The following is a 108,843-nucleotide window of genomic DNA, read 5'->3' as shown; positions in this document are numbered from 1 at the left end:
GTCGCATAAATGCCCTTCGTTTGACGAAATGAATGACAAAAATTGAGTTCTAGACAAAAAGAGACATACGAATTGGGTGGTTATTAACGAAAAAGAGATGTGCAAAAACGAGAATGAATGACGTATACTTTCTCTGAATTACTAAAATTTCTCAGTGGCGACGTAGAATCTTTGTCGTGAACAGGCGTATGTATATTTTTGCACGACCCGTCTGTAGTAGGCTTCTCGACTTACGATTTGCGAATCTCTTACTAACAATCAAGTTTGTTTGCCATTAATAAACGTTTGAGAATACATTCGCACGTAGGACGATTTGTGGCGATGGGCCGCCGGTTGTCCATTGAGCGTGGTGAATGAAATATTTCGAGGACTCTTGTTTGGTATCGTCTTTTCTGCCCTCTGCTCACCCCCCACGATGCGGCCGGAAAATCGTCTAGAATAAATTATGAATAAAGTTAGAGAGTCCCTCACAAAATTTCCGCGGTGAGTAAGCGGGAACCGTTAGGTCGTGATAATCAAAAATATCTATGGACGATATTCCCATCACACCCACCCCCGGGCGTGAAAGCGTTGACACATTCTGTGCAGTTCCTAATGTTTAAAATTTGCGTGGATTGTGGCATCCGAGAAGTCTTCTGCTCCTACCATGGTTTTTTTGCCCTTTCAATTTCTCTTATTTCCCTCCTCGTCTGTATATCATCCTAGCCTCGCTCGCTGATCCCTCTCGTCGAAGATGTGGATTAATATTGTGCGAAACCCTCAGAGAATCACCTCTTCATTCTAGTCCGCGCCTATCTATAGTTTACGCACATTTTAGAACTGCGACAGAACGATGTCGCCACTCCTCGCTGTTGGCATTTATCTTTACGTGCGAAATTGATGTCGATGCAGACACGATCTTCTGTCGCAGTTCAAAAGTGCGTAAACTTTTGGCGTAGACTTACAGCTTTTATTGTGAGTTGGTGCTTCCCTGTGCCCAGTCGTTGAATATCGTAGGTAATGTGGAGCGGAACTAGCATTAAATCTGTGTTAAACGCCCAACATTGACGCAGCTTGCATATCAAAATGACCTATACTCATATTGCCATTGAGACCAGGCGATGCGGCCGCACTTTAAGGATGTACGTGTTGTGATCCGAGTGTCTCTCGACGTATAGGGCAGCCTAAACGACCTGTCCGTGAGGTGATGGGACCTGTTACCGCAGTAGAAAAATAACAGGGAGATTTTATCAATGAGCCAGTTTGGTTTAATTTTTTATGGGAGGAGAACAGAACCTCCAGTCGTTTTTTACTTCGTACACGTTTTTAAAACTTAAACATGACTTAGACGTTGTGGTAGGAATGAAATCTTAAGCTATTTCAAACATTCTTTGCCCACTCTTTTAGGCATAATATATTAGGTGTAATTTACGTGTTTTCAATTCCATGGAACGGCGCAATGATTTTTTGTATGCCAACCCGGAAATTGAGGACACCGCACCAAGAACAGCCTATAACTGGAAACCGCGTTTTAGAGAAAACGCATTGAAAGTTTTCTTTTTGTTGTATCTTGCGCAGACCTATCTATGCAGGTACCCTGTTTTGGTGTTTTTGGGTGACCATAACCCTTCTATTGAAGGATGGCCGGGTAGATTTTGCGATACATTTTGGGTTTACACTCTCATATATTTAATTTAAAAAAGCGGTTTTTAGGCCATATATTACGCCCAACAGTCATTCTGGTGCAATATGATGTATAAATCATTTTAATCACGCATGATTAACGAAAAATGAAAGAATATCGATAGTGAGTAAAGGAAGGGGTTATACTAGCACCTTAGAGGCCCTTAAGTTTATAGGCCCGTTTAGAGGTCGTTCTTGCACCCATCGATCCAGCGGCAGTGACTTAACTCGGAGAAAAAAAGGTTTTTCGACCTCGAGCCGTTACGTATCTATATTCTATCGCTACCACAGCATACTCCAGGGTACGCAGAATCCGAAATGCAGATGGGCGTAATAACGACCTATTCGCCTATAGGCTGTTCTTGGTGCGGTGACCTCAATTGTAATCTTCCGTCACATTCTATCGGCGCATGATACAAATACTTATTTGAAACTCTCCGGATGCGTGAGGTATCACGCCGCATTTTGAAGGCGTTTTCATCAAAACCAATAGCCAATTCCGATATCCGGATTATCGTTTTGCAATGTTCTTATTTTTATGTTTCTATTTCCTACCATTTGTTTGTTTTCAATCATCCTATAAAAACTCACTGTTTTGTCATGAATAAACTTCTGGTGGAGCGCACAGTTAGCTATGCATTCACGACTGCTAAATGTCAAAGGAGATCGACAAGACTAGCGTGTATGAAGGCTATTTCAATTGTATTCTGCCGTCGCATTTCTAAGGCGCAATGATACGACTATTTGAACTCTCCGGAATGCGTCAGGTATCACGCCGCATTGAGGCGTTTTCAAATACAGCCCAAGTTCTGATACCCGGATTATCGTTTTGCATAGTTCATATTCTTTTGTTTTGTTCCGAACCACTTGTTTATTTTTAATGCTCGTATAAAAACATCCATTTGCTAATACAATCTAGCTGGAAGCGCACATTAGCTAGTGCATTCTTCATTAGCGGTTTATTAGGCCACTATTACGGCCCAATCAGTCATGTTTTGGTGGCTATTATGAAGTATTAATTCATTTTAATTCACGCTTTGATTAACTCAAAACATCTTGATTCACACTGAACGGGGTAGCTCTGGGGTTCAAGAGCATCTCAAAGGCAAACAAGCACCGGATATATGATGCCATCGTTAAAAGTATCGTGCTCTATGGTAGTGAAGTGTGGCCTTTGACGAAAAGAACGCAAGAAATGTTGAGGGCAACTGAAATGGATTTTTGGCGGCGATCTGCCGGCATTTCGAGACGGGACCGTGTCCGTAATGAGAGAATTCGCCAGGTGATGAAGGTTGAGAAAGATATCGTGCACGACGTCATGTCCAGGCAGTTATGCTGGTATGGACATGTGCAAAGAATGTCGGAGGAGAGGTTGCCCAAACAAGTTTTGGATTGGGTACCACCTGGGAAGAGGCGACGGGGACGTCCCGTAAAGGGTTGGCGGCAGGGCGTTGACGAAGAGATGTTGCGGTGTCAGTTGCCCGATAACCTCTGGGAAGACAGGCATATGTGGCGTTTGGGTGTCGTAGAACGCCAGAGTGCGTTATAAAGCGACTCTATATATATATATATATATGATTAACACAAAATGAAAATGAAAGATTATCGAATGTGGGTGAAGGAAGGGGTAACTAGCACCTTATAAGCCCGTTTATAGGTCGTTCTTGCACCCATCGATCCAGAGGCCTGACTTTACTAACTCGGAAAAAAAGGTTTTTCGAGACCTCGAGCCGTTACGTATCTATTATTCTATCGCTACCACTAGCATAGTCCAGGGTACGTAGAATCCGATAGCAGATGGGCGTAATACGACCTATACGCCTATTAGGCTGTTCATTGGTGCCTGTCCTCAATTACTCTGTAAATATAAAATCATAAGATATGAGCAAATAATCGATGATTCTTAGTGCTAAGCATAGAACTTAACTTATTGACCATTAATTGTATTTTTGAATAAAGTATTTACATTTTTTCCTGCTTTGCAATTGAATCCATCCACTACTTGAAAGGATTTATACCTGAAGTTTCAGAAATGACTGAACACTTTTTGCAAATTATGGCAAATTCAAAGGTAGCCATTAGGATAGTTGCGAATTTCAGTTATTAGTTATCAATTGAGTATTTTTCCTTCTCTCTAACTGAGAGCGATAGAGAGAGAGAAGGAAATAACATTCAAAGCTCAAATTTTTTAAGAATTATGAATGTATTGCAGCAACTACTTGAGATTATGTAGTATTTTTGAGACAGGTAGAATGAACGTGAGTGAAAATTTCTTGCTTCCATCGCCGTTCATATTCAACAATTTTTCCGTGTGGGATTTGACTGACGTGCAATGATATGTTATACTACATGTATGAACTGCTCATTTTTACGTACGGATGTGACCCATCGTACTCACCTCGAGGCCGCCCCGTTTTATGAGAAGAGGAGGGAGTGAGAGGAAAGGAGAAATAAGACCAAAGTTCATGAACTGAGACACCGAGAGTCATTCATACCAAGAGTTAAGTTGTTGTTTTTCCCCACTCATCCTGCCATGTACGCTAGCCCGTGCCAGTTCGGGCAATTTGACATTTTTCAAAGGAGAAGGAAAAATAAAGAATGAGGCGTGAAGAACTATGTTGTTGCATACTGCAAGATGGGCGGCCTGCCCGCCCGAAATGGCCATTGTGCATAGAGAATAAGAAAGTAAGTGATAGTAATCGGTTTTTTCCAAAAAAGTTTTAAGTTTATGTAGTAATAGGCGTGAAGAACGCCTTTTACAAGGTAAAAAGGAAATATAATTTACTTGATATGGCCTCATCTTATGCAATTTTATTGCAATTGTAAAAACACGTTCCTCCAAAAACAGAATAAACTTGGGAGCGAGAAAGTAAAAAGTACCAAACTCAGGCAGATAAAATAATTCCATCCGGCTCATAAATCTGGGGTTGAACAGTCGATTTCTGTAAATTTTAGGTATGAAAACTTTGCGTATGGACAAAATTTTGTGATTTTTTGGCAAATTTATTCACCACGAATGCCATTAAATGACGATCTGTGACACGTATAATGACTCAGTAGAATACATCGTGATCTGGATACCTACCGAGTTAACATTGTTCTGGCCATGCATGAGGACGGTCTCACATGAGCACTCAAATGATGCCAAAATTCCTTCGATAAAAACAGTTATTTTTAAGGGTAGTTATGCATATTTTTCTTTGTAATTATATAGGCACTTCAGATTTAATTACAAACTATATTATCTGAAAAATTGGAAAAAATAATTTCACATGATTTCCCAGGAGCTTTATTAAAGGAAATAACGCAGACCTCTGAAGGCTTATATCGACGGTGAAACTGCAAAAATACGTACCTTGTCGCGGTGTGTTTGAATTCTCCCCCTCCTTCTTTTCTTCTTTAATAGAGACCGAACTTCGTGGCTTGAAGTTACTAGTATTAATTATTATATATATTAAGACTTTTCTTTATAGAGAAAAGGAGAATCACTAAATGTTTTCAGAAATTGACGTTTCAGTAGTTTAGCCGCCGCAAACCGAAATACGCATTTCTGCAGTTATCACCACCAATATGGCGGTTTTTCTTAGGATGGTAGTATTATTGTCCAAAATAGAAGTACCAGTAGCACCGGTTCATCTGATTAAAAATGTTTTTACCTATAAATCTAGGTTGCTTATGCGTAAAATGCGCTCTAACACCGCGGTTTCAAGAGATCTGCATACTGAGTCTGGATCAAATGCGGTTTATGGAGGCGGGTGCAGAGAATGCAGCAAAGCTGGAATGAGCTCAGTTATTATGCAGGGTTAAATCTCAATTCTGACATCGAGATAGACTCTCGGGTCATAATTTATACCTCCCTCTACCGAGCACTGGTCATGGTTCGTTATGCCTAGCCTAGCTTTTCGCGAAATTTCACTTTGCATTGTGCGCCGCTATGACCTCATCTGCTTCGAATATAGTCTGGGCAAAAATTAACTTCAAGTCATCCAGCCTGATTGCTAATCCTGCTTTTCAGTGCACCAGCTATCCGAATATCGATGGCTTAATTGCGAAACTCGTATCTCCATTGCGTTGTTTCAAAACCAATGCTTGCCGTGCTAAGAAGAACCCCGAATGAACCTTCAGGCGTTGCCAAATTTCCCTCGTAAATCACCAATTTTTTGGAAAATTTGTACAGATTTTTCCTCCAATTTGTCCGATAATTTTGTTCTTAATTCCACCTAATGTTCCTGAAAATTTCAAGGAGGAATATTCATAACTTTACTTCAAAAATAACTATTTTCCGAGAGGAAATTTGGCAACTCTCGAATGTACATACGGCGTTTTTCCCTAGTACGGCAGAATAATCCTATTAGATTTTTCCGAGGAGAAACAAGTCAACTATGTACCTTGACATTTCTACGGAATATTCTACCATAGGAGGAAAATCGAAGAATTTTTAAACAAATTAAGTTGACTAGTCTTCCAATGAAAAAATTAAGTATAACAGGAAGTATGAAACGTCGCAAACGGATGTAAGTAGCTCTGCACTTTGGCATTGCTTTGGCTGTTGCACCTATGCATTGAACGATGTGTGCGTACTGTGCGTGTGTGCTGCTAGATAGTGAGCCTGCACATTGATGGCTTAGGTGAAAACAAATGTGCATCTCCATTGCAGGGTCACAAAATCTCAGATTGTGTTTTATTGTTTCAAAGGAAGTCAACCACACATGTCACTGCAATTATTTGAAAATGTAAATTATCTAAACAAGTGATGAAAAACTCTGATAAAGCTCTAAAAAAGGAATCGGACGTCATGTTGAAACGAAAAATCGAAAGTCAACACAGCCGAAGAAATGAGAGACGTAATCGAGCCTCCCTACTTTTCTTCCGAATTTGAGCGACACCTCATTGGAAGCATGAAGCGAAGCATTGCGCGTTCACGCCTCGCGCCATCGCGCCCTCAATTTCGCAGACGCAACACGGACATTCATCAAGCACGAATAGTTGTATCTCTGCGCCGTCATCAACTCACGCTCATTCCTCGCTCTATCTCCATGTTGTGTTCATTCCGTTTGTCGTCTTTTTAGTGATGCTTCAAGGGCTACATGCGCAACACAGCCGAGGATAGGAGAGACGAAATCCGGCCTCGTTTTTAAAATATTTTTCTCGAATCGGATTTTGGTATCTTGGGGAGAGTTATGTCGTGTCAGGGATTTTTTTTTTTTTTTTGACGACTAACCCTAGAAATCCTAGCCGGGTCAAATTGACCCGGCCTTGCTCTTCTGCAGCTGTGGGCCGATTTTTGAAAGTTTAAAGAGACCAATAAGACACCGGAATGCGATATTATGGTTAAGATGGGGCTGTGTATTGTGTATTGTCAAGCTGACATATGTTCAATAATCGGCCACTGGGAAAGTTACAAATGGCGGATGAAAAGGGGAGTAAGAAAACGCAAATTTGTTACGAATATGGAGAAAATTTCAAAAACAGAGTTTTTTTCCTACTATAAACATAAATAGAACAGAGGTAATACTTCAACGAGTATCAAAATCAATGTTTTTAAATACGAGCAAATTTGGCCCGATTTGGGACTTGGCGTACAAAAAAGTGTCAATCATCTAAGAGTTAAGTATACTTGATGATGTTTTATGACTTATTTCTTTAAGTAATCCTAATTTAATTTTTTCAAATACCCAAAGTCCTGCAAATTCTCACTAAATGCCTTTGAACGAATAAAATACCTCACAATTTTTTTTAAATAACGTGTGAAACCACATATCTCCGTTTGTGACGTTGCAGATTTCCAATCATACTACATTTTTCTTTGGAAAATCAGTCAACGTAATTTCTTGAAAACTTCCTTAATTTTTTTCTCTCTGGTCAGAATATTCTGTAAGAATTTTAAGCATTATAGTTGACATGTTCCTCTTTAAAAAAATAAAATGGGAGGGGAGATTTTGGAACACTGCAATACTGCCGTGCTAAGCAAGAACGCCGTAAATCGATCAAGATTTTCCCTCGTTTTTTGGAACTTTACACTTTATAAAATAAAAACTGTTTTTCCCATGCACCTCAAATTCAGGTTAAGCTCTTAATAGTATTTGCGAAAGAATTCTGTAAAAACATTGTCGCAAGGCACACAAGTTTTTCTGCTTTCATACATAGTTTCCAAAAAATATGGCGTTTACGGCGTTTTTGTGTTGCACGGTAGAATAGAGATACATAATTTTGCACCCAAGCCATTGTTATGTTTCCTTGGATAGATTATGTTCAATGTTCAGAAGCAGTAAGAACAACAAGCGGGAAAGCTCTAATACGTGGGTATTAGAGAAGCGCTCAGCGGTGAGCGCAATTTTAATGAGTCCCAGATTTAATTTACTACCTATTAACTGAGTATTTTAAAATTTGCAATAATTAAAACATCTAAAATTGTGCTTCCCTCCCCCACTCCCCGAAAAAAAATCCAAGATCCATAAGAAAAATAATGATCCATTACTTAAGTACCGAAATATTAATACATAAAAAATCCTCGATTTCTCATAAAAACAGAGAAAACTATTACGGCTCCAAAAAAATAACTTTTCTAGATCATTTGAAGAAAATGTATCAAAGATGAACGTATCACTTAACGAGGCCAAATTAATTGTTTTAATGATGCCCTAATTGGACACGGAAAAAATATTATAGGTAAATAAATGAACGAAATATAAATATTAATAGGTAAATGATGAGACAATAAACGAAATCGATCAACTGCAACTGATTGTGAGTACTGAAGGTAACTTTTCGCGAATCGAAGGCACCATGTGTCCGCTAGGTTGCAGCACACTACGCTAAAACCTTCTAATGACTCATGAACAGACACAACCTTTCCTATGTTTATTGTTTATGCTCTATGATACTCTGTCTTCGTGATAACAGGATTTCACACAATACAATAATCTAATACGTAATTGCGTAAATAGAGAAAGAGAATTCTTGCAATACCAGAATTATAACCAGGGTAAACGGAAATTACATTCATTTTTTCCTCCTCATATTATGTTGAGCCTTAGTGAAAAATCTTTCCCACTTTCCTTCCGCAGTTTTCCTTCTGACAGCAAATTGTTAATCATGTTCTCCTGAAATCCTTGCTTTCATTTAGTAGATTCGGAATTTCTCATAAATTTCAGGAATTTAAATGCGTTTACAGAAATTTCTGGCCAACCAAAGGCAGAAGTTGCCTCTACGCCTTAATTTATAAAGGTAACTTACGTTCTGTGTAATTAATAAACCATGCTGGCCCAATTATCTGAAACCCTCTATACTGTGATAACATTCGAATCAGTCACTGTTACAGGGACAGTAATATCTTCAATATAATCTATAGGGATATTGTAGGTATAGGTATATCGTAACAAGTCAACAGTGAAACTAGCAGACCATGTATCTCGTTTGCGGTGCTTAAAAATCTCCGCTCCCATTTTATTCTTTTGACAGAGAACAAATCATTTCTCCTCCTTGGTTTTCACAGAGTTTTCTTTGCACAGAGAAGAAAAATTGCAGAAGTTTTTATAAATTGATGTTGGTTGCTTTCCCGTGTAAAGAAGAAAGTATGAAAGGAAGTCTACAACGTCGCAAACCGAGATACGGGGTCTGGTAATTCCACCGTCCAACTGTATTTTACAGAAATTACATTGTGAGTATGGAGCTGATCACTAGAATTACTATGCATAGATATGTACCTAGGATAAGGGTGGTTGCAACAGTATTTGTCATGAATGGTCCATGACACCTGCAGAAAAGATCGGTGGTTCCTGAGTAATGATAAGAGGACTCGTAGGTTTCGTTGAAACGCATGATTCTCATATGTATCTGTAGAGGTATAGAGTTTTGGCCTGCTGAGGAGTTGAGTAAATTAGGAGCCATTGCTCATAAGCTGATAAAGTTAGGAGGAAACACGATGAAACTGTAGAACTTTTGATACTTTGAGAATGTAAACAAAGACTCAACCTCAAAAATCTTTCACAATAATATTGTGTACTCAATTTCCAAAAACTCTATGATTCATGAATTTTTTAATCAAAGGTAAGTAAAAGTTCTCCAACTGGATGAGAGATGGCCGTAGTGATCATTCGACGAAATTCTCTCTGAGCCATTTTACCTATTCATGGAATCAAATGTAGGTCCCCGTTTATTAGACGATGTGACGCATGAAAAAATGCCAGGCGAAAGCAGTATCTTTTGTTATTGTAAGTCATAAAATCAGGTTGTAGGTAAGAAAACTTCCTCACACATGGAGGTGATGTAACTTTCAACCTCATCTCCTACATAGTCTGGTGGAACACTTATTATCGTCTTACGGTAAGTAATGGAGAAACCTTGTTTTATCGTCTCAAAGCGAGTCCTTAAGGAAGGTTATTTACCCTCTTTACTGAAAAGTAGACAACAGGCCAGTTGAAATTTTGCTCTCATTGAGCGTTCAAATGTTTGTGTTAGGTCTGCGGAGATAACACATAAGGTGTCTTGCAATGAATCTGACGGAACCAAATTCACCAGAGAGTGAATGAGTAAATGAGTCATGAAACCTAGAATTTTTAGTACAAATAAGAGGCTAACACATACCTTTGTTATGGAGCAATGTGAGAGGAAGAATGTAGCGGTTTCAGAGTAGAGTGTTATAAGGAAGATTTATGAAACTGTCAGTGCCGCAAAAATCTTAGACTTTGAAAGTACACAATTTTCTGCTACTTCAGATATCTCAGATTTTTTGACACCTAGTTAAACTCAATAATTAGAAGTTGTGAACTGACAGGGATGTGATGACGACATCGCTTTGAGAATAACAGATATTCTATGATCAAGGATACACTCGAGCGGTCCTTTTCATAATTTGCAGCGATGAGGTGGTGACAATTACGAAGGTACAAATCCCTGCGCTTGAGCTGCGCAAAATGCTCCAGTCGTTTATCTATGCTATTCAGCATAAAAATGCAAACCGTGTTGTAATTGGTGCTTGAGAACAACTGTGGTACACTAGTATAATGAAGCATTTTGCATGTATCGCAAATGGCAGATCTCCTACCTGACATACTTTAATTAACCCAAAAACACTAAAACAGTCTCTGAGGTAGCATGATAATTGGTCAAATAATTTCACAGCATTATACTTCAGAAACTTTCACAAACTTCACGAGGTGGGCAGAACGAGTCTGAAGACAAGACACGACATACGTTGAATAATTCCAAAATATTATGCTTCAAATTTCAGACAATTTCACAATCTTAAATTTCACAACACAATCTTAAACGAGGCGGATGGATTATGGAATTAATTATGGATGGAGGGAGATGGACGAAATATGAAAACACAAAGGAGTAAGCGAGACGCGAGAAGCAAATACGGGAGAGTAGTGTCATCTGAATCTGAATCGCGGCTATGTACCTACAGAAAATGAACATTGATCTTATTAAGCCAGAAGAGGGCCAAAGACGCCAAAACTCATGAACCAATCAGAGAAGGGCAAAAGGATGGCAATACTCTCCAGTACCTAAGTCAAAGACACATAACCTAGATGTAGGCGAATTCTACTAAGGTCTCCGAATAAGGTTATCACCGGTGGAAAAGTTTTCGGAAAACAGAACGCGAATCTTGAACTTTCAGAAGTAATTATAGGATAACTATAAACCGCATAGCAAAGAGAGTTTTAGGACTGTTATTTGGACTGAGTTAAGCAGAAAGGAACCAACCCACATTTTGGAAAAAATTGAGTTATGAGTAGTTTTGAACTCAACCACTGCTCTACTATCTATCGCCAAAAATTCAAAGTTTTCGTTGGAGCAAATTTTGCAGAAACAGAAATTGAAGTTTATCTTTTACATTGAGTCTTATGCAGAGCCAAACTTTAAACCTCTTTTTCTCGGTTCGATCCCGATGTGGCTTGGTTCCTTTCTGTTTAACTCCGTCCATTTATTTCTTACGCTAATTTGCATTTAATCGTATTCACAGAGGCATAATGAGGTAATCAAAAAAAAAAAAAGTAAAAATGGCGTTTCGTGCATCGATGAGTTGGTGCGCCATTTGATCGCTTGAGCGCCCTACTATACTAGAGCTCTAGTGGCAAATCGAAATCAAAAAGCGCCGCCTATCGGCTGAGCGCTTAATACTGATATGAATTCGAGAGGCCTGATTTGGCAAGGAGCGAATTCTACGTACTCACATCGAGATTGAGTAAAACAGGAGACGTAGAGATCATTTAGAAGCAGCGAGGGTTTGCTTGACAGTAATGTATAGTGAGACCTCATTCGCCCCACAACTAATTCATCGGATATCCTTCATACCCGGGCACGGAATAACCCTATTTGTTTTTGACAACTCCGTTACCGCTGTTCGCTCACGTGATAACTCTCCATTCCTTCACCAGTGGTCTTTATTTATTTCACACCGTAAGACTTGCCTTCGGGCCACGGCGCGGCGTCAGAAAACATTTCCCTCTTTGATGATCCACTATCACTCCCATGAATTAATACCAAGTCGTTCACCTCTGCGCCCCTGCGCGGCCCGAGTTCCAAAGCCCGTTCCACGTCATCAGAGGGCGGCTTGGCGGCAGGAAATACCTGGGACGTATTTCGAAAATTTAAGGAGAGGCGGGTTCATGAGAGGTCGTTGACCTGTAGCCAACAAGTCATGGAATTTAGCCCGGAAGATCTATAGTTTTAACTATTACAAACTCGGAAATCGGGTATCAGAGCGTGAAAATGGTGAAGGGTTCTCACCCTCACCCTCTTCAACTCTACTTTTTTATCAACCCCTCTTTTTTTCCCCCATGTCTCTATTTCTTCTGCTTCTCAAACCTTTAAAGTCGGTTCCTAATCACATATAACCTCCATCCGATAGAAACACACTAGACTAAAGTTCGCTGCAGGTGCTTAGTCACAAAGCAATTAAACTACAGAAAAAAAACTCGGAAATTTGAAGGCTCAGAGAGCGTTACACTGAAAAAAAAATCTCGGTGTATTTACTAAGAAAAGGGTAAAATTACCAAGAATTCAGGGTTCTATTTGATCCCAGTTTTTTCTTGGTAAATTACCATTGATGGAATTGGTAATTTTACCGAGAATTTCGGTAAAATTATTGAACTTTCTCGGTAATTTTACTGGACCTTGGTAAAAACGCCAATATTTTTTATCGAATGTGGTAGAATTACCGAAATGAAATGGCAAAGTTACCGGGAATTGATTACCAATAAAAGTGTTATTCTTACCTGAAAAAACAGAGAAAATACCGGTTTTTAGGTAAGTTTACCAGTCTGTTTTGGTAAAATTACCAATAATTGGTAAAAAAAGTGAGATGGTAAAGGTACCAACGGACCTTGGTAAAAACGCCGAGAATTTTTTTTCAGTGTAGACGTATAGTGTGATGATGGACCACTCTGTCGGGACTATAAAATACCTTTGGAACTAGTGTATCGTAACACTTAAATATCGATGCCAAACCATGAAATTTGCAGCATGCATGCGAGAGAAAAAGGCAATTCTCAGGAGAGTGTCTGCCAACCCTTTTCACGGCAAAAGTAGGAAAGTCACTCTTCGAGATTTATCTCCTCTTTTATCTAAATATTCACTCGAAAATTTATCGAGTAAGCCCAAAAATGGAAGGATGGGTTCATCCCCAAAAATTGAGGGAAGAAGGAGGTTGAAGAAGAAGGGGGGGGGGATGGACACCTTATTTTCGAAAATATACTCTTTTTAGTATCGTGGCGCATTCCTTTTTCAACGAACGAATTTATAGTTACTCAGCTGACTCAATGTTTTTATAATTATCATTATCAGACTAGGTAATTATGATTAGCTAGCAATTTGAGAAGCGATTAGGCCTTCATTGAAAAAAAAAATCTCGGTGTATTTACTAAGAAAAGCGTAAAATTACCAAGAATTCAGGGTTCTATTTGATCCCAGTTTTTTCTTGGTGAAATTACCAATTATGGAATTGGTAATTTTACCGAGAATCTCGGTAAAATTATTGAACTTTCTCGGTAATCTTACTGGACCTTGGTAAAAACGCCAATATTTTTTATCGACTGTTGTAGAATTACCGAGATAAAATGGCAAAGTTACCGGGAATTGATGTTTTACATTAAATTGCGTAAAAAATTGTCTGAAAACTCTGGAAAATAATATTAACAATTTTTCTAGTAAATTCGGTTTTTATTTGAGGAGACTTGGCAACGTCTGAAGGATCATATGGCGTTCTTCCTTAGCACGGCAGTATTAGGGTACAAGTGTGCGAATGCGTTTATCCGCCAACCACTGAAAGGATAAAATCTCACCGCAGTCATGCTGTAAATTCGGTTTAATTTTCAAAACAAGTTTCCCCCTTTTTTTCATTGAGAGCCCTAATGATATGAGAGACACTTGTTTCTCGAGATGAGTGATGAGCAGGGATTTTGAGGCACCATTAGACCCGCGTTACGTAATTTTTTTCCAGTTTGAGCACCGCTGGTGCGTGGCTCGATGTAGCACCCGTGGGAGTGATTGAGGGTGCGAGGTGGAGTGAACAAATGTTAAAGCGAAACGGGCTCCGCATTAACCTTTGGTCGGACGTAAATGACGTCACTGCGTGCAGGATGTTATTAGGCGTCTCGTTGTGCGGTTGTGACGAGAGTGAATGAGCATACGCGAGCCGAGTGTGAGATTGACAGGTGAGTTTTGTCGTGCCTCGTGCGTCAAGTGACGGCAGTGGCACGGCCGCACAGTGGATCCAGTCGATAGGAGAGGTCGGACAAAATGTTGACACTTTAAACCCTTATAACTCCGTTTATACAAAACTTTGAGATTCTACAAGTGACTCCGTTGGTTTTCTCGTGAAATCATCTTTCAGAAACACCCCTTGAACTTTAAAATGTGATGAAACAAACATCAAAATTTGCAGTTTTAGTCAAAAATGTCTTGTCCGACCTCTCTGATTGACTCTTTATGTTTACACTTTAAACCCGTATAACTCCGTTTATACAAAGCTTTGAGATTCTAAAAGTGACTTGGTTGGTTTTCTCGCGAGATTTTCTTTCAGAAACACCCATTGAACTTTAAAATGTGATGAATTAAACATCAAAATTTGCAGTTTTAGTCAAACATGTCATGTCAGACCTCTCTGATTGACTCGATCCACTGTGCGCCGGAAGCAGAGTTGTCATCTTCGGACGGCAGTGGCACAGCCACACGGTGGATCGAGTTAATAGGAGAGGTCGGACAAAATTTGGAAACTTTGAAACTTATAACTCTATTTATACAAAATTTTGAGGTTCTAAAAGTGATTCCATTGGTTTCCTTGTGAAATTTTCTTCTTTAAGCACCCCTCATAATGTGAAATGTAACGAAATAAACATCAAAATTCGGAGTTTTTGACAAAAATTTTAGGTCTGATCTCTCTAATTGACTCGATCCACTGTGCGACGCGACGCGACGCGACAGGCGACACGCAACAGCCACCCACGGCAACGTCCACGGATCCGCGGATCATGGACCACCACTCCAACGCGCGCCGTCCCGCCCGCAACCGGCAACCCGCAACGCAGCCAAGTGCGCCTGAGAATCTATTTCTATGCATGACTTGTAAAATAATTCATTGTGCCCACTTTGCCCCTCGTATTTGTAACATCCACACATCCCGACCCTCCATCAATTTCGCTCATCGAAAAACGTGAGCGGCTTGCTTTTCGGAGGGGCGGAAAACAGGGGAATTTCCCACTTCCCTTCCGCAAAGGCCCCGTTGATAGCGGTCCAAACGAAACGGATTCTCTATTGCACTGTAAAAAAAAAAAAAAAAAAAAAAAAAAAAAAAAAAAAAAAAAAATCGGTCCTAAGAATTGGAGTGCGGCGTTTTACATATCTCTTACATATCTCGTCACATAACTCGGTTTGCGACGTCGGCGTCGCAGGCTTCCTGTCATACTTTATTGAAACTTTAAACGGAAAACTACTCAACGGCATTCTTTATTTTTCTTCACCGTGCGAAGAAAATTCTGCAAAAACTACAAGGAATGATGTCAATATGTTCTCCTTTAAAAAATAGCTTAGAGGCGGATATGTTCAGACACCGCGAACGAGATCTGTGATTGCGGACTTACACCGTCGATATGGATTGCGCCAAGCAGAAAGGAACCAAGCTACATCAGCTATTGCCGAATTTAATTGGGCAATTTAACTTATGACATGAACTGTTGTTGCAAATTTCAGTGAATTTTCTGCATAGTGCGAGGCAAATTCCTTGACAAATTTCTAGGTAATCCGCACAAACGTTCTCTTGTAAAAAATCAAATTTCTTAGTAAAAAGTGGCCAAAGCTGATGTTTTTTTGCTCCTTTCCGCTAAACGCGGTCCGTATATCGGCCGCACCATTCGGTTTGAGTAACCGTAATTCTCGGTTCATATAACCAAGCTGTAAAACCAAACAAAACCGTAAGCATGGTTCGGTAGAAAGAACTGAACTGTAGAAAGATCTTTTTTCGGTCACTAGAACTGGTAGGTGCGCTTACAATCATGAACCGAATTGTGCAGCCAATATACAACACATTTCCGGTTCATTAGGCCGAAATTTTCTCTTAGTATGCAATGTGCTAGTTGCGTACGTTGAAGAATCGTGCTTTGGTTGGATGCACGAAAATAATTGGACCTAGAAAAACACCAAGTTTTCGCCTCCAATATCAATAAATTGATCATAATTCGAAAAATGTAGTGGATGACGTCACACATCACATCAATGCGATCCATGATTTAGTCCAACTGGTTTGCCAATTGGTGGAGAGGACAATTTGCACTGAATAATTCCGCTAAAACTTTTGGTTATTACATCACAGGAGACATCTACTCCACTGAAAAAAACTCCGGCCCTGGAAGCCGCACTTACGGGCTATATAGATATACCTTCCGCGTTCCGGGTTCAGAGGCCAGAAGTTCCGGACGTAGCACCCGGAGCAATCGAAGATACGGCTCCAGCAACCGTAATTTCGGGTCTTTGAGCCCGGAACAGACGGTATGTCTATATAGCCCGTACCTTTTTTTTTCAATGTCGTTTATTTTTATTTTCACGGGAAAAATAACTAAGTGCTGAGCCCTAACATTTTAGGTAAAAATAGCGCCAATTAAAGGCAGGAGTGCTGAGCTTTATAGCTTCAGGGTCCAGCCCTACAAGCTGTAAGCTCCGTGCTAATTTTTTTTTTCCGTGTCCATCAAGTTGGCAACATGAACTCATGGCACTACCCTCACTCACTGTATACTTTATCTCCTCCTGGATTCAGATATGTATAAGAGGGTTGTGTATGTCAAATGCCAAGCCTCTGTTCCCAGAGATATAATTTCATGTACTCACGCACAATAGGTATCATCGACGAACCATTCATTCATTTTTGCACGTGAAGATAATTTTCATTTTCACTTAACCGGTGGGAGTTTTTCGCTGCGTGACATGAACTGTCAAGTTTACCTATTGTCACTCACATGAATAAAATGCGTTGGCTGTAGTGGCATACGTAAACTTTTATGTGAAATACTCATTCCCCTGTTTATACGGAAAATATTCTCATCTCATGAGATTGCATGAGGTGGCACATGACCCAAGAAAAAGTTGTCTTGTTGCATATCGAATGAAAAAATAGCTAAAATTACTCACTTATTATATTTTCCGTGTTTTAATAACGTCTATCAATTTTATTTTATTTTTTCAATGGAATAGAATAATAACATATTTGTAAGAAATTTTAGGGAATATCATTGAAAAAACGTGAGCAAATTACGAGAAACTCGGTGCAATATTTATGACTGGTTAGTGGTGATCGTTACTTAAATCAGTAGAATGTGACAGGAAATTTGCAGCATTGAGGAAAACGTGTTTGGTCAGTTGCATCATCAGCATGCGGGGTATTGTAATTCTGGAGACGCCTTTCTTGACACTTTAAATTAACTTATATAATATACGATGCAACCACTTTTCAAGAGGGTAGTCTCATTTTAATCGTGCTCTCACGTAGGATAGAAGGTAACATCCACGGAATAAATCGACGGTGAAACATCTGAGCTACGTATCTCGCTTGCGATGTTTAAAAATCTCCTCTCTTGCTTTATTTTTTAAAGAAAAACAAATCAATTTCATGCCTCGAGTATTTCTTAGAATTGGCCTTACACAGAGAAGAAATATCAAGGCATGTTTTTAAGATGTGGCATTTTAGTTCTCCATTTAAAAAACAAAGTATGACGGAAAGTCTGCAACTTCACAAATCGAGATGCGTGGTTTGGAAATTTCACCAGCAAAATTTAAAAAAAAAAAAAAAAAAAAAAAAAAAAAAAAAAAACACCGGTGCTCCCATTCTATGTTTGTCAATTGTTCCAGGATTCGGAACTTTCCTGTTCCCATTTCTCCCTTACCATGACCGTTAAAAGTTCCGGGATTTTTTTTAGATTTTTTCAAAATTTCCGACAAAATTCCGGAAAATGCAAAAGATCCGAGACATTCCGGGAATTTCAAAAGTTGTGGGAAAAATTCAGAAAAATCTCATATGTTCCGAAATTCGGAACTAGTTCCGGGAAATTGGAGCACTGAAAAAAACTTTATAATTTTGGAAACTTTTTGTGGCGGCAAACGAAAGGTTGAACCTCTCGCTGAAATCATTGATGACTCGACCAACATCGAATCTGGCTAATTAGAAAGCCAAAAAAGCGTGGATGCTTTAATTTCAGCTCAACTTTCAGCCTTCGGGAATGAAACGGTATGAGTAGGTAGGCGATTAAGCTCCGAGAGTGTTGACGCACGTATATGTAACAAAATAAAGAAATCCTTGAAAAGCTTCTCATTGGAAAAACTTGATAGACTCCGAAGAGGAACCGTAGGTAGTGTTATAGAAAACAATGCGGGGCACAGGTTGCGAGGGACGATGAACGGGATTGGTCGGAAATTCCCATTATTAGAGCTCTCAATAGGTGGTTTCCCTGTCAGATCGGGGTATTTCGTTCGGGGGTTTCGGTTCGGGGCCCGGGTTGGCGAGTCACCGCTTGCCAAGGATCGACCCGACACGACGAAAGTTGAGATTTACTGCTTCCTCCATACAATGGAGCCCAGAACTAATTACTTTAATGACTCTTGCGTGAAACTGGGAACCAGGATTTACATCCGAATTGAAAGGATAATTTCTTCCACCGAATGACGTCACATGTGCAAAGTAGGAGCTCCAGCCTCGCTCTACTATAGTCTTGGTGTACATTCTTGTTCACCACCACTGCTCTGCACAATGAGCCGATATCATTAACAATGCATCAAGTTTTCGCGCATGAGGTCACCCGAAGAAATACAAGTTTCAGAGTCATTGTTGCCACGTTTTAGCAGTGTGTCTATCACCTCAGGACGTCTTCCATTCTATCACTGCGGAGCGACCTCGAAAACGACGTGCTCATACGAATTAATCCCAAAAATAGCAACAACCAGGCAGTAATAAACAATGCACAGTTCGAGGCTTAGTTCGACATGTTCTTTCTCTTTGTACTTCCTGTAAAGCGTGAACTGATTCTTTTGCAGAACTTGTCTATCTCCTGAATAAGGACACTAACTCTTTTTTGACACTCGTTAAATTGCTTTTCATTCGCTTGCTTCAGTTTGATTTAGATGGTGAATTTTTGAAGAAAAATATTTAGATCGATACAGAAAATTAGAAAATTTTGACGAATTTAAATTTTTTTTAGGAATTTCTATAGTCTTATTAATCTCAAGTGTACCATTTTTAATTATTATTATTTATACAATTATTATATTAATTACAATTTAGTCGCATTAAATTTGAGCCGAGAAAAAGATATCTGAAAGAGGTTGTTCCAAAAACGCCGATTTTGGCCCCCCCCCCCCTGGATTTGGCCCAAACTTTGCTCAGATGTTGTACTAAGTGACCCCGATGCTTGGGCAAAATTTCAGTCCCCTCGGATAATTAGGGGGGAGGGGGCAGGGGTGCAAAGTTGCAATTTTTTTAAAACTTTAAAAATCGATATCTCGCGAACGGTTTTAGTGTAAGTGTTGCGGTTTGCGCTAAAAAACGTCAAAAAATATTCTCTACAAGAATATTAATGCTGTTTGCAAGGTTGCGTAATTTATCGCGGTCATAAATCGATTTTTTCGATTTTGAAGGTTCGACTTTTTTTCGTTTTTCGTCTCTCCTCTCTTTTGAATCGTTGCTACGTGAATAAAAACCTGTTGAGGTGATTCTTCATGAAATTCTGCATCTACCACACTTTGTTTGATCTTGGGGAAACGATTCGTTCGTGAGTTATAGCGATTTTTCTGCGCGTTATCGGTTACGCGCGGGCGGCTTATCGGCGGCGCTCCATCCCGCGCGGGCAAGGCAGAGGTTGTTTCACCGCTAGGGCCTTATATTCATGCTGTAGGCTGTAATTATCGATATTTTCTCCTCCCCCCACCCTTCCCCTGCAATAAATATTTGTTTAATACTTCGTTATACAGGGTATCCCAGACCACCCGTAACAGGTCTTTTTCTCGGTTGGTTTAGGTAGTACGAAGTGGGGGGCCGCAGGATTGAATAGGGAATTGACCCCAAGGAATCCGAATTTCATGGTCCCGATGCCCCCCTAGCCACCCTCGGGGGTAAAAGGGGGAGGCACAATGTCTCCCGACTTTGGGGATCGTGACCCCCTCTTTACCTCCCAAGGGGGGCATGGGGGGTTTCGGGATCGTGAAATTCGGATTCCTTGGGGTCAATTCCCTATTCAATCCTGCGGCCCCCCACTTCGTACTACCTAAACCAACCGAGAAAAAGACCTGTTACGGGTGGTCTGGGATACCCTGTATAACGAAGTATTAAACAAATATTTATTGCAGGGGAAGGGTGGGGGGAGGAGAAAATATCGATAATTACAGCCTACAGCATGAATATAAGGCCCTAGCGGTGAAACAACCTCTGCCTTGCCCGCGCGGGATGGAGCGCCGCCGATAAGCCGCCCGCGCGTAACCGATAACACGCAGAAAAATCGCTATAACTCACGAACGAATCGTTTCCCCAAGATCAAACAAAGTGTGGTAGATGCAGAATTTCATGAAGAATCACCTCAACAGGTTTTTATTCACGTAGCAACGATTCAAAAGAGAGGAGAGACGAAAAACGAAAAAAAGTCGAACCTTCAAAATCGAAAAAATCGATTTATGACCGCGATAAATTACGCAACCTTGCAAACAGCATTAATATTCTTGTAGAGAATATTTTTTGACGTTTTTTAGCGCAAACCGCAACACTTACACTAAAACCGTTCGCGAGATATCGATTTTTAAAGTTTTAAAAAAATTGCAACTTTGCACCCCTGCCCCCTCCCCCCTAATTATCCGAGGGGACTGAAATTTTGCCCAAGCATCGGGGTCACTTAGTACAACATCTGAGCAAAGTTTGGGCCAAATCCAGGGGGGGGGGGCAAAATCGGCGTTTTTGGAACAACCTCTTTTATTCCTCATGAGACCTAATGATAAGGACATAGTTCTACGCTCTATTCATGTTTCAAACAGTCTTCTCGACTTTCAAGTTTTCACAGGAGGAAGTTTACTACTAGTTGGATTCAAAACCACTCCCAGCTGATTAGCTGCTCGATCCAAGTCATGATTGGTTCAAATTATTTCTGTTAAATTTTCTTTTTCTTATTTCTTTTCTTCCTCCTCCCCGATATTTCTTTTTAAATTTCATATCGGGACTCATTTTGAAGGGAGGTAAATAATTTTTTGAGTGCAAAAAAAGTTCGGCACCAGCACTCGAGGAGGATGAAAGAAAAGTAATAAGGTGAATACCCAGCTGCTCATAAAATGAGCCAAAGTATCGCTTCCTCAGCCAACTACCGGCAGGTGTTGGCGGTGTTGTATGCCTGTGCTGAAATTTTCGGGTGGCCAGAGTTGCTCCGAAATGAGGCAGATTATATTTATCAACCTACGTTCACAGAGTTTTGAAAAAAAAAAAAATCAATACTTGAGGACTAGGAACATTTTGATTGTACTTTAAATTTATTTTTAAGGAGTCTCGTTATCGTCGCTCTAGCAGGTACTCAAACCTATCACCATTCCAAGGCCAAAAAATTGACTCAAAAGGGGGAATTTTAGCAAATGGATTCGGTCGACGTATTCGACCAGATCGGCAGGATTGCAAATCAAAGGAGAAAAACGCTCTACTGAAATTAATTTTTGCTAACGTTTGCATCCATCCACTTTTCGACCCACCTTTCGAGATTCAACCTGGTTCGAGAATTTTGGATGTGATCGTCATTGCTGCCAACAGTAAAACCAAATGTGGTAAGTGCACCGTCGCCCGGAGGGAATTTCGTTTTGCTGTAACGGAGGTTGGCAATAAGTTAAAAACTTCAACCAAACCCACCGCGGTGAATTCGCCCGAACTGTTCATTCTTTTCTCGAAAGTATGACTGCATTATGCGTCCAAAATTTTACCGAAGTTTACCTAGCAGCACGAGAAAAATCAAAGAAATTTTCAATTAGAAATACCTAACAGTTCCTCGATGAAAATGCAACTGCGAGTTTCAACAGCGCTGAAAAGTCACGATCTTTCGTCGAGGGAACTACGATTTTAATCCGCGGCGAAACGGGCGAAACCATCACCTCATCGGTAGTGCAGAGCGGAGAATCGCGGGTTCTCACTCGCGCCTTCGCGCCTTCAATTTTGCAGACGCAACACGGACATCCATCGAGTACGAATAGTTGTATCTCTGCGCCGTCATCGACGCGAGTCGTTTCTCTTGCTGTATTTTCGTTTTGTGATTGTTTTCGTTTGTCTCCTTCGTGATGGTGCCTCAATCGCGTCCAAAATTTTACTGAAGTTTACCTAGTAGAAAGAGAAAATTCAACGAAATTTTCAATTAGAAATACCTAACAGTTCCTCGATGAAAATGCAACTTGTGAGTTTTAACAGCGCTGAAAAGTCACGATCTTCCGTCGAGGGAGCTACGATTTTAATCCGCGGCGAAACGGGCGAAGCCCTGAGTCGTTAACTTCCAAGAATCGCCATCGGTTCCAAGGAATGTCATCCAACTATTCGGTGTTATAACTTTGACCCGACCCTGGGCGGCGGGAGTTTTTAACTGCGATCTAAGCTGCGAGCGGAAGTTTCCGGCGACGAAAGTAGATAAAGGCCCGCCCAAGGATCCACGGCACTTTTGCTCATTTAAATCACCTTTATTGAAATTCGCGGTGGCCCGAGGTGAAGCTAGCTGCCACGCGCCCCGGCCCCGCGCTGCGAAACAATGACCACCGTGTCATTCGCATCTCGTGAAGTTTCACGTTGGTCGGGGAAAGTTTTTAATTAAAACTCCGACTTAATTATTAATGAAAACCGGATGCGCTCATCAGCCCGGCTGACTTTAATAAATTCCCCGCTGAGCCACCTGCTTTCAGGCTATTTCCACTCAAGGAGGGCCCATGAGCCGAGCATTTTCCAGGTGCTCATGCTCATTAAAAAATGCGCTAGTTTTTCAATTATCTATTTTTTATTATTATCGCTGTCTCTGGGATCTCTTGCGAAGAATTCACTTATGTTCCGCTCTACGCTAGAGTCCCTTTATACTGAGAGTCAAGACAACCCCCTCATGGAGTCATAAACGGGAATGAAGATTACACAAATTGATAGTTTTTCGTAATCTTTGATCGGCTCATTCTCGAATTCTTTTCTCCGTTCCTTCTCTCGCTCCGTTTGTTCCTCGCCAAACCCGTTATTCCCCGGTCCATTCTAGTTTTATAATCTTTGCAATCGGTGAAAAAGTAATCTTTATTCCCGTTTGTGACAATGTGGAGGCCCAAAACACGAGAACCAATCAGGATTCGTATTAATTGTCTTTACTCTCAGTATAAAGGGACTCTAGAAGGGACGTAACCTCGCTCCCAAATCTTAGATACACCTCATTGGTGCATAGAGTACATAGAGTCGTAATGTAAATGGGAGAGCTGGCGCCATGTTCTGCTCGACGAATTCCGAGCCCGGTGTGCGCCGAGTTCGGGTCGCTTTTTCGATACATTTTCGATCCAAAATGGCGGTGTGGAATACGTGGTAATTCCTATCTCCTCTGTTGTTGTTGTTGTTGTTGTCATCGGATGGCCGGGTACCCGTGTATCGCAAACAATCGATTATGTATCGAAAAAGTGACCCGGCGTCACACAGGAGTCTCGGAATTCGGGACTTGGAAAATGCTTAAAAGTGGCGCCAGCTCTCCCAATTACATTACGACTCTATGTACTCTATGCATTGGTGGTGCAGAGTGGAGAATTGCGAGTTCTCACCTTGCGCCATCGCGCCTTCAATTTTGCAGACGCAACACGGACATCCATCGAGCACGAATAGTTGTATCTCTGCGCCGTTGTCGACGCGCGTCGTTTCTCTCGCTGTATTTTCATATTGTTTCCGTTCGTCTCCTTCGTGATGGTCCTTCAAGGGTTATGTGAGCGACACAATAGAAGAGACGTGTTCTGGTTAGTGTTTAGTGTTTTGGTGTTCTTGATTGATAATTGTGTTTGTAATTTGATCTAAAGTGTCAGAAAATTTCAATGAAAAATATTCACAGTTTTCCTCAAAAATAAACATTTTATCGTAGGAAACTTGGCAACTCTCGAATGTTCATACGGCGTTCTTCCTTAACATGGCAGAATAGTGCCCCTCACAAGAGTCTATCGATACTTTTTAAATACCTGTCACGGCATGCCCGCGACATTAATCAAACAAGTTTGTAGGCGAAAGTAGGTAGATACATTCTTTGAATACGAAATTTGGCAACGGAGGGATTTCTATTGAGCTTTCGGCCTAAACAAAGAGGACTCAACCGGCGGAGGAAATGGGATGCTAATTCATTCCGAGTTTTTTTAAGCCCCTCACCCTCGTAAAAAATCAAACAATTGCCTCTGAATGATGTCCTCTCCCTTTTCTCACCATCTCCTCCTTCTTTTATCATTACTTAAATCAATTGTTTGTCAATCCTCACCCCTCTTGAAGAGTCACTTCTTTTCGATACAGTTGACGCTAAATCCCCAGTAGTATCTCCATGGATGAAACAAATTCAAAAGAGCGGTAAAGAGGTCAGGAGTCATTCTATAAGACTTCTTTGTAAAGTAAACGTTAGCCAAAATAAAAATTAGCGTTTACTCAGTTACTTTCCAGGTGCATCACGGGAAAAAAGTCTCTTGGATCTTCTTAAAAAATTTTGCAAGAAAAAATACTCTAGATTCAATCGGATTCTTGCTTTAATCAAAAGAAAATCCGCTTGAATTAAGAGGCTTGGCTCTCGATTTAAGCAAAATCCGATTCACCGAAGAGAATTTTTTCTCGTCTTTTCTAAGGATTTGGACTCTGGATCCAAGAGACTTTACGTTATTAGCATTTGAGGTTAATCGTCCTTTAGACTGGCAGCAGCGCCAGTAAAATTTAAAAACGGTTTCCTCGAAAATTTCATTTTTCGTCCTCGAACATTAAATTGCTGCCGGGGAGTCTATTTTTGGGGGTTTTCAAGCCTACTTGATTCAGAATTAACGTCTCTAAGCCGTGTTGTGGTTAACTTCCCCGCTCGTTCCCCCCTCCTCATCGGAGCACGTTTTGCCTGACTCGTCACAAATATCGAAATGCTAAAATAGCGAGTGGTTGATTTGCTGTTTACGCAAGTGTTGGATAAATCCCAGTTATTAGCAAAACGTAATTGCTGTTTTAGATGTACGGCCATGAGGGGGTTTATTTCAGAGACTTTCGCGTGTAACGGTTTCGTTGTTAGCCGCGAAACCCACGTGATTTCTAAGTTAAGCTATAGACTAACTACTTTCATAGCTTAGATTTAGACGTACCTATTGGTCTATTTATGGTGCTTACAGCTTCCCGCGTGGGGGCCATGTTGCCTTCAATAACCACAGTAGGCAAAGAAAACTACCTGAGAGCATTGATACTTGTAGTTGCTTGCATCAGTCTGGTCTTCTTCATTGCAGTTTAAATAGCAGTCGTATGTTATAAATCAGCAACTCTCTTTTCGGCTATTTTTCTTTCATATACTCGTTCTGCCATATATGTGAGCAGATTTGAATTAGCAATAGCTGTTTCCAGCAGTGTACCCACGTTGTTCATTTGGTTCGGTAATGAATTCACATCATATTGCGATTCAATCGGATCTCGTAAACGAAGTTACTGCTCTATATAGTGGTTCCTTAACGAATTTTGTACTAAAAATTATACTTAATCGAGTAGAAAAGCTCATGTTATAGTTTTTCCCGCTTTAATTTCACCAAAAGTACATTTTACCGAATTCAAAATTGTATGAGTTCAGTTTTTGTACCTTCAGTGCTATGCACTGCACTCCCCCCCCCCCCATTTAAAGTTATTAATATTTGAGTTAAGCTATTTTTAAACCTTAATCTCAACCCTACGATTGTAAGAAGATGCTTCTAATCCTAATCAGTAAATATTTAAATTTACAAACTGATTTTGGAAATTGAAAAAGATGACCTTTTCACGGATATTTTAAAGTAGAGAAAGTATATTTTTTATTACAATTACAAAATCAAAATATTTGGATTACGTATTTTTAGATCTTTATGTTACCTAGAATTCTTGTTCATTTACCCAAAAACACGTTTACCCATGGGTTTGCAAATTGTTACAAAGCTGTAGTTTCAACAAAAGTGTACCGAGTCTAAAGAGCAGAGTAAGGGATGGAGGTAAAAAGCTTAGTGAATGAAAAATAAGAGACTCCATCCTTTAATGGACTTGGCATGTTCAATGTCAGCAGGATACGAAGATGAAAATCTTTATGAATGATGTCAAATTCCCAGGCCCAAAAGAGGTTTGAGTGGAATACTCGCTATGGGGCACGACTAAAAAGGAAAATAATGATTCGTGATTAAGGGAACGAGTATTTATTATACCTACACAGTAGTGATACATTTTCCTGCTCCCCCGTAGATTACACGTTAAAATAGAGATCATTCCTCTCGGCTCTGAGAAACGTACCAGCGTTTTACTCAGAGAACTCAAGGGGAGGAGAAATTAATGAACGAAACGAAAGAAAAAACAAACTTCCCAAGTGGAGAAGTGGTAGAGAAATTCAACGATGAACTACACAGGAAAAAATCAATGTAGATTTACACAGGTATGGACAAGTTGAAAATTTCCCATGAGCCTCAGTACGTGTCACATGACTACGTGACTTAGGTTAAGGGGCCCGTTTTTTAATTAAATTACAATCAAATTAACATTCAAACGTTTGTGCGTTTAAACGTTAAAATTAATATCGCATTATCAAAATTGTGTAAAAAATCCCACGAAATTTTGACAAACGATAAACCGAACATAATAAATCAAAATAATCAAAACATACAAAATGGCGGAAGTTAAGGGGCCTCTGGAGAGCCAATCAGAGGCCAGTTGTTTAGTTCTGTCCATACCTGTGTAAATCTACCTTGGGAAAAAATGGATTAATGATTTAACGATTAAATTGTTAATAAAAAAAGTATGTTCGACATGTTTCAAATGTGCATTTTACAAAAGTGGAGAGATAGTTGAACTACGGTGGTGGTTGAATTAGCACTTTTTCATCGTGAGATCTACATTGAAACATGTCGGATACTCCTTTGACTACGAATTTTTTAAATCAGCGATATCATTTTTTCCGTGTGGGAACCGGCCGAGGGTTGCAGAGCTCTGAATTTTAAACATATATTTTCTTTGTTGCATCGTTTGCAATACACATTCCGCGTATCTTATTCTAGAAGTTTTCATTTGAAGACATTTTACTTTTGAAAAAAGCGTTCGGTTTTCGCGTAATATGTTTTCCTTCGGAGGGGAAGCCCTTTGATGTAAATAGAATGATCGTCCTTACACGCTCCTCTCCGCATCAATCTCGAAGATTTCGGAGCTAACTTCATAAGCTCACTTCCCAAACACGAGTTCAGGCCCAGTTGCCACGTAGGATCGAGTATCCCGGACCGGAAACTTTGCATAACATGAAAGTTACATTGATTTTTCTTGTGCTGGTTACTGTTTTTGGATATGCTAGATTTTTGTTGAGACTGCCCTTTGAAAACAATCAACTGATATTCCTCGCATAAATTAGAACACACGATTTTGAATTTATTCTATGTATGCATGACCGTACTAGAGTGGGACGTGGGACGTCACTATCCCGTTTAATCCTTAGGTGTCCAATACTTCTTTAAACGCGGAGTCCAATTCGGGTTATCCCAAGTTGGTAACTTATTGGCGCTTGCTCACCCTTCCCCCCTTTTAATCCGCCTTACGTAACCCGCCGAGGAGAAACTCGGGTCAATTTGACCCGACTTGGGATTTCTAGGGGCAGTCGTAAAAAATAAATAAATAAATAAAATAAACAAAATAAATGAAATAAATCACAATTAAATTAAATTAAATTAAATTAAATTAAATTATTTTAAATTAAATTAAATAAAACAAATAATTGAGACGACACAACTCTCGCCAAATACCAATTTTTAGGCGTACACACTTTAGAGCAGTGTAAAGGTCTCTAAGCATTTCTTTAGGGTCAAAATAATTGATGATTCGGACACATCATATCAAATTTTAAGCACACTTAACCTTCACTTTCCTCAAATTTCAAAAATAAGTGACTCCTTAACGCGCGTTGATGATGACGGCGCAGAGATACAACTATTCGTACCTGATGGATGTCCGTGCTGCATCTGCAAAATTGAAGGCGCGATGGCACGCGGCATAAACATGCAATGTTCCGCTCTTTGCTGCTAATGAGATGTATCTCAGATTCGGGAGAAAAAGTTAAAGAACGAGGTCCGATTACGTCTCTCCTATCTTTTGTTGTGTCAACACTAGATTATTTCCCATTTTTCAATTTGACGTATTTGATTCTTTTTTAGGATATAATTGTAGACCTACATCTAAAGCTCGTATGCACCGGCCCCGTATGACCCTCGGGGCACGTGTTTTTAGCAAACCTCCTGTGGCGTGGCGTGCTTTGCGGTATATCGATTGATCTGCCGTTTAAACCTATAGAAAAGGATCGATAAACAGGTTGTTCGCAACGAACACCTCAATAATCGATTCTTCACCATAGCTTCAAATGGGGAAATATCGATAGCCAATCGTTCACGCTTCGTCACTGCAAGCCTCGAGTCAATTTGACCTACATTGGGCAATGAACATCTAAGGGTTAAATCCTAATGAGTACCTGACTCTTTGAGAATTTTATAAATTTCTTTCTTTCTTTCTTTCTTTAAGCAGAGGTGTAAATGGCCTTAGATGCTAAAGCACCGCTTTAAAATAAAATTATTTTACTACTACTACCGCTTTGTAAATTTATTATTGTTACTGCCCTCTTTAGAGGTGTAAATGGCCTTAGATGCTAAAGCACCGCTTTAAAATAAAATTATTTTACTACTACTACTTTAAAATAAAATTATTTTACTACTACTACTTTCTTTCTTTCTTGCACCGCTTGCCTTAGATGCTAAAGCACCGCTTTAAAATAAAATTATATTACTACTACTAAAATAAAATTATATTACTACTACTACTACTTTCTTTCTTTCTTTCTTTCTTTGATATCCGAAAACGTTTTTTTCCCTACCCCTTACCCTCTCTTAAAAATTTACTTCTGAATACTCATCCTGTGAAACTTTTTGAATTTATGCGCTCCACTAATCTCAAAATTTAACTTTTCCCCTCAACTCTTTTGTATTTTTACTGATATTTCCATGTAAATTTATTATTGTTACTGCCCTCTTTAGAGGTGTAAATGGCCTTAGATGCTAAAGCACCGCTTTAAAATAAAATTATTTTACTACTACTTTCTTATATGGAATTGTACCAGTGTTGATTGATATAGCACGCTCAGTTATTAGACGCGAGTAAACCGCCTGTTTTGGATGTTTTGAAATCCACAATTACGCGATACAGAAGTGTGTACCCATCCTTTCATCTTCTTTTTATTGTGCATGACATTCAAACAAAAATATTCTGGAAGTCAGTAATGTATGTATAGGCTCTTTGAGCTTTTTCATGGAACTGATCAGTGAAAAAGTGTGCTGACTTAGTTACCTTCCTTTCCTTTTGAGGAAAAAACTCCTCTCACAATCAGTATGGAAATTATTCTTTCCGGCGATAAGATACTTTTAATGTCGGTTGAAAGGAAATGCGAAGAAAAAGGTTCTTAAAGAGACCTGTGCCGTTTTTACACTGGGTTCCATGTCTCCTCTACCTTATCAGTATTAATTGTAAAACGTTTGGTGTGAATTGACAGTTCTACTCCATCGGAGGACTGGTTTCCATGTTCTCTACCTTCCAACCTAAATTTCGTTCAACTTTGACTTTTACGGATGAAAAGAGAAAATAAATAATCATTCGACGCAGGAGAACCCGATAAACGGCAAAAAAACTCCTTTTGCCTCTCTCTCCTGCACCACGAGGAATGAAAAGAATTACAAGAATGGAATAGGGAGAAGAAGAAGAAAACTCCTCGCTTATATGATTTGTGAGCCTTCAAGCGCCGTTTGAAACCCTCGATTCGTTAAAAGTAACACCGCTCGCACAAAATTCTTTCACCCTTCACCTCCCGCGGCCTTTTAGTCATTGTGCCATATTGTGCCGAAAAATCAGCATTTTTTCCAGTTAGAACCATGCAAAATATAACAATTTTATCGTGGAACCTGTCAACATTGATGGACTCAGTGCGAGGTGCGACGCAGCGCCCTTATTCCCCCCCTCCTCCGGGTTTCCCTTAATCTCATCCTCCTAAACTTAACCGCTCACCTTCCTTAGCTCGTAACCATTATTTAGCGATTTTTGGTTTGTACTTCGTATTTTATTTTTCTAGTCCATGTTTTTCTCTGTTATACATCAATTTCATCCTTGCAAGGTGATTGGACTGTTTATGACTTTCTCAGCAATACTAAGCTCACAACTCATTTTCCCCTTGATGACTGTTGCTTCGTACTAATTCTTAGAAGTCCAAATAATTGAACTTGGGTATATGTGTTGCAGGCATTTAGTCAAACCAGTCATTTTATCAAATACCGTGGGAGATAGTCAGATTTTGACAGTTTGTAAAATCTTGTAAATTTATGGTGAAAAACTCGCAAGTTTTCAATATTTTGGAAAAAACTCATCAAATCTACAAACTTTTCCTGTTAATAAATAAATAAATAGTAATAATCTGCCTTTATTTTATCTTTTTCTCTGTTTTTTTTCACAACAAAAACAACTTCGGCTACCCTATGGCGGACATTCCCATCTTTTGAGGGAAAATCCTCCTGTTTCTTCCTCTTCAAAGATATTAGAAAATTCCATTATAAAATTGGTATAGTTTCACAGAATATTTGCTCGAAATTCTGCGTGGATTTTGACCGCTGTAATTCGATGTGGTTTCTCATCGCAACCATTGACTGCCTTATTGATCGTATAACACACTGAAATAAAGTAACAGAGTATATAGAATAAACATACCATCTGTCCCGGGCACAGAGGCCGAAAGTTCTGGGTGCTGGATCCGTAACTTTGACTGCTCCGGGCACTATACCCGAAAATTTCGGTATCTGAGCCCAGAGCGCGGACGGTATGTCCATATGGTCCGTAAGTATGGCTTCCATAGCCGGTATTTTTTTCAGTGCAGTAAAATACAGAGACAAAATATGCTACCGTTAATTGAGAAAGAGAAACATATGAAACAATTTAGGAGTTTAAAAATTTCAAGAAATCTCGAATGCAATAAGAACTAAAGGTGTATATTTGGAAACAAGAAATGCGGAGCGAGCAGCGGCAAAATGAAGAACGGATGAACTTTGACGGAGGCTGAGGGCACATTGTAGGTAAGGTCGGCAGCTACACTATCAAGAGCTTTTCGCTGTTGGTACGAGAGTGCGCTGCTCTGGAGACTCGACAAGGAACTCGCGGTAGCTGCTGGGAAGTGCGAGAGCTGGTCTACCGACATTGCCTGGACAATTCAATATAAAGAAGTTAAAGCATCAATTTTATTGCTGTCTCGATTCACTTTGAGAAAATATTACTCTTAGTCACAGTGGTAAGGGTACTTTAAAAGCAGATCGAAATCAAGCTTTTATTAGAAAGAAATTCATTTCAACTATATTTAAATTCCAGTTCCCTGAGTTACTGGAAAAAGGGGCAAGTTTCTTAGGTAACAGATTGAGTCAACTTTTACTGAACTGAAGCTGTCCCAGTTCATTAGAGTTCAGTCTTTAGTAAAATATTCGTAATTTTTTCAAATAACTTAGTTTAGTAATTTCGTCTATGTCAACTCCGACCTTGTCGACTCCGGCCCAATGGCGTTTAACGTTGTAAAACTGAGCTTTATTTGACATTCGTGTAATATTTTTGTTCAATTGTTTGTTCCAGTTCATTAGATTTCAGTCTTTAGTTAAACATTCGTTATTTTTTCAAATAACTTTGTTTAGTAATTTCGTCTATGTCAACTCCGACCTTGTCGACTCCGGCCCAATGACGTTTAACGTTGTAAAACTGAGCTTTATTTGACATTCGTGTAATATTTTTGTTCAATTGTTTGTTCCAGTTCATTAGATTTTAGTCTTTACTTAAATATTTGTTATTTTTTCAAATAACTTCGTTTTGTAATTTCATCTATGTCAACTCCGTACTACCTGTCAACTCCGGCCATCGGTGAAAAAAACGACTATAAAGACTATTTTTTTAAGAATCAAATCGGTTTTATGAGAAGATTAGTTTAATTAAGGGTATCATTGAGAGTTTTAATGAATTTTCAGTATCTTCGATTGGTTTTTTTTCTTAGGAGGATTAAAATAAAAGTATGTTTTTCAGAATATTAAGCCTTTTCCGTACTGAAATTCCAAAAATGACCATTTGTAAGTCATTTTAAAGTATTATCCTCTTCATTTTTTTATTCACTTGACTTCTCTTACTTGAAAAAGCAATAAAAGACCTTAAGTTGAAGGAAAGAAGCCTTGCAAGTACTAAATACAGGATGTGAAATTAGACTGGCTGGAGTTGACAAAGTAGACTTTTTTCGTTCACTTACTAGCAAAAAAAAAAAAAAAAAATTGGCCCTACAGAAGTTGACCCCTCCACTTAAATATAATTCTACATAGTATACTACTTCTAAAAAATGCTTTGTGGATTACCTACTGTAAAATTTTTTTTGAAGGAAAAAAAATTCCCAAAATGAAAATCTACAGAAATCCACCCAAATACTCCATCATCATAATCACGGCAAGAATCTTCTTGCATGGTCACGATGACTCAACCTTTAAAAAAAGAATAGCAAATTACTCAATGATTATTGGTTGAGAATACCACCATTAGGAATCATCATCGTTTTAGAGATGATTCGATGTTGTCAAGAATTTTCAACAAATCATAGGTTCCGTACACATACTGATTACTGCCTGAATATAGTCACCTGCCGGCCAAAGTGTGCCACAAGTGCCATGCAACGTTTACAAATTTCGGCCGCCATTTCATTTTTTTACAGAGAAATATTGTTCGACGAAGCGGTCCGGAAATTTCACTGAATTTTCTTTGTGCTGCCGATAAAATTCAGTGAAACTTTTAAACAGATTCAAACCATAATTTCTCTGTAAAATAATAAAATGGCAACGGAAATTCATAAACGTCGCATGACGCTGTGATACTTTGGCCGGCAGGTACGATGTGTTGTTTTAGTCAGTGATCGGGTCGGAATGTTTCAAATTTGGATATTTGAGACGTCCTGCAAGCGATCCGCCACGTCACTTCCGCGTCCGAGAGCTTATCTTTGTTTACTCAAAAGCGCGAATGCGATAGGTAAAGTAATCGTCAACCTTGGCCAAGAGTTTCAGACCATGAGCCTTGATGAAGCGTAGCCGAGGCCTTCAACTATAGGTGTACTTAAATTTAAACAAGCCGAATTGCGCGGGCACATTCCCAATTTAAATTTCCCGCAGTAAACGTCTAAACTTTGTCGTTGAGCTTAACATGGAAAATAATGTTTGTCTTTATGATTCTCTGGGTGATTTCACGATAATAGGAATAGTCGTGTCGCCGTGGGTTATGAACGACATAGGGCAAAACGATTGAAAACCAAATTAATTAATCAATAGGAATGATGTCCCTGAACCTATCCATGCTAAAAAATATGATGAATTATTATTATATTTAATAATATGAGACTTTAAAGGCCGAAAATGTCCGGTCGGTTACGCGTCGCCAACCCCGATTTTGAAGCAAAAGAGCAATTTGCGGTAACATATCAGTACTGATCATGAACTCTTTGGCAATATTTGCTGAAAAGAGACTCTAGTGTTCAAGAAAATTGCCAGTTTGAACTGAAATGTTTATTATTGAGCGAGAAAAGTCATAAGAAAGAGGTGTCGCCACATTTGGCAACAAATTTTTGCAGTTGTATTAAGTGCAGTGTTTATCTCGCCAGATGGAGTCAGGAGTTTCAAAACTGCCATCAAATTGTTCGCTGAAGTCTTCTTGACAAAACCATTACTGATAAGTCAGTTTTTTTTACAATGAAAACTTAAATTATTATGAAAACCAGTGATTTTTACGTGTGTAGCACTAATTCCTCACTACGCAAAAACCTCAATTTAATAGTATTAAACTAAAACGAAGTCTCCAAAGTTTAGAAAACTTTTAAGGCAGCATTAATTCCACCTCATAACTCAAGAATTGCCAAGTTTCATCTTTTGTATCATCTTTAATCTCACATTTTTGAGTGTCGGTTACGCTGTGTCTGTTACGTAACCGACACAATTTGGCAGGGCCGCTATGTTTGCGTGGACCTCCAGCAGTCCCGCGGAAAGCGCTGATACCTGATTCAATGGCTTGTTTATCAATCACTTTAACTTTGCACTGAATCAAAATAGAGCGTGCCAAAGCTGGATAAAGGAAGTTTAATACCTTTAGAATGAGGTAATGAAATCCTGTTAAAATTGGTGCACTTTTATTTCTCAGGTATTTCACATTTTAACTATTCCTGTTATCGTGAAATCACCCATCTGCAGAAATTGTCGCAGCAGCCGTTCATCAAAGTCAGTGTAATTAATTGAAAAGCACCAGTTCGTGGAGCTAGGTAACAGAAGCCAGTGGCGAGGCTTGAATGCTCGATTATCGATATTTCCCCCCTTGAGGCTGTGCTAAAGAATCGATTAATAAGAAGTTCGTAGAGAACACCTGTTTATCGATCTTTTTCGATGCGTTTAAATGAAACATCGATCTGTATATCGCAAAGCACGCGATGCCATACCAACAGAAGCGTGGACCAAGTGTTCGTTATAATCCCTCTTTATTGCTCCCCCAGCCCTCTTCCGCGACGTGCTGCCACGATGAGCGGCATGCGAGGGAGGTGGAGGGATAAACATATTTGAATGAATATGCTCCTGGAACCATTATTTTTTCCCCCGTAAAATGAGCTGCACTTACACAGCCTCGTGCAGGGTGTTCTACGAGCAGAGAGCAAAAAAGTGACCCAGTTATCAAGCAGTGCAAGTTGTCGGAAATGTCAAACCCTGAAAATGAGATTATAGTCACTATTGTTGGAGTACGACGGATACCCGAAGTGAGGATTTGACATTTCCAAGGCACAGAGCCAACTGAAGGATGCATTTACGGGAGTTGTAGTAAGTAAATTGACAAATTTTAGGTCTTGAGGTGATTTGATGGACGCCATATTTTGTGTCAAATATTTGTGTACATTAAGCCGTTTTGTCCGCAGGGCCGGATTTAGGGGGTGGCCAAATGGGCCGCGGCCCATGGCGGCAAATTTCACATTTTTATAAGATGTTGGTATAAAAAAAAATCGGATTCAGAAAAAAAATTACAAACGAGAAAAGGCGACAAAATCTTTCATTTCCTGTGGGTAAAGTAATTACTAATTATGTCGTTTTACGGTGATAAAAAAGACGGCACCTTTAATTAATCGAGTTATGAGAGAATAACCAAATACGTAATTTGGTCTGGAGCGGTGCGGCGCAAAAAGCAATGATGACGAGGACTTGAGATGAAAAGGTAAAATCCTCGGCGCGGCGGTCGGCGTGTAACACATATTAGCGCCCACAAGACTGCATGAATACTCCACGCATAGCGTCAAACACAGTGCGGTCAGCAGCGGTCGACTCGACGTGTAACGCATAGCACCTACAAGACTGCATGAATACTTCACGCATTGCGTTAAACACGGTGCGTTCACTCGTTCAGCAGCGGTCGGCGTGAAAGGCATAGTGCCTACAAGACTGTTGGAATACTTCACGCATTGCGCCAAACACAGTGCAGTCAGCGCGGCACGGCGGCGGCGAAAGTTAAGGTTATTAAACTACATTTATGTTTGTTCTTTCATAATTTTTTCGTTCATTTCTTATAAATGGAAGGGCTTGTCCACACAGAGATAGGTTTACGGTACTTAACTTTCGCTCATAGTTCCGTGAACTTTAGCTAGTAGTGTTGACAAGGCTTTCGCAGAAAATGTATCAGACACGAGTAAACACGTGTGATTCACCCCTCCATCACCGGCAAGTCCACTTCATGGTTTTTTTTTTTTTTTTTATTGATGTTTCAAAACGAATGAGAAGGGGGCGGCAAGGAGGTAAATCCGGCCTTGTTTGTCCGAAAATGTTCCCAAAACATTTTGACGATCTTTGCTGCCGTTTTTAGCCTTGTCTTTTTGAGGTTGGAGCGAACAGTATGTATGTTCACACTCTCATGATTATGTATAAAGCTACTCTAGTAGTGATATTCTGAGGAAATAGCAAACCTCTAGAAACCTGGGCGGTAAACAGTTAAGGATTTCAATGCTTATGCCCTCCATTGCTTTAGCTGGTACGACTTCAACTGTCCGCAATCCTGTCATCACACAACCGATCGCCGCGACCTGTAAATCGAGGAGAGTATACAATGGGCCTGTTGCATGCAAGAGATACAGCCGCGCGAATAGACTTTTTAGAGGTTAAATGACACGAAAATTACGATGGTCACATTAAAAAAGTCTGAAATACACTCCTTACTGCGCAATTTGCTTTGTTAGGAACGCGCTTTTTCAAATTTCCCGCGTCTGGGGGCAGTTTTCTAATCACCGGAAACGAGCAAACGGCGGGCTCGGTGATTTCCGGAAGATGCCGAGTCGTTGTTGTTGTTGTTATTTTTTCCTTCAGTTTGTTTACAAACCCAACGTGATCTCCTACAGTGGTCTATATACGCTTTATGCGGTAACCAAATCGATCAACTTTTACATATCCAACGCAATCCTTCTACATTTCATTTCACGATGTCACGAGCTCCGATTTTTAGGTTATGTTGTCAGTTTTAGTTGACCGGAAATAGCCGCGAGTTGCCGTTAATTGTTTCCGTTAGAAAACTGCCCCCAGACGCGGGAAATTTGAAAAAGCGCGTTCCTAACCACACAAATTGCGCAGTAAGGAGTGTATTTCAGACTTCTTTAATGTGACCATCGTAATTTTCGTGTCATTTAACCTCTAAAAAGTCTATTCGCACGGCTGTATCTCTTGCATGCAACAGGCCCATTAGAATATAAAAATGAAAAACTGATAATTTCTAAAAATTGAACTTGGAATTTTGCATCCGCTGCAAAAATTTCAATGCTTAGGCTGGAAAAGAAAGAATGCTGTAAAAAAAAAGAAAAAGAAAAAAAAACCCCTTATCCTCTCTAATCTCGTTGTAACACTAATTGTAAGAAGAACTTCGCAAACTGTATTTGTATGCCTCCTGAAAATTTTCACCAGCATAAAAATAATTAGTGTTCGACAGTTTTTGAATCAGCATCTTTGACACGTATACTTGTCAAAGTCTTATACTGCGTTTATAACAAACGCCAACTTTACCCTTCTTTATTTTTAGTTAAAAAAGCAAATAACCCAGAACGACAGTAGGAATTGCGTATGATCCTTACCTGAGTTGAAGTCCACCTTGAAGGGTCACCAAAGGCCGAGGGATCCGTTGCTAATTGAGCTAAGCTTTTTGTTATTTCTACTGGGCACTCTTGCTTCAATGTTCCTAACTCACTTGCTGCATTCCTGACTCAAGAAATGATAAAATACTTGGATGAATAAGAGTTTTTTTTGTGTTTAAACTTCACTACAAAAATAGGTTTTATAGGACTAGTATGCATTCATTAAATCGTTCCAAGGTGTACTGAGTGAGCACTAATGAGAGAATTCTGAAGCTGGAACAACTCAACTTTTGATTGCGATTTTTTCATTCAATCATTGTTAAATTTCATACCCAATAACTAATAAATGACACAGGTCCACGAAAATAAATTTCTTCAAAACCGCATGGAATTGATGAGAGGATATGTTTCAGCGTCGAATAGATAAAATTGCTCCTATTCGTCACACCAATGTCGCCCACCGATTTCTTAAAAAGATACGCTCTCCAGAGGAAAATTATTTTCGGAAAACTATCACATCTGGAGACAAAGCAATGACATTTTTAAAGTCAACAGCATAAATCACATCGATGGCTAAAGTGTGAAACCACGTATATCTCCTTTTGCATCATTGTAGACGTCCAGCCATACTTCATTTTTTCTTGGGGAAACGAGTCAACGTAATTTCTTGAAAACTTCCTTAATTTTTCCTCTCTGTTAGTAGACTATTCTGTATAAAATTCAATGATTAAATTGAATTTTTGATTTGATTGAATTTTTCCTCTCCGAAAATATAAAAGAGGATCGGGGAGTTTGAGACATCGCAATGGTGATACGAGGTGTCGCATTTCAGCCATTAATATGGTATCACATGTTACTGAACCTATAGTATTTTCACGCCAGTCCTTACTTGTAACTCTCCGGCCGTATCAAACCAATTTCAGTCGCATTGAAGGCGCAGATGATGCTTCTAAACATGACCAAATCGTAGTTCGTTAAGTCTCTGATGTCTTTCCCACTCCACTGGTTGAAAATCGAATCCTTGAGGGCAACCAGCTAAACAGTATACACGGTTAAATAAGGCATATTTTTAAAAGTAGCAAACGCAGAAGGAAAAATTGTGTTGATGGAGATTTTGGTGGTAATTAAATACGGCCTACCTGTTACGAGAATAAAACGGAAAAGATCAAGCTCAAATAATGCTATTGGAACTTAGATCATTGAAATATAACAGTGATTTTTAGCATGAAGCAGACTTTTTAAATTTCTTAGTCATTGTTTGATTATCCTTCATTTTTTAGATTTTTTTAAAAGCAAACTCGCAATAAATTGAATACAACATCATAGATGCATGCAACCACACTATATGCACATCATCGACACGCTGAAATGAAAACAGAGTTCCTTCCCATCCCGCAATTTCATCTTTTTTTTTTTTTTTTTTTAAACTCTAAGTTGTGCCTTTCATAAATTGAACTTTTAACCCGACACACATACTCGTAAATGTAAATCTTTGCGAGGCAAATTTAGATCAGGGCTGCAGAGAGGAAGCGTGACACATACAGTGAACTAGCTCTCTCGGTGCTTTTGCAGAGAAATGAGAGCTCCTTTCGTCTCCGAAAACTCAACCTTTCAGTGACGTCGTTGTCAGCTTTTATGAATGTCGCTTATCTGCGAGGAGGTTTACTGTGGAGAAATTGAGTATTCCATCAAAATCTGACAAATTTGGCATTGTGCAGGGAACAGCGATCCTAGATTCCTTCACTCGCGTATACGCTTGTGATAGATTGATTGATCTCCTGTCAAAGAATCTGAGCGCGCAAGTTTCACCTGAAAAACGATTTACCGTACTGAACCGCCCCTCAAGCATGAAAATTCAAATATTATAAATTCCTTTCCGAGCCCAAAATAATTGAATATTCATGATGTGTACCTTTAGCCCAAAGTGGATACTTGCTCTCAAGTTATAAGTCGATTTAGTGCTTTGCAAAACCCCTTCCATGTTTCATCCTCCTACATGCTTCCGCATTGAGATGATTTGAGCTTTAATAGAAAATGAGTCTGTTTAAGAGATTTAACAAATTCTTAAGAGAATTATAGGCTTTTTGAGCAGGTCTCCGTGTCAGGTCTCTGGTAAAAATTGGCAGTAGAATCTGTGTTCCAAAATACCATAGACCTACAGCCGGCTGTAAGATTTCCGATAGCTTCTGTAGCCGGCTACACAATTTCGTATAGCCGATGGTGACTAAGCAACAACCAGGCGATGAAGTGTATGCTAAACGTTACTAATTACGGATGCTAAGACTTAGTGAGTTTTTAGACTACTGCTCTCTTTTTGGGCCGTCGTATCTTGATTTATTTTGCGAGGAAAGCTCCGTGCTTTTGATGGATGCCTGCCATTCCTAACTTATTAGAGCGCCTTCAGTTTCGTATGCTACTGTGCAATACCTCAGGTGTGAAAGAGTTGCTTCAAGCGCCGTGGCACGCTGCGGTGCTCCAGGCGGGCAGCCAGCGCGAAACGCGCATTGGCGCCTACAAACCTAACAGGGATACTTCACGCGTTGCGCAATGCGTGAAGTATCCCTGTTAGGTTTGTAGGCGTCAGTGCGTCGCCGCTCCGCTTTGTGTTAGGCTCTAATCTGGCGGAGTCAGCGTTATTCATCTCATGATTTTGAAATGTTTGCACATCCTGTATGGATTATTCTCATTTTAATTGATGAAAAAAAAATATGTATTAAAGGGAAATATAATGTGTGTTCTGTAAATATTAAGGTGGTACCGTATCAAACTTAATGATTTCCAAAGCACACAAATTTGTACACAATATCTTATAGCCTTTTATAATCGATGGCGAAAAAGCAACAGCCAGGCGATAAAGTGTAAAGCTCGGCGATAGGAACTATAGCCCGGCTGCATACTTTTTTATCGCTTCGTATAGCCCGGCCGTATGATTTTCTCCGCATTCTACAGCCAGCTATATGATTTTCTGTAGCCTTCTTTAGCCGGCTATAAGAATTCCTATGGTATTTTGAAACGCAGCTCTTATCGCCAATTTTTACCAGGGTAGGAACCATTGCCCAGCTGCATAGTTTTTTATCGCTTCGTATAGTTCGGCTGTATACTTTTCTTCACTTTCCACAGCCAGATATACATTATGATTTTCTATAACCGGCTATAAGAATTCTTCTGGTATTTTTGATCGCAGCTCCAATTGCCAATTTTTACCAGGGATAGAAGCTTATATAAACGGAAAATTTTCATGGTACATGTATCATCAATGCAAAAATTTCATTTCAATGGCTGCAGGGCAAGAGAGTGAATCGAATAAAATTCAATTCAATCAACATCCTCACTGTGTTAATGTTATGAGGTATTGATGAAAAACTAATATATGTTATCGCTCAATAAAAATAGGAATTACTCAGAGCACATATTCAAGAACGTTGTCGACTGAAATGGATAGTGTTGCATTCCTAAAATACCATTATCGCGTGCCCAAATGAATAAAGATAAAAATGGTTCTCAGTTACTGTGCGGGGGTGAAAATACAGACCTGATTTTGGGAGAGATTTCTGAACTGACCGAGTGAGGCAATAGTGTCAACGTCACTGAAGGAGAGGTTATAAAAATCGTTGACGGGGATCCCGGCTGCGACCCAGCCAATCAAACGAAGTTTTTCCTCAGGAATCTCATTAGGCGAGCCAAACATCTGTAATCAATGAAAAATCAATATATTTTCCTTCATATATAAATAATACATTTTACCTCAACAAATGTCCTCAAATCTACGATAATTTTGTTCTAATTTAAAAAAGTATTTTTTAAACCCTTCATTCTATATTATTGACGTGTCCTCGGTTTTCTAAGTGAGGTTTTTACAAGAAAATATGCACAGTGAACCTCGAATTATTCAAACTCCGGATTATCTGAACTTATTTGTCGAAATATATTCCTCACTTTCACTCGGCGGTCATAAAGAAAAATGACGCATCTCAGATACCTACTACCACCCTACACCGATGAAGATCAATATGAAGACAATGATGATGTACCCTAAGCACAATTATTATTGAAGAAACAAAGTTTTTTATCTCGTATACTCAATATCTATAAACTAATTTTATATATAACAAGGTGGAGAAATGGTGCTGGGTCCACATCATTTCGCGGGGAAAACAAATGGTGTGGACCCAGCACCATTTCTCCACCTTGTTACATACAGTTCGGGCCACTTCTTAGGGTTTTTTTTCATCTAATTTTGTATATTAAGTACAAAATTAATGTAGTTATTGCATTAAAATGATCGACTTCCCATTGATTTTACGAAAAGTAGCACGGATTATCCGAATTTGCCGTTATCCGAACCGGCCGACAGCCACATTTGTTCGGATAATCAGTTGCTTACTCTGCCCTGCTAAGGAAGAACGCATTATATGAACACTCGAAAGTTGCCGAATTTCCTTCAGTAAAATGTTCATTTTTTAGGAAAGTAACGAACATTTGCTCCTGCACGTTTCAGGACGTCTGAATGTTCTTACGGCGTTCTTCCTAAGTAGGCCAGTACTGTACATTGACCTACTTATTTCTCACACTTCCTGTTGCTCAATTGGTAAAAGGAGAATCTGTAAGTTGACAACGTTGCTTCTGCGTTTTCTTATTCGTTTAAAGAGCTGTTGCGTCGCAGTTAAGTATGACGCAAGTGGAGGTATCCCACCCGAATTTCAAATTTCCGGATTATGCTAAGGCGGAGCGCAGTCGAGCGCTCTCAGAAATTAGATTTCAAAATTGGTAATCTAAAAGGAGTGGGGTTCCGAAGAAATGAGGCCGCAGCCCCCGATGAAAAGAGTATGGAAAGTTGAAAGGACGATGCGAGCTCAACGGAAAGTTGCCTGTGAGGTGCGGCATGCAGGGGAACGATTAGGTGCCTTCTGAATTCGCTTCGTAAGGATGCGTTTTGCCAGCTTGTAAGAGACAAAAATTATGGGCGAGGGTGTGTTAGGTTGAAGTTACCACTAAACAATACGATATGAGGATTTGTGTATCTTCGATCGCTGGATCCAAAACGCAAACGGATATTTGAGGCGTTGAGTGAAGAAACATCATTTTCTGGGTGTGGTGTTTCAGAATCTCTATTGGTTATTTATATTTTAGTGAGGAACCTTTCGGGTAAAATTTCCAAGAATTTTAGTTATCAGCATTGCAAAATCGTGAAAAGAAAATATGATCTAACTTTTGACAAATTCCATGCATTTGCTTTAATTATAGTGGATGAAACGTTATCAGAGATTCTGAGATATCGCAACCAAGAAATCCCTTTCTGCACCCAGCGCCAATTATGAATATATTGTCATGGGAACGGAGTTCCCCATGATATTAGAATCGTTCCGTTGCTATCGCTATGGGATTCCCTATGCCTCTGCGACCTTGACCGTTTCGCCCAGTGTTCGATTTTTGCTTCATTTTCGGATGTATCAAAAATCGTTGTGTTTTTTAGCCAATCATGTCTCTACGTCAGGTTGTGTAGAATTCTAAAATTCGCTTTCCGCGAGTTTTTTTTCTCCTTGAGATGTCGCGTCTGACTGGTAAATCTGCGCAGAACCACGAAGTTCCGATTTTAGGCAAATTCTTTTTTTTGGGAGGTTCCGATTGGTTACTTTTCGCCATCAGTTTTCTGTTCGTTGGTGCAAAAGATCGCCTACCTCGTTGCTCTTGAGAAGCCGCCATTATCCCACCTCAAATTTTACAAATAGAAATAAAGACATAATAACCATCGTACAAGGTGGAAAATTGCTCTGGAGGACTCGGTACGGACAAATAAGTCAAAATCAGACCTCGATTGATTGATTTAATTCATGGATACGCAAATATTGCCTTAGCTCAACTGCCGCGATCGGAATGCATGTTGGGATGAACCTCGAGACACATGATAGCATAGGCAAACAATGTCTCACAGAGAAAGGCGCTTAGCTCGTTTCTCTCATATCGAAGACGCGAATCGCTCAAGGACAACTCTTGTGATAAGTCCCGCCCATCGTCCGAGTCTTTTAAATGCTATTTTTTTTCGAACAGCCGTGGATCTGTGGTAGCCTAGTTGACTGAGGCGCCCCATTTTTTTGTTAAGGTGCGGGCAATAGGTGATCGGGAGTTCGATACCCGGCGATGGGAGTTAATTTTTAATGGTTGTATTGAATGTTTTAGACCAATCATCAAAAAATAATTAATACTAGATGATAAATGTACGAACATTTTCTCGTGAGTTAATATGTTAAACAAAAATACTGGAATATACCTCCTTCATATAATCAGCCACATGTTTCCCCAAATTAATGACGTTATTTTCTTTTTTTCAATAAAGTTTATTTGCATTCAACGTTCGTAAGTTAAGCAAGATGTACCTATTGATACAAATAGAAAGACATGAAAATAGTATGTCTAACATTTCAGTTGTTTTCTTTTTTTTTATTTTTTGTTTTTTTTGTCTTTTCAATAAAACAAATTGACTTGGACTAGAATCAGTGTATCTCTGAAGACAAAAGCTAAGTTTTTTGATACAGAAATACTAATATATTCATCCGTTATGTAATCAGGGGGATGTTGACCCAAATATTGATGTATATTTTCTCTGTTCGCCCAAATTAATGATGGTATTTTCTTTTTTCAAAAATAAATAAAGCAATGACATGAAAGTAGTATAGTGCACATCGAACATTTTAGTTACATCTATTTGAATGAAAAAACGGCAACTTAGGAGGCACATAGGTCACTTATGATGCGTATTCGGGCATATGTGTAGAGTAAAAATATCATACTTTACGCCGAAAAAGCGAAACTGAAAGTTAAATGCGTTAACTTCCGAAAACCATGTATAATCCAACGAAAATAAATAATTGGTAAATAACAGCTTTCTTGTATGCAAAGAAAAAAAAATTAAAAATGTTAAAAAAGAGATGTTGACACAAAATTACATAGCCCCTTCAATTCTGAAGATACTGCAAACGAACTGTACCTTTAAATTTTCATATCCCAGAAGCTAAAGTTCCCATGACGAATATTGCTATCGCTAGCGATTGCAAAAACCAACTTGTTTATACATTCATAATCGGCGAGATAAATGTTCTCGCCAAAGAATCCACTATGACGGGAGTCCCAACCACTGCATAAGACTCTTCTGAAAATTTTTTAAGTAGGTATGACCCTTTTGATCCATCAAGCCTTCACCGATGCCCCCGTGAATAAAGTTAGGGCCCAAAAGGGCAGCCAACCTGTGAATTCAAATTATCCAGGACGTTTTATAATTAAAATTGATACGACTCGTCGTCGTTTGTAAAGCACTATTTGACTTACTTTTTGCATGTATTTACTCGTTCTCATGCGGAGGAACGCTCTTTTATGAACACTCTTGGTCCTCTTGGTTTTAGTGTGTCCGAGGGTTGGCTGCCCTTCTAGGCCATGAGCCCTCCTTGAAGCAAGCTGTTCACACTCTTGCTATACAGTTACTCTATTAAAAATCATAGAGGATGCTAAGAACCAAAGACATCAAGAACACGAATTTTGGCGGCGTTCAAGTCTCGAGGATCACCAGCGGCGAGGTGTGAACAATCGATTATCGATATTTCCCCATTTGAAACTATGTTAAAGAATCGATTATCAAGGTGATCGTTGCAAACACCCTCTCTATCGATCAAATTCCATATAGCGACGGTGCAAGTCGGCAATCACATAACTCGGGTTGCGACGTCGCAGACTTCCTGTCATACTTTATTTTTTAAATGGAAAACTACTCAACGGCAATTCTTTAAAACTGTCATGATTTTTCTTCTCAATGCGAAAAAAATACTGCAAAAACTTCAAGAAATAATGTCAATTTGCTCTTCTTTAAAAAAATGCCGTAGAGGCGGAGATTTTCAGACACCGCAAACGAGTTATGTGATTGCCGACTTTCACCGTCGATAGGTTTAAATGGCGGATCAATATATATCTCGCAAAGCACGCCACGTCACTGCCTCAAATGCTTATCTAGACCAAATTATTGAGAAAAAAACTATCGATGGCCGAAGTGCGAAGTCACATATCTTCATTGCGATGTTCTGAAATTTCTACTCCTATTTTATTTTACGCGTCCACTGAGGATCACCGTCGACGTCAGGGACTCAGGGTCTTGGGTAAATAAACACTCGAGGGCAAGTTCCCGCCGTGACCACGCCAGCTTCTGCATCCACATTTTTCCGCGTATATCTCCTCGATATATATAAAAGCTACCTCGATATGCCGATACAAGTATTTCCGCGTCTATTTTTCTAAATTTCCCGCGAGCCGCGCCCCAATTTTTCTCACCTCCGACGTAACTTCAAGAAGAAATTTCTGCGCCCCGATTAATTTTACCTCCCAACCTCGCCACTCAAATCGTCGCCCTGCCTTCCGAATTGCGTTTTCGAACCCTAAGGATGGACCCTCTCGCACGCACAATTCCACGCTTTTCAAGTTCCACGTCAGAATGAAATTGCGCCTTTGCAGCGACGCCGGAGCGAGAAAGTGTTTTCATGTCGGAGGGATCCTAACCAAACTACTTGAGTTCCCCGTTTCACACCTCCTCCTCAGCCCCTACGGTGGTTCGATTGTCGAATCGCTATCGAATGACCTTGATCGATTTATAGCGTTGTCAAGATAGGGTTTTATCGATCGAGATAATTCGATAACGATTCGACAGTCAACCTGAGTCGGATCCCACTCAGCCACTTATTCAGCCTCGCGACCCTCGTGTAATCTGGTGCACGTTCGAACGTAGAACAACACCTCCAGCCGCCGCGGCCCGACCGAATTCCCAATCGTTTTCTCAAAGAATCAACAGGAAATTCTTCTTGATGAGATGATGAGATACCGGAAACGATCGACTCCCACATGAATTTCCAAGGAAGGGAGGTCTCGTAAATAGGCCCTGTGAGATTTATCACGCGCCTCGAGCGGTTTTTAGAACTGAGGAGGTTTCCGACAAAATTTTTTTTTTCGTCGGAAAACTCCGTCGAATCTATTTTCCGGTGTCACACCGAGAGGGGCAATTTAAAATGGATCCAGAATAGCCTCGGGCGATGCATTCTGGACGCAATCGACAAATCATTTATCGGGTTTGTCTACACGGATAAAAGAGTGTAAGGGGTTATCCCCTAAAATTGTGGTACTACCCCAATTTGTTGGATGATACGGACATTTCCAATTCATTTTGGTAGTATCACAACTCAAGTTGGGGTAGTGCCGCAACATTTAGGTTAGTAACCCAATTTATTGGGATAGTATCACAATTAATTGGGGTAATAACACAATAAATTGGGGTAGTACCACAATTAATTGGAAATGTCCATATCATCCTACAGTTCTGACATAACCCCTACCTCTTTTTCCGTGTAGTGGTTTCGTTCTATATGCAATTTTTTTCTCGAAAAGTAAGTGAGAACGTCCCAAAGACAACGCACAGTATACCGAGTCAACTGGAGAAGTCGAACAAGAAATTTTGGACTAAATCTGAAAATTTAGTTTTTTATTTCGTTAAATTTTAATTTGTGAGGAGTGATTCCTGAAAAACATTTTACGGAAAAACCAATGAGACCATTTTTAAAACCTCAAAATTTTTCAATAACGGAGTTATAAGTTTTTAAAGTTTCCACATATTGTCCGACTTCTTCAATGGACTCCAGAGGCGAGGCGTACTTTGCAATTTATCGATATTTCCCCATTTGGAGCTGTGGTAAATAATCGATTATTAAGGTGTTCGCTGCGAACACCCTGTTTATCGATACTTTTCCATAGGTTTCAATGGCAGATCAATCGATATATCGCAAAGCACGCCACGTCACTGATCGCCTCGTTCCGCTGAGCGCTGCGAGCGCTCCGAAGAGATTGTGGCAAACTGAAACGAAACTCTTGCTCTCCTATAAATCATCAAGCTTTGAAAAAAAGGCTAACCTGCGTGATGATGGTCCATACTGCTTGTGCTTGGCTGATGTCCAACTGATTTTTCCCGAGAATAGCAAGGCAGTCGTCATTTATTTCTTCAGCTTGACTCAGTGTGCTAAGTTCTTTCTGGCTGAATATTTTACCTGATCCAGCTTGCAGAACATCCGCGCAGGTTAGACAGTCAGCTTTCTCCACTAGTAAAAAAAAATGAGAACATGGAAAGAATGAAGAATTTGTATGAACATTCTTTATTGCTTCATCTAAAAGTGCTGAAAGGGCTGATTTCACAGTATATTTTATAATTTTTTTCTGATATGGGAAATAGTATAAAAATATATATAAAAATGAGTAAATGCACCGCCTAATGACGTCATTTGGCGGCATTTTCCATTTGAACACATGTATTTTAGCAGATTAGATCATTTTGTCATATCTTCTCTGATAATTGTTCAATTCATGAACCAAGGGTATCCTCGTGTTCAGTTCAGTCAGTAGACACCTGCAAATTCTCTATTTGGTTGGTTTATCTAAGAAATAGAGTTAGTCCTTGAAGCACCACTACAAATAAGACAGACGGAAACGAACTGATGACGGCGCAGAGATACAACTATTCGTGCTCGATGGAAGTCCTTGTTGCATCTGCAAAATTGAAGGCGCGAAGGTGTGAGGCGTGACCGTGCCATGCACCGCTCTTCGCTACCAATATAGTGTCGCGTCACTGTAAAAATTGGACAATTTAATTTTTTATATTATGAAAATGGATGTGCAGACTTCCGTGCAAACAACTTTTTTGTATAGTACGAAGCAAATTCCTTAATATTGTCAAAGGAATCCGCACAAAATTTCTCTTGTAAAAAATTGAATTGCTCAGTTAAAGGCAACAGCTAATGCTAGGCTTGGTTTCTTTCTGCTGAACTCGATCCAATATTGTGCTATCATGTTAAACTTATTATCGCCAGGTGCCGGGTGGTGGGGGGAGGGGGCATTTATGCATGAAAAATGCATAGATGTAAAATTTTTAACTTGTATGTACATTTCGCCTACAATACAGTATTGGGAAATATGTATGCATTTTGCCAGAAGATATGAGGGCCGCAAGCTGCACCGTAGTCCGCACTCTCCTGACTTGAGTCTTGAAAAATTTCAGCCCGATGTTGACACCAAACGGCGCGCCAACCACTTTTTCCAATCTTTTTGTAAATAGGCACAAAGAAAAGGTAGGAGGCTGAAAGACGGGAAACTAATTTCAAACTCCCCCTCGAAAAGGTAAAAAGTTCGAATTTCATCAAAGGGTTTTTTCTCTCTTTTCGCACAGAGTATTTAAATGAGTTGATACTTAATGAAGAAACTGCAAGAGGCACGTATTTAATTTTACATCTCTCCTACTAGTTCATTTCAATGCAAATGATAGAATCATACCGCTCATTCCGCTGTTCCCTCTTCAAATAATTATAATATTTTCAACAGCACGAGAGCACGAAAAAAAAGTGAGGGAGAGATTTCTTCTCTGGGTGGGAAACTGCCGGTCACCCACTGATACTAACTTTCTCTGAACTTGCGTGAGAAATTAGAAAAAGTAAACTTGTCCTCTCGGAGGTTTAACTTGAGAGTGAGAGGGGTAGGTATGCTTTCCTGAGCGGATTCAGTTACAATTCATGAAAACTGTCGAGGAAACAAGAACTAGATCGAAAAATCGATTTCATATAAGATGGCGATCCAAGGAACACGTAAGAGTTCTACACTTTAACCCTCTATGGCATGGTGTTACTTATTCGTGACAACGTATTTTTTGGGTACTTAATTATTGAATCTTTCCCATGTAGCACGATTTTGCAAATATTCATTATTTTTTTCTTATTATAAGTATGAAATTCCCAGAAAAATTGAAATTTTGAAGAAAAAAGTATTTTGGTACTCTATTTTTCATGCAAATCACAAATGAGATCAGTGTCCCCCAGAATCCAAGTTCGAAAATTAAGTCCTGCTATTGAGGGTTAACTCGAGACACATATAATTGTATGATTTTTTCTCTTCGAAAAACTATTCACTCGTCCGTTGATATGCATGCCCCGAGAACGAAATTCGGTAAGTATCGTTCATGGAGTGAAATTATCTTCACTGAATTTCTTTTCACCTTGATGTGATTAGGGCTGGCTGAGAAACGGGGATAATTTTTGCGCAAGGGAGGCTTAATTTTCCAGGCACTCGGTTCTCCTTTTCATGGCTTTCGCGGAATAATTCCTGAGGTGAGAGAATACCCTCTGCTTGCTTCGTTTTGAAATAAAAATATTTATCTCTAATTAATTACACTCACTCTCGTGGAAACAAAGTTGCCAGGTTGAACAATAAAATTTAGATATTTTACATAGGTTTAAATGAGGAAATGTGCTGATTTTGCAGCTTTATCTGGCAAAAATGCGTGGAAAAAGGACCGAGGGGTCATTAAATGTGAATCAAATTTAATTTCACCTTTTGTTCTGGGCTGTGGAAGGATAAAGGGGGAGGGGACTTTTTTTTACGCGCGTTTAAATTTTCCACGCTTAGCAACGCCATTAATTCCATCACCTTGAATAATTACCCTTGAACATTGATCGAATATCTTTTCGGGTTAAAAATGAGCTTGCTTTTAATGAAATCATTTTTGAGCGATTCGTCTGATTAATTTTTTCCACGGCATCTCTTTAACGGAAGGGAGTATTCTGAGTTTGAGAGAGCCAAACGTTTCGGCTGTAATTATAGTATTAACAAAAACGAAAAAATGAACAACGGAACAAGAGAAAAAAGTTAATGAGGAAAATGCAAAACACATTACAAACACGTATTTTTAAAGAAATCTTTAATTATTTTATATCTAAATAATTACTAAAAAAATATATTTTATCATGTGAATGGGCCTGTTGCATGCAAGAGATACAGCCGCGTGAATAGACTATATAGAGGTTAAATGACGCGAAAATTACGATGGTCACATTAAAAAAGTCCGAAATACACTCCTTACTGCGCAATTTGCGTTGTTAGGAACGCGCTTTTTCAAATTTCCCGCGTCTGGGGGCAGTTTTCTAATCACCGGAAACGAGCAAACGGCGGGCTCGGTGATTTCCGGAAGATGCCGAGTCGTCGTTGTTGTTGTTATCTTTTCCTTCGGTTTGTTGACAAACCCAACGTGATCTCTTATAGTGGTCCATATACGCTTTATGCGGTCACCAAATCGATTAACTTTTAAATATCCAATGCAATCCTTCTACATTTCATTTCACGATATCACGAGCTCCGATTTTTAGGTTATGTTGTCAGTTTTAGTTGACCGGAAATAGCCGCGAGCTGCCGTTAATTGTTTCCGTCGGAAAACTGCCCCCCGACGCGGGAAATTTGAAAAAGCGCGCTCCTAACAACGCAAATTGCGCAGTAAGGAGTGTATTTCAGACTTTTTTAGTGTGATCATCGTAATTTTCATGTCATTGAACCTCTAAAAAGTCTATTCGCACGGTTGTATCTCTTGCATGCAACAGGCCCATTGTGAATAACGGTACAATTTTGTACTAAAAACGGTCCTTTTTTAAGATCTTAGTGCGTAAAAAAGTTTTGAGGCTGATTTTTATAGGTAAAGGTACCTTAGTTCACAAACACTCAAAATTGAGTAACTGAAATCAAAGTAAAGAAGATCGTTTCACGAACATTCTGAGGCAGAAAACGCCTGAAAATTTCGAACCATCTTAGAGTTTCCTGGTCCATTTGAAATTTAAAGTTAAAAAACGTAATTTCGAGAGTAAAGTATCTCAGTTTCTGATCTACATATATCTTCATGGCACAAAATTACCGGATTATAATGTAACTTTTCATCCTTTTACTCGTATAAATAGTCTAGTTTTTGCCCAGCCGAAAAAAGGCCGTTTGAAGATTCTATAAGTAGGATTATTTTTAGGAGGTGGGTTTCGGAATCTAGAAAGAATCGGAATATTTCTGAGGGCATTTTTATGGAATTCAAATTTCTATATTAAGAATTTTTTGTCAAGAATGTGTGTCTGAATGTGCTTAAAGATAGTACACCTTAGATTTTGGTGGTAGATATTGAAACGGTAAGAGAAATATTAGGACTGAAGGAGATAAATGTGTACATTTGAGCTCTGCTGACGTGATGTTTTGAGAGTCTTGAAACTTGTATACTGACATAATCATCCCCTAATCCTCGTATCCTATTTATTCTTCGTAAAATATCTCCTTGGCGTTACTCTTCGAAACCAAAATGCGTAATAGCACTATTTCGAAGCTTGAATAACCGTAATTGCATAGCCGCCTGAATGAAGGGGCTCTCAGTTCCTTTATCAGTATTAGAATTTGAGAGCTATTTATGATAAGACGAGAGAGGTATAGATGATGCCTGAAAATTGGGTTCTCCCACCAAATGACTTCAATATTTTTGATATAGAGGCAGAACGGTGCACCACACACCGGACCAAAATTTTGCTAGTGTAAAATAGTGACATTTGCATACGCATCCTTTCAATTTCAGAGGAAAAATATTATGATGAGTAATTAGCGAGATATTGTTTGAACTCACGAAAGGTGATCGTTAGGATTAAACCCAGCATGTATGGACACATACTGCACGAATGTGAAAAAGACAAGCGTAGAAGTAGCTATTTTCAGAAGAGATCCTCACTAAATACTGAGTCGATTTCAACCTGCGACGTTTTTTGACCAGACACTCTGATCTCGCACTTCCGGAAAATAAATCAACACACAAAAAAGGAAATTTTCTTAGGATTTTAGGTAAATATTAAACTATTATGATTAGTCACGTTGAAAAGTCTAACACTGAACGGGTTCATTATCGCAGTTGTCTTGTATGTCTTTGGATGTTGTCCCTCACATGTAAGTTTTAAACTGTAGAGCCAATTCGGGTGGATTTCTTAGGTAAAGACTTTACTTTTGTGGGTCGGTAGGGGGTTAGATTCATGAGGGTTCGTGACTAAAGAGTTACTGTTGTCTGAGCTCATGACCCACAGCTCTACTGCCGTGCTAAGGAAGAACGCCGTATGAACATTCGAGAGTTACCACATTCCCTTCGATAAAATGTTCATTTTTTAAGAAACTTATGAATATTTTTCCGTTAAATTTTCAGAATCTCTAGGTAAAATTGCGAACTACATTATCTGAAAAATTGGGAGAAAAATATTCAAAAATACATCAGGAAATTCGAGTTTTATCAAAGGAAATTTGGCAACGCCTGAAGGTTCACACGGCGTTTTTCCTTAGCACGGCAGTCTATGAATATATAGTGAATTTAAATGAGCAATCGGAGTTCCCTCCATTCAGTGCGCGATGGTCGAGTAAACACTAATGAAATCCCATATTATTAAGGAGGGTATCACATCCAGTCATTCATTTGCGGATTGAGGATTCAAATTAAGAGATCGCTAGCCGTTCGCAGTTGAAACCCAAACTGTTTGATTGCTTTTTCTAGCTTCAAATGTATTTTAGCTCTTTTGAATACATATCGACGGTGACTCCCAGACCACGTATTTTGGTTTGCAACGTTGCAGACTTCCTCTGCCGTGCCAAGGAAGAACGCCGTATGTACATTCGAGAGTTGCCAAATTTTCCTTGATATAACGTGTATTTTGGACGGCATTCATGCACATTTTTCTTTGAAATTGTCATATATTTTAGAGTAAATTGCGTACAAAATTGTCTGAAAATGTTGGAAAAAAATGTTCACATTTATCCCAGTAAATTCGGATTTCATCGAGGGAAACTTGGCAACGTTTGAAGGCTTACACGGCGATCTTCCTTAGCACGGCAGTCCTGACACACCATATTTTTTGGGTGGAGAACTAGTACTACTGACGTCAATCCTTGAAATCCGCTGTGATTTTTCCTTACTGAGCGTAACAAATTCTGAGAAAAAAAATTACTCACGAGCATTCTTGCCTTTGTTTTCCAAGTTTATCGCAGAGAGGTTCCCCCCCCCCCTCCCCCCCATACATACATACATGACTTCTTCAGGCATATCAGGAATTTTCTTTGGTACATTTTATACTGGCGACTTCAACGTTAATTCTGAAAAAACTTTACGGAATAATGTTGATTTGTTCTCCCTTAGTAAAATAAAATAGGAGCGGAGGTTTTCAAACATCTCAAGCGAGATACAATAGTTCAGGAGTTTCAACGTCGAAATGTAAAAGTACTTAACGCCAACTCTTGAAACGTTCAGCGGATTTTCCACTCTGTGTGAAGAATATTCCGCGAAAATTTCAAGTAATAATGTTGGATCACTTTTCTTCAAAAAATTAAAACTAGAGAGGAGATTTCAAAACTCTGGAAATGAGGTACGGAGTTTGGGAGTATCCGTTGATGCATCATCTGCGTACAAAAATTTTTGAGAGGGTGGATTGTGGAAAAGTGCCTTCATTGTGCCGTGTAGGCAGGAAAAAGTCCGCTGAACACGGATAGCTATCGCCTCGAGGAACGTTTCTTGTAGAGTGAGGCAGTTCGTCCCCTCTTCTCTCCAAGAACTGATGCCATTATAAGTGTGACGTATTCTGGAAATATCGCCCTTAATTTTGTACAATTCCTTAGGAGTTTTTAAAAAATGATGAAACAGTTTTGAGGGTCAAAATAATCCTCCTCCAAATTTTGCCGCACGGTTGGTGAATTTTGACGATATTCGCGTTACTGCAGTTTCATTGTCGATACAATTATCTCTCTCTACGACGAGAATTCAAGGGATTGGTTGATTTCCTCACTATCGAGAGATTCCCGTCATAATTATAGTTGATCAGAAAAAGACGACTGAACTCCGACATCAATCATTCATTAAACTAAGGCACTAATCGGGGTGCACTGGTCGGAAATGGTGTACATAGCAGTACTGCCGTGCTAAGGAAGAACGCCGTATGAACCTTCATAAGTTGCCAAATTTCCTTCGACAAATCACGAATTTTCAGAAAAATTTGTAAATATTTATCTTTCAATTTTTCAGAGAATTTTGTTGCTAATTTTATCTAAAAGTTCTGAAAATTTCAAGGAAAGATATTCAAAACTTTCTTTAAAAATAAATATTTTCTGAGAGGAAATTTGCCAACATGCGAATGCTCATACGGCGTTTTTCCTTAGCACGGCAGAGTAGGTTCGGCACCGAGAAATTAAGAATTTTCCACGATTAAAACGCGCAGCATAGAGAACGCGTAATGCTTGAAGTATTCCTACAGTCTTGTAGGCGCTATTATGCGGTCCGCGCCGACCGCACCTCATTCGTCACGATTCGTTTAACCCACGGAGTTAGCGTTTTTCAACTTGTCTTTACCATTAAGTTTTTGCACACTCAGTGTGGATTACTGTCATTTTAAATGATAGAAAATTACATAACACCATTTTTCTTCCAAATTTTCCAATCAATTTTCCAAACAAATTCTTCTATTTATATACAAGTATGTTAAAACTATGCCCGTATCTCTTGGAAAACTGTCCTGATTTGTCAGCCACTGGAGACCCGTAAAAAACGGCATTAGTTGGTGTTTACTCTTTTGAAAAGGCCGATTCCTGGTACGAACTTGCACTTTGACCCATGATGAGCCAGGTCGCTGGCCGCTCACTTCAGAGAGAGTTGCTCCGTTGTCACGCTCGTTACGTTGGGAGAAAAATACATGATTAATATAGGATATATGTATTGTAATACATGTATTTAATTTAAGGGACTGGGACCGGCCGATTTTACCGCTAGAGGTTCTCGCTACAGAGAGACCACTGTATTTAACACGGATATTCGATGTGCATAAATAATCGCCGTCCTAACACGTCAAAGGAGCGAGGTGATAAAAGTTCCCTCTATTATTTCAAGTTTAGGAAAAGCTTGGATGATAAATGAGGTAATAAAAAAAGGAGAGCCGATGAACAAATAAAAACGTTTATTAAAATACTCTGTAAAAATTATCAGAGGTGAATCAGTGATTAACAGACACAGCATAGATGACATGTATAAAGAAAGCGTGAATCTTCCGAGAGAAAGGAGGTCTTACATTACATTTCTGTCAATTTAAACGAGACTAGCTGGCGACATCCAAATAATCTGATGTATAAATTAAATATCAAACTACTTAACTAAAACTCCGATCACGATTTTTTTTTTGTATTTATTTACCTAATCTGATCTGAAATTTGATTTCCTTTTCTTCTCATTTTGTTAGAATGCTTTCTCCGGGAGTCACAAACATTATAAAAACCGCTCATCTGCTACATTTCCGAGGTAAAGAACATTGATTGATATAAATAAATTAATACAGATAGAAGGCTATTTTATAGCCTGTCAAGTAAAATAGCACCAATTTATTTCAACTTGTCATGAATTTCCTTACCTCAAACCTGTTCCAGTATTGAATAAAAATAATACAAAATAGTATCACCTTAAAATTTTACCAAATCCATCGTAACGTTGAAGATTGGACCAAAGAAAACTTGACCTTAACCATGATCAACTTTGAGCAAATGAAAACAAAATGGAGGTTTAATGTCGTTCAAACTTAAATGTAGAAAAACGTACAGAGAGTATATGGGCAATGATAATACGATTCGGTGATATTATCGTATGTATTACCTCTAACTCATTGAATGATTATCTATGAGTAAGCTATCCATAAGTAAGGATTTTTTATATAAACTTCCTGAGGGCACAAAGCCCCTTTGATTTGTTTTTCTCATGTAGGACTTTTAAGTACACAAAAAATCATCCTCCTCGGCCAGTGAGTTTTTTGCTCCCAAATGTGACAGTGCTGTTTTATTTATTATGTTATATTGTAATCCTTCGTTGAATCTGCAATTCTACATTACATAAACATTCAAGCGTATGGCGAATGCTCATTAATTAGACTTTTATTCCTCCATTTTTTTCAAGAATTTGTCTCATAATGACTAAAAATTCTGTTTTGCCTTCACTGAGAGAGAAAATCAAAATGTCACGAATCAAGTTCAAATTCCTTTCTTAAAATTTACTCTTAAATTTATCGTAAAAAGTGATATCCGTGTTTGCTTAACATAAACTTATTGACTAATCACGTAAAACTACGACTATCGTTTAGAAAAATATTTTTCCTGTTCGATTTTTCAAGATTAGGAAAGATTTAGGAGGATGAGAATCCAGGAGTTTTCATTTTTTAAGCGACGTATAGCTCAAATACGTCCTCTTCGTATGTGCAGTATCACCTTTATGATGATACTAGTTTGGTAATAAGAAGGTAACAAAATAAATTTTATTTCTATCGTATTTTGCCACGTTGTGCCCCCTTTTCACGATGATTAAAAATTAAATGTTGTTCATATCTGAAAAAACACTTTTTGTATTAAATGTTTAGTATAGTAACCTATTTGCTCCATACACTAGAGCGCGCATCAGTATATTACTATTTCAAAGAACAGAGTTTCCACCATTTTCGAGACGAGAGATAATTATATTCTCTAATCAGAAGAATCATTAATTTTTTAAAAAAAATCGTCATAAATGTAACTTCCTCGGGAGTAAAGAACTAAATGTTACACCCTGAGTATTCTCGTAAAAACTGTGTAACTGTGAATCATGGTTGACAGAATTCCATTTTAAATGTAAAAAAGTATCCGATCCTATTTTTCGCTCTCATTTTCCGTAAAAATTGTCTTCTAAACGAAAATTTTAGCTAATTTTGTACGTACGCAACGTTACTTACACATTCGGGATGTTAACTGTATGTTCTTTCCCATTAGATGGTTAATGTGAATCAAATTATTCATACGCGTTTCAATCAAATGCACTGTTTCGCCTTGATCTGATCATTGGATCTACATATAGGTCGTCGAATGAGCCAGTAAATGATTCAGCTGAGAAGTAAGAATTCGACCCAAACGACTTATTTATGCGTCACATTTCTAAAATGAACGGTTAGAATTCCTCTTGGAGGGATGGAGGGCCTTTCGGGTGAGCAATTGTAGCGCACCTGCAGTCCGCAACGGATATCAGACCTATGGAGGACATCAAGCAGAGAGTATCTGTTTACAGCGGGACTTTTAAAAAACAACGTATGGTCCTCGACAGTACCATAGTGGGTCCGCGTTTTTTCAATAAGTTTCTTTGTTCCTGTTGTCTGTTCACTTGTCGAGTTTGACGATGAGCGCCTCGCCAGGGAAAACGGTCAAAGAGTGGAACTGAAGGTACTGGCCGTCCAGGTAGTGACTTATACCTCCGAGCACGTATCCACCGAAGTAAATCGACGAGAGGTCCCTTGTCTGAGGTTGCTCTCTCAGATTCGTGATGAGGGCCACTGAATGCCTTCTAGGATAAGTCCGCTCTACGGTTAGTAAGTATTCGTCTGAATACCTAAGCAAAAGCAAGGTGGGATGATTAAAAAACAAGGTAAATTACGAAAAAATTATGCAAGAAAATATGATTGTTTTCAGTAGCGTAGCGTGAATAATCGATTATCGATATCTCGCCATTTGAAGCTATGGTAAAGAATCGATTACTAAGGTGTTCGCTGCGAACACCCTGATAATCGATCTTTTTCCATAGGTTTAAATGGCATAACAATCGATATATCGCAATTCACGCCACGCCACTGATTGTTTTACAATGTGTCATGTGTTAGCCTCCTGAATCATAGGTGGATCGGAAGGGGGGACAAAGGTTCGGTCCGGTTCGGTCGAAAAAAAAGTAGGAAGAATGAGGGAAGGAAGGAAGAAGGAAGAGACAGAGGAAACAAGAAGGAAAGACGCTTACATTTGGGAGTTATTCATGACGAAATCGACTCAAACTGCATATTAGGTGTTTCGAAACCTTAAAAATATTCTGGGGGAGGCCCCCGGCCACCCATTCCGCTCCTTCCGTATGAGGTGTCTGGATACGGCTCCTGATGCAAAAATCTAGGAAAAAGGGTGATATTTTTATCTCTCATAATGTATGTGCCTTAGCCCTTACAAACGCTATGCGCCCGTAAGTTTTTAGCCGGTCACTCAAAACTTGTGCGATCGATTCTCTTGAGTTAATCAACAGTGCTTCATCTTCATCAATTTTACGAAATATCTGGCAGAGATTATTAAGGTGATCGTTTCTGGACTCAGTTCTGGTTGAAATGAATTGCAACGTATCGAATCAATCGGTTAAAAATTTCGTGCCAACTTTCAAACTCCCTGAATTATTTGTTTTAGGTTTGAAAATGACGGTTGCCTCAAGCTCCTGCGCATAAATCTGAGTAATATTAATTGCATCAAAAAGACTGAAAAGTCAAATAAATATAAACAGTATTAAAATACATAAAGTAAATTATCCGATTCTGCAATGATTGCAACTTCTCAATGGACCAATCTTGTTCCTATTTATTTATTTATCTATCTATTTATTTATTTATTTTTTTTTTGGAATTTTACAGTTTTTATTCATCTTCGGCTATCGTCCATTTTTACCGTGAATTTTGAAGTTTACCTGGAAGTTTGATATATTTAAATGCGGCATGTGCATTGTGCGTGGTATTTATCGAGAAGACATAAGGTCACTTGGACCCCAGTTCTAACATGCTAGGGAAAACGCCGTATGAACCGTCAGGCGTTGCCAAATTTTGATTATTACAACACGAATTTCTTGGTAAACTCGTGAATATTTTTCCTCCAATTTTTCAGATAATATTGTTCGCAATTTCACCTAAAGTTCCTAAAAATTTCAAGGAACAATATTCATAACTTTTCTCATAAATAAACGTTTTACCGAAGGAAATTTGGTAACTCTCGAATGTTCATTCGGCGTTCTTTCTTAGCACGGCAGAGTTGTAACCAAATAGATCGTTTTCGATTGTGGTATTCGATGTATCGTTTGGTTAAAAAAAATAGAACATAACCTCAAACAAAACTTTCAGGATTTCCGTCGGAAAAGCTGAAAATGAGAAAATTCCTAACTACTTCACCTTGTGATGCCATTTAATACTCATAAGAATCAAAAATCTTTCAGAAAGGCCCCATTTCCTCAGATTACTCGATTGACTTTTGAGGCTATGTTTACATATTGAACCAATCAATATCGATACAATCTCACCTTTTTGATGTATCGAAAACGATCTATTACTATCAGAGGACCTGGCTTGGAAAACCTTTGGGGAAGTTAGAAGGTGACACGGTTGAGTTTTTACCTGTCGACAGCGCAGTTGAGGAAGATTTCGTGGTTCTTGACGGTGCCGCGCGTGTACATGGCTGGCGTTTTGTCCCGGACTTCGAGGATGTTAGAGATGGTGTTGACGCGGCTGATCATGAGCGCCTGGCCCTTCGGAATCCACGAATAGTCGTGTGCCCCCGAAAAGCTCGTATCATTTCCCCAATGCATCGGTGGCACCTGGTGAAGGTGATGCACATCCAAAAACTGCCAAGCAAATAAAAATCAAATTCAGAAATTTCAAAAATATTTTACTCGGTAGGTAGGCACTTTAAGTTTCCTATGTACAGTTAACTCCTCCTCTGATCGAAACTGCTTGTTGCTTACAATTAGCAACAATCAGAACTATTGAATAACTATTCAACTTCATAATAATAATATTCATAATAATGCTGTGGATATGACTTTATTCACACGGGTTTATAGCATTACAATGCGTATGTATATAGAACTCTGTTACCACGGAGACATATCTGGTTGAAGCTTAATTAGTTTTAACACTGCTATAGCAAAAATCTCACATTTGCGATGCAATTAGTCGATTCCTTAAATAAACGCTCTATCTGTTAAATGCACATTATTAGAAAGTATCGGTCGAGGTGATTTTGACAAAACAATCAACGTGGTTAAGTTACTTCATAATCAAAAAAATAAAAATGAAAAAAGTCCAATTTAACTAACACCAAGAAAACATCAGCCCAGGTGCAGTAATGCACAGAAAAATCAATGTGCAAGCGGTAATTTGTGCATCCGCATCAGAGTTAAAGTCATTGTAGCCGTTTTCAGCAAAAATAATACTCTTCTGATAATTTCAATTGGCTGATGTCGCAAATTCGAAGCATCGCGTGCAAATTCCCACCCGCCTGCGCTCGCAGCCATGCATAGCGCCTTCAACATCGAAGAAATACTGCAAACGCTACACCATTTGACCAGTGTACACAAATTGCCTACACTGCGCCTGCCGGTGTGTACACTGTGTATTAAGGTGCTCATCGTCCACCCGCGATCCACGGATCAGCTTAGTGATCAAGCACGCCTGGTCTTAAGTGGTTAATCACCCGCTGGAACTGTAAGTATAGGTGTCAATAAAAGTCATGGTAGATGTAAAATGGGATTGATAAGATTCTGCATATGCTAAAATTTTGTAATAATTTTATGCTGCCATGAAATATGAACGACGAATGAGACGTACCCTCTCTGATGCGAACGAATTTCTTCGAATTCGGTCTCTTGCCTTTCGAAGGTAATTGGAAGCGAACTTCAAACACGCAATGTTTACAAATAATATGAAATTTCATGCATTGCCTCAGTCAAAGCATGATACAGCGGATGACGGTTTATCATTTAAATAACTAACCGTGCTTTTATGTATGTTTTATGCTTATTCAGAGAAATGAAGGGCGAACTTCAGGTGACGAGAATCATTAACAACTTCGTAGCCGGTAAAACACACGCTAGCGAAGATGCAGTTCGGAGGAAGTTCCCGAGCCAATTATAGAAATCTCTATGCGATAGCAGACACCGATTTGTTCTTGAAATTTGTCTCGTTTCCTGCCGCTTTCCCGTCTTTCTCTGAAAGACGTTCATTAGGCACAAATATCTGTCAGAGCGAAAACGGCTGGTCGATTGACATTCGAATTTCATAAAAACTTGAGAGCCGTAGCACCGACGCAAAGGGGGAGGGGAGGTTTTCGGACAAAAATTAGAGATGAAAAAAGTCTTATTCTGGGACAGCAGCAGTCTAGCAGTTCAACCCTGGGAAAATTTGTACATATATTAGGAGTTGCAGAACTGAAATGAGCGATACGAAAAATCGGAAATTTCCGTAAAATACTCCATTAAATTTCACAAAGTTGTGAAAAATATGAAACATATTTGTAAGGAGCTGATTATGCAACACGCACTAAAAAACCCCCATGAACCAAAAACCATTAGCCTCTCATTTAATTCTGCATTCAACTTAAAAAAATAGTTTACAATACCTTTCACATTTTTATTAAATTCCATGAAATATCTCACAAAAATTCCAAGACTTTATTTTTCAAACTAATTGCAGTAAACGCACGAGTCCTTTAGACAGAAAAAGTTGGTGACGTAGCCAAAGTGCGTTAGAAATCAGCATAAAGCTGAAAACACAATACAGAGGAAAAAAGCTCATATGAGCACAATTTTTCCTCAAAGATATGTGCCTTCCTGAATAGTCGTAACTATTGTTGCACCAAACAGCACATCCCTTCGAGGGAAAATTGTGCTCATATGAGCTTTCTCCCTCTGTATTGAGATTTTCAGCTTTATGCACTGAAGAAAAAGATTGGTAGAATTTACTATTCCTTCACGCTATATTTCACACAGCGTGAAGGGATGGTAATTTCTACCAGTCTTCAAGTTGATTCTGCCAAAGGAATGGTTACCTGTGCTAGCATATTATACTGACGTTTACCTTTCATCTGGCAGAATTGTGCTCATATAAGCTTTTTCCCTCTGTATTGGGATGTTCATCTTTATGCACTGAAGAAAAAGATTGGTAGAATTTACCATTCCTTCACGATGTGTGAAATACAGCGTCATACAGTCTTCAAGTTGATTCTGCCAAAGAAATGGTTATCTGTACCATTATATAGTAACGTTTACCTTTCTTCTGACAGAATTGACTCTAAATTGACGCTGTGTGAAATAAAGCGTGAAGGAATGGTGAATACTACTAATCTTTTCTTTCAGTGTGCTGATTTTTAACGAACGTTGACTACGTCACCAACTTTTTCCATTTTATTTTCCATGAAAAATTGGAACCCTGCCTGACCTCTTTCTTGTGGTCGACGATGTTGGTGAGGCCGATCTCGTCGCCGTAGAAGATGGAGGGCGTGCCGGGGAGCATGAGGTTGATGAAGAGGGCGGCCAGGGACGCGTTGAGGGCCTCGACCCGGGTGGCGATCCGCGACGTCTCGACGTTGCCCACGTTCCAGTGGACCCACGGGTAGTCCATCCGGCTGAACGTCACGCCGCGCAGCACGCCGTTGATCTGCGCCCGCAAGCCCACCGGCTCCGTTACGTTCAGGAAGACGTCGACCAGGTCGAAGGAGCGCAGCACCGTCGCCAGCCGGTCGTCCTCCAGCGGGTATTCGTGCATGAGCTTCGTCAGAACCGTGTTCGAGCACATCATGATCTTCGGCCGGTAGAATGTGGAGTAGTACCTGTGACAATACCAAGAGGACTCTTGTCAAAGTGAGTTAGACTCATATCGACGCACACGAGACCGAGTCAATGAGAGCAGTGTCCTGGTGCCTTCCCCGGGCGCCATGCGCCAAAATAATCCTATAAATCGAGCCTTGGCGCCTAAAAATGGGGGGGGGGGGGGCTGGGCCATCGTGGCGCCTGAAAACATTGACAGATTGAACTCGCAATCGGGAAGCAGCGGCAGCGTTATATTTTCATTCGCCTTGGCCCGTACGCAAAAATTCAATTTGGCTCCTAAAATTTTACTGAATGGGAGAAGTTGAACAAAATTCAACAACTTTGAAAGCTTATATTTTCGAAAATATGAGACAATAAAGTTTAAGAGTGGTTTAAGTGGTTTCCTCATGAAATTTCCTATTAGAGACACCCCTTAAAATTGAATCTGTGACTAATTAAACATCAAAATTTAAAATTTGAGCCAAAAACTTCATGTCCGACCTCTTCTATTATCTCTTACTAGCAGGAAACCCGTGCTACGCACAGGAAAACCCCCACCATCAGCAATCACTGCGATTAGTGATCAGTTACTAATTGTGTTTCTGAATTATTTTTTACTATTTCAAAATTGGCGAGACGCACTGGTTTGATAAAAATGCAGAGCTTAGTAGTATGCTGATTAAAGCTGCTATTTTGGTCTGTTCTGCAGTAAGCTCATATGATCATTATAATAATCAACAATACCCAATCAAAAGTTGGTTATTTTCATAAAGATGTGTTACTTTTGTCAGTCCAATGTTTAATTGAAGTTACAGCTGGTGAGTTTCAGCCGCGAAAATTACGGGATTTAACCAACGGTTTCGTTTAATTCTCAGCAATGGCGGGTTTGTCATCGACATCGCGGAGAAAACGTGATTTTTCCAGGGATTTTGAAAAACAAATTAGAAATTACACGATAATCACCACGATATCACGGCAAATACGTCGTGTTCCTGGCGAATTTCTAAGAGTATTATAATTGCGCGTTATTCAAATCAATATCGTGGCATACACGCGAATTTCTTACTCAACTAAGACTACGTAAATGTGCGCATAAAACTCATAAACATCTGTTACTTGGGATGGGCGAAAACGTATGATTTTCCTTCAATTTTTTATGATACCACATACCCACTCCGGAGTTCAAATAGTTGCTCGCTTCATTTCTGCTTGTTAAAAGTGACGAATTGCAAGAATCCAATCTCGATTTTACGAGAACTATGGGATGTAACCATCGGTTTCCTTGTATAAGATTTAATGCTTTGAAATTAAGAAAAAAAAAAGGAAAAAACATTAGCGATGATCCAAAATTTTGCAAGTATGACTCATGTGTTTCGGTAAACTATGATAGAAACAGAAAGCAGGTGGAGAATGTCGAAACGATGTTCTAGTTTTGCTCTGCTGTCAGCACCGCGTCTGCAGGCGCTGTTCGACCGAGCCGTCATCACAGTACAGAACGCCTTCAATATAGCGAGCAGCAATGTGGACATCCCCCGTGGTGAAATAGTTGTATCAAGAGCGCCTTCCACGATCGGAGTCAAGTATTGATGAAATGCGCGCAAAAACCCCGCTTCTCCTCCGATTGCAACGTTGCACACCGTCTTTATGTTCCATTTGGGTTTATTTATTTTATTTTTGAAGCCAAACAACAGCTTCTCTCAAAATTTTTCGAGAATTCGCCTAAATCATTTCAAAACAGAACTAATGCACAGACAGATTTTCCAGATTTTCACATCCCTGAGAGAGTAGCCCGGCAACGGATGCACGAGTCGGAGCTCGCAAAAATCATGGCGCGGCGTTTCCAACAGCGCGACGCCGAACTCGTTCCATCCTCCTCGCACTCGTTGGACGCCGAACTCCTTCCATCTTCTTCGCACCCGTTGCGCGTACCAGAAGAACGTACGTAAAATTTATCAGCTGTCTTCCAGCGCGAGACGCGGAAATCGCTCTATCTCGCTCGCACTCTCTCTCGCACCCGTTGTCCTTACGGAAAAATCGACCCACGCGAACCGCGATATCCCGCGAACCGGCGGGCGGATCGCGAAATCCTCCCTTATCCGGCGCCTCGGGGTAGAGAGGGATCCCAGTGCGGAATCTCAGGGTCACACGGCCTCCCGTTCACGAGATCCGCTGATACGTGAGTGAGTGAGTCAGTCAGTCAGTCAGTGAGTGAGTCAATCAACGTGAAGTCTGCTTTATTAGTATAGATTCCACTGTGCGACTGTGAAACTGCAATAATGCACATGCAACTTGGTTGCGGTGTTTCGAAATTTCCGCTCCGATTATACGCGTATCACATGAATCCAAAACCATCAGCTTAGTATTGGTACAAATTGGGCTAGTGAAAATTTCCGGGAAGAGGAAAATATAAATGAATGCTCCCTGGGGCCGAGTGGAGATAGTGAAACACAGGCTTTCATATGTAAGAGGCGACAATTATCTCTGCCTTTACCTGAGAACAGCCTTCCAGTTGGAAACATCTCTGACGAAGAAGGGACTGGAAGTGAAGTGTTCGAGGCCTTTCACGTAGAAACCGTCGACTCCGCGATCGAGCCAGAAGTTCATGATGTTCTCGATGTTGCTGATCTCGGAGCTCTCGGTGGGGCTGGCGTCGGACACCCCAAGCTCGTGCGGGCGGAGGAAGAGGTTGGTCAGCGGGAGGTCCAGGACGATGGAGATGTCGGCCGCGTGGAGGGCCCCGATGAGTGTGTCCATGTCCTCCATCGTCCCGATACTCCGGTCCACCTGCGAGAAGTTCTTCACGTTCTCGTAGAAGTCCGGGTAGTGGTCCGCCGCGAAAATGGAGTTCAGACGCACTGCCTTCACCTGCAACAACGCCATAGTTTTTAAGTTAATCGGGTGGATGTTTTTAATACTTACAGGGAAATGAAATTGATGAGAACACTATCTTCAATGAAACAAAACTAACGAACAGCACTTAAATATATTAAATTAATACATGAAAAGAAGATATTTAACAGTTATTAGTAATAGAGAAGGAGAGGTAGAATAATATATATGTCAATCATTAGCAATAGAGAAGGAGAGGTAGAATAATATATATTAGAGCTTTAGACTCAACAATACTCATGGGAATGTGGGTGGCACTAAGACCCGGAAAAAAATTAAAGTTCTGATTTAAAAATTCAATTGCTAAAAAAAAGTGACTGCAACGTTCCAACGTAGATTTTACAACAACAAAAAAAGTCTACTTTAACCACTATTGTAAGCTAATTTTACGACGGGGGTGGTTAAAGTGCCATTTTTTGTTGTAAAATCTACATTGAAACATTGCAGTCGCTTTTTTTAGTCGCTTTTTTTAATTTTTACCGTGAAGGTCGGCTCCTCCCAGGAACTGAGAGGAATTTTGCTATGTTAGTGTTAGTGCGTGACATATTTCAAAAGCAAACATAAAGTAGCTGCTGTACTATCATGCTAAGGAGGAACGCCGTATGAATATTCGACAATTACCAAATTTCCCTAGATAAAATTTTCATTGTTGAAGAAAAATATGAATATTTTTCCTTGAAATTTTCAGGAACTTTAGGTGCAATTGCAAAACAATTATCAGAAACATCTGAAGGAAAATATTCATAAGTTTCCCGGGGAATTCGTGTTTTATGAAAGGAAATTTGGCAACGCGTAAAAGTCCAGACGACGTTCCTTCCTAACAAGGCAGTATAGTTTACTATAATTTTACCTGGAGCGATTTGAGGTACGGAATTCGTGTTCTAATACCGCGCAAGTCACCGACCCCATCGGAGTTGGTGTCTTTGAAGGAGGCGGGGAAGATCTCGTAGAAGAGCGAGCCCTGGTACCACTCTTTGGGTGGGTCACATGAAGTGGGTACCACGGAGATGAACATGATAACTGTGCATAGACAAGCTACCATGGAGGAGATGAGGCCGCAGAACCACAACTTCCGGATAAGCGGCCAATTCCACGATATGAACCCGTATTCCGGCACTTTCCCGTTGCCCAGCTGGAATGTGTAGTAGCTTGGCTTTACACTCCCATTCTCCTGAAATTTGCAAACATGAAAGTTGGTTCAAAATTGGCCACATTTATTGAAGCGAACTCATGAATTCTTGCCAGCAGGTCGATTATTGAAATTGATACACAAAGCTATAGACAAGGAAGACAAAAGAGATATGGAGGGATCCCATTGGTGAAAGCGGGTGGTTGCAATGGACAAGCGAGGCAGGTAATAGACTAACTAACAGCAACCCTCGAGAGACCCGATAGTTAATCCATCATTTTCTCCCTTAGTCTATAGGAACCACCCGTTTCAACCAATAGGATCGCTTCATACTCCCTATGTCTTCTTTGTCTATGGCTTCGTCTATTAATTTCAATAATCAGTCCGCAGATGTCAAGTCAAGTCGACTCTACTCACCGAAATTCAGCCTATAGTTCCTCTATCCTGAAATAACATCCGTTAAATTTAATTTCACCAGTGGCGTGGCGTGCTTTGCGATACATCGATTGTTATGCCATTTAAACCCATGGAGAAGGATCGATAAACAGGGTGTTCGCAGCGAACACCTTAATAATCGATTCTTTACCATAGGGTTAAATGGCATAACAATCGATATATCGCAATTCACGCCACGCCACTGAATTTCACATAAAATAAATCATCAACGTGAGTGAAATATGAGTGGCTTAACACGAAAACCACGTACCTTGTGCGATTTTGAGGTTTTCATGTCATGCCTTTTTTTGAATGAATTCTAATCGACAGAATAAGTTCTCTCCACGAAGAATTAATATTCGTAGATTTCCTTCGGAAAAAGGAGCAAAACTAATTTGAAACATCGCAGACGAGATAAGTACAAGGTTTCTCATATTTTTATGATAACATTAACGTTCTAGCCATTGCTGATGAGTATTGATTTCGGCCGACCTCAGCCAACACAATTCGGGCCCAACAAGGAAGAGTTTAGGAAGAAGCGTCCTGAGGCGATTCTTGAAAGTTGGCAACACTATTTTTCCTATTTTTAAATGTATGTAAAACAATCGATTTTTGGTAAGGCAGCTTACCTCACCTGAATCGATTTTATTCATAGATTTAATCGGAGGAAAAACAGTGTTGTCAACTTGCAAAATGTGTCGAAGTGTCTATGGTTTGCTAGGTGAGGGCTCATGGGCCCAATTACCCTTACCAACCTGCTTTAACACGTGGCGTTCTAACAAATAATTTATTCATGAAAATTGAGTTCGGAAAGGATAACGCATGAATATACGCGGTAAGATAAAACAACATGCGACACTGAGAACGCAGGAAAAAATGTCGCGCTTTCTTAATTGTATTTATGCAACATAACCGTCCATTGAGTTGGAATAGTTGCATCTGACTGTTATTTCCGTAGCCGGTGCGGCTGTCGAAAATTTGAGCCACTCGCTCAATAAGAACCAAAGTTTATTCGCGCCAAATTGGGCACTAAACTTATTTTAGTATGCCGCACAATGAAATAATTTTTCCTTAGAGAAAATCTTTCTTGAAAAGTTTCAAACCGTTCATCAGGGGAAAAAAAATTTTGGTTATCTGACCGTTTGCCAAACATTTTCAGGAGAAATAATATTTAGATGTCACGTGATTCATTTCATTTTAACTTCGTCTAGTGTTTAGCGAATAATATGTTCATAGAAACTTATTTGTCACTTTAAAAAACTCATGAAAAGAGTGTTGCTTTTTTTTGGGTGGGACTGTCGAAAATGGAAGGTCAAAAACGATAAATGAATGCGTGGGCATACCTGGAAGTTGGCGTCATTCATAAAATGGTGTGTTGTCAGGAAGCTTGTATCGTGCAAAACGGAGCTACTTGAATCGGAAGATTGTAAGCTGGCGCCGAGCTCTGCTCTCTTGCCTCCTCCTGAACGCATGAAATAAGGACAAAGTTAGTAGGTCTGTATCCCTTTAAACAATTTACAGAACGCTCCGTTCGATTCTCCTCCCTCAAATTGGATTGTGGTACATTTTGACGAAAAATCATGCGTTTCACGGCAGCTGACCGGCTGCACTACGTTTGGCGCAATGCGAGAAGTATTCATGCAGTCTTGTAGGCGCTGATCAGCGCGACACGCCAACCGCACTGTTTGGCGCAATGCGCGAAGTATTCCTACAGCCTTGCAGGCGCTAATATGCGTTCAACGCCGGCCGCACGGTGTTTGGCGGGATTATTCGAACTCGCGTTAAAATAATCGCGGCATCGAATAATGGGGCTGATAAGGCACATGTCGTGTTTTGACGCCGTATGAGCATTCCAACGTTGCCTCGTTTCTGCCAATTAAATATTTTCTCCAAGAAAAGTTAGGAAAGTCCTCTGTGTTAGCTTTTTTAATCTGAATAGACCATTCAACAAGATACGAACTCAAGCTCCCTGATACACGATTGCTCTGCAGAATTTCACGCAGAACACAAGTCGCGCGACGAAAACTACTGAAATCAACTCCTACCTAAGATACATACAAGTATAAACGTTTTCATTGTACATTGGTTACGGAAAATTTGAATTGCCCGGTCAAGAAGCTACAAAAGAGTCACTCTGTGCGCTTCAACATGAACTACTTGGAGGAGTGAGTGTGACTACCAATAAGTTTCACTCTAGTATGTGTTACGTGTAATTTACTATACATTAAAATATAGTTGATTAATACATGTATAGCAGGCTTTTTGGAATCAAAGCAAAAAATAGAGAAAATGATTACCATCGAGGAAGATTTGTATTGAGTGCCAAAATGGCATAGCTTTACAGGGACATCAAAACTTACGCAACAGGTATCTTGATATATTTATAAAGCAATTCCAGGTTCAAATCATAATCCTTACCCGGTATATCGATCGGAGGCGAGACATCGATTCCTGGTTCGATATATTTCGCTGCATCCGGACCCAACGTGCTAAGCACGGCTGTGTTAATGCTGATTGGCTCCCTCTCCACATCGTACGCTAAAACTAAAATGGAGACAAAGGTTGTTTAGCAATAATTAGATCTTCAAATTTTTCATCGGTAATTTTATTTTGCAATTGATTTTTTGAAGAACTATTCAGTACATCTGACCCCCTTATCTCATCAAAAAAGCATTTCTGGTTACCTATATCAACTGATCGCCGGAAACGCACAGGTTATTCCTGTAATATTCCCTTGACGCTAATTTTTTAAGACAATGTTAATGGAATCAGGATGTATTTTTCCATTGGAAAAACTTCGTCCGCTTCGTTTTGAAATGAAACATTTTTTCGGAATCATCGCCATCTTTAGAGGTTCATTGCGGTGGAACGCGGCGGCTGCGGCAAGGCTAACAACGGGCTTTGAGATCAACAAGAGTTAAATTAGAAAAGCACTATCAGCTTCATTTTAAGAGGGGAAATTTTTCAGAATATTTGCCACCTTCAGGGTCTTCCTGCAGCACAACGCCCAAGTTCAAGTCAGGCCGATAACAGATTTGAGATCAGACAGGAAAGCTCTAAGGATTTTCAAAAATGTTTCCATTGTGAGGTGGGACATCAAAATGACAGAGACTTCCCGGACTTCAAATTTGGCATTTCAATAGAATCAAATCATACTTGCGTACTTTAAACCAAGGAATTTTTCAATGCTAAGTATGTTTTATAACATTCAGGTTTCCTCTAAAGTTTCTTACGCGAGTTTCGTACCTGGAGGCGTCGAATCTGCTAGCGGATGTTCACCGATGGGGGTGGAGGGTGTAAGTAAAGGGCATATGGCGGCTGCTTCATCATCTCCCAAATGCTTGCCACTCGTTAATCCAACAAGTTCTATGCTCGACATCGTTTGGGTTTTTTACCTGTGAAGCAAATCACCGCCAATGTAATAATAGTAGAACAAGTGTATCAGTGAATCGGTACGCCATTGTTAATTTTGTTAATAATAAACAAAATGCAATTTTTATTCCAGCTAAAATTGAAAAAATCGAATTGACAGAAGATACATACTGCCGTAGGAAAAACGCTGTATGAGCCTTCACGCGTTGCCGAATTTCCTTCGATAAATCGCGAGTTTGCCAGAAATCTTGTGGATATCATTCTCCCTATTTTGCACAGAATTCTACTCGGAATTCATTCTTCAGTATCTGAAAATTTCAAGGGAAAACACTCATAACTCCCCTCAAAAATTTACAGTTTATCGGAGGAAGTTTGGCAACGCTTGAATGTTCATATTGTTAATACGGCGATTTTCCTTAGCATGGCAGCATACTCGTTTCGTTCGGAACGACAGGTTACGTGAAGTTAAGTTATGGGTGCCGAATAGAACACACTACATGACATTTTCACATAACAGCTTGTCTGGTATGGTTAGTAGGGTAATATGTTGCCGTAAAAGGTTCTGAATGAAGTTCTTTTCTGTTAGAAGAATCAGAGGGCGCCTTGAAAAGTTTTATAGATTGGAAGTATCCAACAGGAAATGAAGCATGTGATTTGTCAGAGGAACTTTGGCAAGATCGCTCTAGTGGCGGTTGGGCGTTACAGAACGCACAACTGCGCGAAAAAAGTGACAATTATATACATAATCGATAGCAAAATTTAAGAAATGAAACATGAGCCTCGATTGCGACATTTTAGAATTTTTGCATATGCTAATTTTTTCAAGAAAGCATTACTTGACTGTTTATATTGAAACGTGTTTTCTCTTTTCTTTCTTTTAGGGTCCAACTTTTGAAGATGAATAACCCCAAATTATTGTAGATGTATCAATACAGTCATCTGATGGCATACTTGTTTTGAAGCGTCAAATTTCTCCGAAAATAACCCAATGTAAGTAGAGTAGTAAAGTATGTAGAGTAGTAAAGTATGTAGAGTAGTAAAGTATGTAGAGTAGTAATGTAAGTAGAGTAGTAAAGTAAAGTAAAGTAATAAAGTAATTAGAGTTGAGTAAGTAGCTATGATGAAACTTACTTCGACGACACCTCAGCACGCAGCTCGTCTCATTTCGCAGAAAAAACCAATCTTATGTTCAAGTCCAGAACCCCGTGGAGGACGCGAACATTAAAGCACACGGGCTCTCTCCACTCTCGGCCTTGAACGAAAGGCAAAAGGTTGAGCTCAAGGCAACCTTTGGACGCACGGTACTTGGTGTATTTTCCGAGGGCGAATTCCTAGCTTGAAACTCACTTAACATCCGGTCTGAGAGGAGAGCACTGGGGTGAACTTGAAAGCGACTCTGTTTATCGGTAATTGTTGTGGTCTTGCACATGCACAGGTTATTTTGGTTGCTGCCCACGGCGACGGCTTGGCGAGGTCCCGCGCGCAGGTCCCGGCACGCTCGTGCGCGTCGGGGATCGATACGCGTCCCTGCGCTGCGTCACGCGTCCCAGGCTCACGTCACGCTTCAACACTGCCGTGCTAAGGAAAAATGCCGTATGGGCCTTCAGACGTTGCCAAGTTTCCTCCGATAAAAACAGACTTTAGTGGGAAAGTTGCGAATATTATTCCCCAAAATTTTTACACACACTGCCGTGCTAAGGGAAAACGCCGTATGAGCCTTTATACGTCGCCAAGTTTCCTCCGATAAAAACCAAATTAGTGGGAAAATTGCGAATATTATTCCCTAAAATTTTTAGAAAATTTTGTACGCTTCAATCTAAAATACCTGCACATTTCAAGGAAAAATATTCATTAATGTGATCAAAAATACATGCTTTATCGAGGGAATTTTCGCGTAGGCGGTGGTAAGGCTGTATTTTGTTGACCTATCTTTCCCCTCTGAAGATCCCATATAGCAAATTTAGACCCCATTTTTACCACTAGTTGGCCTACGTAGTACTTGAACGGCCCCTATGTTGGGACGATATCGTCACGTTCTGGCCAAAATAGGTATCACAAGCGCCATGCGACGTTTGAAAATTTCCGCTGCCAATTTATTTTTTAACAGAAAAATTATTCAACGAAGCTGTGCGAAAATATAACTAAATTTTCTCCGTGCTGCCGATAAAATTCGGAGGAATTTTCAAACAGATTCAACCAACAATTTCTCTGTAAACAAATAAAATGGCGGCGGAAATTTTGAAACGTCGCATGGCGCTTTTGAATTCAGTGTTCGAAACTCACATTGGAGTTTCAGGAGCCATGAGGCGCATCAAGGTCAATTTTTAGGGGCCATTAAATATTTTTTAGGGGCCTAATTGACTTTTTGCACATGTCTCACGGCGCATTTAGTGACGAGTTAGACGCAAGATGTTTTAGTTACAGAAATAGTAGCTGTTACTTGAGGGAAATTTCGGAAAATCACCAAACAGAAAAACTATGATTTTTTTGGGGGGGGGGGGGGTAGGGGCCACGATGGCCCAGAGCCGTCATTTTTTAGGCGCCATGACCGATTTCCTAGGCGCATTTGGCGCGTTGGCGCCTGTGAGTTTCGAACACTGTTTGTGATATTTTTGCCGGGAGGTGACGATATGCCGGGATGATCGTCATAACATACCGGTCATTCGGCCATCTCCATGAGTTCGTCCTCGTTGTTGGCGCCGAGTTGGAAGGCGGCTGCGAGGTTGTTCTGGGCGTTCTGAGCGCTAGCGGGCGCCGCGACGCTGGCGTTACTGGCGGCGTTAGCGTGGGCGCCGGGCGCCTGGTTGGCATTGGCCGCTCCACCCTGGCCACGCTGATCCTGTAGCGCCAGGAGTTTCTGTCGCTTTTCCTCCATAAGCCGCTCCCTGTGCTTGTGGATATAGTCGTACACGTTCGGCAGGCCCATGATCACGCACGCTGAGAGTGCTGAGCGGTAGATGTTCATGTCTGTCGCCTCGTACCTAGACATCAAAATTAAGGGGTTTTTTCGGGGGGTCCCAGTGATCAAGATAAATAGCTATTTTATCGGTTGGTTATCGCGATTATATCGGTTGCAATATATGGAGATATTATCGTATTACAAATTGCAATATATGGCGATTAAAACGCTACACATCGCAATTTTTGGTTCGATAAAATCGCGATCAATTTTCGTCGATAAAATCGAGATTAAATCGCGATAAATCGCGATTTTCATTTCGAAAATATCGCAATATATTGCCGGGCTATGAAATCGCGATTTTATCCCGACAAGATCGAGGATAATCGCTCAGATGTTGATGATTTCAGCGATTTTAACGCGATTGTTTTTTCTTTGTTTTCTATGGTTTAATCAATCATGCCCGATTTCAAAATAGCCTTCTAATAGCGGATACTTCTTTTAGAATTCGAAGATTCTTAAAGCGAATAAAACGGGTTTTCTTATTTTTCTCGCATTCGCAATTTTTGCGCATTCGTGGTTTGGAAAATAATCAGTTCAACTAGGGTGAATCTATGCTGAAACCATGGGCTCTGAAGGTACCAGAGACGGTCTGGACCTCCCTAGAATTTTCAATAGTACCTATCATGGTCATCCCTCCCCTTCCTAGAACATCTGCATAATATAGAAAGCCTTAAAATCGGTAAATTTTCATCTCTCATGGTACAGCGCGTTAGGAAAACTGAAAAATTTTGAAATATTTTCAGAGAATTATTGGTGGAGTTGAACTTTGGATTTGAGTACAGCTGAATTTTGTGTGAAATTAGCCTCAAAATGCATTTATGAGAGGTGCAAAATTGACCTAGAAAATGGTCGTATCTACGCCTAATGGTGGAAATAAACAATTCCTCTGGCCGAAAAAGTGTTGCTCAGCTCGCTGACATCGGAAAATCTGGATACGTGTTCATAAAATTCCGTGATCCCGGGCACTATTTTTACTGCTGTGGACACTTTGATGAAAATTGAGCCGGATAATGTCCCTTGATCAAACGCTAAAAATTGGAACTCAAAATGGGATCATTGATAAACTGAGCGTGTACCACCTCATTTTCAGATCCCTTTTTCGGCATGGCATGTAGCATAGACATTACAGGCTATCTCCACTGATGTCCAGGATACTTGTACTATGTGGACTTCCACTGATGTGAGAGCCAGGATACTTACCATTCGTTAGTTTTCTCATCAAAGCATTCGACGTGGTAGATGGTTGTCACACCGTTGAAACCGCCAATAGCGAATATCATATCGTCGATTACCTCAATCGCAAAGTTACTACGCGGATTGTACATGTCTGGGATCGGCGTCCAACTGTTTGTCTGAGGGTTAAATTTTTCCCCGCTGCACATTCTAGATATACCGTTGAAACCACCTGCATCCACAGAAACACGGAAAGTAAGGAGCAAGTAAGAGAGTAACAAAAGATTGATAGGAATTAGGAGGGTTTGGACGTATCTGCACTATGTTAACGATTAAACCGGAAGAATTTGGGGGAGAAGGATAGAATAATATACAGATTAGAAATTCTGCTGCATGTTTTTTAGAAGACATTTTTGTGTTTATTAGACGTGAAAGTCGTATCAAGAAATTTGGAAGGAGTTGGGTGTTCATATTTTCTTAAATTCTATGAATCCATTAACAAGAAATGAACAAAAATATAATGAAAGAACAATCATTAATGTGGTTCAATAATTTTAACTTCCACCGCCGCGCCGCACTATGTTTGGCGCAATGCGTGAAGTATTCCAACAGTCTTGTGGGCACTATGCCTTTCACGCCGACCGCTGCTGAACGCACTATGTTTAACGCAATGCGTGAAGTATTCATGCAGTCTTGTAGGCGCTATGCGTTGCACGTCGACCGCTGCTGACCGCACTGTGACGCTATGCGTGAAGTATTCATGCAGTCTTGTAGGCGCTAATATGTGTTACATGCCGACCGCCACAGAGCGGCATATTTCTAGTTTTTTTCCGTGTTAAACGTTTGGCTGCTCTTTTGAGCCCCACTTGATGAGCTCGAAAGTAATACTACTCCCATTGTACATTATGCTGAAATTTAGTGTTCTCGTACCGATAACGTAGACGCAGCCGTGATAGGCTATACAAGAGACTCCACTTCGACGCGATCTCATTGGAGTAATCAACGTCCAGAAATTCTCCTCTGGGTCATATACCTCAGCTGAATGCATACATTCTTGACCGTTAAAACCTCCAGTTATGTATATTTTCTCTGAAAAACCAAAAATAAAACTGAAAATATCGTATGAAAATGGAGTGAGAGGTCAGTTAAATTCGAATATGCTTTACCATCGGCAGACTCTTAAATTGGCAAGATGAGACAGGCCACATATCTTTATCTGTTACACAGTAGCGTGGCGTGTTTTGTGATATATCGATTGATCTGCCATTTAAACCTATGGAAAAGAATCGATAAACAGGGTGTTTGTAACGAACACCTCAATAATCGATTCTTTACTGTAGCTTCGAATGGGGAAATATAGATCATCGATTGTTCACGTCACGCCACTGCTGTGCCATATCATGTGTCGATTTCTGGTATCTTTTCATCTTATGGCCCAACATTAAACAGGAGTGTGAATGTTGCCAGCAGGTTGGAACCGAGTCTACATAAATGTACCGGTAGTAAAATCAAAGTCACTTCCAATTCGGTGAATATTCAACAAAACGAAAAACGTACTATGGCGTAAGTCATGCCAAAATCGAAAACTACAGGTGTTGGAACAAAAACGGGAAGTTCAACAAGCTCTCCTGAAGCTCTGGTTTGAGTTGATCTGACAGTAAGCTCATAAAACTTGAGGAGGGTAATTTACGAGTATTTTCTTTTCCAGCTGAGAGGCCGATGTTAGTGTTGCAAGCGAACCATAATTAACAAAATTATGGCATAAAATGCACCGATAAATGGCACAAGGACTTTTCCGAGAAAACAGCGATACACTAATTTAAAATAACTAGAAAATGGCCAAGGGTGTGTGTCCACTTACCATCAAGGGTTGTAGCGCTGGCATCGCTTCTTTGAACATTCATTGGAGCAATGAGAGACCACTGATTCGTACGATAGTTATATTTCTCGGCTGTATTCTGTCGATGGTGTCCATCGTATCCACCCATCGCGTAGACCATGTCATTTAGAACCGCTACACTTACGTAACACCTGTTGAAAAATGTATGAAATAGAGGCTGGATTAGGATGCGGGTATGAGAATGAAAGTATGATAGTAAATATATGCCATGAATATTCCAATTATTATTTATTCAACCGAAAAACTTTGGTTCATATGGAGCATGTTCCACATTGACCGAAGATTTTTGGTTCGGTGCATGTACTAAAACTTCGGTCCGTTGAATTGAACCTAGAGGCTAGTACTGTTGAGGGTGATTTCATGATAACTGGAATATTTTGGTCGCCGTGACAAACAACACATTTTTCGGTCATATTTTTAGTAGTAATGAATCACTCGAATTTTTTTGCAGTAATCTACACAGGGTTACGTGTTATGACGCTTTTCAAAGATTTATTGCTCTACTGTTCAATTTTAATACATATATAAAAAACCGAAAATGTGCTGTCTGTTGCGCTGACTTTTTACCACGTAGCAAACAGCACATTTTCGGAATTTACATATAAAATTAATTGAGAAGTAGAGCAATAAATCGTTAGAAAGCGTTATAATGCGTAACCCTTTGAAGATTAATGCGAAACAATTCGAGTGATTATCTAAAAATATAACCGAAAAATATGTCGTCCGCCACGGCGACAAAACTATTCCAGTTATCGTGAAACCACCCTTAAGTAGAGCGGTCACTTTATGTTCGACTAAGGTCTGTCTCCCAGAATCGAAACAGTGGCGTGGCGTGCTTTGCGATGTATCGATTAGTCTGCCATACTAACCTGTGGAAAAGGATCGATAGACAGGGTGTTCGCAGCGAACGCCTTAATAATCGAGTCTTCACCATAGCTTCAAATGGGAAAATATCGATAATCGATTGCTCAAGCCTCGCCACCAAGAGCATTCCAATGTCGCGAACCTTGCAAACATAAACGAGCATCTAAACTAGTTTCACCTCTACTCCCAATAAACTATGAATTCAAGACGAAAATTACCGTCGCAAAGTTTACTTTTTGCAAAGAAGGTACCTAAGTTGCACAATCCCAGCAACATTGAAATGCTCTTAGTTCCTTTTTGCAAAATGCGATCCAATTGGTTGTTGCTGCAAAAAAATAGTTTCCCACAATCTGCTATACAATGCTCGTGTGACCATGTAAGTTGGCCCGAGCACTAACTTTTCGGGAAGAAAGCCTTTCCCCTACCTGGTTTCTCACTTAATATCCGCCCGAGGTTCGCATATCTTCCGTTTCTCCTCATCGCAGCTTCCATCAAACCGCAATTGCCCAGAAACTAGGACCGCACATCTTATCTGATAAAATCGTTCGCCCCATAGACCGATTCTGGGGGGTTAGGCTAGACTAGTCGATGAGTCAACTGTTGATCTAATTTCATTACGTGAACGTAGAAGAAAAACGGGTAAAAAATCACTAATGTGTGATCAATTTTCAAGGACAATTCCGTAATTTCTCCTACGATTTTAAATAGATTAAAACGCGTAATATCCAAAATCTAAGCTCAGATTCGGATTCCTCGTGAAAAATTGATAAGATTTCATGTATCATATGTTAAAATAGCGTGAGGGAAAAAGGTTTAACGACGCGTGTAGATTCTGTCATACTTTCCCTTTGAACTACGCCGCCGCGGCGCTTAGCGTTCGGTTTCGTCCCGAGGAATTCCTCACGATAAATTCTTATTCTTCCTCCTCCGCTGACCCACTGAGCACTACCCATGTTGCCACGTTGAATTCATATGCTCGAATCAGTATGTCTACGTTACGTCTCTTTCCTTCACACTATGCTCGGGTATGATACATGAAATTGTTTCAATTTTTAACGAGGAATCCGAATCTGAACTTCGATTTTGGGTATCACGCGTTTTAAGTAAAATTTTTCAACTTCAAAAATCCGAAATGACTGAAGTGGCTTAAAATGCATCTCGGCTCCTGTTCGATGGATTCTCCTGAAATTCGGTGTCAGGGTATGATACATGAAATCGCATCGATTTTTTACGAGGAATCCGAATCTGAGCTTCGATTTTGGGATCACGCGTTTTAAATCAAAATCTGTCAAAATTCAAAAAATTCAAAATTCGAAAATCCGAAATGGCTTAAAATGCTATCTCGGCCCCTGTTCGATGGATTCTCCTGAAATTCGGTGTCAGGAGGTATTTTTCGACGGGAAACCCAAATTTTTAGTCCATTTTTTAAAATTCTCAAATTCAAGATGGCGGACGTGGGCTAAAATACTATCTCGGTTTCTGTTTATTCGAGTCTTGTGAAACGCGGTATCACACGGTATTTTTCAACGGAAAACTGGAATTTTTAGTCAATTTTTGAAAATTCTCAACTCCAAAATGTTGGATGTGGCCTAAAATAAGCCCCGGTTCTGGCCTCCGTTTCTGTTCGTTAGAGCTTTGTGAACCGCGGGATCAGGGGTACTTTTCGACGGGTAACTCGAATTTTTTAGTCGATTTTTTGAAAATTCGCAAATCCAAGATAGCGGACGTGGCCTAAAATGCTATGTCGGCTCCTGTTCGATGGATTTTTTTGAAACTCGGTGTCTGAGGGTATTTTTCGACCGGAAACTCGAATTTTTACTATGTTTAAAAATTCTCAAATCCAAGATGGCGGACGTAGCCTAAAATGCTATGTCGGCTCCTGTTCGATGGATTTATGGCGCCCCCTTCCTACATGCCTACTCTTGTGTTTCTGTGCAGCCGCAAATTTAGGGTCAAGGGGCGCCTGACCGTCTATGGACCAGGTGGAGTTTTTGTCCTGAAAATTTACCTTTAGACGGCAATTCTCTTTATAATTTGTCTATGGTTTTTATGCCCCCCCCCTTTCTCGCGGACTCTCTTTTCACTTTTCTTGCCTCCTTTTTCCTTCCATTTCCCCCCTTCTTCCTTGCTTTCACTGCCCGACCTTGTTTCCTTTTCCTTTTTTCCCCTTGTCCTTTCTTCCCTTTTTTTCCTTTTCCTTTTCTCCCCTTTTTTTCCCTCTCTTCTTCTTTCGTGGCGCCCCCCAAAGGCTGGCGCTCGTGTGCGCCGCACGCCCTGCACACGCCCTAAGTCCGGGCCTGTCGCCACTGAATCGAAAAGCGCCAACTGAACTATTCAGTTCGTAAAACCGAGGTTTTTCTCGCAGTGAGGATACGACCAAAAGTGCTACCAGCCATTCTTTAATTGTAATTGCATACGTTCTGTACCTGCGAGCATTCATAGGAGCAACTTCCTTCCAAGTCTTGGTGACAGCGTTGAAGCAGCGGCAAGAATTGAAGTAATCCATCCCGTCGAAGCCGCCGATGACGTAGATGTTGTAGCCGACTACTGCTGTGCCGTGATAAGCGCGGGGTCCGGTGGGGTCAACTTTGTCTACCTTTCAATCAGGCGTGAGCAGATTCATAAGCCAAATTCAATGCAACAATTGGATGCATCTCTGCCAAACGGAACTATGTGCATTAAGACATGAGCTCTAAGACCCGTAAGAATACATGCATAACAGGGCTCACGTCATAATGCACATAGATCCGTTTAGGAGAAATACGTCCAATTTACGCATTCGACAAAAGATTTTATCCAAGTCCATTGTGAGGTATCGCATGTCGCGGATGCGAGGCATAGGCGGATCCAAGAAGGGGGGCGCAGGGGGCGTGTGTCCCCCTCCTACGCCCGAAAAAAAGGAGGAGGTAAAAGGGAAAAAGAAGAAACGGAGGAAAGAGAAAGGAAGAAACGGAGGAAAGAGAAAGGAAGAACGCTTAAACTTGAGAAATATTCATGTCGAAATTGACTCAAACAGCATACGAGATGCTTTAAAATTTCAACTTTCTGGGGGAGGCCCCCCGGACCGGACCCCCCTTCCGTTCCCCTCGTTCTAAGTGGCTGGATCCGCCTATGATGCGAAGTGCGTAGAATTTACGTAGGGTCATGAACAACTTAAGATCGAGAAAGCTTTTTCTTTGAGGTCGAACTGATTGTCAGAATCTGATCGTATTATGTGGCCGATTAAAATCCGGCTATGGAAGTCATACTAACGGGCTATACAGACTTACCGTCCGCGCTCCAGGCTCAGAGACCGAAAGTTCAGGGCGCAACACACGGAACAGTCAAAGCAGTATTCGAAACTCACCTTTGAGTTTTAGGTCCCATCTGGCGCAACAAGTCCGATTTTTAGGCGCCATTGAAGATTTTTTAGGGGCCGAATTGACTTTTTGCCTTTATGTTACGGCGCATTTAGTGAAAAGTTAGACGCAAGATGTTTTCGTAACAGAACTAGTAAGTAGCTGGAACTTGGGGAAGACAAAAGCACTAAGAATGAAATCGCGAGGAATAGAAACAAGCAGTTTCAACGCCAAAGCGTTGGAGGGCGCTTCTTTGACAAAGCATATTATTATCAGTTTATATACCCGAAGACTGACGAAGATTGAAATAAAAGTGGGAAGCTTTTCCCATTAAACTCTTCAGAACTTCAGGATGACAAGGAAGATCTAGAAACATCTATAAGCACTAAGTGATTAACCTTTAGGTGGTGCATGGAATCATAAAGGATACCGTGTAAATGAGACGACGGGAAAGAACGGCGGAACGTCTGATAAAGCTAGATGCGTCAACGCGATCTAGCGGACAGCGGCGTCGCGAGGTAGGGCGCGCGGGTCGCGGCTCGCGGGGGAGCGTGGCAGTGAGAACAGGAGTGCAGCAGCGGGGAGGGGAAGCGTGGGTTGCGGGGAAGATAGCGACCGCGGCGACGACGCGGTGCCGGCCGGCCGGCGGTGACATCAACGACATCGGCGCTGGCTGGACCCATAATCACGGCGTGAACACTCTGCCAGGCAGCGCTAATGTCACCGCTAACTGGAGTTGGGGGTCCTTATTTATTCTCTTGGTCCATGACATAACCTTAAACCTTCAGCCCAATGCCGCAAACAGCTGATGCTTGACGATGCTGCGCCGAGAAAATGAACCAATCACAAAATAGCACAGTAATACGTCACTAAAATGAAGAGATCACGTGACTGTTCGTGATTTTTTCGAATCAATCTGAAACTACAACCTCGAATATGAGGCATTTAAGCATAACGAAGCCCCAAAATAGTTTAACCAGATAATACGTCCGTGCGAGATTGTTATGCTAAAAAGCAAAACATTTCACGAAAACTTTTACGAATACCAGATGCAGAAGAAAATCAAATTTTCCCGGGTGTACCAGAATGGCGTCATTACCCATAAGGCAAAACGGTATGTAGTATAGTACATGTTACATCGGGGGAGTCGAACGGCTGGAAAGGGCGCATCTGGTACCCAGAAGCGCCCAAAAGTAAGCTTTCACTTGTAGTGCTGAAGATTCCGAGTTTTTTCAATTCAAATAGATTTGTTTTTCTTTCTTTATAAGACTTCCTGTGAAAATCCGGATTTTTAGGGGCCACGTTGGCGCAGAACCTTCATTTTTTAGGCGCTGTGAGTTTCGAACACTGAGTCAAAGCTACGGCTCCAGCACCCGGAACTTTCGGCTCCTGAGCTCGGAACGGCCGGTATGTTTACATAGTCCGTTTTTTTTTCACATTTCAGTTTTGTTTCACTTTTTTTTCAGTGCAATAATTTGGAACTAGAGAAGATTAACGGATTGATTGCCTACTTTAACCCATCGGTCGGCTCTGGTGTCGTAGGTCTCGATGAAATTGGTGGGGCTGCCCCCGCTCCAGCCGCCGATGGCGAAGAGGATTTCGTGGGGCACCCGGGGTCGCGCGATCTCCGGCGTGGGCACCTCGCCGTCTTTCTGCGTGATCATCTCCAGGTCGTACAGGAACTTCAACGTCTCGATGATCACCGGCCTGCACTGATCGTTCCCCGTCACGTAAGGATGGTCTTTCACCTAGAAACACGTATAGAACCTTGGTTGCGGTAATAATACAGTAATTGAATAGTTAAAAATTGATTTCTTGGTTGTTTTCATTATAACTATGATTATAATTACCATTGAAAATTTTATAATTTCAATATTACTGATGATTTTATGAAGTCATTTCCATGAGTTCAAATTATTCTGATGAACAATTTGAATGTTTAGCGAGCATTTCTTTAAATGAAAAATCAACATTTCGACGGTGTAAGTCGGCAATCACATTACTCGGCTTGCGACGTCGTAGACTTCCTATCATACTTTATTTTTTAAAAACGGAAAACTACTCAACGGCAATTCTTTAAAACTGCCGTGATTTTTCTTCTCTGTGCGAAGAAAATCCTACAAAAACTTCAAGGAATGATGCCAATTTGTTCTCCTTTAAAAAAATAACATAGAGGCGGAGATTTTCAGACACTGCAAACGAGATATGTGATTGCCGACTACACCGTCGCACAGTGGATCGAGTCAATCAGAGATGTCAGACATGAAATTTTTGACTAAAACTGAAAATTTTGATGTTTTTTTCGTCACAATTTAAATTTTAAAGGGTGCCTGTAGAAGACAATTTCACAAGGAAACCGATAGAACCACTGTTGAAGCCTCAAAGTTTTGTATAAACGGAGTTCTAAGCTTCTAAAGTTTCCAAATTTTGTCCGACCTCTCTCACTGACTCGATCAACTGTGCGTCGATTTGATGCTTGTTGCACATTTTTATAACAGTATAAATGCTAACTCAACATTCAATATTTTCCGTGTGAATTACGTTTTCGAGGAAGAATTGGGTGTCGAGGAGGCCAAGGCGAATGTTCTTGAGGAGCGGGACGATGAAATTCTTGCGTTTCTGGGCGTCGTGGTTGATCCAGCGGAGGACGCACTCCCAGACGGCCTCCTCGCTCTTGACGTTGAGCTCGTCGGCCCCGATGATGGCCCGCAGCTCCTCTAGCGAGACGTACAACAGCTCCTCGCTCTGCTGCGCCATCGCCACGAAGTTCCGCATCACGAAACGGTGCGCCGCTGTCTCCAGGTTCTTGCAGAAATGATCTCTAATCGACAGAAATGGGCCCGTTTAGACTTAGATTGAATGTATTTCTGCTAAACGGAATTATGGACTAGTGGGGAAGATGGGATGTGCACGGAGAAAAAAACTTCGTGCGTGGGACCCGAAGTTTAGGTCATATGGATCTCTGAAGTTTTCGGATTGAGCTTCTGAACACTTTAGGTCTAGCTGCCGAGGTTCGGATCACACATCTGAAACTTCAGTTCTTACATCTGAAGTACTTCAGTAGTTTTTCGGATGTGAGAACCGATGTTTTTCGGATGTGAAAACCGAAGTACACCAGATGTACTTCGGATTGAACTTAAAACTGAAGTTTCAGATGTGTGATCCAAACCTCAGCAGCTGGACCTAAAGTCTTCAGATGCTCAATCCGAAAACTTCAGAAATCCATATGACCTAAACTTCGGGTCCCACGCACGAAGTTTTTTTCCGTGTACTGTAGAAAGCTGGATAAGAAACCATGTAAAAGTACACAGAGGAAAAAACTTCGTGCATGGGACCCGAAGTTGAGGTCATGTGGATCTCTGAAGTTTTCTGATCACGCATCCGAAAACTTGAGGTCCAGCTGCTGAAGTTCGGGCCAGACATCAGAAGTACTTCGAGATATACCGAAGGGTTCGGGTCACACATCTGAAGTACTCCGGTGCATACTGAAGTGCCTCGATGTCTGACCCGGACTTTGGCAGCCGGACCTCAAGTTTTTAGATACGTGATCCTTAAACTTCAGCGAGCCATATGACCTCAACTTTGGGTCTCACGCACGAAGTTTTTTTCTCCGTGTGGGCGTGATCCTCTTTGGGGAAATATAAAAGCGAATTTTACATTCTGCCTAACGGAACCTAGCGCCAACTGTATGCGGTACCCATAAGCCTAGTAGATAGTAGCTACCTGAAAGGTTACCGTCAGTTTCGTATATGATCGCGAATGGTCACTTTTTTGAAGCGAACTTGGGACCATACGGGCATACTTGTGCATAAACCTTTTCTGTGGCAGGCAAACAACAAGTGTAGTAAGCATCGGCGGATTCAGACACACCCAATGCGGGAAACGGGAGGTAGGTTCGAGGGGCTTTTCCGAGAAAATTTTCGAAAGTTTAAAGCATCTAATGTCTATTATGAGTCATTTTAATCATAAATATTACTAAAAAATATGCGTCTGTCCGTATTCTTTCCTCCCTACCCTTCTCTCTCTTTCTTCCCTTTTTATTCCTACTTTGTTCGGGCAAACGGGGGCGGGGTGGGGAGGGGCTGCGTGTGGCCCCTTGGATCCACGTATGACAGCCTCTATTCAAAGTATTTGATGACAGCAGATATGACCGTCAAAGGTTGGACAACAACCCTCTCCCATTAAAAATCGCCAGCATCTTTCTGGATCCTTCCCGCTGTATTAGAATCCCTTTATACGTAACCGTTGAAGCACCATCACGAAGGAGACAAACGCAACAATCACAATATGAAAATACAGCAGGAGAAACAACGCGCGTAGATGACGGCGCAGAGATACATCTATTCGTGCTTGATGGATGTCCGTGTTGCGTCTGCAAAATTGAAGGCGCGATGGCGCGAAGTGAGAACTCTCAATTCTCCGCTCTATGCTATCAATTCTACCGATGAGGTGTATCTAAGATTTGGGAGAAAGGTTACGTCTCTCCTAGAGTCCCTTTATACTGAGAGTCAAGACAATGAATGCGAATCCATTTCTGATTGGTTCCCGTATTGTGGGCCTTCACAGTGTCACAAACGGGAATGAAGATTACATTTTCATCAACTGCAAAGATTATAAACTGGGATGGACCGGGGAATGGGGGGTACGGCAAGGAACAAATGGAATGAGAGTGGGAACGGAAATAGGAATTCGGAAATGGGTTGATCGAAGATTACAAAAAACGTCCAATATGTGTAAACTTGATTCCCGTTTGTGACACCCATAAGCCGCGTTGTCTCAACTCTCTCTACACGGAGAAAAAAACCTCGTGCGTGGGACCCGAAGTTTAGGTCATATGGATCTCTGAAGTTTTCGGATTTAGCATCTGAACACTTTAGATCTAGCTGCCGAGGTTCGGATCACACATCTGAAACTTCAGTTCTTACACCTGAAGTACTTCAGATGTGAGAATCGAAGTTTTTCGGATGTGAAAACCGAAGTACTTCAGATGTAAGAATTGAAGTTTCAGATGCGTGATCCAAACCTCAGCAGCTGGACCTAGAGTGTTCAGATGCTCAATCCGAAAACTTCAGAGAGATCCATATGACCTAAACTTCGGGTCCCATGCACGAAGTTTTTTTCTCCGTGTATGAAGGGGCTCTACTCTGTATGAACGCATTCTAGGCTTACTTGGCAAACTGTTTGATTCCGATGCAGTTCCCGGGTCGCATATGGCGCATGAGGAAGGAGCAACAGAGGTTGCGGACTCCGTGGACGGCCAGGTAGTCGGCCGTAGCGAAGAGCTGACTCACGTTGGTCTCGTTGATGTCCACCTTGCGCAGGTAGGCGTATTCGATGAGGATCTTGAGTACTTCCGCCGAGACACCGTGCAGGATCACGTCCCGCGTTTCTGTCGTGTGTAGCGATGTTGTGAACAGAGCCCTGCAAATGAACATAGGGGTAGTTATACATTTGTACGTAGACGTTTGTAGGGGGAGGGCATGACTGCCGTGTTACGGAAGAAAACCGTATGTTCATTTCTGCGGTGAACCATGATTAGCACATCGACGGCGTAAGTCCGCAATCACACGTAGAAAAAAACCTCGTGCGTGGGACCCGAAGTTTAGGTCATATGGATCTCTGAAGTTTTCGTATTGAGCATCTGAACACTTCGGTGCATAACGTTTGCGCACACTTTTTTTACCGATAACGTTTGCGCACACTTTTCACGAATATCATTTGCGCACGCTTTTTACCGATAACGTTTGCGCACACTGCACTATTTGGCAACGCTGCAATGATGCTCCAGTAGTATCGCTTCGTGATAAGACAATTCAACGGACGAATAATTTATAAACGGACGAGGGGAAATTTTCATTTAAATAAATTCCAATAAGCAATCAATAAGTAAATGAATAAATAAGTTAATAAGAAGAAAATAGAAAATGAAGAAAGTTAAGAAAATAAGATATATGGTTACTCACAGATTTTTCGCTGTTACTATCATCATCCGAATGTCTACGAAACCTCTCAACAATTTTTTAACGCTCAGAATATAGTGTCTTTGAAAATTAAAGCTGTGCGAAATGATGAGGTGTTCACTAAACGGAATGATCAACAAAAAAAAAAGATGATGAAATTATTGTTTTAACCAATTCGTATCTCGATAAGGACCTGAAAATTACGGAGTTTCTGGAAATGGTTCGTGAAGTTAAATACCCCGACAAAAATGATTCAGACGAAAAAAATAACCCGGAGGCTGTAAATGACTCTTTCAATGCAAACGAGCCTGATGAATTAATTTCTGAAAATGGTGCTGATGAAACTTGCTCTTCAAATGCAACCTGCCCTAAAAACAGCCCTAAAACCCGTCCTTGCACTAAAGATGGTTCCGGTGAAGACAGTCACAGCATTTTTAGCTGAAGTAACAGCGAAAAATCTGTGAGTAACCATATACCTTATTTTCTTAACTTTCTTCATTTAATTTCTATTTTCTTCTTATTAACTTATTTATTCATTTACTTATTGATTGCTTATTGGAATTTATTTAAATGAAAATTTCCCCTCGTCCGTTTATATTTTATCCGTCCGTTGAATTGTCTTATCACGAAGCGATACTACTGGAGCATCATTGCAGCGTTGCCAAAAAGTGCAGTGTGCGCAAACGTTATCGGTAAAAAGTGTGCGCAAATGATATTCGTGAAAAGTGTGCGCAAACGTTATCGGTAAGATAAGTGTGCGCAAACGTTATGCAGCCGAACACTTTAGGTCTAGCTGTCGAGGTTCGGATCACACATCTGAAACCCCAGTTCTTACATCTGAAGTACTTCAGATGTGAGAACCGAAGTTTCTCGGATGTGAGAACCGAAGTTGTTCGGATGTGAAAAACAAAGTACTTCAGATGTTGGAACTGAAGTTTCAGATGTGTGATCCAAACCTCAGCAGCTGGACCTAAAGTGTTCCCATGCTCAATCCGAAAACTTCAGAGATCCATATGACCTAAACTTCGGGTCCCACGCACGAAGTTTTTTTCTCCGCGCATACCTACCTCGTTTGCGATGTCTGAAAATCTCGTATGTTTCGTATCACTTCCATCATTTGCCCGTCATTCCGGCGCTTTTGAAATGCCAGCGATTCTGTTGACCTGTTAAAAGCAGACTAGGCCGGGACTTTGGCATCAAATACGCAATAAATCACCACGTAATCTACTCACCTGGTGCTTTCAGAATATTAAGTAAAAAAGGCAAAGTTTAGTGACCCATTCTGCAAGAGCTCAATTTTTGACAACGTACCGGAAGTAACCGCTGCAAGCGGACATGATGTTGCGATGCACGGGGAAAATCTGTCCATTTTCGAGGCGAAGTGTTGCGTCGCACAGTTGATTCTGTTGGCGGAGCTCGTAAAGCGACTGCATGGCCTGTTGACTCATGCTTCGACCCTCCGTCTCACAGAGGGCCGGGACGTCTGTCGTGAAAAATTCACTCAAGTCCATCGGCTGCTCACCTGAGGATAGAACGATAAAAGGAAAAGAAGGCGGTGCACGGCGGATCAAATCAATGAGAGAAGTCGGACATAATTTTTTTTTCTTTTCTTTTCTTTTCTAAAACTGAGATTTAGATGTTTATTTTGTCAAATTATAAAGTTTAAGGGTGCTATTTAAAGTAAACTATACGGGGTAACTAATGGGACCACTTTTAAGACCTTGGCGTTTTGTAATAATGGAGCTATGAGCTTTTAAAGTTTTCAAATTTTATCCGACTTCTCCCATTGACTTGTTCCATTATGCAGGGGAGCACATTGAATTCACTTTATTACTTTAAAAAATGTTCGCGTCGAGAAAAAAATAAGAGAGATATATCAAATACGAAATCATGTACGTAAACCCACGTGACTTCAAGATAAAATTTCTAAAGGGCAAATGCTCAGAGGCGCAAACCTCGGAAGCGTGAATGAGAATTTGTGTTTTTAAGGTAGTGATGGCAAAAAGTCGTTCACGCAAATGATTGCTTTAGAAATTTGGAAAAAAAAAACAAGAAAGACTTTAAATATTAGAAATCTCATTGCAATGTAACAATATTCATTGATTACGTGATCTGAAATAGTTCTGCCTCTTTGGGTTCTAAACTGCCCGCATATGGATGTGTATTTCTGACAGGACTGCTTTTTAATTCTTGCGCAAGAACAAATTTTTATGTAATCTTCAAACATTTTCCGGAAAATTGACAATGTTACGATAAAAATTAGTCATCGTATACTTTGTCGGCGCAATGCGCGACGCTGACATTAAGTTGCGATGTTGTACGAGTAACATGCAATGGACCCTCAGTTATTGTCGCATTCAACGAACACAAACCAAACACGTCCAGATGCAACTATTCGCGCTCTACGGATGTCTGTGTTGCATACGCTCGGAAATGAGGGCGTTTTAACTGTCCAGGGTACTCACCAGTTCACCCTCGGCGCGACAGCGGGTCGTGCTGAGAGGATCCAAAGTGACAAAGCGCCTTCAAGTTTTCGTTTATACCACAAATATATCCACCATAAACGAATAGTTGCACACAAGCGTAGGGTGTAAGTTTCTCGGGTGCTTCAGATTTAACTAACGATGTACTGAGCATGATTGGTAGACGAACTATTCGTGCCTAAGAGATATCTGTGTTCTCAATTTAATTTCAGAGTCGCTCATTTTGGCGATGGAGAAAACAATCATTGATTTTTCATCGCGGTATAGTCAATTTTCCGCAAAATGCATTGGTTGTTTAATTGTATTACAACGTGAAGTTTTCGCTTTGCTTGAAGTTTTCGCAGAACTTTTTTCGCACAGATAAGAATGACCCGGACAGTTCTTAAGAATGTCCGTCGAATAGTTTTCAATTTAAAAAATAAAGTGTGACAGGAAGTCTACAACGTCACAAACCAAGACACGTAGTCGCGGACTTACAACTTCGTTAAGTTTCTTCTTAAGTTTTCCCTTATTTAGGGTTTTGCACTTTTAGGGTGGGCCTGGATACTCTCTCTTTGCAATATTGGGATATGCATTTCTCACGTTTGGTGTTTGTACTTTCGAATAACGTCCAACCTAGCAGAAGTAATAGGTTTTTCTGCGATCAAGGGAACTAGGAACTTCTTTTGGAAGGGGGGGGGGGGCAAAATAGTACGTAGGATTTAAGGAGGCACTAAGAGACACCCTACCGGAGGGAAATCGTAGGACTCCCCTAATTTTATTGCAGGGGATAGTTCGGGGGATTTCCGTAGCTTCAAAGGAGTACCGAGGGGTCTCCCCGGGCGATTTTTTTTTTTTTTTAAAAATGGGTCGTCTCAGAATTGAAACTGTACTGGTTGAGCTCATCAAAGATTTGAAAAATCCCAGAGAAAGGCCAAAACAATCCATGTTCATCTTCCCCTCCTATCTGGGCCAGGCCATTGCATTGAGGTTAGGACATCAAACGAACCGATAAATTTTCCCGGTGTTGGCGAAACGTGGCGAAAAAAAAGCAAGACATAAAAACAGGGAGCATATATGAGTCACTTAACAATACATCTTAAAATTGTTTGGACTTACTGCACTGCATTTTCAAAACGTGGGTAAAGGACTTCTAACAGGCGAAGCAACGTGTATTTGTTTACAGTGAAAAACGGAGAGAATAACGGTGAAATAAATGGAGGAAAACGGCGAGTCCAAAAATGGTTTCTGAATTTAGAGGCTGAGACGAGTATTAAATACACTAAAATTTTGACTCTGCGCGAAATGAAAAAGGAGAGAGGCGGGCTTAGTTGTAAAAAATTGTATTATACGATGGAGACTATTATTATCTTCCATAGATATTTTCTTTTTCTGAAGGACATCATTTTCGACGCCCTCCGGCTGGCTCGTTTCAGTTGCCCAGGAAATTTTCCAGATTTCCTCGCTTTAACAACGTTGCAACGCCGATGACTGTTGTCTTACCGAATAAAGTCTCTGGGATTGTCAAATCGATCATAAAATGATTTTATTTTCCTGAAGACTGTGCTATTTGGACCGCGTTAAACAGAAAGGAACCAAGCCACATCAGCTATTGCCAAATTTAATTAGGCAATTTAACTTTTTGCATGAAAATGGTTTTGCGGATTTGTGTGCAAATTTCGGTGAATTTTCTCCACAGTGCGAAGCAAATTCCTAAAATTTCTTAAAGAAATCCGCACTAACGTTCTCTCGTAAAAAATGAAATGTCCCCGTTAAATTTGGCAATGGCTGATGTGGCTTGGTTCCTTTCTGTTAAACGCGGCCCCTTTATTTGTCCGTTTTTAACTTTTTGCTGCTGTCTTTTTATCCTCATATCTTCATTTATTTTTTTGAAAATAGTTTTTACTTGCTCGTTTGTAAAAGGAGCGTTACCAGAGTACCTGAATACGGGAGAGAATTGCCATCTCAATCCTTTTACTAAGAAAAAATGTGTCGCTCTCTGATTGGTCGGCTATCCTGGAGCCCCAAAGTCGGACCAATGTAAACAGCCCCTCCGCTCCTAGTTTTGGCCCAATGTGAAGAAACATGATGGCGGCAAAGTCCTACTAAGTTCTAGACGTGATTTTGGGTGTGATTGAAATTTTTTTTATGATCAACTTCTGAATTGAGTTTGGATCGACCTTCAATGGATATTTTTGCCGAAAATTGACCTCTGAGTGTGATTATCATTCATTTTTCAGCCGATCATACGTATTCCTCTGGGTCGGGTTTGTCTACATTGGTCCAACTTTGGAGTTCCACGATAGCCAGATAGCCTGAAACTGCTGAACCAATCAGAGAGCGGCACAGAGATGGCAACACTCTCCCGTGTATAGGTATTCAAGGCAGCACTACCTAGCCTTACGTATTTTATGCGGAAGTGTTCGTGGATTCGGATTACGGTAACATTACAAGGGATACGAAAAAATTGTGTACATAATGTTCGAATCTCCCTGAGGTCAGGTATTCCAGTATAAAGAGAACAAAATTGTACTAACTCTCACGCATTGATTATTATTTGTAAACGCAGTTGCAGTCAGCCGACTTCAGGATCGTAACGGTAAACATCAGTCAGTAGGCAGTAAATTCAATTAAAGGGGCACGGTGCGTCTTAAAATTGAGTTTCAATCCTCTCTCATATGGAAAAATGTCTTGCAAGCAACTTGAAACTTAACTCCCGCGCCCATGCAAATAAGGGCGAACGCGCGCGAAGGACAATGAGCTGAGTTACAGTGCGCCTTCATATTTTTGCATATGCAAGACGGACATCCGTTGAGTAGGAATAGTTGTATTCATATCAACATCACGCCCGCATCTGACCCTTTTGTCAGACACGCAGGCAGGATTTTTTTGAGGGGGGGGGGGGGTAATTTGGTCGGCAGAATGGCTGAGGGCCGAGGTCCCTATTTTACAATTTTAATCATCAACTATTTAACTTCTGCCTCGTTCAATAACTATTCTCTTTCGAAATCCTATTCCCTATACTTATCTTTACTTTTTTCTTGTTCCTGAGACGAGTGCTTGTGTCCATAAAGCCTCCTCCTCCCCCAACCCCCCTTGGCTACGTGTCTGCACGCCGTCCGGCCGTATCTCCGCACAGAAAGATATTGAAGTTGCCTCATTATTTTCACGTCGTATAAGCGCTATGATTTTACCTTTTTTCCACCTCTCTTTTCATCTGAATGTCCTGGTCACAGTATAACAGGAGGCCAGGGCCACCCTTTGCGCAAAAAACGGGGATCGTATTTCTGTAACACCAGCAGATAATCAATTTTTCAATTATTATAGCAAAGCGAAATTAAAAATACAACAAAACTAGTAATGAAAAAAACCCCAAATTCTTAAATCTTTACACTGAAGGAGAAGAGAGGGAGGGTCCATTGAGCGGTTGGTCCTGAGTCGGGTTTGGAACTGCGGAGCAAAGCGTATCACGTGGAACTGAACTCGGAAAACAAGACTGAAAAAAATCAAATTTTAAAATTTTCCCCCCCGGTAATTACAGTTCCCAAATCATAAACTGCAAGTCGTTATTATTACTCTGGTACAACTTTACATTTTTGGGCGTTTTTAAGCAGGAGAAGCGCCTTCTCTCCTGAGACCGGGGGGGGGGGGGAGTGGGGGGCTCCTGAGGGGGGGGGGAGGTGACAATTTCCTATGGAGTAAAATTAAAAAAAATGGAAAATAAACTGTACAAAATCCCCCCCCCCCACAAAAAAATAAAGCGCCCTCTCTAATTGGCACCTGTTTTATCTAAAATATCGTGAAACATTTCTATTTTAAGTCGTGATGGCAAAGTCTAAAATTTGAACTTCTGTCTCGCTGAGGTTCCATTCCTCATCCCCGTGGAATGGAGTTATACTTGGTAAACGGTGACCTTCTGCCTCTTCTGCCAAAGTGCCTTCAATTGATTTTGCTGCAATTTTTGTTACAGTCCAAGATAGTGCCAATCCTGGCCACTTGGCGCTACCGTACACCAGTTCGATAACCTCCTCGAAAACGTCGATTGTCGTTTGCCGCTCGTAAACAAACAACAACAACGTAAACTCCATATTCAGCATTTTCAATCCGGTACATGCACATGCTTGCTTATTTGTGGTCGTAAATCCATGTGACTTCGTTTTCGTCTTCGTCCAAACCTGTCAGAAGTGTCTTTCGCGAAGCAAGCGCTAAGTCTCTCGTTCCTCTAAATTTTTCATCGATTGAACGTACTCTACCATCATCTATCTCTCGGTAAGTAAGTATCCTCCTGAAGATTTCTCTTCAGCAGTTGCATCAGCCTTGCTGAATTTTAGGCCTTTCCACTCTTTACTCACCAGGACCAGTTCATGGATTGATATCTAGTCACAGTTCATGATAAGATCACGTTTTTTTAAAGGTAGGGGTGGACAACCTTGTCTCTGAAGTGCAATCTCTTTCAGAATGTCATGAAGAGTCGCTAGTACTTTGCAGCATTCTCTTTCGCACCTTCTTGGCCCCTTTGTCTCGACCTCTTCAATTGCATCTCTGTAATTACACGCTTAGAGCCTTCTGTTTCCAATTTGAATCATTTCTTACTTGTCAGTGAGAGCGTTATTTTGGAAGAAAACCAATCTAGCCTTCCATCATCTCTACCGCATGCAAGTCTTGCTCTAGACTTAGATGCTCCGAAACTTTGACCACTCAGTCTCTAGCATCTTCAACTTTGCCATTGAATCCATTAGTCTCATGTACATGAGCACTTTCAATGAGGAAGTATCTCTCTCTCAAATTAGGGATTACAGATTTAACATGCATTTAGGGAAGATAGCCTTAAGAACTTCTGATTTCTTCCGAGGCTTATTTAAATTTTGATCGACTTAGGAACTGTAATGTGTTCATTCACAGAAACCCTGACTTCTTGCACATCTTATGGGCCATTTGCTTAGAAAAGCGCTTTCCACTTCAATTTGCATTCAAATCAGGTTTAAGATTTCTTATGCCATCTGCTCTATGGATCTAAAGATTTGAAATGCTGCCGCTGCAAAATTGAACTAATTTTGGGTTGAACGCGCAGGTTGTTTCCATGTTTCTCAGGATTGTTTTCAGTGCGCTTCTCTTGATTTGGATAATGGAAGATGAATTCAATCCTTCCTTAAATGCTACTCTCGGTCTTACCTAGTATTATGTATATGGTAACTTTTGAGCTTGTCCTAAACTTCAGTTCATCTGCGGAGATAATTTAAATATGTCTCGTAAATTTTTGCTAGAGAAGGACTGAGTTTTCCATTTTGCTCATTGATAAGGGATTGATTTTTTGTAAAACCGATTAAAAGTCAGCATGTCTAGTAGATGCCACGTCACTTTTATATGCCATTATCATGGTTGACTCTTCGAGTACGAGGGAAGATTCTATCCCCTTGACTCAGGCACTAGTAGTTTTCTAATTTGATGTCAAAACAGAAATTATTTTGTCCGTTAGTTGGCAAAGGCATCCAACTTAAGTTTCTATTCCATGTATCTTTTTTTATAGGGTAAATATATTGTGTACGTAGTTTTTTAACATCAATGTTCAGGCATCTCCAGCTCTCATAAGGCTCTAGGTAACCAGCGTCACCCATCTCACAAGTTTTGATGAAAATCAGAACTTCACTTCAAATCTAAGAAAGATTCAATCTAACCCCAAGAATTTTTTTTATTTGCGCAACAGAGGAAATGTACGGAACCAGGTCAAGAGGCTTTGCTCCAGTTTAGCGATTTTTATTCTCTAATTATGTTTGAGGTTAGGGTTCATATCAAATCATTCTACGACCACTCCACAAGAGCTTAGACAGTTCAAACATTTCACTGAAATCTAAATAATGTCTTGTTCCTGTGTGACATGTTTGAGAGAAAACATTTGAATTAGGTCCTTTCATGGGGATGGGATTGACAGTTTTTTAAGTCTATATCTATCTTAAATGATTCCAATATAATTAATTGGGTGTGAAAGGATAAGTAGTATAAGTAGGATCGATAGTATTACCCAGACAAACCCTTCAAATCCACAACATGAGTCTCTAATGTGTTTTATTCTTTAATTCGACGGTGTAAGTCAGCAATCACATAATTCGGTTTGCAACGTTGCAGACTTCTTGCCATACTTACTTTAATTTTTAAATGGAAAACTACTCAATGAAAATTCTTTAAAATTGCCGTGATTTTTCTTCTCTGTGCGAAGAAAATTCCGCATAAACTTCAGGGAATGATGTAAATTTGTTCTCTTTTAAAAAAATAACATAGAGGTGGAGATTTCCAGACACAGCAAACGAGATATGTGACTTAGGGATTTACGCCGTCGAAGTGTATTTTGTAGGTAAAATGGTTCATTGATAGCTGAAAGACGTTTATTGAACAATTAATATGCTTGAAGGTTCAATCCTTTTTTTTTTTTTTTTTTTTTTTTTCTTGTCAGTTATTTTCTAAGTTGTCATATCTTGAATATTTGTTTCAGATTGCTAAAGATTGTTTAAAGCTGGCTATCAACAATGGAACTTGAGTGGCAGATGCAGCATGGTCTTCTGGTGAATGATAGCGTAAGTCAAAGGACCTATCTGATTTTTCCTTTTTTTTCTCTGTACAGTCAGGTTTGAGATGTACTTCATTTTGATTATAAAGTAAGATCATGAACAGGTTTGACTTTTTACACATTTTGTAATTGAATAAGTACCTACATTCAAAACCAATTTTTCCCTTTTAATAGCCCTTAGTAGGCTGGGGCGTCTGCGGACCAGAAGATGATAGTTGAGTAAAAAAGTTTCAACTGTGAAAGGCTTCCACAATTTTTAAGTTTAAAGAATTAAGTGTGATTCTTGCACTATTCGGAAGGAAAAAAAAGAACGGATCCGAGGACTTTTCACCCAAACGACAACCGCAGAATGGACCACTAGACAAGATACGAATTTGATCATTCTGATACATATTTCTTTACCAGAATTTCAAGTAGAACACGATTTTTGCATCAAAAATTACTGAAATGAATTCCTAACTAAGATATTAATGTTTTTTCAATTTTACATTCGTCGCACTACAACGGTTTTGGCAGGCTTCTCAATCAAACATTGTTCATTCCCCACCCTTTATTGTTCCAAGTGTAAACAATTTACTTTAGCTGAGCCAAAGCGTCTAGTGTAAACAATTTACTTTAGCTGAGCCAAAGCGTCTAGATTGAGGTTGCCATATTTTCGTATCACAGAGACTGCCTTGGTAACGTTTGGTTTGCGATCTGACGTATGTAGACCTTCGGTTTCCATGAGCGGGAGGTTTGAATCCACGCGCCAAGAAACATTTAATATCTTGGTTAAGAGTTAATTTCAGTAATCTTCGTTGAGCGAATTGTGTTTTTCGTGAAATTTTGGTTAAGAAACATGTATCAGAATGTTTAATTTTGTACCTTGTCTAGTGGTCCATTGTGTGATCTAGGATATTTTCGATCCCTGGGGAGTGATCGGTTCTTTTGTCTATTAGGTTTACAGTTAGTCTTGGCTTTTCATGCTAGAGTTATTTGAAAGAACTTTTAGACAGCAGTTTAAACCAGGTATTTGACTCTCTTCCTCTTAGCCACCAGTTTTCATGGCGTGGACTGCAGCAGATTCAAAAGGATCCAAAACAAGTTGTTCCTCCTAAAGATCTCTGATATTACTAGACCACTACTGAGGGAAAGTATTTTAATCTTTTGCAAATGGAAAGCATGTAATTGTCTTGATCAATGTTCAGGCAGTCAATACCCCTCCAGAAGTCTCTAAACATGAGATTTCGTCAGAAATGCCATCGTGAGGATTCCAGGCGAGTTTGGAGGGAATATTTTTTCTGTGCCCTCTGTATCTTTTGAAGATGACAAGGTTGCCTCATGAAAATGGTCCTCTGCAAAGAAAACATAATCTGTGAAACAAAGATCTATTCTGTTTTTCTTATTTTCATTGTCCCTAATTTTGTTTCAGACACAATCCATCCATTCAGCGTTTGATTCTAACTCTAACGACAACATGACTTATCACCCTCAGTCAAATGGCAATATGCAGATGATCCAATACAATTCTCATTCTTCTGATGGCATGACATTCAACTCACGCAAATCTTACATAAATCGTATCAAGACAGAGGTGGATTTTCAGTGTTGGGTTGACCCTAAAGAATGTACGACAGTGAACCAGAAAGTAAGTTCAGTCTGTAAATTAACATCCATACTTCAAAATCTTTGACCACACTGATTTCAGTTTGTGTCTTAGTCATTTCCAGAGATCCCCGAGAGATTTTCATCATTTTCTGCTATCGGCGGGTAGTAATTTATAAACGATCTATTCTTGTCCTCATATTTTCATATTGCAACCCAGGTCTTTCAGTGTTGTAAAGCAGCTCTCTGAGAGCAAGGCTTGCCGAAGGCTTAGTAATATACTTATGGGGAGGTTGGGAGCACCCCTTTCTTCTTATTCTCTCATCTACTCAGAAAAGAAGATATGGGGCCTTCTGCTATTTTTGAAACAGGAACATACCGAGGTTTTGACTGATACACGGTTAAGTTTGAACCAAGGAAGGGAAGTACTTGAAGTTTTCTTTCTCTACAAGACTCAATAGTAAGGACAAAGTTTTTTGACTAATTTCATGTCGAACATATTTTCTTTGGATTCAGAAGTTTTGACAGAAGAATATCCACCATTAATTGAAGTCAAATGCAACTCAGTACATTTCTGTTTACTTGTTCTTTATGTCAGAAATATTAGAAAGTTTCCACCTAAAATGTGTGTAGAAGCACAAGTAATATTTAAAAGTTTCTTCCAATATTCTTCCAACATAAGTTTCACAAGAGAATATCATGTTGAGGTTTTGTTAATCAGCCGTAGAATTATTGTCATTTTGATATGTTAAGATGTTTCTTTAAACATATTTTTTACTCACTCATTACACTCCAGTTTTACCCAGTGATAGGATTTATTTAATAGGCCCAACAGGTCCTTGAAATGTGACCTCAAGAGTTCTTTGGGATGAGTTTAGTTTTTTTTCAAAGATTGAACCCGGATCAGAATTTTTTTAGTGGGCCCCCTCTGTTTTTTAACTTCTGGTAAAACAATCTCCTAGATCATAAAGACTTTAAAATATGTTTCTGCATTAAAATTTCATGTAAAATGTGGGGGAAGCCTAAACATTTTCCAAAGCTAATTTATTGGAGGAATATTGTATTTGACCTTATCTCTCTCGTCTGACTGGGTCCGAGTCCAACACTAAAATGCCCCTGTAGTACTACATTAGGCTCGTGAGGCTGAGGTTTAAAGTTAAAGTTCCAGTCTGAACCAAAATTGAAACTGGGAACATTTTTACTGGCTTTAGAGTATTTTTTCTCTTTCTGATGCAACAGGCACAAATACATACATTTGTAGAATTATTTGGATTTTCTTTGCGAGGGAACATTTCCAAGGGTTGCTCATGGAAACTAACTTGAAAGCACTATTTGATGAATACTGGTCAAAATGATTGAGTGTAGAAATTTTTGTTTACTTAGATTTTTTTACAATTTGTTCCTTCTCTGATTTCAGTATTCCAAGATGTTAAACAAAATGTTTGTAGTACCAGACAAGGTACTGACAGTCAACTTCTCGTTCATAGATAATCATCCTGGGAGCCCTTATTATATAAGGGCTCAACCAACATTCTCCGAAAGCGAACACATCAAAGAGCCTGTGCGGCGGTGTGCAGGTCATCAGTTTGATGACAAAGGTTGGTGGATAGTAGCAATCTTGCCAATTTTCTCATATCAGTAATGGTAATCGCAGGGGGGCTCAGTGTACGCTCTTCCGTAATGCTGTAACTGAACCATCTTCAATTTTCATAACCTAGGTCTAATTTACTTTCCACTAGAGGAAAGATAAGTTAAAGGAATATCTCTTCTTGCACTCTCATGGAGGACTGATTGCAGTGTCTAGTGGTTCAAAAGTTCATCTGTTTTGACATATCTCAAAGCATTTAACCACAAATTAAAATTGTTCAAAATCACCGATGTTTAAAGTTTTGCTTTTACAAGCCCACTATTACGCTGCACAGCCCAAGGTACAGCAACAGGACTTGAATGAAAACACTTTGGTAGATAGTTTCATGGCTAGGAGGTTGATTTGCTCACAATTGTAACTACATTTGTGGCTGATGGCTTCCAGATACTTCAAAATTGATGAAATTTTCAGTGTAGGAGTCACATTTTGTTGAATATAAGAGGATCCTAAAACTAACAAAATTTTAAATCAGGTATTCAGACTTGTTTCCAAGAATAACAAAAAGGGCCGTTTGGAGCGCTGCAGATTATCATATTCAACTTACGCCTTTCTCCACTTGTCAAAACAGTTGAAAGTTTTGCTCAGAGGGCTGTAACTCGTCGAGGATTGATGTTCAGATTTTTCAACTTATGCATACTTCTTTATCCCTTACATGCCTGAAAGTTTCATTGAACCGTGGTGTTTAGGGCTGTATCTTCATAAACATGAGTTTTATCCCATTTGTTGTTTATTTTTTGTCCATTAGAATCCAAGAAAAAAAAAAGTCTGAGTTGATCCGCCCTTTTTATTTTAAAACACTGGAAAGAAAGTACTATATTGAAAATTTAAAAAGAAAAGCGGCTTAGTTAGTGCTTGATAGTATTTGCTCACGTCTTTGAAAGTGTGCCACGATCCTAAAAGTTCGAAAATTTTCCTTGACCAAAAGTTTTTTGCCTTTAGTCATGGTTTGCGGAGATATTCGCAATACTAGCAAATTTTACGATGACCTTATCAATGTGATATGAGCCAAATTTCAAATGATTTTTGTAGGAGATGCAAACTGGTGACTTCTGATCGACCCAGTACAGTTCCTAGTTGCTAGTCTATTGATTCAATTGTGTCTAAGTTAGGAAACAACAATGTAAATTTTTCTACTTTCTAACAAAATGTGCCATGTCCACTAGACCCCTTTGAATGGGAAACATCGAAAAGTCATGGAAAGATGATGAAACTTGGATGGATCTTTAAAACAGCTCAGTGTCTTTTCTATTCTTTTTCCTACTATAAAATTTCAGGGAATGCTCTTGAGATCTAATTATAAATCTTTAAGTTTTGGTTTTATTTTGTACGGAGTCCTTTTTATGCTTGACTTACTTGAATTTTTTTTTTCCAGATCCCAAGGCACCTCATGTCCTCCGTTGTGAAAGTGGGAACCCACTGTATCAAGAAATAGACGACAGGTGCAGCGTCTTGTTGCCTTTGCAACACTACAAAGCAATGAAAGTGTCCATTAAATACAAGTTTGTTTGCAAAACCTCTTGTAAAGAAGGAGGTATAAATAGACGACCAATTCATATCCTATTTACGCTGGAAGACGAGAGGTCAGTTCCATTTTTTCTAAATCTAATATTACGCTTGAGGCTAAAGTCTCCCTTTTAATTTCATCCAAATACTATCCTGTTCAGTGTAAAAACGTCCTCATTTATAATACAGTCCTTGCCAGGGTTTTGCGCATGTGCGCCCTTCTGGCCAGAAAATAGCACTAATAATATTGCAAAATGTGATGGCTATAAACTAAACCACTAACATGTGATATTACTGCAACACTAAAGCAATCTATGGAAAAGACCAATTAGACATTTTGCAATTAAGATCTACAGCTTCTGGCTCAGTTTAGTACGCGCCATTATGCCATTAGTTTCCCCATGCACATAAGTGTTTTTACAGACAAGTCAGAAATTTTAATTCCTAACTCCAAAATGTAGTCCAATGAGGTAGTTGCATAGAATTTTTTTAATTCAATTTCTAAAAGTTTGAGGTCTACTGAGTATTGAGGTATTTTTTAAAAAATTTCCAGTCACCGGAACTTGGAGAAAAAGCTCCTCCAAGTCAAAAGCCATTTGAAACGGGTCTTTTCCCACGCTTCGAAACTGAGTCTTAGTGACATCTCATGGTGCACACCAAGGTTCGCCCTATGTCAAATACCTGTAAATATGGTCTTTTCAAAAATTTGCGAAAAATCGATTTTTTTTGTCAAGACTTGATTTCTTTGCGTCTATGAGATTTTTAGGATTTGATTATTAATTTCAAAACAATTTTGAAAGTTCTCCATCATGATTTCTTAGTGGAAAAGGGAGTTGAAATAGAGCTTTTCGCGTATCTTCTGCCGCTGCTAGGAGCCGTGCGGTCCGTCGGATTTGGGTTTGCCCGGACTGCTTCAGCAGTGTTCAGCTGGAGGTGGGCTCACCAGGCGCTGGTGGCGCTGGTGACCAAAAATCGCAACAACACCATAACATAGACTTATTCTTATCACTTTTCTAATCTCAACTAGCGCTGTGTTTGAGTTTATGACCAAGATACGGTTCTGAACACCTTCCGGCATGATTTCCGACAGTATTTCCCGAGGAAAAAAGATAATTTAGACACTTTAAATAGCTCATCATATCATACTTCGGCTCGGTAAACACACGGTCGAGAAAGGGATGATGGCGGTGGGCGGGGCCTTGTATACCAACTGACATCACAGCCAATTGAAATCGTTTATTTCTTACTGCGATTTTGCAACTTTTTATCGAGCCTTTACGAAGCTTTCGACTCAATTTCGGAACCTGCACATGCGAAAAACGGTTTTTTCGCGAAAAGTTCTGCCAGAAACAGTCATCAAATCTGAAATCCCAGCTGCATGCAACTAGCCCATTAATGCTCAATTTTGATATGATTCACACAACCAGGCAACAGTATTTTTTCTTTGGAATATTTTTTTTTTCCAACGAATAAATTCGCTTAAATTCTGATGCTTGAAATATTCTGTTTCTCAGGATGACACCCCTAGGAACGTGCAGTTTGGAAGTGCGTATCAGCTCAGCTCCAGGCCGTGACATGGAAAAAGAAGAAGCGGCAAAGGAGAGCGGAAAAATTTTAATTCGGAAGGCTCAGAATCCTCGTAAACGGAAAATGTCCATGCCGAAGGACAGTAATGTTGAAATAATAAAAGAAACGGTGAGAATTACAAACATTGTACTTTTTAGCTAGTCTTAAAATCTCTTGAAAGGACAGGGGTATCAATCATAAATCATCGCTGAGGGTCATTATTTGATTGACTTTCAAAAGTGAGACCTCCGTCAGGCTTCGGTACATCGTATTGCGGTATTATCCAGTCTCAGTTTGATTTGAAAGGAAATGTCCATTTATTCTAGTTGATGAATCCGCACACTAGAGCGCTCTACTGCTTTCAATCTTGAATGAAATCTATTTTCTCATAGATCCTCAGGTAAATGACACTCTCTGATCCTTTCACTTCTCGCTGCCAACCTTTAACTGGATGTCTGCCCTCCTTTGAGAGGGACCTAACCGAACATTTGTTTGGGAAACTAACCATCTGCCATGTCCATACCAGACTAATTGCTTGGTTTTGTTATTGTGCACAGTATCATTCTCAATTCTTATTATCTCTTGCATTTTTTCGTAACAAACATGTTCTTTTCGCCAAATTCCTACCAACCTCTGCCGAGAGTCCATATCTGTTGTCCTTGAGATTAATTTAATTCTCTCTCAACTGCTAAACCTCAGCACTTTTTTCCGTTTGTGAGACTCTGCCGTTCAGACCCTATTTTCAATATTCTCCCACTGATTTTCAAGTCATGTACTCGGCACCCTCTTTGTCCTGCACCACAGCCACCTGATCATCAGCTGACCAGGAAATATTAAGTGTCACCATATTCCAGTGGGACGCGCATACCTGCATATCTCCTTTTATCATACTTACATGTTACCTTAAATGATGTTAGTCACAGGCGACATTTTTGCCTCAGTTGCCCTGTTACTAAAAAACTTACAACTAATCCTCTGTGATATCTAACTCTAGCATACTACAATGGAATATCCTTGACATTGAGCACAACCAAACTTGGAAAAGAACTCTTGAACCAACAATTTCAGCTAGTTATATGCTAATTTTTGAGTTGATAAATGGAGCACCTTTTCCTCTCAGTTCTAATCTCATTTTCTATTTACTTTTTTAGTGACAGAATAGGACCAAGAGATCCCTTATCATATGCCATGAGCAACTTGCTCAGGCCTTCAAAAGTTTCCAGTAAAACTATGAAAGTCCTTGTTTTTGGTCTTGTAAAGCTGTCATCCAGTTGTTCAATGTTTTCTATGTTCAAATCTATTATAAATGATTTTCTCTAATTTTTTCAAAAAAATTGTTTCAGTATCATCATTTGCACAATAATTTACCGCTCAAAGCAGAATTTTTGGGATGGCTCTACCGATCATTAAGTGTTCAAACTGACGATCCGGAGGAAGAGAGGTTAATAAACGAGGGATTGAAATCTCTCAGTCGACTGACAATGAACTTCAAACAGACGTAATTGTAGATATTTTTTCAATTTTTTATTTTTATTTTTATTACTATTGAAATATTGTTACTATTACCATGTTCTTTCGTCTCATTACTTATCGTAGTTATAGTCAACTACACATTTGTTAACACTTTTACCGCCTGATAAAATTCGTCCTTTTATATTTAAGATAGCCTTCTATGGCACCCCCACTCAGGAACTGATTCAGTAAGACTTAGTAAAATTAAGAGAAAAGCCTTTTCTTTTATTTTTTTAAACTTTTGATATTATTGAAACCAGTGATTTGAATCCTAGAATGTTAGCAGTAGACAAGAAAACAATTATTCCTCACTCCAAATTTTCCTAACGAACTCAATTCAATCATACCAGTGTGCTTTTTGTAGACACCTCTTTTAAAAGAGGCGTAGACAAGTGCTTTATCAATGAGCATTTTGATCAATTCACAGTTTCCTGTGCATTTTTAATTGGCATTTTGGTCTTTTCACAGCTTTCCTTGCATTTTTAATCGGAATTTGGGTCATTTCACAGTTTTCCAGCATCATTTGATGGATAAATGGGTCTGTTACATGCTAAAGATACAGCCAAGTAAAGAGACTTTCTACAGGTAAAATCGCACGAAAGTCATGTTGGACACTTGAAAAAAGTCTGAAATCCACACCTTACCATGCCATCTGCGTAGTTTGTAGCACACGTTTTCAAATTTCCTGTGACTGGGGGCAGATTTCCTTAGGGGCCAGCAATCAGGGTTGCCCAGAGAGAGACTTGTGAAAACGCAATCCAAGTACACTCACAATCTTCGGAACAGTTACAAATTTTCTTTCAGGTTTCAATAATTGATTCAAAGCTTTTTACTCTGCAAAAACAGAAGTTAAAAGGAAATAAACACTTGGGAACGACTAAAAAACATACCTATAAAAAAGTTTGCTGTTTTGTTTGTTTCTTCGTATTAGGTTTTGTGACCTCACCGTCTTTGCAATTTTGGTTGCCAGTAACTAAAAAAAAACAGCCAGCAAAAACTTGAAAAAGTATCTACAAAACACGCAGATTGCACACTAAGGAGTGGATTTCCAACTTTTTTTTGTGCAATTTCACTTGCATAAATTCGATTCAATCTGCTGTACCTTTCGCAAGCAGCAGACCCATTATGGTTAGATTAGTGTTTAGTGAAAGATTTTCAAAGCTCTACGCTCCATGACTCCTCCAGAAAGGAAAACTCTGTAAATATCTGTAATTCTCTCACTTCCTCGAGAAATCTTATTTGTTATTGATATGATCAAAAATTTCTGAACTTATGACACTGGTTATGCAATCGATATTGTAATTTTCCTTGTCTTTAATTTTAGTTGAATTTCAAGGCTTATTTGTGCATTACTGATGAAAACCGGTGCTACAAAAATTTCGAATTTTCCTTTCCAGGAATTACATTTTCTCTGGGCCCAGCACTATTTTGTTGAATTTTATATGTAGTAATAGAATAGATAGCCTTTTTCACCTGTTACTTTTTCACATCCCCAAGTGTTCTAACTTAAATTGTTATTTTGTATCTTTGTAGGTATTCTTATCATGTTTAAGTGCTTTATAGGAGTCCATAAATTTCAGACAGAAGAAAAAGAAATTTATATTTTATCATTTCCTTCAATTGATTCTCTTGGACATTTTCTGTGATTCAAAAACTCTTTTAACATAGTTCATTTTACTCACTCAGAGCATGTCTTCGAGTAGGCAAATATCTCAAAGAAGTAACTGCATTTTTTACTCTGATTTGAAGTGTTCATTGTACTTAACACATCCACTGCTAATATATATTTGCCAAAATGTGCCTATCTGTTATTTCCATTTTCAATTCAACAAACAACCTGTTCCAAAAGCAATCCGATCAAGTACATGAGTACATCAGTTCATGAATCGCATAATGACTTGACGCACTGAAAGCTCAGTGTCGCGGTTTTTTCTGCCCCAGGAATTTGTAGGCTTTGTATTTAAGTACCCAATTGTGTTAATTTTTCTCCTATTCATTGAATGTTTTTGTTTTTTCTCCATAATTGTAAGTGAATATTTGTACTTCCTATAGGTACGAACAACTATTCTATTTTTATAGGTGTAAGTATTGTTTTTGTATATTCGAACGTATTCAAAAAAATTTGTATGTGCTTGTATTGTCAATTTTCTTCAGAGATAATTCTTCTGCAATTTTTCGGAAATCTTTGGTGATGTTTTTCACGATGGGGACTTCCTACCTTTTCGACTCTCAACCTTTGATCCGCTCAGGAAAATCAAAGACTGCTAATCCTATGTAGCATCACATAGTATTTTTTTCCACTGGTAAAAACGATCCTCGTCTGTTATACCCAAGTAACCTTTTGAATTATGACCGAAGTATGCCAATTCGTTTCAATTGTGCGGAACGTATAAATTCGTATTTGTTCACTCACTTTTTGAACTTGGAAGGTAGAAAAACGTTTTGAAACTCCTTAATCATAGACTCAATTTATTTGAGAATTTCGTAATTGCTTTTCATCTCATTCAAACAGTCAATTTTCAATGCTGTAAAACCTTATATGTAGATTGAACTTGTTGCTATTTATTCTGCTTAAGTTTTTCATGTTTTCTAAATTGTTTATCCCCTATGTACTTGTTATTAATTTTGCTCATAAGCTGTTGTTCTTTGTAATAGTTCTGGTTATCACTATGATTTTATATTATTAATATGTGAAACAGCTTTTAAGCTGGTTTTCTAAATTTCTTAAACAAATTTGTTGTATCATAATCACAACTTTGAAATCTCTGAACCTCTAGTAGGTGGTTTGATCACTGCTCCAATCAATTCTGAATGCTTAGTATCGTTGTCAAAATCATGAACTTACCTTGCGTAAGTGAATGCCATCAAAGTAATGACATAAATTCTCTGCAACTAAATAATCTAATTTTGCTGAATCTGTTTTTTTTTTTCTCAGGTCTCAACTGTTGAAACTCTAACTTTTAGTAACCAAAGATACATGTTTACAAAATCATTTGTACTACGTACTCTCACATATCATTGTACCCACCAAGAGAATATTTTCTAGAACTATTTCTGCAATTTACTGTCAGGAGCCGTTCACAAAATACGTAACACTCGTAGGGTGGGGTGGAGGTTTGAGGAGAGCTTTGTGCCCTTTTGTTTTCACATGTTCCTTTAGGATAAAGACGGGACCAAGACCTACATTCTCCAAAGCATTACGAGGGGAAAGGGGGATTGAAAAATCTGAAATTTATTGTTTTGCATATCATGAACGGCTCCTGTACCTTTCATTGAACAGCCAACCGATAAAATTTGACAACATTGAAGACTGATCATCCCTTCGGATTCTGGATTGTGCCGGGTCCGAAGGAATAAGATGGTTAAACTGTCATATCCACGCACAGATTCGCCACTTTTTCTCATGATCACCAAAAAAAAGAAGAAGAAAAAAAAAAAAAACTGATCATTTAATTTACTTCTTTTCAAGCAGAATTTGAGCGTCTTACATTGCATATTTCGAGAGTAAGAATTCTCAGGCTAATTTGCTGTAAATGTGTTTAATCAAAGTTTCAAAAGTTCTCTGGTTGGAATACTAATTATACTTAATACTCTAAATAGAAGCGCTAAGGCATTTTGAATAATCATCAAAATAATATTAATTTTAAGGATGTGCAAGGAAAATCTCTGTCGTGTACACTAGGAAGTGTAAAATTGTGTTTTGTAACCAAGGATTTAAAACGAATGTACTGTCTTCATTTTTGTCCTCCTCACTGTTCATTTTTGAGGAATGAGAAATATTTAGTTGTAAAGTCGAAAGTGATGGAGCTTAAAATTCGATTTTGTAATTTTTGCTGTGAGTCAGAGTGAACAACTTTTCATTATTACCTTCACTTCGTAAGATTCATCTCGCAAATGCCAATATCGTTTCTCTTTTCTTGTGGATAAACTGGGAACTTTTCCTGATTTTTCACAAAATTTGTCATAGCCCAAGCAGATTTTAATGGGATTATACCCAGGCCCAAAGAAATTTTGAATGGCTGAATTTCTCCCCAAATCATGAATTGACTAGGCGGGTTCTCACCGTACTTTTTCTTAAAATTTTTCATATTTTCAGAGTTCTTCTCTTTCAAAAATGTCCTCAGTGAATTTATTGTAGGTATCTCTCTGCATTTTTATCATAATAACTTCTATAGTGTGAAGTTTTGTAATTAATAATACAAATTCATCAATAATTAGGATATAATTTAATTTCTAAGGGAGGATCCTTTGCAATCAAATTATTCCTTCATTTCTTAGAGTGGCAATCAGTAGTTAAATGGTGCTGATTTTTCATGCCTTCCAGAACACCAGAGTTCAAATTTTTTTCTTGAATGTACTTATTCTTAATTAATTAATGTCTTTAGAATTCAGATTGTGTAAACCACTTTTATTCGATAGTAAGCATCTCTGTTTTTTCTTTGCATTTTCCTCTCGTGCCATGAAAAGGAAGAAAAGATGCTATGCTCCAATACATGTTTGTGTATACTTAATATTAGTTACTATCAGTATTTTTCTATTTATTAAATTTTTTAAAGTATCTACGCCTGGACTTACTTTAATTATTTTCTGCCTTTAATTATGAAAAAAAGCTGCTTAGGAAGGTGAAAGTGCTTGGGTCAAAGGATGTTGCACCCAAAGAATTGAAACATCCTTGTCTTCAAAATGTTTAATTGGGTATGATTCAAGAACTTTCGAGATTCCAGTAATTTTTTTATCCCTGTCTGATGCTTTTTTTGAGTTATTGAGCATGGAATGTGCAGGTTTGTTAGTTGGCAAAGCAATTGCAACAAAGACGGGAGACAGTAATGTAGTGTTGAAAACTGAGAAGGAAGAATAAAAGCGTGCTTGTACCTCTTAAACTCGCTTGTTGCCGCTGACTGGGATTACTGCTGCTGTCTTGTCAACTAACCAATACTCGATGGGCTCTAACTGCTCCCACCTTGATCTCTGCCAAGGCAACTCAAAAACGGCATCATTAAAGGGGGATTATCACGGATCTAAGAAGTACTTTATTAGCAATTTATCAAACAAATTCAAGGGGGGGGGGGGGGTATCACGGTTTTAAGAAGTATTTGATTACAACTTATCAAAAATAAAAAAAATATTAAATTCATGCTGACTTCCCAATTCCAACATGAATTTCTTTTAAAAATGAATG

General features: G+C 39.7%; 3 protein-coding genes across 7 annotated transcripts; 1 reads left to right on the top strand and 2 right to left on the bottom strand.

The window, feature by feature from the left end:
• Window positions 1-31,244: 31,244 nt before the first annotated feature.
• LOC109032046 (otoancorin-like) lies at window positions 31,245-52,471 on the bottom strand. Its single transcript, XM_019043951.2, has 7 exons — window positions 52,402-52,471; window positions 47,484-47,668; window positions 41,080-41,235; window positions 38,437-38,582; window positions 37,548-37,671; window positions 36,396-36,512; window positions 31,245-31,601 (listed from the first exon to the last, which is right to left on the bottom strand). Exons 1-7 carry the CDS (start codon window positions 52,469-52,471, stop codon window positions 31,383-31,385), a joined length of 1,017 nt encoding a protein of 338 aa, XP_018899496.2. The 3' UTR covers window positions 31,245-31,382.
• A 2,893-nt stretch (window positions 52,472-55,364) lies between these two features.
• klhl10 (kelch-like protein 10) lies at window positions 55,365-90,742 on the bottom strand. Of its 3 annotated transcripts, XM_019044082.2 has the most exons (11): window positions 90,409-90,742; window positions 88,139-88,349; window positions 86,037-86,288; window positions 83,409-83,688; window positions 82,379-82,615; window positions 79,956-80,125; window positions 76,627-76,796; window positions 75,696-75,854; window positions 74,793-74,997; window positions 73,287-73,611; window positions 70,513-70,653 (listed from the first exon to the last, which is right to left on the bottom strand). In XM_019044082.2, exons 1-10 carry the CDS (start codon window positions 90,416-90,418, stop codon window positions 73,290-73,292), a joined length of 2,016 nt encoding a protein of 671 aa, XP_018899627.2. In that variant the 5' UTR covers window positions 90,419-90,742; the 3' UTR covers window positions 70,513-70,653; window positions 73,287-73,289. The 3 variants fall into 3 exon arrangements, with proteins under 3 accessions (XP_072158193.1, XP_018899628.2, XP_018899627.2); XM_072302092.1 differs by lacking the exons at window positions 74,793-74,997; window positions 75,696-75,854; window positions 76,627-76,796; ... (4 more) ...; window positions 88,139-88,349; window positions 90,409-90,742 and adding exons at window positions 55,365-57,816; window positions 59,615-59,841; window positions 62,435-62,825; ... (2 more) ...; window positions 68,602-68,720; window positions 69,677-69,802 and having other exon boundaries at window positions 70,505-70,653; window positions 73,287-73,423; XM_019044083.2 differs by lacking the exons at window positions 73,287-73,611; window positions 74,793-74,997; window positions 75,696-75,854; ... (5 more) ...; window positions 88,139-88,349; window positions 90,409-90,742 and adding exons at window positions 55,365-57,816; window positions 59,615-59,841; window positions 62,435-62,825; ... (3 more) ...; window positions 69,677-69,802; window positions 71,762-72,105 and having other exon boundaries at window positions 70,505-70,653.
• Window positions 90,743-93,352: 2,610 nt separating this feature from the next.
• Window positions 93,353-108,226, top strand: LOC109032126 (cellular tumor antigen p53). 3 transcript variants are annotated; one of them, XM_072302089.1, is made up of 7 exons: window positions 93,353-93,558; window positions 95,777-95,858; window positions 97,263-97,478; window positions 98,853-99,033; window positions 100,456-100,663; window positions 102,101-102,281; window positions 103,496-108,226. In XM_072302089.1, exons 2-7 carry the CDS (start codon window positions 95,811-95,813, stop codon window positions 103,652-103,654), a joined length of 993 nt encoding a protein of 330 aa, XP_072158190.1. In that variant the 5' UTR covers window positions 93,353-93,558; window positions 95,777-95,810; the 3' UTR covers window positions 103,655-108,226. The 3 variants fall into 3 exon arrangements, with proteins under 3 accessions (XP_072158190.1, XP_018899639.2, XP_072158191.1); XM_019044094.2 differs by having other exon boundaries at window positions 93,353-93,562; XM_072302090.1 differs by lacking the exon at window positions 93,353-93,558 and adding an exon at window positions 93,592-93,703.
• Window positions 108,227-108,843: the final 617 nt, after the last annotated feature.

The sequence above is a fragment of the Bemisia tabaci genome, chromosome 7 (assembly GCF_918797505.1).
Source record: "Bemisia tabaci chromosome 7, PGI_BMITA_v3".
NCBI lineage: Eukaryota > Metazoa > Arthropoda > Insecta > Hemiptera > Aleyrodidae > Bemisia > Bemisia tabaci.
Note: the sequence above shows the minus strand (reverse complement) of the source record. Positions and strands in the feature narration are given on the sequence as shown.

Coding starts and splice junctions, on each gene's coding strand:
- LOC109032046 (XM_019043951.2), bottom strand. CDS start 52,471: ATGAGCTCAGACAACAGTAACTCTTTAGTCACGAACCCTCATGAATCT. Junction 41,236..47,483: donor TATGGACCATCATCACGCAG/GTTAGCCTTTTT, acceptor CATTGATTACAG/ATGTTTGGCTCGCCTAATGA. Junction 38,583..41,079: donor GAAATCTCTCCCAAAATCAG/GTCTGTATTTTC, acceptor TATACTGTTTAG/CTGGTTGCCCTCAAGGATTC.
- LOC109032126 (XM_072302089.1), top strand. CDS start 95,811: ATGGAACTTGAGTGGCAGATGCAGCATGGTCTTCTGGTGAATGATAGC. Junction 95,859..97,262: donor GTCTTCTGGTGAATGATAGC/GTAAGTCAAAGG, acceptor ATTTTGTTTCAG/ACACAATCCATCCATTCAGC. Junction 102,282..103,495: donor TTGAAATAATAAAAGAAACG/GTGAGAATTACA, acceptor AAATTGTTTCAG/TATCATCATTTGCACAATAA.
- klhl10 (XM_019044082.2), bottom strand. Junction 80,126..82,378: donor GAGCCGACCGATGGGTTAAA/GTAGGCAATCAA, acceptor CCTGATTGAAAG/GTAGACAAAGTTGACCCCAC. Junction 75,855..76,626: donor CAGCGCTACAACCCTTGATG/GTAAGTGGACAC, acceptor TTGGTTTTTCAG/AGAAAATATACATAACTGGA.